The sequence below is a fragment of the Eschrichtius robustus genome, chromosome X (assembly GCF_028021215.1).
Source record: "Eschrichtius robustus isolate mEscRob2 chromosome X, mEscRob2.pri, whole genome shotgun sequence".
Lineage (NCBI taxonomy): Eukaryota > Metazoa > Chordata > Mammalia > Artiodactyla > Eschrichtiidae > Eschrichtius > Eschrichtius robustus.
The window spans coordinates 38,910,389-39,054,567 of NC_090845.1; the positions used below are offsets into that span (position 1 = coordinate 38,910,389).

The 144,179-nt window shown below is 36.9% G+C and overlaps 1 protein-coding gene and 1 pseudogene across 2 annotated transcripts; one reads left to right on the plus strand and one right to left on the minus strand.

Moving 5' to 3' along the window:
- The first annotated feature begins 722 nt into the window (after positions 1-722).
- On the plus strand, positions 723-118,964 carry USP9X (ubiquitin specific peptidase 9 X-linked). Of its 2 annotated transcripts, none has more exons than XM_068534067.1 (45): positions 723-769; positions 29,431-29,684; positions 33,704-33,849; positions 36,404-36,483; positions 38,542-38,654; positions 40,281-40,499; positions 43,106-43,221; positions 43,683-43,934; positions 44,011-44,149; positions 46,727-46,879; positions 47,791-47,895; positions 52,000-52,206; positions 53,594-53,730; positions 54,903-55,051; positions 60,927-61,014; positions 63,721-64,063; positions 65,980-66,075; positions 66,904-67,115; positions 69,068-69,308; positions 69,671-69,820; positions 70,616-70,736; positions 78,087-78,217; positions 78,417-78,695; positions 82,256-82,381; positions 83,344-83,469; positions 84,527-84,693; positions 89,919-90,027; positions 90,258-90,404; positions 90,994-91,140; positions 91,918-92,140; positions 94,432-94,652; positions 97,223-97,413; positions 101,019-101,192; positions 103,911-104,052; positions 105,303-106,056; positions 106,451-106,574; positions 107,439-107,664; positions 108,175-108,304; positions 111,000-111,185; positions 111,632-111,852; positions 112,084-112,172; positions 115,646-115,802; positions 116,069-116,281; positions 116,648-116,743; positions 118,592-118,964. In XM_068534067.1, the coding sequence occupies exons 2-45, from the start codon at positions 29,589-29,591 to the stop codon at positions 118,727-118,729; spliced, it is 7,680 nt and encodes a 2,559-aa protein (XP_068390168.1). In that variant the 5' UTR covers positions 723-769; positions 29,431-29,588; the 3' UTR covers positions 118,730-118,964. The 2 variants fall into 2 exon arrangements, with proteins under 2 accessions (XP_068390168.1, XP_068390169.1); XM_068534068.1 differs by having other exon boundaries at positions 54,918-55,051.
- Positions 92,976-94,196, minus strand: LOC137757375 (large ribosomal subunit protein eL33 pseudogene; annotated as a pseudogene).
- Positions 118,965-144,179: the final 25,215 nt, after the last annotated feature.

The window sequence follows — 144,179 nt, forward strand, 5'->3', positions numbered from 1 at the left end:
TCCTCCTCCCCCTTTCCGTCCTGTCTGGGGCCGAGTCGGAGGATGGAGTCTCCGGGCGCGGCGTGCAGCCCCCGCATCCGCAGCCCGGGGCCGGGTCGGCGCCGGGGGCTCGTCGCCCCCAGGTCCCGGGGTTTGCAGCTCGGCGGGCTCGCGGCCGGTTTCCTTCCCGGTCTCGTTCCACTTGACACCAAACGCCATTACTGAGGTGGAGTGATTTGGAGCCGTAGAGCTAGGCCTCGGCTACGCCTGGCTATCGGGCCCGACGACTTGTCCGCCTCCCCCCGCCCTCCTGCGATAACCCGCAGCTTCTCCTGGGCCCTGTGGTCTGGGAGCCGGAGCCGGGTTATCGGCCTCCTCCACTTCCTTCGCCCTCTTTTATTTACGGAGGGCCAAAGCCGCGAAAGATGTTTTGAGGCAGAAATCGCTTCCAAGCGAGCTTGGACCGACCACCTTTCTATTTTTAACTGTTTCTGCAAAGAATATTAGCATGTACGAGTTTGTTAATGATAAAACCTTAAGATTCTTGTGATGTGACGCTTCGGGTTTGAGAAACGGTTTATTTTTCATTCATTGTGAAATATTAAGTTAAAGAGTTATGGAGCAGGTGTATACGTGTTTTGCAATATTTGTATGGATTTCTGGGGCGACTGGAACTTACACGGGGATTTTTAAGATCTTCAACAGCAGCTGCTTAAATTAAGCTTGTTATTTTTTTTTGCAAGGTCCATCGTTATAACGTTAATTGGATTTTCCATCGTGCAGTTTACAGGTGTGTGTAATTTCTTCAGACAGTTTTTGAATTTAACTGACCGAGTTCTAGGTTAAATTTTCATGCTTTATTTTGAGGGGAGGGAAATATATTTGTAGCCATGAGTCCCCATGAAACCCACGAGTTTCATGGAAACCCATGAGTCTTCCTAAGTCTATATAACGTTCGTAAACCTTAACTTTTGAGGAAGAATTCGGGGGTCTTTAGATTAGGAAGCTTTTCAGCAGATAGTTAACCTCTCCTGGAGCTCATTATCTATTCTTAGTGATTATATGGTAAGGACTCGTTAACCGTGACTAGCTTGGCTTTTTTAATCCGTATACTTGAACTTAAAAATAGAGACTACAAACTCTTTTAGATCTCATTGGTCTACTGATTCAGTGGGCTGCCATTTTGGTTTCAGCAAATGCCTTCCTAGTTCTGAAAGATTTACGTGTTAAATATACAGAGATGTCAACATTTGTTTTCTCAATTGTATAACCCATGTGCTTTGTCATACTTGTAACAGTGTTTGGATTTGAGTGAAAACCAGAAATATTTGAGATTGGTGTATCAAGGGCGAACTCAAAATGTTTTTGATAGCGTGTTATGTTTTGTTTTCTCTCATTTAAAAATAAGACTTTTGAACTATATGTATTTTTTCTGCCTTTTTTTGTATATTTTTTGCATGAACACTTAATTTGCAATTCTTAACGTGTTATTTTAATGTTTTCATGCCTTTTCTTCCTTTTATTTGCTGACCTTGGTAATTTCTGAGAGGGAAAATTTCTAGAGGGATTAAATAACACCAAGAACCGTACATGTGAAAATCTAAATTCCTTAGAAAGTAGCTATGAAGGGCAGATTTTACCTTTCACCAAATTATTGGAATCTCTTGGTGTTCCATAGTTTTCTTGTTTTATCAGTGGAATGCTTCAGTAGGATTTACTTTGGATCTTTTTTCTTCCAGGCTCTTGAAATAAAATTTCTGACATCTCAAGAAGACGAGAGGTTTTATGAATGTCTCCTGAAAGATAATTTTTCTGACATGATATTAATAATGCTGCTTAGTTTTTGAAAATGGATGTTTCTCATGAATTTGCTAGTCATCAAGTTCTTGATTAGTTGGACACAAGCAAGCATTCTTTTAGCTTATTTTTTGTTTCATAAGGTCAATTTTAAAGCATTGTTTTTGTACTTAAGTTTCAGAATTTTAATATTGAACCAGACTGTGTTTAAATCAGGTTATATTTCCCCTATTGGTGGTATGTTTTCTGAATCTTGAAATTTTTTTCCCAAAAAATTGGATAACAGGGTTTTAGTTTCCATTTAGTTCTTTGAGGATCTGTACCTTTGAAAGGTATCGTATTTATTGCTAACTTTGTTTCTAATTTTAACATAGAGTCTAACATTAGTATTTGTGAAAGGGTTAACGTGTTGGACCTCAACCCTGACTGCACATTAGAATCACTGGGCGGGGGTGGGGGTTAAAAAAATATATACTGGTGCCCGGGTTCCATTCCCGGAGACTTATTAATTGGTCTGGTATGGGCCCTGGGCAGCAGTGTATTTTAAAAGGATTATGAGAGTTATGTACCACAGTGTTCATTGCAGCACTGTTTACAGTAGCCAGGACAGGGAAGCAACCTAAGTGTCCACTGACAGATGAATGGGTAAAGAAGATGTGGCACATACATACAGTGGAATATTACTCAGCCATAAAAAGAAACAAAATTGAGTTACTTGAAGTGAGGTGGATGGACCTAGACTCTGTCATACAGAGTGAAGTAAGTCAGAAAGAGAAAAACAAATACCGTATGCTGACACATATATATGAATCTTAAAAAAAAAAATGGTTCTGACGAACCTAAGGGCAGGACAGGAATAAAGATGCAGACATAGAGAATGGACTTGAGGACACGGGGAGGGGGAAGGGTAAGCTGGGACAAAGTGAGAGATTAGCATGGACATATATACACTACCAAATGTAAAATAGATAGCTAGTGGGAAGCAGCTGCATAGCACAGGGAGATCAGCTCGGTGCTTTGTGACCACCTAGAGGGGTGGGATAGGGAGGGTGGGAGGGAGACGCAAGAAGGAGGGGATATGGGGACATATGTATACATATAGCTGATTCACCTTGTTATACAGCAGAAACTAACACAACATTGTAAAGCAGTTATACTCCAATAAAGATGTTTTTTAAAAAATTTTAAAAATAAAAGGATTATGGGCGATTCTCATGCAGTCGGGTTGAAAACCATTGTTATTGCTGTTAGCATGTTCTTATTGAACTTTGCAGTGGGTAAATAAGAAGATGGTTTTTTCTTCAACTGTTTTCAGTTATCACTACAGTTGTCATTTGTTGACTTAATTATGTGCCAGCACTATGTTAAACACTCCATTTATCACTGTATGTGCATCATATTATTTCCATTAAACAGATAAAGGACTAAGGTCTGTCAGGTTCAACCAGTGGTGCTTCGACTGCTCTGCCATGTTAGTGAAATGACACTGATTACTATTTTTTTAAAAAATTGGAACTTTTGCTTTGTTTCCTGTACCAGAGAGGCTTTAGATTAAAATTTTAATAAAAATGTAATAGTCTGCAATTTGGGAAATATCTTGATTGACCAAGGGAGATGCTAAAACTTTGCAGCAAACGGTTCTTCCCCTTCCATATATCTTCCAACATGTTCAGGTTGATAGTTTAATTGGTGGGTCTGTTTATGACTAAAATAACGTAAGGCAACTTAACATTCCTAAAAGATGCAAAATCTAGGCATTTCTCTCCCAGTGATCTATTTAAATCATCCCATAAGTGAACACTTAGTATCATGTGAATTTTTATTAACTCAATTTGAGAATTCTGAGTTTTACTTAGCTTAGTTTAAAATCAGTGTAATTTTCACAAAAAGTTTTCAAAATGAAAGGTTTTGTTTTGCATTTTTGCAATATTGGTTGGTAATTTTATGGAATGAATGAAATAGTAATAACATCTTTATTTGGTGTTTGTTTCTCTTAATTTCTTTGGTCTGTTGTGCTAAATTCTATATGGGGGGGGCTGCTAATGTAGAATCTGTGAGCATTCTTAATGTGGCACAAGGTTTGTCAGAGATCTTTCTGTTAAATTAATGATCACTGTCCTATTTTCTATGTTATAAAGTCTATCGTAAGGAAAAAAGAAGTCATGAAACGCCTGATATTTGTGTATATTGGAGTTTGAATTTATCATTCAGTTATTACTGTTGAGTGTAAAGTAATGATCAATGTAATATGCTTTTAAGGAATAAGGTGTGAAAAGGCATACTATTAAGACGAGATATCTCACCTATATTTATTCTTCAGTGTGCCTGTGCTAACCTTTTGGGCTTCAGTACACTCTCACGCTCTACATGCATTTTATAGCCAGTGGGTTTCTAATTCTATTTTCAGTCACTGTCTAACAGTAATTTTCTAGTTCAACTGTGTATGAGAATCACCTGTGCAGCATTTTCAAAATGTATTTGCTTAGGTCTTACTCTGGGGAGATTATAATTGAGTAGGTTTGGGGTGGGAACTGGGCATTTACAAAACTCAAAATATGATTCTGATGAGCAGCTAGGTTATTTTTTGGCAATTTATTTTAGAAAAAGATCTGAGATTCTGAGTTTATACACACACACATTTATTTATTATCTCTTACTGAGCATCTTCTTAGAGTTAGGGTTCCAGCTCTAATACTAACATTATTAATATCTGTTAAGGCAGGCATTAGTTTCCTTTTTATCAAATATTTATTGGGTATCTACCCTGTGCCAGGTACTGTCCTAGAGATGACTATTGTCTAGAAGCTTATGTTATATGAAGTGAGGGCCATTGGACTAGCTGGTCTCTATAAAGTCCTTCCTAGCTCTAATTTTGTCAGTCCTTATTGTGTTTCATAGAAGGGGACTGAATTAAGTTGTTATAAGAAATGTACTAGTTTTGGTATAAGCTGATGGAACTTTCCTTTTACCTTTCATCTTTTTAAAATAAGTTAAATAGAATTTCCTTATGAACGCCAACCTTCTCTAGTGAGCCCAAATGTCAAGTACAGTAGAAATGGATTCTTTTAGTATTGGCTTTAGAAATAGCCATACTTAGGATGCTTTTAATTTTGGGCCAGTAACTACATACTCTGGTGTCACCTGTTCCTCCTGCCATTCCTTTTCTGTATTGGTTCTCTGTCAGTTATCTCTGCACTGCTTGTGTGTTTTTTGCCTGTTTTACTTATTTTGTTCAGATGCTTTGATTAAATTTGTTCTCCAGATTCTTCTAGGTTGGTGGCATCCGTCTGGGCAGACTCAAGATCCTAAGTCACTGACATATCCCTAGCACCTAGAAAGTGCCTGGCACATAGACATTCAATAATTATTTGTTGGATGTTCAGTTCATCATTTTCTTAGTATGATTCCTCTACGTCTTTGGTGGGTTTTTTTTGGTTTTTTTTTTTTCTAATTCTCTTTATTACTTGGAGTCACTTAACTTGACCTAATAATCCTTTTATGATGAGCAGTCCTGGAAGGAATCTTAGATCTAGTCAAACTCCTTGTTTTTCAGATGAGGAACAGTGGCTCAACGAGGTGAGGTAACTTCACTAAGATAGTGTACATAGATTAACCTTCTGTGTGAAGCTATTTCCATATCTAACAAGTCACGTTAATTATTAAATTCTTTGAATTCCATGACCTTTGTAGTCACTCATAAAATTCACACTTAAATCTCTTCCTAATAATGGATAAATAAGGTCAGGGATTCTGTCCTTTACCTTTACGTATTACGGAGCGCATAGAATAGCATTGTTTACTGGGACTTTCTTGGCGGTCCAGTGGTTAAGACTCCACGCTTACACTGCAGGGGGCATGGGTTCCATCCCTGGTCACGTAGCTAAGATCCCATATGCCGTGCGGTGCGGGCAAAACAACAACAAAAAAACCCCACGATAACATTGTAAACAGTAACTTTGCCTCAAAGGCAAAATGTGGGGGAATGTTCGACTTCTAATATCTATAACAGCTTGTACAAAATTGATGTATCATAATATTATAGCCCCTTTCTGTTTATCCTTTCTGTAACTGATCAATCATGTATGGTTTGAACACTTTAGACCCATATTGGCCAACCATTATTGAAGGAATTATTTTCCTTGGGACAGTTTTGAGCTGGTAAGTCTTGGATCCCATCTTCAGCTACCTACCTGTGAAGTGGGAAGAAGAAAATTTAGGAAGAGAAAAAGGAGTAGGAGAAACCTCTTCTTCCTGTCCTATTATGTTCATTTCCTTCCTACTGACTTTGGTGGTTACTGAGAGTTGTAAGTTTAGGTTGTTGGTTGCATCTCTCTTTTCTGGTCTTTTTTCTTAGCTGGTTACTTAGAACTTATACATAAGTCTACTCGATTAACTTGGGCAGGGAGATTATATGGTATTAGATCCATGTTCTGCCTAACAGTATTTTGTCCCTGATCAAGGTAGTGTAGAAAGATTTGGTTGCTCTCCTTGATAACACTGTCGGGGTTCAGAGCAGGGATCAGCAAACTTTTTCTTGTACAGGGCCAGATTGTAAATATTATAGGCTTTAGGCTTTGCGTTCTTAAGAGGCAAAATCGAGGCTATTAGGTAAATTTTTTGTTGATGGAATTCATAATATAATGATAGTTGAGTACAATTAATTGTAATTTAGGTCTAATGAGAAGAAGAGAATTGGGGGGAAGGCTAATAATGCAGTATTTTGCCTATTTGGGGTTTAAAGTTCATATTCCCTGTCATCAAGTTGATTGTAAATGACGCTGTGTGAAATCCATTCTCAGTTTTGTGGGCTGTACAAAAACAGGAGGCTAGATTTAATCTGTGACCATAGTTTGGCAGCCCTGGTTTAGAGCAGTGGTTCTCAAACCTGGAGGGCTTGTTAAAACAGATTGCTGGCTCTTGCCCCCAGAGTTTGATTCATTAAGTATGGAATGGGGCCCAAGAATGTGCATTTCTAACAAGTTCCCAAGCATGGATCTACCCTTGGAGAATTACCGGTTTAGAGATGAAATCCAGCATATCCTATTTTTTATCAGGCTGATCACTTTGTTTAATTTTTCTTGAATCTTTATTTTGTACTTTGTTTTAAATTCAACAATTACATGTTAAATGCCTGTTACGTGCTAGGTATTATACCAGGTAACAGGGATACACAAGGTGAGCAAAACACAATTGTCCCTGTCATACATACTGGTTAGAGGGAGCTTAAAAATTAATTTCCACAAACCCTTTAGAGCTAGAGTCTGGGGACAAAGAGCACCATTTGGAAAGCAGTGCAGTGGTGTTTGATACTCATGTTAAAGGAAAGCTAAATTGGAAAGAGGCATTATCAAACTATTTCATTAATTTGATGTCTTAGGGAATAAAGTTCTGTATAAATGAACTTTTCAGAACACCAAAGCTTGCTTTTAAATACTTAAACCAATTTATTATTTGATAGAAAGCTTTCTAAAGATGTTATATACTTTTCCTTTATAACTTCTGTCTGATTATGAGATTATTGTAATCTATTCGATTAAGAAAAAGTTTGGGTAGCATAAGGGAATAAAAGCAAAGAGCAAAACACACAAACCCCACCCCTAATAATTCCATCATGTAAAAGTAACCGTATTATTAGATGTTAGATGTGTGTTAGATCAAAGATTCTTATCAGTTAATCAATTTACTAAGTCATGTTTCCTCATGTCCTCTGCCTCCACTTCTGCTTCAGGACTTCAGAGTGTGCCGTTTGTTCATCCTGCCTAAAGACACTGTTTTGGGGTCCTTCCTCACTCCGCTGTTCCTTTTTTAGATACTGCTTTGGTAAATACTGTTCAAAAATCTCATCATGAAGTTGGTTTTAACATAACTTTCCGACTTTCCCACTGTTTAAAATTTTCTTTTCCCCTGTTCTCCATTCACTTGACTCGGGATTCTCCATACACTTCCTGTGCTTTCCCACTTCTGTTGCTTTGTTTCTTCAGTCTCCAAAGGGGCTTCCTGTTCTTTGCCAGTGGCAGTAACATCGAGAGTATAACTTAACTGTTCTTTGGCCTGTTTCGTTTTATGCATTTGTTGCTTTTCTTCTTTGGTGGCTATTGAGGTTTAAGGATGGTTCACATATATACTAAAAGGCCTCAGACTTTTTTTGTTTTAATTAATTAATTAATTTTCATTTATTTGGCTGCGTCGAGTCTTCATTGCGGCACTCGGGGTCTTTGTTACGGCACGCGGGATCTTTCATTGCGGCAAGCGGGCTTCTCTCTAGCTGTGGTGTGCGGGCTTAGTTGCCCCGCGGCATGTGGGATCGAACATGTTCCCCGACCAGGGATCAAACCCGCGTCCCCTGCATTGGAAGACGGATTCTTAACCACTGGACCACCAGGGAAGTCCCGGCCCCAGACTTTTTTGAATTAATGTTTTTGTGTTCTTGTTTTTTCTTAGCTATCTCATTTTCTCAATAATCTTTATTTTCACTGTTGTGAGTTGTGGTTCCAGTCTAATCCTCCCCACCACCCCCCACCCCCAAAAACGTTCTGTGGACTGGGAAAGGAGGTAAGAGTTGTATATTATAATTGTGTCTATATAAAGAGGGAGGATTTCTTACAAGAACTTTGAGCTCTGATTCTTATTTCTGTACCTTTTCCACTTGAAACATGTTAGTCCTCAGCTGTGATATATTTGATTTTTGTATAATCAATACTTTAATATGCTATAAATACACTTAATACACTATTAATACGCTTGACTTCTTTAAGTCAAGTTCAGACTTCTGTCCATTAGCTGATGAAGCAAGTGTCTTTTTATTGCAGGGTGGTATTGCCTGCCTGAGAACTGTTCTGTTTCAGCAGTTTTGCTGTATTTGTACAGCACTGTCTTGTGTGTTAATTTGTAAGTTCAGTTGTATTTTGCCCTTTTATAAAATGAGTGGGAAAACAAACGTGCATCAGCTGGGGAGCTCAAACCTAATATCTCTGAGACGGGACTGATTGGGGATATGAATCTTTAACCTTACTGGGTTAGGTTGTGCTCATTGGTTATGTTGGTTGACTTTGTTCAGCGGTGAGTGAAATAATTAGAACGAAACAGGAAATTAAGTATGGCGAGTATGTAATAAAGCTTGTATGTGAAAGGTGAGGTGTAATTAGGGATTTTATAATACTTTCCTTCACTCTGAGAGTTGGAAAAACCCCTAGAAACATGTGAATCTGTCGTTTGGCTTTGAAATATTTGTCTTCTATCACATTTTCAGGAATGCGTTATGTGTGAAAGGAAGGTACTGCCTATGTACAGTGTTTGCCTAGACTCTTGTGGAAATGACTACAGAAAGTCTCATTTACTTAATCTGTCTGTATATATCTGTTTACTGTGTTCATCGTACATAGATATCAGTTATCCAAAATTCTGTTTTTATTGACTATAGTTGATATACAGTATCAGTATCGAGTGTACAATATAGTTATCCGAAATTCTTGCGAGTTTTTGACTTGGAGCATGCTGAACTGGGGTGAGAGGGATTGTGGGTCTAGACTGAGGGTTGGAGAAGCCTAATGGAGTGCTTGTAGGTGTATTTCTTGTCTCATAACGGATGTCATTATCTGAGCCATATGTCAGCTATCTCGAATTACTCCTACTTGAGGATTATCTTAGTTATCCTCAGTGCATCATGGGAAGAAGAATCACGTCAGTGAAAGGAGACTAATGGAAGGATTCTTTGGCTTCTGCTCATCTACACAACCACAAAAATCAGATTCTTCGAGTACCTCTATTTCTCTTCCTGCTGTCTTCCCAAATACTGCTGAAAACTCTTACCATGTCAGCTCTACCCAAACTAGGTCATTTTGATGTAATTCTGGTCTACTTTTCTGAGGTTATTTTTTGTTCTCTCACGTAATCAAATTATCCATAGTTGATGTGGATGTTCCAGTCTTTCCTATTCCCGTGGCTTTACTCTTGGAACTCTGTCTCCCTTTTGTGGCTAGCCTACCAGTGCCACCTAGCTCACATGCCATCTTCATGAACTGTTTTCTGATTCTCTCCAGTTGGAAGTGGTCGTTAGTTTCTCCGAACTCTGGTAGCGTGTACCACCCCCCCCCCCATGCTTTTCTTTTGGCATTCCACTTTTTATTTTTTAATTAATTTATTTATTTGGCTGCGTTGGGTCTTCGTTGCTGCGTGCGGGCTTTTCTCTGGTTGCGGTGAGCAGGCGCTACTCTTCGTTGCGGTGCACGGGCTACTCATTGCGGTGGCTTCTCTTCTTGCAGAGCATGGGCTCTAGGCACGCGGGCTTCAGTAATTGCGGCACACGGGCTCGGTAGTTGCGGCTTGCGGGCTCTAGAGCGCAGGCTCGGTAGTTGTGGCACATGGGCTTAGTTGCTCTGTGGCATGTGGGATCTTCCTGGACCAGGGCTCGAAACTCATGTCCCCTGCACTGGCAGGCGGATTCTTAACCATTGCGCCACCAGGGAAGCCCCTTGGCATTCCACTTTTTTTGTTTCTTTATGTTTCTTCAAAAACAGCCTCTGGGAAGGTGGCTCTGAGAAGTTTCCTGAGGCTCAGTTGATAGTGTCTAAATCTGAACTGTCCTTTGTAGGTGGTCAGAACCTCTCTCAGCCTGATTGAGAAAGTGTAGTTGGTAGTAAAGAGCTCTAATCTCGGTCAAAGGGCTTGGGTTATGATTGTAACTACTGCCAGTTAGTGAGCAAATTATTTAACCTAGATGAAATTGTAAAATGAAGGATTTGGACTGGGTGACTGCTATCTTATAACGATTGAATTGAACTCATTTTATACTATTCTGGCACAAGGGGATATAAAGATAAATCCTTATCTCTTAGGCTCTAACGTCTGTTGGGCCAGACTATACAGTGTGATAAGTGCTGTACTAAATAGTGGTGTGGAAAATAGAATGGTAAAAGAGATGAAGAGGGACTTCCCTGGTGGCGCAGTGGTTAAGAATCCGTCTGCCAGTGCAGGGGACACGGGTTTGAGCCCTGGTCCGGGAAGATCCCGCATGCCGCGGAGCAACTAAGCCCATGTGCCACAGCTATTGAGCCCACGTGCTGCAAGTACTGAAGCCTGCGCGCCTAGAGCCCGTGCTCTGCAACAAGAGAAGCCACCGCAATGAGAAGCCCGCGCACCGCCACAAAGAGTAGCACCCGCTCGCCACAACTAGAGAAAGCCTGCGCGCAGCAACGAAGACCCAACGCAGGCCAAAATAAATAAATAAAAATAAATAAATAAGAGAAACAAAACTCATTCTAGTTTGGTGTTGAGTGAGGTTTGTTGGTTTTCAAAGGTGTACTATTTTGGTGGCCCTGTGAATTAGAGCAGAGACTTCTGGGCAGAGAAAGCAACTTGAGATCAGGGTTTTTAACCTCAACACTGTTGATAGCTTGGGCCATATAATTCTTTGTTGTGGGGGTGCTCTCCTGTTCCTCCCTGATCTCTACCCACGTAATGCCAGTAGTACATCACCCCCTCAGCTGTGACAACTAAAAGTATCTCCAGACGTTGCCAAATGTGCCCTGGGGGCAGTATTTGAGCACCACTACTTGAAATGGAGGAATGGAAGTGTGAAAGTGTAATGTTTTTAGAGAAAAACTAGTAGTAGAATGTAGAAGAAACACTGGAGATATTGGGAGGGGAGGGGGATTTGGGGATATGAGACTAGAAAGGTAATTTGAGCGAGGCTAGAGCACAAGGGGCGACCTTAGTGCCAAGTTAGGGCACTTTTGTTTTGGGGGTAATGAGATGGGCCTTCAAGTTTAAGTGAAAGGTAGAGATAATTAGATCTGTTGTTTATTTCTGAAAGATAATTCTGATGGCGGCATGGTGGACATGTTGGAAAGTTGGGTAGCAAGGGAATTGAGACAGTATTTGTAAGGGTTTCGCTGAAAGATAAGAGAATGGTTTAGGGAATGGAGTAAAGGAATGAGGTACCTGGGACTCCACTTGTATGAGGATGGTGCTGCTAATTTGACTTTGGCTTCTCTGTCACTGAATGTTGTACTTAACTAAAAAGCCGAACACCTTTATTATCTTCCCCTTCAACTCTTTCTCCCCACCAAGAGCTTCTGTCTGTTGAGATCTATTTATTGAAAGGTCATCAGGAGAAAGGAATCTGGGTTATAGAATGACTGTGTTTTCCCAATGTGGCTCCACTACTTAAACAGTGGATTATCAAAGCACATGCCTTTTTTTTTTTAACCACCCCCTCCCCCAACATGTAGGGAACTACAATCTGGCATCCAGTTGAATGTTAACTGTAGGCTCGCCATGGTTTGTATAGGTGATATTTTACAGCTTTTGAAATAGACTGATACACAAAAATAGATGAATAATGTTATTGTTTATTAAATAGTTGCAGTAATCCCATTGGCTTCTATTTTGGAGGGGTTTTTTGTTTGTTTTAAAAAACTGCTTATATTTGAAGTGAAAATAACATAGTCAGTGGAAGTGTACTGAACTTGGAGTCAAAAGGGCTGTGTTTTAGATTTAGAATCCTGCCCTCTGTTAAGTCACTTAACAGTGAGGACCCAAAAGGTTATTAGTTACCTGTAAAACCAAGGTGTTGGATGAGAGATGACTTAAGGTACTTTTTTTTTTTTCTTTTAAAGTTAGTAAATTTTCTATCTATCCCTAAAGATGTGGGAAAAACTGGAGTCTAGAGAAGAGACATTTTCAAGTAAAGGAACATAGGAAAGGTTTTTAAAAGGGTTCATAGGCTTAGGAGTTAGTGTTGGATTGACAAGTAAAGGGAGGGATAATGTAATTTGAATGTTTCCCTTGTTTTTCGTGTGTGTGTGTGTGTGTGTGTGTGTGTGTGTGTATAGGGCTTTATTTTATTTAGTATCCTGTGGGTTAATTGTGTTTGCCCAACAGCTTGCAGTGTGAATTTAGGGACTACAGACTTGGTAGCCAGGGGTAAAATTTCTTGGCTGGCAGAGCAGCTTAAAGTTTGGTTAAGTTTTCATCTGAAGTCTAGATTAAGCTTTAAGAACGTACTGCTGTTAAAAGGTGATGTAGCCTGCAGGGGAAATCATGTTTAGGGGAAATTGTTTTTTTCTGAATTGAGAATGAAAGTATGCAGATAAATAGAGTAGCAGTGATTTTTGTCTGGCACAGATGGTTTCAGAGAAAATGTTGATAACCTCGTTTTTCATCACTGTAAGAGAAGTAGCAAAAGAAGCCTATCATTTTTATTGTGTATCAGTAGGCCAGTCATTCTTAAACTTACTGGTCTCAGGACTTCTTTATAATTATTGAGGACCTCAAAGAGCTTTTGTTAACGTGGGGTTCTATCCATTGATATTTATTACTATATTAGAAACTAAAACAGACATTTAAAATTTTTATGTGTGTGTTTAAAAATAAAACTCATTGCAAGTTAATGTAAATAATACTTTTATGAAAAATAACTTCCAAAACGAAAGTTAGTGAGAAGAGTGACATTGTTTTACATTTTTGCAAATATCTTGTATCTGACTTAATGAAAAACAGGTGGATTCTCTGTCTCCTTCCTTCAGTCTGTTGTGATATAATAATACATCATGTAGCCTCTGGAAGAACTCCACTGTATACCTGAGAGAGAATGACAGTGAAAATGGCAAATAATGTCTTACTATTATGAAAACATAATCTCTTGGATCTGCTGCAAGGGTCTTAGTGGACCACACTTTGAGAACCAGTGCCTTAGACTCCCAAGGGAAGTTTGACATTATCTTTTGAGCGGCTTACCTAATACACAGTTTTACTTTTTTTTTTTTTTTTTTTTTGCTGGGCCGTGCTGAATGCGGGATCTTAGTTTCCCGACTTAGTTTGAACCTGTACCCCCTGCATTGGCAGCACAGAGTCTTTAACCACTGGATCACCAGGGAAGTCCCCAGTTTTGGTTTTTAATTGAAATATAACTTGCATACAGTTTAAGTCCACAAATCTTAAGTGTGTGGCTTGATAAAATTTTACAAATGTATACATCTGTATAACTATCATTCAGATCAACATATAGAACATTTCCAGAATCCTAGAAGACTCCCTTATGTGTCTACTCCTCCAACCCCCTGCCCCCCAATATTCTGACCCATATCTTTCAATGAATTAGTCATGCCTGTTTTTGAATTTCATATGAACAGAATAATACAATATGCACTCTGCTTCTGGCTTCTTTTGCCCAACACATGATTGATTACTTTCTTCTTTTTCATTAAGATGTCATTATTTGAAATATACCATTATTTGTCTATACATTCTACTGTTGGTGGACATTCAGATTGTTTACAGTGTTTTCACTAATTATAAAGTGTTGCCATGATTGTTTTAGTATGTGTCTTTTTTTTAATTGTTATTTTTTTGGCCGCACTGTGTGGCATGCGGGATCTTAGTTCCCTGACCAGGGTTCAAACCTGTGCCTCCTGCATTGGAAGCTCGGAGTCTTAACCACTGGACCTCCAGGGAAGTCCAGTATGTGTCTTTTGATGGTCTCTTTGGTATACACCCAGAAGTGAAATTGCTGGGTTATAGGGTATATGTGTGTTTAGCTTTAGTAGATGCTGCCAAACAGATTTCCCGGAATAGTTGGTTATATTAGTTTAGAATCCTATCAGCCCTGTAGTTGATGTCATTCTTCCTTAGCAGCATTTAGTATTGTCGGTCCTTTTAAGTTTAGCCATTTGGGTGGAGATTTAGGAATATCTAATTGTGGCTTAAATATCCATTTGCCTGTGTTTAATGCCGTTAGAACCTTTTCATATGTTTATTGGTCTTTTAAACTCTATTTATTGGTCCATTGAACTCTTATCTTACCTATAAAATCTGAAGTTTGGCCAGTAGATGACTTGAAAGTCCCTTGCAGCTCAAAATCACTAGTTGAGTGAATTCTCTGAAATAAGAGATTCTTTAAAATGAACTTAATTGATCTAGTAGTGACAAAGAGGATAAACATTCCTGTGATAATTTAAAAAATAATTATGCATCTTTGGCTTTAGAATACATCTGGAAAGATCTTTACGCTTGAGAGATTCAATACTTCAAATTAAAATATGGCCTTTAGAAATAAACCAAGAAGACAAGAAATAACAAGTGTTGGTGAGGGTATGGAGAAAAGGGAACCTTTGTGCAGTGTTGCTGGGATGTAAATGGGTGCAGCCACTGTGGAAAACAGTATGGAGGTTCCTCAAATTAAAAATAGAAGCTACGGGGCTTCCCTGATGGCGCAGTGGTTAAGAATCCGCCTGCCAATGCAGGGGACACGGGTTTGAGCCCAGGTCTGGGAAGATCCCACATGCCACGGAGCAACTAAGCCCGTGCGCCACAACTACTGAGCCTGCGCTCTAGAGTCTGCAAGCCACAACTTCTGGGTCCGTGTGCCACAACTACTGAAGCCCACGTGCCTAGAGCCCGTGCTCTGCAACAAGAAAAGCCACTGCACTGAGAAGCCTGCGCACTGCAAGGAAGAGTAGCCCCCGCTTGCGGCAACTAGAGAAAGCCCGCACGCAGCAACGAAGACCCAACGCAGCCAAAAATAAATAGGTTTAAAAAAAAAAAAAAAGAAAGAAAGAAACTGGTATGATCTATCAACTCCACTTCTGGTATTTGTCCTAAGAAAGGGAAAACACTAACTTGAAAAGACATATGCACGCCCATGTTCATTGCAGCATTATTTACAATAGCCAAAACAACCTAAGTGTCCATTGATAGATGAATGGATAAAGAGATTGTGGTATGTGTGTATATGTTACTCGGCCATGAAAAAGAATGAAATTTTGCCATTTGCGACAACATGGATGGACTTCATAGACATAAAGACAAATATGATCTCTCTTGTATGTGGAATCTTAAACAAACCAACCCAAGCTCATAGATACAGAGAACAGATTGGTGATTGACAGAGGTAGGGGTTGGAGTGGGAGAAGTGGGTGAAGTGGGTCAAGAGGTAAAAAAAAAAAAAAAAAGTAATACGTTCACTATCAAAAAAGATACAAACCAGGAAGCTTATTCCATTCTACATTCGTTCCACTCTCCAGGACTTTTTTTATGTATCCCAACAAATGTCTCTAAGCTTAGCTATCATTCTTTTTTGTGTGAAATTCATGGTTATGAAATACACTTTAAAGAATTTACTTGCTATTCTGTTCCTTTGGTGGTGAGGGGGCTAGACTGGTGAATTCCTTAAGGGCAGAAACTGAGTGTTGTTTACTGTTCTGTCTTTTCAGGGTCTGGTGCAGAGTCGGTATTCTATAATGTCACCAAGATAAACAGGTTTCCATAGATTTTTTTTTTTACCCTACCTTTAATTATTTAACCAGATTTCACCTATATAAACATGCTTTAAGGGGTGGGCAAGGGTAGAGATAACTCTTGAATACCCTTAAGAATATCTGATTTGTTTTAATAAGATTGCATATGTTTTACCACCAGTGAACTTTTTGTATAGGCCAAATTTTTTTTATATGTATATATAAATTTATTTATTTATTTATTTATTTTTGGCTGCATTGGGTCTTTGTTGCTACGCACGGTCTTTCTCTAGCTGCGGCCCACGGGGGCTACTCCTCGTTGCGGTGCGCAGGCCTCTCATTGCGGTGGCTTCTCTTGTTGTGGAGCACGGGCTCTAGGCGCACGGGCTTCAGTAGTTGTGGCTTGAAGGCTCTAGAGCGCAGGCTCAGTAGTTGTGGCACACGGGCCCAGTTGCTCCGCGACATGTGGGATCTTCCCGGACCAGGGCTCGAACCCGTGTCCCCTGCATTGGCAGGCGGATTCTCAACCATAGCGCCACCAGGGAAGCCCCTAGGCCAAATTTTCTTTGTTAAAATTTTACACCTAGGGACTTCCCTGGCGGTCCAGTGGTTAAGACTCCGTGCTTCCACTCCAGGGGGCACGGGTTCAATCCCTGGTCAGGGAACTAAGATCTAAGATCCCACATGCAGTGCGGCACCCCCCTCCCCACCAAAAAATAATTACGGTGCCAGAGATGGGAGAACCAAGGTTATGGATGCTACCCAGTTTTGCATACCATCAGCCTTACTTGGTAATTGGTGCTGGTCTTTTGTTATTTTGAACTACTGTCACATTGACTGCATTAGGCTATTCCATGCTGTTTCTTATGCCCTTTTTGCTCCATCCTTACACACATTAACTTGGCGTACTACTCATCTTTATTCTGTACGATGCAGCTCAGATATCGTTCTTCTAAGAAGCTTTTGTAGATATTCTCTACCCTCAACTAATTTATTTTCCAACCTTCCCAAACTTTTTATTAAGGAAAAATCAAACATACATAGATGTAGATAAACTCCCATCAACTAGCTTCAATTCATGGCTATTCTTTTTATGTACCCCCTCCATTTTGAAGCAAATCCCAGGCAGGATTTCATCTTAAATATTTTAGTATATTCCAGTTTAATTTAGATGTTTTTCCTTGGTGCTCACATTGCCCTTCTGTGTTGTAAATTATAGGTTTTTAATTTAGTTCTTAGATATTCTTGTGTTCTACTTTGTAAACCTCTCAGAGCAATAGCTAATACTTGGTGCCTATATATATTATATATGCATAAATTCTTTATATTCTTACAGCAATCTTGAAAAGGTAGGTACTATTTCCCTCATTTTATATATAAGGAAAACAAGATACGGATGTTAAGGAACTTGTCCAGCTTGGACACCTAGTAAGTGGCAGAACAGGAATTCAAACTGAGGCAGTTTATCTTCATTCTGTACTCTTATTAACCACTACCCTGTATAATGTCTGAGTAAATGAGTTCTGTTAGCATTTTCCCCTTATTAATTCGGCCTTCTTTTGCCTTGCATTTGCCAACAGCACGTAGACATTAATTGCTTTTTCATAAAACATAGCTAAAGCGACCTAGCATGCAGCTCTCCCATTTTAAAAACGAGGTTCCCTTGCCGTTAGCACTTCTGCTTCTCATTTCATTTGTGATCTGTCAAAAATACTGCTGATGTCTAGCCTCTTTTTTTTTTTAGTAGTGTCTCAATATACTAAGGAGGGGTGCCATAATTGAATTAGAATGTTTTAGTTTTATATTTTATATACCACATTTAAAAAAAAACAGTTTATTTATTTCCTTTCCCTCCCTCCCTGCCTCCCTGCCTCCCTGCCGCCCGCCCGCCCGCCCGCCCGCCTTCGTTGCTGCGCCGGCTTTCTCTAGTTGCGTTGGCCGGCTTTCTCTAGTTGCATTGGCGAGTGGGAGCTACTCTTCGTTGTGGTGCACGGGCTTCTCATTGCTGTGGCTTCTCTTGTTGCGGAGCACGGGCTCAGTAGTTTGGCTCACAGGCTGTAGAGTGCAGGCTCAGTAGTCGTGGTGCATGGGCTTTGTTGCTCCACGGCATGTGGGATCTTCCCGGACCAGGGCTCGAACCCGTGTCCCCTGCATTGGCAGGCAGATTCTTAACCACTGTGCCACCAGGAAGTCCCTATATACACCACATTTAAAGTTTTTAATGTTTTCATTTTCAGTAAGTTCATATCGCTTTCACTTTTGATTTGAGTATTAGCCTTCATGGTATACTGCAGAGTGTTATTTTGAACCTTTAGGATTAATTGTACACAGACATACAGAGTTGAAAGGATAGCTTTTTTTTCATACATCTTTCTTAATGGAGTCTACATATATAAAATCATATTGCAGAATAATGTAAATGTCCAAATAATGAATGCCTAAATAAAATGGGTACCATACAATGGAATATTTTTCAACTATAAAGAGAAATGAAGTGTACTGATACATGGTACAATTTGGATGAGCCTTGAAAACAATCATGCTAAGTGAAAGAAGCCAGTCACAAAAGACTCCATGTTGTATGATACCATTTATATGAAGTGTTCAGAATAGGCAAATCTATAAAGACAAAAAGTAGGTTAGCTTGGGGCTGGGGGTGAGGGAGGAGGGAAGGGGGAGTGATTGCTGCTAATAGGTATGGGGTTTCTTTTTGGGGTGACGAAAATATTCTAAAATTGATTGTGGTGATAGCTGTACAGCTCTGAATAAACTAAAAACAGTTGAATGGTACACTTAGAGTGTTTTATATAGTATGTGAATTATATTTCAAGACTTATTTAAAAACTATAATATGTAACTTCAAACATAGTGAAGGTAATCTCAACGACTAGAAGGAATTTCAAATTCTTGGTTTCCTTTTCAAATTCGTTACATTTGTGATTCAATCTCCTTGTGGAAGTTTCAGGCAAAAAGAGTACCTACTGGATGCACATTGAAAATGGTAATTATCAATAATGTGTCTGCCTTGCTTAAAATTTTGACTAAATGAAATGAAGTCTCTTCAATGTGTTGGATCAGCATTTCATGATTGGATTAGTTAACTTCCAAAAGTGTTAACTAATTTTGATAAAGATTGGTAAGAGCTATTAATAAATAACTGAGTTGTTTATCTTAATCTGTCCTTTAACAAAGAGTAGACTGATAAGTAGGCATACCTTCTGTGACATTTGGTATGTGACTGTGTCTAATATTTTAAGTCAACGTTGCTCACTTGCTTTTTATGAGTAGGTTGCTTTGTTTAGGGACTAGAATTTATTGAGACCTTGCACCCTTTGTAAGGATTTAGTAAATAAAGGAATATTTAAGTAAAAGTATATGTTTTCTTGAAAAGTGACCTGGGTGTGTGTACACTATAAATCTCAGTATTTTGAAGGATTATAATTTTAAAAGTGGTGAATATTAACTTTTGTTTCTGTGGGCAGAACTATAAACTATAGGTATCAGTGACAAGGGAAATAGACTTTAGACTCAGTAAAAGAGAGACCTTCTTGCTGATAGCAATGAGCTTCACAGTGTTGTAACCAAAAACCTTTAAAGGGAAGATTTAAATGTAGAATTTCCTACAATTGGAGCAGTTAATTTCCAAATCTTAATAGTCTTTGAACACCTCTCCCTGATTCCCTGCAAGGTTCTAGCCTTCAAAGTATCTCATTGGTGCCCTTTTTGTGCTCAAGTTAGAACAAGTATTTTCTTTTTAAAACAAGTCTTTTCATTTTTATGATACTCTTAAACGTTAGTACATGTGTTTTTGAGTACCTGGATGATTGTCTCATAATCAGGAACCGCCACACCATTTCAGCCACTGATGTTAGCTTTGTGTTTTTAACACGTTGATGCTCAGTTGTACAATTTAATTTGTCAGATGAGAGCAACAGAAGCAGACTTAACACATAAATGATGTGTTGGTGTGAAGGAAAAATGATGTCATGGCAAACCATGTGTACAGAGTGTTGTAGTAATTCAAGTAGGAAAGCTGTGTTTCCCACATGGTACATGATAGTAGTAGGATAGCCGTGCAAAACTCAAAGGAACCTATGCCTTAGCAGTCAGCAGTATGCTGCCATCTGTCACATATTATTAATATTAATAGTTTTGTTTGTATTTAGTTTGCAAATTTGTAGAAGAGCAATAAGCAAAAGGAGTTGAATTCTGATTTCATTTATGCACATATTTAAGCAGCATTAAAATAGAAAGTAATTTAATTTTTTAAAATGCTGTTAAGGTAGAACCAGATTTGGCAAACTTGAGCCAGCTCAGTATATTGTTGATAGAAACCTGGTGCTTGGAGTCAGATGACTGGAACCGGGACTCCAATTCCATATTTACCAGGTTATTTCCCTATTTCTTGAATGAAAAATATACTTGTATTTCTACCTAAAAGGGTGGTTCATTTGTCCATTCTTTTACTCAACAGATAATTAGTTTACTTACTGTGTAGCACTGCATAATTTTGATGTCTCTTTGTTACTGTTTTTTTTTTTTTTTTATTTATTTTTGGCTGCGTTGGGTCTTCGTTGCTGTGCGCGGGCTTTCTCTAGTTGCGGTGAGCGGGGGCTACTCTTTGTTGCGGTGCGTGGGCTTCTCGTTGCGGAGCATGGGCTCTAGGCGCGCGGGCTTCACTAGCTGTGGCTCGCGGGCTCTAGAGCGCAGGCTCAGTAGTTGTGGTGCACGGGCTTAGTTGCTCCACCGCATGTGGGATCTTCCCGGAGCAGGGCTCGAACCCGTGTGCCCTGCATTGGCAGGCGGATTCTTAACCACTGCGCCACCAGGGAAGTCCCTACTGGTTTCTTTAGTCTTTCTATTGTCACGTTTTCTTTAGAGCCAGCACAAATTCTGATATGAACGCTGTGCTGTGAATTGTCTTACAGATGGTAAGATTTGAGTTGAAACTTTTTTAAAAGTAGGGCAAACTTTTGAGATATGGTAGGATTCTGTGTTAATGTAACAGAATAATAAAAGCTATATTAATAAAACTATTGAGGCTGTTCATTTTAAAGTTCAACCTGTGCAAGTATAATATGTATGTCAGGAGCATAGAATCCTGGTAATTTATAATTGGGAGAATACTTTTCCTCTGGACTGATTTGGAGATCATATTCATAGGGTGACAGGGCACCTGGGAATAAGAATTGTCAAGCGTACATAGTAATCTAATTAGCATTTCAAGGGAGAAATAACCAGCAGTTGTTAGAACATCTACTATTTGTTGTGTGCCTTCTGTGTACGTGGCACTTCACATACATTCTTCCATTAAAGCTTCCCAGCAACCTCTGAAGGTATTAGCCACCTTGAAAGAGAGAAGAAGATACTTGGAGATTAAATATGATCTGTTATAGGTATATCTGTTATATTTCAATTGCTGAAAAGCCTCATGTTCTGCAAAAATCATGCACCAAAAAGTAACAGGGCTTATGGGGGAAATAGGATTGAGAGCAAACGGATCACTCAGAAGCTATGTAATTTTGTAATTAGAGCACTAACAAAAACAATAAGAATTTCAATAAAATAAACAGCACAGTTTAAAAGATCCTAAACTCCTGACAAACTATGGTAAATGTAGGACTTTTTTTTTTTTTTTTTTTTAAGGTAACCTAATAGAACCCTTCCATATAGGGAATGGTTGAGGTTACTGAGTTAGGGACACAAGGCTGAAATAAAATTAAAATGCACAAAGGTCAGGAGGAACAGTATACATACTTACAAGACAGAGCATGCGGCCAGACTGAGCCAAGAAAAATGTAGGGTGATGGCTATCTGGTCCAGACCTTTATCCCCAACCCTCATGCTGCATTCAGCTGCTGTTACTTGGTGCAAAACATTAATATGTTGAGGGGAAAATTGCTTATGAAGTAACATGATTTGCAGGTGTGTTTACTTGCATTTACCAGTGAGCTAAATACCATTACAAAACTACAGGTATACCTTACTTTATTGCGTTTCGCTTAATGCTCTCGGCAGATAATGTGTTTTTTTGCAAATTGAAGGTTTGTTTGAGGCCACCTTGCATCGAGCAAGTCTGTTGGTGCCATTTTTCCAACAGCATTTGCTCACTTTGTATCTGTCACTTTGGTAATTCTCACAATATTTGAAGCTTTTTCATTATTATATTTGTTATGCTTATCTGTGATCAGTGATCTTTGTTACTGCTGCAAGAAGATTTTGACTTGCTGAAGGCTAAAGTGATGGTTGGCATTTTTAGCAATAAAGTATTTTTGAATTAAGGTATGTACATTGTGTTTTTAGACATGATGCTGTTGCACACTTAATAGACTACAGTATACTATCAACATAATTTGTATGTGTACTGGGAAACCAAAAACTTCGTGTGACTCGCTTTGTGATATTTGCTTTATTGTGGTGGTCTGGAACTGAACCCACAGTATCTCCAAGGTATGCCTGTACATGTTTTGTAGCAGAACAGACTTCATATTTACCAAGTCTTTTTTCACTCCGAAACCCTCACACATGTTCCATCCTGAGTACTAAATTACAAATAGTTGTCTTTAAAGTGTCTCCCCTCCAGTGGAACGTTATTTGAGAGGAAAGAGAACTAATACTTAACTGGACAGCTCTGTCTGACATTTAAAGATAATCATTACCTCATTTAATCATCAACAACCATCGCCTTGTGTCCTCAGGTGAGGAGACTAAGTCCCAAAGAGGTTTGGGAACTTTGCCTAAGGTCACACAGTTAAGTACTAGAGTAGAAATTTAAGTTCGTATATTTCTGGTTAGAAAATTGCTTTTGTATGCCACACTGCTTCTGGCAAGATAAGTTTGAGATCTTTAACAAGAGTGGTTGGCTAACACACTTAATAGGATTGATGAAGTGCCTCTGTTTCTCCCCTCTATGGTCTCTCCTCCTATAGCACTGAAATAGAAAGAGCAATGTAGCATAGCAAGGGGATAAGCAGAACTGTTGGTACCAAGGTATCTAGATTTGAAATTTGATTTGCTAGCTTTGTTCCCTATTAGTTATTTCATTTTAGTCAGATTATCTTTATGTACCTCAGTTTTTTGTCTGTAAAATGGTAATAATGAGTACTTACCTCTTGAGATTGAGTGTTAAGTGAGTTAATAGATCAAAACTTTTAAATGGTACCTGGCACATGGTGACTGCTCAATAGATGTTAACTGTTTGTCACTCCTCATTGCTTCTCTCGTTTCCTTTTTGGTTCGTTCTTTTTCTACTGTAATTCTATACCGTTTTCCTCATTTCTCTCTTCCCCTTCCTGTCTCTTCATATCATTGATTTGAAATAGATTAAATATAGATTGTACTTATGACTATTGATGTTTCCATCACTTCCTAAGTTTTCATTGATGTTTTGGGTGAATATGTTTGGACGTCTGTTTGTAGGGCTGGACAGTTTTAAAAAATAGTGATTGTGAGGACTTGTTTTGTTTCTTAAGGTAAGTGCTGTGCAGCTATTTTAGTCTAACCTTTTTGTGTGCCGAAGTTTTTTAACATTAAGCAAGAAGAGAAATAGTGTTACGGTATATTTCAGTGACAACATCTTACCTTAGTTTTATCTTTAAGGAGAATTCAGAATTTTTATTATTTGTAGATGGCAGGGTTTTATACCAGGAAAATCAACTGAGGAGCTAGTAAGTGATTTAAATACGATTACCATGGCAAAATAAATCTATTTAATTTTCACATGCTTGTGAAATTTCCTTTGGATGAACTCTAATTTCATTCCACTGTGTTCAAAGAATATACTTAACTTTCAATCCCTTAAGTTTATTGAGACTTAATTTACAGCCTAGCATATGGTCAGTCCTGGAGGATGTTCATATGTACTCAAGAAGACTGTATATTGTTGTTGGGTAGAGTGTTCTATAGATGCCTGTATGATCTAGTTGGTATATAGTTGTTAAAGTTTTCTGTTTACTTGGTGATCTTCTGCTTAGTTCTATCCATTATTGAAAGTGGGGAGTTGAAGTCTTCTTTTTTTTTTGGCCCGCACTGTGCAGCATGTGGGATCTTAGTTCCCCAACCAGGGATCGAACCCGCACCCCCTGCAGTGGGAGTGCAGAGTCTTAACCACTGGACTGCCAGGGAAGGCCCTGAAATCTTTAACTATTATTGTTGGATTGTCTGTTTCTCTCTCCTCTGTCATTTTTTGCTTCATATGTTTTGAGGCTCTGTTAGGTTGTGCACATATATATATATATATATATATATATATATATGCATATATATAATTGTCATATTTTCTTGATGAATGGACCCTTTTATTATTGTAAAATGTTCCTCTTTATCTTTAGTAATATTTTTTTGTCTTACAGTCTTTTTTTTCTGATAAACACATAGCCACTCCAGCTTTCTTATGGTTGCTGTTTTGCATGATGCGTATTTTTCCATCCTTTTACTTTCAACCAGTTTATATCCTTGAATCCAAGATCTGTCTCCAATTGACAGCATGTGGTTGGATCTTTCTTTTTTTTAAAAAAAAATTTATTTATTTTGGCTACACTGGGTCTTAGTTGTGGCACGCGGGATCTTCGTTGTGACACATGTGTGATCTTTTAGTTGCAGCATGTGGGATCTTCTTTTAGTTGTGGCATGCGGACTCTTAGTTGTGGCATGCATGCGGGATTTAGTTCCCCCACCAGGGGTTGAACCCAGGCCCCCCCTGCATTGGGAATGCAGAGTCTTACCCACTAGACCACCATGGAAGTCCCTGGATCTTTCTTTTTAAATCCAGTCTATCTCTGTGTTTTGATTGGATTTTATGAGCCATTCACGTTTAATGTCATTATTGATATAGGTGGATTTACATTTGCCATTTTACTTTGTTTTCTATATCTCATGGCTTTTTTGTTCCTTTCTTCTTCCTTTACTGATTTCTTTTGCCTTAAGTGAATGTTTTCTAATGCATTTTAATTCCTTTTAATCATTTTTTCCACTATGTTTTTTGTTAATATTCTTTTAACAGATTTATTGAGACATTCACATACCATACAATTCATCCATTTAAAGTGTACAATTCAATGGTTTTTGTCCTATCAATAATTTTTAAAAATTGTGTTGAAATATATATATATATATATCACAAAACTTGCTACTTTAACCATTTTAAGTGTACAATTTAGTGGCATTATTTACATTCACAATGTTATACAACCATCACAACTATTTCCAAAACTTGTTCATCACCCCAAGCAGAAATTTTGTAACCGTTCTCCAATAATTCTTCATCTTCCTTTTCCCCCAGCCCCTGGTAACCTCTAATTTCTGTCTATGAATTTGCCTATTCTAGATATTCATATAAGTGGAACCATACAGTATTTGTCCTTTTGTATGTGGTTTAATTCACTTAGCATGGTGTTTTCAAGGCTTATCCATGTTGTAGCATGTATCAGAACTGTATTTCTTTTTATGACTGAAAAATATTCTTTTGTATGGATACACCACATTTTGTTCTTTCATTGGTTGATGGACATTTGGGTTGTTTCCACATTTTGGCTAGTATGATTAATGCTGCTGTAAACATTTGTGTACATGTTTTTGGTGTGGATGTATGTTATTTCTCTTGAATATGTACATAGGAGTGGAATGACTGGGTCATTTGTTAATTCTGTGTTTAACTTTTTGAGAAATTGCCAAACTGCTTTTCAAAGGGGCTGTACCATTTTGCGTTCTTGCTAACAGTGTATGAAGGTCCCACTTTCTCCACATCCTCGCCAACACTTGTTATCTGTTCTCCCCTTTTTTGGGTGGTAAAATGTACATAATATAAAATTTACCATTTTAACTTCTGGTGTTTTTTTTGGCTGCACTGTGCTGCACGTGGGATCTTAATTCCCCAGCCAGGGATCGAACCCATGCCCCCTGCATTGGGAGCTTGGAGGCTTAACCACTGGACTGCCAGGGAAGTCCCCTCATGGCATTTTTGTGGGTAGCATTGTTCCAGTTTTAAAGACCTGGAAAATGAGTGAGAGTAGTTGTTACTGGCCTTTAAGATAGGGCAGCTTGTAAGTGGCAGAGGTGGGATTTTGAATAAGAGTTATGTTTGAATCCAGAAGTTATTTTTACTTGCTCCATTCCTCTGTCTTGCTCTTAATCAACCTAGCACATTAAGGAAAAAGTATTCAATTCTTATGTGATGGTAGAGAGATGGCTGTTGAAAACAGCAGAATAGAGCAGAGTATGCTATGCTGAGACCTGCTGTACCTGGCCAGCAGCGTTGGAAATCTAGAAATATGGAGAACTTAGAGGTAGAAGAAACTGAGAAACCGAGAGACAGAAAGGTGAGAGTATATAAGGGATAGGGATGGCAAGCATCTTGAGGCTTTGCCAATGGAATACTGTGCAAGAAGCAGAAGGTGATTTAGTTCTGTGGTCTGAGAGAAAGGTATTTTGTTTGGGGAGAGGTTTCATTCAGACTGCCACCTTTTCCATTTACCTTAATGTTATTTTGTTGAAAGGGACAGTCCCTTAGTTATCCACAGAATGCTTTTGTCTAGAATAATTTGTCCTCTGATTTTTGCCAGATATTTTTGATTTGTCTGTGGATGGGGAGAGTTATTGGGATGCATGTAGATGGAACAGTGTTGAGCATAAACAAAACAACACGAGAATATAATTTTAAGATGTTTTAACTCAAATAATCTAATGTTAAAGGAGTGCAAAGCAAGAGAGCAGTTAGTGCCGTGTGTGTGTGTGTGTGTGTGTGTGCATGTTTTTTATTGTGGGAAAAATATATAACCAATTTACAATTTTAACCATTATTAAGTGTAGTTCAGTGGCATTAAGTGCATTAACGTTGTGCAACCATCACCACCATCCATCTCCAGAACTTTTCATCTTCCCGAACTGCAACTCTGTACCCATTAAACAATAATTCCCCATTTCCTGCTCTTCCCAACCTCTGGTAACCACCCTTCTACTTTCCTTCTCTGACTGTAGGTACCTCATATAAGTGGAGTCATGGAATATCTGCCCCTTTGTGACTGGTTTATTTCACTTAGCATTACATCCTCAAGGTTCATCCAAGTCAGAATTTCCTTCCTTTTTAGCACTGAATACTATTACATTGTATGTATATACCAAATGTTGTTTATCCATTCATCCTTGGGTTGCTTCCCGGAAATAATTTTTGAAGAGCGATAGCATTGGTTTAGTGGACAAAGTAATAGAATTAATTTTTTAGACTTACTTTCTATCTGTGCTTTGGTCAAGTCACTTAGAGCTGTGGTTTTCTAATTTATAGGAAAATGCCACATTCTATGTAAAGTGTAAGGATTTACTTTAAAAACACCACTTTAATTTTGGTGTGCCTCAGGGTTCGTCCCCCCTCCCCAACTTGCCCGACACTTGGGAATATATTATGCTATTTCTTCCCACCCCCCAAGATTGTGACCTCCTCACTTTCAGAAGGAAGTGTGTATTCGGGGGGCTCCCAGATGATGCTAATGAATCCGTCTCCCACTCTTGTGAACATTAGCGTTCCGTTCAAGACCCCCAAGTTCTCCTTCAATTCCTGACTTATAGAGTCAATTGTCTAGTGGATGTTTTCACCTCTGTTTCAGTGTCGAAAACTGTATTTGTCACTGCCATCAGTGCTACCTACTATTCTCTACCCTCCCCTTTGAAAAGAAGTAGAAAGGAAAGGAAATTTGAGTCCAGGATTGTATAAGCCAAGAAAGCTCAGCTTCAAGGGAGGTGGGGGTAGTGGCAGCCAGTTGTGGCTAACGTTGAGAAGAGGGCAAACAGGGTGAACGGCGAGGGGCAGTCATCTGATTATCAGTTAATTGTCAATTAGTAGAGCATTGATGATCTGTGAACCAGACCTCCCCCACCCCCAAATGTACATATTTACAAAGTTTTGCATGTAATTTTAGGGGCGTTAATCCTCAAACCCATCCATAGACCTCAGTTAAGACCCAGTGGCTTAAAACAGTTTTGATAGCTTAGATACAGCTAGATGATGAGAGAGAATGGAAGAAGTGAAAGGGAAGGGAGAAGCAGAGGCATTCTGTTTTAAGATTTGGGGGGAAAGGGAAGGACAGAGGTTGGTGATTTTTCATCTCAGTAACAAAGATTCAAGCATACTTATAGGCTAAGAACAAGGTTTCCAGGAAAAGATTGAGGGAGCATCATTCATTGGGGATCGTGAGCAGTGGGATCAAAAGGAAGAGATTGGAGCAGATTTGAAGTAGAGAGAATGAAGTTGAATTGGTTAGCTGATATTTTGAGTGGTAAGAAAAAAAAAAATTTAAACAATTTGCTAGCCAACCCAAAGTGGCTGAAGAAAATGATAGGTGGGTTTTTCTGGGTTTTAAAATTGTCTACTTCACATAAAATTCTTTGTTAGTGTATGTAGGTTGTATAAAAATGGAAAACAAAAGTGAAAGGGAGGCTGTTCAGCCATGTTATCTTTTAATTGTTTTTCCACTTTATGTATTAAAGATTTTTCTGTTTTTAGCCTCCCCAGTACCCAATGTTATCAGTTTTAAGCTTTTTATTATGCCAATTTGGTAAGTGAAACAAAATCTTGTTAGAATGCCATCTCTGGGTTAAGTGATTATATTTAAGCTTGAAGTAAATACCATGGACTAAATGGAAGTGTGGTTGCCTTATAACCAAATATCTATAAATCAGTCAGCTGAGGTTCTCAATCTCGTGGTACATTAGAATCAGTCATGGGGGAGATTTTTTGAAAAGTACTGATGCCTAGGCTTAACTCCTGAATATTGTAATTTATTCAATCTGGAGAGGGGTTTGGACGTCGGTGTTTTTAAAAGCACTTTGGATGATTTTACTACACAGCTAAGAATATAGAATTGAGGGTTTGGTGGTATTCCTCTATACACCTTTGCCAGATTTCTGCAAAGAGGAATTCCATTGTTAAACAGTTTGGGTCTGTAGCCCTGTCATGGCCCTGGGAGTGCCTGTGGCCAAAACCTTCCCAAAAGGGGAGAGTCAAGGTCATTTGACAAAATAGGCCGTATTGGAGGAGTAGTATACAGTTAACAATCAGATTTTATCACTTGGTTTATGTCTTAAATACGTTGTAGGAATGTGTATATTCAAGGCATTAGCAAATTGAAGACAGTTTTGCCACTCCATAATTGAATCGAAATGACAACTAAGTAAATACCTTGATAAAGTCTTTGGAATCCCAGGAAGAAACTGAAATATTATAAGGCTATACTTGCATGTTTTCTTGACATAACTGCTGATGTACTGTTATCAGTTTATTAAGTTAAATATAGTATTAATGAAACGAGCTTTTCAGCTTTGTCCTCTCTCTCATTTATATAACCTGACTAGATTCACTGGTAATATTAAATTCGAACAATTCCTTGTTTTTTATGTCTAAAACAATGTGCTTTTTTTCTTCTACTTGTAGGTTATGCAATGGTCTCTGCAAGATGGTTTATTCTTGAATTGGAGCTTTTTAAGACTGACAAATGCTGGTACTTCATCTTCTATAAGTGGACTATAATTTCTTTTTTCAAGACAACTACATAAGCAGACAAAATTGCAAAGATCTGCCCTGTGTCGAGTATGACAGCCACGACTCGTGGCTCTCCTGTAGGAGGGAATGACAACCAGGGCCAGGCTCCTGATGGACAGTCTCAGCCCCCCCTCCAACAGAATCAGGTAGGAGCATGTTCTGAATAATTTGTGAAGTAACCATAAAACTGTTATTTTAAGAAATATAAGCATAGGTCTTACACAGTAGCAAGAAACTCAAGTGCTGTAGATGGTGATGCTTGGGTATGCAGGTCCCCCCCCCCTTTTTATTTCCTGGTGTCTTATACTATCAATAATCATTAAAATCAAGTATTTAAGCCCTGTGTCAGTTCCAGAGCAAAGCATTAAATCATTTGATGTAGCCTGTGGTTAGAGTATGGACTCAAGTCATATTGCTTGTGTTCACATTTTACCTTTGCACCATGCTAGCTTTGTGACTTTGGGTAAATTATATGACCTTTACGCCTCAGTTTTTTAGCTATAAAATAAGGATAACAATAGTATAACTACTTCGTAGGATCATTAAGAGGATCAAATGAAATAATGTTTGCAAAGAGCTTAAAATAGATTTTGGTATCTAGATTTTTATGCTGGCCTCAAAACTCATAATATTCTTTCTTCTTCTATTCTCTGGATGAATTTGTGTAAGACTTCAGTTATTTCTTCATTAATTATCTGGATTTTACTGGTGAAACCATCTGGCCTGGGGCTTTATTTGTGGAAAGGTTGTAATTGCAGATCCAACTCTTTTTTTAAATAGGGGAATTTTCTGATTTTTTTTTTTTTTTTTTTTTTTGGTGGCTTTTGGTAATGTGTTTTTCAAGGAATTTGTCCACTTCATCTAGATTGTCAAATTATTGGAGTAAAACTTTATAATATCCTTTTTTATTCTTTTTAATGTCTTAGGGTCTGTGGTAACATCTCCTTTTTCATCTCTGATACTGCTAATTTGTATTCTCCTGATTACTCTTTCCTAAAGGATTTATCAATTTCATCAAACCTTCCCCAAAACCAGTTTTTGGCTTTAACTCTCTCCGCCCTTCCCACTTACATGCTTTTAACTCTTATTTCTTGTTCCCTTTACTTCTTTTGGGTTTGGATTGCTGCTCTTTTTCTCACTTCTTGAAATGTAAGTTTAGATAATTAATTTTCAGCCTTCTATTGTATGCAGTTTTATACTGGGACATATTAAACCGAATAAGACAAACATTAAAACTTGTGATATGCAGCTCAAACAGTACTTAGAGGTGAATTTGTAGCTGAGGTGCATGCATGTGAATCACAGACTTGCTGCTTACAGTTGGTACATGTTTGTGTAGAATTCTGTATGGATAAGTTTTTAGGCAAAAGTACTGTTATTGTAGAGTACTTACATTTGTCATTTGTGATTAAGTTCTTATTGTCCAGCTATTATAGATTACATATTCTCTCTATTACAGGTATGATAGGAAAGAGCTGCATGTGTGTGTGTGTGTGCGCGTGCGCTGGTGCACTTTCCCTCCCTCCCCCCCCTCCCCCCTTTCATCCTCTCCCTCTGCCATTTTAGAGAAGTGAGCAAGTCAGGTTTTAATGTTTTTTTTCCAAATAAATGTCAACTTTATTCCTTTTTCCTCTCCAGTTCCCACTTTTAGGACATGTAATACTTAAGTATATGGTCACAAGTCTTGGACAGAGTCGTTAAGTCTTTCCTGTGTCATAAATTTGTTAGCCAGTACTCATGTTTCTTTAAACATAGTCTAAAGTTTATGTTGGATGCCAGAGATTTACATTTTTAAGCCAGGAGCTTGTAGTTTGAGTTCCAGTATCTTTTGCTCTCTCTTTTCTGTTTCATACCTGCATCGTGCATGGACTTTTAACTTCTTCTGCAGTGTTTGTGGTTTGCATGGCTTTAGACAGAAATTAAATCTCTAACCTTACTTTTATTTTAAGGTGTACTTGATAATTCTAAGAGCTCTTGGGTTTGTGATACTCAGCTTAATATTATGTATCTGCATTATGTCCTCTTCCTTTAAATAGCTCTTTACATTTTTGAGGATGAATGATAATTAAAACAAAGGAACAAACAAATTGGTGTTTTTTGTTTTTTTTTTTTTTGGGCCGCACCACTCGGCTTGTGGGAACTTAGTTCCCCAACCAGGGATTGAACCCGGGCCCTCAGTGAGAGCACGGAGTCCTAACCACTGGACCGCCAGGGAATTCCCACAAATTGCATTCTTAACTATCTGTAGAATCCCTCTTTCACTTTCTTATTCTTTACTTTTTAATGTTAGGATTTTAGTTATTTCAGAAGAAGATTTGACACTTACTGGACCAAGAGGAAGCAACCATAGCATTCATTAATCACTACCCAGCTTACGGCTTACTTTGAAAATGCTTTTTTCATATTGGCATAAAGGGAATTTCTAAAACCAATCAGATTTTTCACTTAATCTATAATAGTTTTTAAAAGGGTGTTCCCATAGGAGAGAATTTTAGGCTCTAGTATATATAATAAAGCTCAGTGATAAATGAAACAGCCTTGGCAAAGGCCCTATGGGATGAACACTCTTGGGAGATGTTCATGGGAGGGTGCAGACTTTCTGGAATGGAATTTAGTAAAATATATGTCAGTAGCCCTAAAAGAAATAATTTATACTGTTGTTGTAGTAATTATATTTCCAGCGTTCTGTCCTAAGGAAAAATTGAAGTTCAACACAAAGATTTATATATAAAAGATTCAGTATAGTTTTGTTTTATGTTAGCAATAAAAATTGCAGAATGCTAAATGTCCCTTAATTTTGTTTAATTAATTTAATACTATGTGGCCATTAATCAGCTCTTTAAAAAAGATTGTTTATGATGTGGGAAAATACTCAAATGTTGAATGGAAAAGGACACAGACTTAAGCAAGTATAATCCCAATTTTATTGAAAATTTATACATATATATAGACAGGATTTGGGGGGGTCACATAGAAGAAAAATTGCAAGGAAATAATTGAAAATGTCATTGGTGCTTATCTGTTGGTGTGGTATTGCAGGTATCTTAATTGTTATTTTTGTCTAGGATTTCTGTGAGCATGTATATAATACATATATACTAGGGGAAATGGGCCTTTTTAAAAAGTAATGAAGCAGACTTCCTAAGTTACATACTTGAGATGCAAATATTTCTGTTGGGCTTCTAAAACTTGAATTCTGTTCTGTAGATTTTTGCCTTGAAACTAGCCCTATAGCACCTGCGTAATGTTCGCCATCTTAAGTAAAAGTTTGCTGTTTACTTGCAAATTGGCTCTATGAGTTCATACATAAACTTTGTAAGTAGAATATATTAATGGTGGTATACCCACCTGTCTTCAATACAAGTACTTATTTATGCATCTGTTCAATAAATGCTAAAATGATAGGGAAAGGGGCCTTCTTCTCTAAAAGGGCCGTCAACCTACAGTAGGTAGAAAATTCAAGAATATACGAGTAAAAGTCAGCTTAAAATTTAGATTAGTCTCAATTTGAAAGAGAAAAATACCATCTGCTTTCAAAATTATTAAGGGTCATAAAAGTTCATTCACTTAATTGTGGAAATATTGTACACAGCTAAAATATGGGGGGAAAGAAAAAGAAGCACTAAGAATGAAGAATGAAAGAATAAAATTAGCCTTATTAGTTGAAAATGATGTGACTTATTTAGAAACCACAATGAAGTTTTAATTGTTTGGATAATAGTTGGAGACTAGGGGAATTGTGGAATAAAATTTATTTTTTCTCTTCAAAATGAAAAATAAATGTTATGTCAGAAACTTTTTAATCTGCAAAATGTGTACGATAATTTCTATCATGAAGGGCTCATATAATGGGAAATGTAGGCGGAGAAGCAGCATACACTGTGGATAAGAACTCAAACTTTAGAATTAGACCTGGATTCAGATCCTGACCACAGAATTGGAGCTGTGTGACCTAGGGCTAATTACTTATTGTCTGAGTTTGTTTTTTTCATCTGTTAAGTGGCAGAAGAATACTTCCTTAGGCTGTTGAGGATTAAATGAAATTATTTTAAAGCATAGTAGCACAGAGACTGCCTGAAACATCATAAACTTACAATGATCATATCTTCTTTAAAAGTTTACATTATTTCCCCCTAATCTGTGTTGGTGTTTGAATTTAATTAAGACTTCATCGCCTGATTCTTCCAATGAAAATTCCCCGGCAACTCCCCCAGATGAACAAGGTCAAGTTGATGCCCCACCACAGCTTGAAGATGAGGAACCTGCATTTCCACATACTGACCTGGCAAAGTTGGATGACATGATCAATAGGTGAGTTGATTTTGTTTTGCTTTTTAATGTGTGTCATACAGAGGAAAAACAAAAGTATTTCAGCACAGTGATTAGTACTAAGAAAAGAGAAGGAGTGGATAGGAATATCCCAGTAACCATACTGCCTCCTTAAATAGCCTTAACATCTTAGTCATTGCCATGTACTTTGCAACCCATGGTTCTTAATGGATTTAAAAAATGAAAGGAAGTAACAGTGTCAATAAAGTGTTCAGATTACTGATGATCACCCTAGCTGGTGTGTTACTGAAGTACAACCGTATGTGTGATTTCCCGTTTTTTTTTTTTCTTATTGGCATGTGGGTTACTGGATGACTTTAATACTTCTTGCATGGCCCTGAGGTAAACCAGGTCATAAGAAGATTGAGATCCTCAGAGCCTGCCCCCTTGTGAACCCTTGATTAGTTTGAGACATTTAACCATCTCAGCTATTTGTTTCTCCTGATCTTCATCTCAGGGGAGTGGTTCAGAGTATACATTTTCATACTCATAGCACAAACATTCACCCACACCCACCTCCCCGCCCCACGCTTTGATTATTTGGAGTAAGACTCTTGAGAGAGTGAAAGCTTAAGCTTGTATGTATGGGAAGGAAAAGATTTAAAGAAGATATGGGAAGAACGTTTCAGGGAACCATCCTGCATGTCTGTGGTCTTCACCAGGCTGTGAGCTCAACAAGTGAGTCCTAGGGAGGTGTGACACATCCCTCCAACCCCCCAAAAGAAGAGTAAGGAAAATACACTTATAGGCACTTACTTGCCTTAGTAAGTTTCTTTTTTTTTTAAACTTTGGGTTTGTTTGTTTATTTATTTATTTATTTATGTATTTATGTATTTATTTATGGCTGTGTCGGGTCTTCGTTTCTGTGCGAGGGCTTTCTCTAGTTGCGGCAAGTGGGGGCCACTCTTCATCGCGGTGCGCGGGCCTCTCATTATCGCGGCCTCTCTTGTTGCGGAGCACAGGCTCCAGACGCGCAGGCTCAGTAATTGTGGCTCACGGGCCCAGCTGCTCCGCGGCATGTGGGATCTTCCCAGATCAGGGCTCGAACCCGTGTCCCCTGCACTGGCAGGCAGATTCTCAACCACTGCACCACCAGGGAAGCCCCAGTAAGTTTACTTTTTAAAAATCAGTTAACACCATTACATATATAATGTCAGGGGAAATAGAAACCCTTTGCGTTTTTAAAAAAACATTCTGATTACATAAGTAATATAATGTAAGTACATCTTGTTAAACATAGAAATATATTATGTCAATAATGTTCTTTGTAATTTCCTCCGTAGATACACACCTCCCAACCAAAAGTTACTACTAACAATAAGGTGTACATTCTTCCAGGTTGTCTTTGTGTTTACTATCATATGTGCTGCTTTCTGTACAAATATGGAATTCTTACTATAATATCATTTTATAATTTGTTTTCCTCACTTCATTTATTTTAAATATTTTTCCTATTAATAAATATACATTTAACTCATTGTTTTTAGAGGTATATTTGAAAGAACACATTAAATGTCATTCTGGCAGATGCCTATAGTAATGGTATATAATGAATTAGTCAAACAAACAAACAGTTGTATAAAGTTGTAATGTCCCTGCCCATTCTCTGTAGCAGAGTTATGATAGCAAAAAGTTGTACTGCTGCTTTTCAATTTTTGTCTGGTGGTTGCTGACGATAAAGTGTACTTCTTATGCTCACTCAAGGGCAAAGTTGCATGTTAGCAAATCTGCAGGGGGAGAGAAACACAAGTGATGTTTTTTTATGTAAATAAAAACAATGAGAAAGGGTGGTATACATTTGTTTCTAATAGATTATGTGGTCATGGAGCACTTTTTATCAAAATGGGGGTTTTTGGAGCACTGGGTAAGTTGGGTGGTAGTGAGGGATGAAGGGGTAGGAAGAGGATGGACTCCCATATGGTTGGGCCGCTGGCACTGGGAGCAGAGAAAGCACCACCTGGGTGTCTGCTGCATCGTTGTTTGAGGGAGGAGGGTGCCTGTGGAGGCATAAAGACTTGGAGACCTGCGTCTAACTTAACCTTCAGGAAAAAGTTGATGAGGCAGAAATTAGTCATTTGCCACCTAGATATTTTCTTCTTTGTGAGGAAGTGGATGACAACTAAGAGGTTCATCATGTCTCCTTTAACCTGAAGCCTGAAAGAGCACTTTCCTATGAACTCTAACAAATAGGTATCCATTTACGTGATACTTGATTATTATAGTAGTTTTATATTCTAGTGATACTTGATTATTATAGTAGTTTTATATTCTGTGTTATTAAAATAATTTTATTTTCCCCCTTCTCTCATTGCTATATCTTTTGTTTGACAGTTCCTTAAAAAATTTTTGTTTGTAGAGACAACAGATGATGCTTAGTCCCACAAAGCAGATGTTCTGCCAACCTTGTGGTTTTAATATTTTAGTTTCATTTTAATATTTTCATGGTGAGCTGAGTAGTTGTAATTAGTAACTCATTTATAGTGCCTCTTTCAGTGTTCAACCAATAAACATCTTTTTATATTATTAAAACCCTTAGGCCTCGATGGGTGGTTCCAGTTTTGCCGAAAGGGGAATTAGAAGTGCTTTTAGAAGCTGCTATTGATCTTAGTAAAAAAGGTAAGTTTAAATGGTCTTATGCTTTCCATAATGTATGCTACTAGCTAATAGTTTCACTTCATGCCTGAAGACTTTTTCTGTGTATTCCTAGACTAGAACATTTAACTAAGTTTTCTTGCTATGGCTTATGATTTGTCCCTAGAGCAAGGGTTCATATCATTTGGACAGCCTTCAAGGATGTTTGTGAACTCTCTGAAGTTATACATAAAATTTGTATATATTCATATTTAAACTGTCTAGCTTATGTGTTGATTATTCTTTAATACACAGAAAAGGTTTGGATTTTCTCTAAAAGAAAAAAAAGACCGAAAGATGAGGTCCTGTGTTTTTTAAAAAAAATAACCCAATAAAAAGGAGTCATGCTGTTATTCTTGTCTAGAAGTAAAAGCTTAATTTTGGAATTAATCATTATTTTTTTCAGTGACTAGTTTTCTTTAGGTGCAATTGAATTCTCTTAGTAAAGGGCTACTATTGTAATATCTACTCATCTTTAAGGCATTGGAGATTAAAATAAACAGCAGTAACATTTCAATTTCTGAAATAGGGTAGCCATGGATGTGTTCTAATTATCAATAGGAATTATCACAATTGAAATTAAATGTTGTAAAAATTATTGTCTTTAGTACCTTGCTTAAGTCTGTCTCATTACACGGCAAGGGTAAAATTTCCTTTGTCTTAGAGTAATTAACCCTCCTTCATTTAAGGAACATGTCTTTACACCTTATTAATCTTAGAAAACCAATCTAATGAGCTATGAAAATGCATTATCAGATTACCATTGTTTTCACCACTCAAATTTCTTTTGTTCATTTACACATTTACTCATCAGTTCAGCAAATTTTTGAAGACTTCTGTCCTAGACATGTTTTAGGTCCTGACTGTACAGTGATAGGTAAAAACACACAGTGGTATTTCATTTAATGTCATTGACATTCATTGGACATGCAATCCCCTCCTCCTCCCCATATTTCTTTGGGACCATGGTTTATTTTAATTTTAGACAAGGTTCAGATTTTTTAAACTACAGTACTGGGCTTAAATGTCATGTCTTTTGTACATCCAAAATCGTATAATACTCTTATGTTCAAATTGAATGGCTTTTCATTTTGTCATCAAGAGTTAAAGATTATTTTGTGTGTCTGGGGGCACGTAGCTCTGCTGCCTTTCTGAAATCCGGTGAAATTAAAAGAAAGATATAAAGAAGCGTAGATGTTGAGCCAGTGGAAGAGACTAATACGGAAGATGATAATTTATCTTTAATCGATTAAACTCTTCTGGAGAATAGTAGAATAGTATTTGATGTCAAATGGATAATGTACAACCAAAATGAGATTTTAAAAATAGTTGAGAAACGTCATTTTATTAATTTTATTTATTTTTGTCTGCGTTGGGTCTTCATTGCTGCGCACGGGCTTTCTCTAGTTGTGAGCGGGGGCTACTCTTCATTGCGGTGCGCAGGCTTCTTGTTGCGGTGGCTTCTCTTGTTGTAGAGCACGGGCTCTAGGCGTGCGAGCTTCAGTAGTTGTGGCACATGGGCTCAGTAGTTGTGGTGCACGGGATTAGTTGCTCCGTGGCATGTGGGAACTTCCCGGACCAGGGCTTGTACCCATGTCCCCTGCATTGGCAGGCAGATTCTTAACCACTGCGCCACCAGGGAAGTCCCCGAGAAACGTCATTTTAAAAATTTTAAGATTTGTTGTCAGAGAGTAAAATACTGTGAAGTATATTTAAATCCCCTATCACATGGTACTCATAACCATTTTGTATTTAAGGTCGGTCCAGTGTCATAATTTGAAATAGTTTCGATTCATCTTAATATTACTTGTATTAATGTACTTTTATACAGTTAAGTATTTTTGAAATTCATTGAAGATTATTTTTGTTTCTGAATCTGTTACCTTTTTGACCTCTTATACATAATGCTGTGAGTTTTTTTCCAAAGCTAGTCGGCATTTGTTAGCTGTATTTTACAGTTATTACTTTTTATCATATAATTGGACATTGTAAGACAACCAGAGAAATATTTTGTTTACATTAAGTTTTCTCTCCTTTTCTTAGGCCTTGATGTTAAAAGTGAAGCATGTCAGCGATTTTTTCGAGATGGGCTAACAATATCTTTCACTAAAATCCTTACAGACGAGGCAGTGAGTGGCTGGAAGTTTGAAATTCATGTGAGTCTTTCATTTGAATTTAAAAAATCAGATTTATATAGTGATGAGTGTGTTTTCTTATATAGTATATTTGGTTATATATTTGATCCACTAATTAAAGGATTTTAAAATGAGAAACTTTAAAAATACTTTTTATGAGTTATGATTTCTGTTGAAAGAAGCATGATCATTTAGAATGAATGTGAGATTTAGAGTTAGAAAACATTGGTTTAATCTGTCTCCTTGGTTCTCAAGTGCCTTGTGACTTTTGACAAGTGACCATATTTCACTGAAAATATGACAGTTGTGAAATGCACCACTCACTTACTTTATGTACCACTGAGGAAGGAAAACACCCAAGATGGGGAATCTATTATCTGAGACACAAAGGGTCAATGCAGAGAAATAAACTTAACATACAGAAAGAAACACCAAAGAAAGCTGCACATTTCAACTTTGGCACCTGGTAGAGGGGGAAAAAAATCTCTTAAAAACTTAAACCACAAGCCAGTATTCAAACCGTTTTGAAGGCTGAATTCAAATCAGAGTTGTGGTACAAAAAATATCAAATGGGGAACTTAAAGTGGTCTCAGGTTGGTGGTGTCCCCAGATGACTGGCAGAAACCAAGACAAATCTCTACAAATACCTTCAGTCTAGGTAAATGCACTATGCATTGATTATGTGATACAATCAGATTCCAGAGATCTTAAAAAGTGAAAAGAAATGTGCATTTTTAGATTGAAGTACCATAATTACTCCAAGTCTCTGTTCTTGTTTATATTATGGAAATATGGTTATAAATTGTGAAGCAGGGCATATTTTTATGCCCTGTGAACTATTTCTCAAATATAACCATAGCATAAAAATACCAACATCTTCTAATTCAACATGTAATTTTTTAAGTATAGAATGGAAACTTTGGGAGTGGTATCAGACTTTTTTTTTTTTTTTTAAAGAAATTCCTTTATTTTTATTATTTATTTATTTTTATCTGTGTTGGGTCTTCGTTTCTGTGCGAGGGCTTTCTCTAGTTGCGGCAAGCGGGGGCCACGCCTCGCCGCGGTGCGCGGGCCTATCACTGCCGCGGCCTCTCTTGTTGCGGAGCACAGGCTCCAGACGCGCAGGCTCAGTAGTTGTGGCTCACGGGCCCAGTTGCTCCGCGGCATGTGGGATCTTCCCAGACCAGGGCTCGAACCCGTGTCCCCTGCATTGGCAGGCAGATTCTCAACCGCTGCGCCACCAGGGAAGCCCCAGACTTTTGTATTGAGGCGTAGATAGCAAACCTACTCCGTCTGGGATATTTGATGATACATTGTTTAGATTTTAGAATTGTTGCCTCTAGTCGGAAAATTGCATAGAGAAAGCAGTGGTAATTTGCATCTTGTCTGGGGACATGGAGCAGTGCCTACTTCATTTTGTAAGTCATTGCAAATAGCCTTTGAAAGTAGGCACTATATAAATTATAAAGTAAATGCTAATTTCTTTTTTGATACATCAATTTGATCCCAATATTAGTAAAATTAAACATAACTCAAATGATCGGTATAGCACAGTTGAGAGGTCGTTATTAAGATATAATTAATCAAGATCGGAAGATATTTCTGTTCGGAATGGTTTGATCTCATTAATTATTCTTTATATAACAGAGGTGTATTATCAACAATACTCATCGCCTGGTGGAGCTATGTGTGGCCAAGTTGTCCCAAGACTGGTTTCCACTTCTAGAACTTCTCTCCATGGCCTTAAATCCTCATTGCAAATTCCATATCTACAATGGTACACGTCCATGTGAATCCGTTTCCTCAAATGTTCAGTTGCCTGAAGATGAACTCTTTGCTCGTTCTCCAGACCCTCGATCACCAAAAGTGTGTTGGTTTGTTATTTTCAAAGTTAAATATTACAGTTGTTTTGCTCTGCTATAGAACTTTAAATGATCTGAACCTACTGTTAACATGGAGGAGGGTAATTTCACATTGCTCTTAAAGGGATTTTGCATTATTTTGTAATTTTTTTTTTTTTTAATTTAAAAATATTTTTGGCTTTCTCCATGTAGTTAGTCCCCATTGTCTTCTGCCCAGCCTCTTGGGAAATAGTCATAATTTGGGCTGGTATGAAACAGAGCATATTTTTCCTTTTAAATAAGAGTAGAGTAGGAGATTACGTCTTTGACCAAGGCCTGGCTAATGTGTCATAAAACTATAGAAATTACAAATGAAAGCAAAATAGCAAAACTTACAAATATCAATGAAATATATATAGCATACATAAACGTAAAAGTTCTCCAATGTAAATTTTCTATGCCAGCATAAACAGAATGTACATTAAAAAATGTATCCCTAAGCTGTACTTCTTTTAATAAATATTAAATAATTAACCATATATAATTTTTAAATTTTAGAACTTAGGAAGACTTTTTAAATATTGATGACCTTATTTTTTTTAAAAAAACAGGAAAATTTGAATATATATATATATATATATATATATATTGTTTGGTTTATTCTGTTAAAAGTGGAAATCATCAAAAGTTATTGAACTTAGAGCTGAGAGTTTCTGGTATTTCCCAAGGTTCCTGTTCTTGCCACTTCAGACTTTTTTTGTTTGAGTAAATCAAATTAATATTTAAATAATGGCAATCTCTAAAATATACCTGTATTTTTTAAAAAATTTTACTTAATTTTTTGCTCTATAGGTCAATAGTAATCTGTAAGAGTCTCGATGGGAACAAGTTGATTTAGGATGGCTTCTGGTTGAAGACATTTTTATATATCTTTCTTTGAAGCCTAGCTTTTCTTGAGTATTACTAATTTTTGAGTATTCCTAATTGCGTAAGTGTACATTGCAGCTGAAAACATGAGATTAGCTTTAGACTTTCTTTGTGCACATATATATACTGTGTTATATATACATAACTGTTGAGTTTATCAGCCTAGTTGTCTCATTCCAGTTACTGGAGAAATAAAAATACATTACATAATAAGTATGTACTTTCTTAGAATTGCTGAATGCCAAAAGGGAGCTGGTGAATTAAATGCTCAGATTTTTTATTTCTTTTTAAATAGCTTAATGATTTATTGCAAAATGAGCATCCATGTAACCCACTCAGGTCAAGAAATGGTCAAGAAATAGTACATTGTCACTCCCCGGAGGCCCCCTTCCACACTCCCTCCCAGTCATTGCCCCCTCCGGCCTTCCTAACTTTAAGTAATGTCCTGACTAATAAAATCATTTCCTTGCTTTTCTTTATAGCTGGACTCAAGCACATGTCCATAATCCCGGTAGTTTAGTTTTGTCTATTTAAAATACCTTATGAAAATTAAATTGACATAATTTCTTTTGTATCTGACTTTATCTCAACAGATTTCTTTGTAAGAATCAGAGTTTTAATTGTTTTGATTTAGCCTTTTAAGACCAAATAAAAAGGAAAACATTATAATGAACTTACATAGAAATACGGTAGTTGATTTATTTGAGAATTTAATTGATTTAGAGTCTCATAAAAATCATATCAGAACTACCATAGTGTCTCTTTAAAGCAGTTACCTTTTACTTAGTGTTTTCCCGTTGTCCTGAACACTGCTTTTTGTTTTTTTTTTTGAATAGCTGTAGAAACTACTTTTGCTTAAGACTTAAGTAGAGAAAGTGCCCCTTTGTCCCCCTCTTGTTTTTCTTCCTTCAGTGACTTCCAAAATCTGGCCTTTTAGAAGAAGGCAAGGAATTAAAGGTTGTCTTAAGTACATGACTTTTTAGATACATTTGATTCTTTTATCTATGTAAGCTTTTGATTCCTTTTTAATTTGCCTATCCCAGCTGCACTGTACTTGTGAGTTACTTGCTATCCCTTAGAGAAGAGGTTGAAAGATAATTCTTACTATTGTATTGTGGTACCTCTAAGATGAGAACTGGGTGTATTCACATGAGTCAGCACAAAGCATCAACCAGCATGTTCTAGTTAGGAACAAAAAATAGAATACCAGGGATTAGTTTTTAATGGATAGGTCACTCTTTGGCTTTAAGATTATTGTATTTCTAGGGTGTTTGTAGTTATTCACAACTACAACAAAAAATAAATTCAAACAATATCTTAGGTTACCAAATACCTTTTTTTTTTTAGAGTCTTTTTACCCCCTTAAATTTTTTAAAATAGACCTTCAGATAATAAGGTATTCTCATATGGTGGGATCTCTGAGATAGAAGCATGGCTTCTAATTCCTGTTCACCAGCTATATCGTTACAAACAAACAGCTGTGCCCTAGTGATCTATACTACTACTTATGCTTTTCTCACAGACAGGATTACTGTGAACAATATGCAATATTTCGTGTCTTTTTTCAAAGATGGTTTTACATAATAATTTTCTTTTATTGAATTTCCTGTTTCTAGTATGTTTCAATCAAGAAATTACTTCAGATAGCATTTCCCTCCCCCCAAAAGCAGGAAGTTAACTTTTTTATTAACTGTATTGTTGCAGGGTTGGCTCGTGGATCTTCTCAACAAATTCGGCACTTTAAATGGGTTTCAGATTTTGCATGATCGTTTTATTAATGGATCAGCATTAAATGTTCAAATAATTGCAGCCCTTATTAAGTAAGTTATGTTTTAAAATTAATCTTCAGTGCATTATAGAAATTGCTACTTAATTGCTTGATAAAAATTGTTTCTTTTTTCAAATGTGGTTTCTTCTCTTTAGCTGGTAACTTGCATTTTTTATTTTTTTTTAACGGAAATTACTCTGGTTTATTTTATTTTTATTCTTTATTTTTTATTATTATTTTTTAAAAATATTTATTTGGCTGTGCCGGGTCTTTGTTGTGGCACACGGGATCTTTGGTTGCAGCATGCGGGCTCTTAGTTGCAGCATGCAGGATCTAGTTCCCCAATCCGGCATTGAACCCGCACTCCCTGCATTGGGAGTGCGGAGTCTTAACCACTGGACCACCAGGGAAGTCCCCGGATTGTTTTAAAGTAATAGGTACAGTCTGAGTTCAGTCCTAGTTGAATTGTAAGAAATTGAATATTAAAAGAGATTTTTGTCTTTCTTGTTTCAGACCATTTGGACAATGCTATGAGTTTCTCACTCTTCATACGGTGAAAAAGTACTTCCTTCCAGTAATAGAAATGGTTCCACAGTTTTTAGAAAACTTAACTGATGAAGAACTGAAAAAAGAAGCAAAGAATGAAGCCAAAAATGATGCTCTTTCAATGATTATTAAATCCTTGAAAAATTTAGCTTCAAGGGTTCCAGGACAAGAAGAAACTGTAAAAAATTTAGAAATATTTAGGTTAAAAATGATACTTAGGTAAGATATTTACCTCTTGAAATAATTACTTATGTGAATGTTTAGAATCGTATTTAGCACTGAATTTCTCTTACAGATTATTGCAAATTTCTTCTTTTAATGGAAAGATGAATGCACTTAATGAAGTTAATAAGGTGATATCTAGTGTATCGTACTACACTCATCGGCATGGTAATCCTGAGGAGGAAGAATGGCTCACAGCTGAACGAATGGCAGTAAGTCCTTTGATTCTACTTTCATGAATAATAATCTATCTAAGGCAAAAATCAGAATAGCTCTACTTAAAGTTAGTAATATTAACATTTTAAAGAAAACTTTGAAATTGGGAGGTGTTTGGATTGATTTACAACTCTGTTAATCCTGAGAACTTTTTGTGATAACATGGTTTATTATTTGGTATATTTGGTGATATATAATTGTTTGATGATAATGGATAGCTTAGCACATCTTTGATAAGCTTACTGCTGAATGTAGGTGTTCTGAAGTAATTATTAGCTTGTCAGGTGGGGGTTGAAATTGAGTAAATAAAGGTGATTTGGGGAATAGATTGGGTAGTATCTGGTAGCTATTGAATGAAGTGGCCTATTCATTTGACGAATTCCACTTAAAGATTTTAAAATAGGAAATATAATTATTAGAATAAGATACACATGAGTTAATGTTTTGTTATCATTGTAAGGACTTCGCTTAAGCACTTATATTTACATCATTTTGATGTTGAAAGTTTAGGAAACTTTATTTACCCTAGGTAATTTGCATATATTATAGTTTAAAAATGAATAAGAGGGCTTCCCTGGTGGTGCAGTGGTTGAGAATCTGCCTGCTAATGCAGGGGACATGGGTTCGAGCCCTGGTCTGGGAAGATCCCACATGCCGTGGAGCAACTAGGCCCGTGAGCCACAACTACTGAGCCTGCGCGTCTGGAGCCTATGCTCTGCAACAAGAGAGGCCACGATAGTGAGAGGCCCGCGCACTGCGATGAAGAGTGGCCCCCACTTGCCGCAGCTAGAGAAAGCCCTAGCACAGAAACGAAGACCCAACATAGCAGTCAGTCAATCAATCAATCAATAAATAAATCTTTTTAAAAAAAAACAAAAAACCCTTGACATAAGTGAATCCATTTTTTAAAAAAATCAATAAGAATGCTACTTAAATATTGGTTGAATAACTTTAGCGCATACTGTCTGACAGTACTGAGGAGACATCTGTAAAAGAACTGTCCTTGACCTCAAGGAGGCCTCAGTTTAATAGGGAAAACAGTGATTAGAATGTGATAAAAGGTATGTGGAGGATGCCTAGACACATTGGCCCTGTGTTAGGGGTCAGGTGGTAGTCATCTAGTTTTGTGTATCTGGTTTGTCTGTTCACCTTGTGGAAAGTCGAGCACAGAGCTACTCAGTGTGGTCTGAGGTCTGGTTCTGGTCCTTGAGCTGTTGCCAAGGCTAGATGAATATGGCAGATGGCATTGAGTGTTTAGAAACTTCTGTAGCAATTTGATATTGCCACATTTTAATTGTATTCTACAAAAATACCTGTCTGTAATAGATTAGAAGTAAAAAAGGACCTTTACCAGCTGAGAAGTGTACTTCTTTTCTCTAGCACATTTTGGGGCTAAATACTTTTTATTCTCATTAAATTGAATAGTGTAAAATCATACAGTGTGGTCTGTTACCTTTGTATTGTATCATGAGTTAGTTTTCTTTTGTTGATTTAAATATTAATTAAATACCTGTCAAGCAATATAGCATAGTGTTAGAGAAACACAGACTTGGGAAGCTTTCAGCCTTGATTCAGATTCTGGTTCCAACACTTCTGAGCCTGTTTACTTTTCTGTAATAGGGTAATACAGCCCTCATTAGGATTGTTTAGATTGTAATTGGTTAATAAATAAAAGTAAAAAAAAAAAAAAAGTACCTTTTCACCCAAATCAAAACTGGTATAAAAAACTCTAAAGATCCTAAAATGGGTCCTATAACCCACCATACCTAAACCATGGTGATCGCTACATTTATTTATTTATTTATTTTAAAATTTATTTTATTTATTTATTTTTGGCTGCGTTGGGTCTTCGTTGCTGTGTGCAGGCTTTCTCTAGTTGTGGCGAGCAGGGGCTACTCTTTGTTGCGGTGCGTGGGCTTCTCATTGCAGTGGCTTCTCTTGTTGCGGAGCACCGGCTCTAGGCGAGCAGGCTTCAGTAGTTGTGGCTCGTGGGCTCTAGAGCACAGGCTCAGTAGTTGTGGCGCACGGGCTTAGTTGCTCAGTGGTATGTGGGATCTTCCCAGACCAGGGCGCGAACCCGTGTCCCCTGCATTGGCAGGCGGATTCTTAACCACTGCGCCACCAGGGAAGCCCAATTGCTACATTTAAATAATAATTTTCTGAGTAAATGCTGGAGTAAAATCTTTTTAATGATTTCACTGTTTCTAATTATGGAAACATTTCTGTATGTGCAAAATTAAGTTCCATGAAATTATTGTGATTTTTCATAATTCTGTATCAAAAGAACACATAACCATGTTACATTAGTGCATTATATTTTGAGTTTTTAAATTCCTCCTAATGTTTAAAAGCGTGAACAAGGGACTTCCCTGGTGGTTCAGTGGGCAAGACTGTGCTCCCAATTCAGGGGGCCCTGGTTCGATCCCTGGTTGGGGAACTAAATCCCACATGCATGCTGCAACTAAAAAAAAAGAAAGAAAGAAAGAAAATAAACCCTGGAAGCTAAAAGTGTGAACAATACTTTATGTATATATTTTTGGAAGCCTTGAAACAAGTGTTTGAATTCTATTTAGGAGTGGATACAGCAGAACAATATTTTATCCATAGTGTTGCGAGATAGTCTTCATCAACCACAGTATGTAGAAAAGCTAGAGAAGATTCTTCGTTTTGTCATCAAAGAAAAGGCCCTGACCTTACAAGATCTTGATAATATCTGGGCAGCGCAGGTAAGGAATTTAAGATGGTGGCTCTTTGGTTTGTAAAAGAAATGTACTAAAAACTAAAGAAATGGTAGTAGTTGTAGTTAAATGGGATGAAGACTTACCCTGTTTGACTTTCAGTATAAGTAAATGCTTATTGTTTACAGAAGTCCTGTCAAGAATCCTTTTGAGATGGCCAGTAATATTTTTAAAATAAAAATATTCCAACGTCTACTGTATGCATTTGGTAAAGGTTGGCAATTTGTAGGTTTTAAATAAGAGGCAAACAGTAAAATAATAAGAAATGTCTATTGAAAGAGTATAAGACATCCATAATTGGTTTCTTCATATACTTAAAACAAAGAACAATGTCAGGAAAGTTAAATCACTAGATTATTTACAAAAACCTGTAATAATCCGAAGGATTAATAGCTTTTAGAAGGATAAGTAACCTTTGCTCTCAGAGATAGAAACTATGTGATTCCTTTGATTATCCTAATGACAAGTTTCTATTCATGGATCACTTGGGAAGTATTGATGAGTTCTAGATTACAAAGCTTTGTTTATTGAGTCTGTAGAAACCAAGAAAGCATTCAGTTTTGCCTTTGACTGCTTAAGGTTCCAGTTTTGAAACAACACCACTGGTGGGCCTTATTCTCCTATTTGCAATGTTAGAACTGGCATGTTAAATTCAATAAACTGTAATAAGAGTTCACATGAATTCCCAAAGTCTATATTAACCATGTATGTCAAGAAATTGAGTTGTCAGGTTTTAGATGGCAGTTCTAAAACATGTAAAACGTTAGGAATTTTCTTAGGTTACACAGTTAGTCAGAGATGGGAATACTTTATTAATTAATAGTTTTCCACAGACAGTGTATGCTACTTATTGCTGTTCAAATTTTAGTATGCTCTGATTTTCTTCGGTTTTTCAATAGGCGGGGAAGCATGAAGCCATTGTGAAGAATGTACATGATCTACTGGCAAAGTTGGCATGGGATTTTTCTCCTGAGCAACTTGATCATCTTTTTGATTGCTTTAAGGTAATAGTTAACATAGTAGTACAGTTTCATTTTTAATAGAATTAATTCATTAAATCTGTGAATGGTTCTTACCCAATAAGTACTTAAATGGAAATCATTAAACAGTTTCTAGTGTAAAGGAATTGACCATTGTTTTCTTTTTCAATGAGATCTTGATGTTCATTTTTATAATAATAGTCCTCATAAATAAGGAATTTTTTTTTTAAATTCAGTTGTCAATTTGAATTCCTTTCCCCTAGCAGTTTGTGTTTATATTATAGGTTCAAGTGAACTGTAGGACTGCAGGGAAGGATTAATTGGTTGCAATGAAAAATAAAGAATCAACAGCAAGGACTACCAATACCTTAATAGTCTGGGGTGTTATGCACAGGCAAATTGGAAATGTAATTCATGGACTTAATGGAAATGTAATTCAAAAGGTGGCCCAAGAGCTCCTACAGTCATATCTGCATTGGTGCCATCATGCACTTTTTAAAGCCATATTGTGTAGTGGTCTCTCTGCAGTTACTAGTGCTGGGTTTGTAAAAGCCAAGTGTTTGGTGAATTTGTGGATTAAGAACACAAGATGTTACGGCAGTGTTCACAGAGGGGCATTCTGTTAACAACTGGCATTAGATCACGAAGATATCTTGTTAAAAATAACAGTTATAACAGTTATACTGACTGCTGGTGGGAACATAAGTTCCTACAACCACTTAGGAGAATAGTTTGGTGTTTCTGGAAAAGTGTAAGATTTTCATGACTTAATCGGTTTGACTTCTGAATATATACTGTAGAGAAACTCATGCATATGTACACCAGTATACACAGTCAACATTTGTGGCAGAATTATTAATAATAGCTAAAAATTGCTATGTAAGATGGATAAATTGTGGAATGTTCATATAATGAAACATAACAATGAGAATGAGCAGATTTGAGCAGCTCAACCACAAGGGTGAGTCTAATAAACAGAAGGTTGAAGAAAGGAATGAAGGCACACAAGAATTCCATATACCTTGATTGCATTAACATAATAAACTTCAGAAATAGACCCAGCTAGCTTCTGGAGTGCTGCTTACCATATTATTTTTGACCTGGGTAATAGTTACATAGGTGTTTACATTATGTAGTATAATGTGTATGTTTGTACCTTTCTTGATGTGTATTTCACAATTGAAGAAAAAATAATACCAATTACTGGCTTCTACCCAAGACCAATTAACTCTGAGTTGCTAGGAATGGGGCCTGGGAGTCTGTATTTTAAGCAAGATTCTCAGATGAATCTTAAGTACATTAAAGTTGTAAATCACTGCCTTATGGAAAAATTAAGTTTGAAGTACAACAAAGGCAGCTAAGGAAATAACAGAATCAGTTACGGTGGGTACCCTAAAGTTAATTGCCATTCATTTTTAATTTTGAGATGACTTATGAAATGATGGTACATGACCAGAACATGACCAGATGGTGATGACCGTGATGGGAGGAGAAAGAAGAGGTTGATTGTTATTACATTCTCTGGACCCTCCACCCCTCTTCTAAGAGTGGTCTAAATACAATAATAGTCTAAATATAAAAATAATTCCATCATCTATGCTCCCCCCCCTTTGGATTAATAGATGTTTATTGAGCGCTTACTATTTGGTAGCAAGCACTGTTTTTTGAGGTGTTGGTAAAACTAACGTTCTTATGGAGTGTGTCTTGAAACTTTCTACTAAAGATGATTCAAAAGAAGCATGAAGTCCAGGTCACTTTGCAGTTCTTTATAGAGTGCAACCAAATGATTTCAAAGCTTATTGATTAGACTTATGTACTTGCCTGGTCTAGCTGGTCTAGTTTTTCAATGTTTGAGTTCTAATTAAGTCTTCGTTCTTCTAAGTGGTTATACCAGTTTACAGTCCCATCGAGATTTTCACATCCTTGCCAGCACTTGTTTTTGTCAGAATTTGGGATTTTTGACAGTCTGCTTGGTATGAAATGTGACTTCATTGTCGTATTGGTTTTATATCCTTGATCACTAATGAAGTTGAACATCTTTTCATATGTTTCTATTCTCCTTTTGTGTGTGTGTGAAAAGCCTATTCAAGTCTTTTGCCTAATTTTTCCCTTTTGAGTTGTTTGTACTTTTCTTACTGATTCTTAGGAATTCTTGAGATATTCTGAACACTAGTCATCTTTATCAGTTCAAGTGTTGCAAATTGTGGTTGTTTTTTTTTTTTTTACTCATGGTGGCTTTGGATGAACAAATGTTCTTTATTTTTTTAAGGAAGGAATTTTTATTTATTTATTTATTTGGCTGCGTTGCTGTGCGTGGGCTTTCTCTAGTTGTGGCAAGCGGGGGCTACTCTTCATTGCGGTGCGCGGGCTTCTCATTGTGGTGGCTTCTCTTGTTGTGGAGCATGGGCTCTAGGCGTGCAGGCTTCAGTAGTTGTGGCTCGCGGGCTCTATAGCGCAGGCTCAGGAGTTGTGGTGCACGGGCTTAGTTGCTCCACGGCATGTGGGATCTTCCCGGACGAGGGCTCGGACCCGTGTCCCCTGCATTAGCAGGTGGATTCTTAACCACTGTGCCACCAGGGAAGCCCTGAACAAATGTTCTTAATGGATTCTGCTTTCCATATTTAATGATTTTAGTATATGTCTGTTAGAGATAAGTACATGAAGAAAAACTTCACAATATCGTTACCATACCTAAAAACTAATAATTCCTTAATACTGTCAAATAGTGATGAAACTTCAGTTGCCTCAGATTATACCTTATTTTTGGAGTTTGTTTGAGCTAGGCTTCATAGTTTGTAATCAGTTGCATATGTCTTTTAAGTCTCTTTGAATCTACAGTTCCTCCCTTTTTCTTTACTTTTTCCTTGTAAATTATTTGTTGAGGAAACTGGATTGATTATTGCTTTGCTGTATATCAAAAGTATGATACAGAGCCTTTGTTGTTGTTGTTTTGCTAGAATATATCATAGGTGGTTATGTGCTCTTCTTTAGGAGGCACATAATGCTTGCTGGTCTCTCTCTTTAAAATGTTCTTAATTGTAATATAGTCTAATATTTCAGTCTTTTCTTATATTCCTAGCAGCTTTATCTTATTCCTTTCATAATTTTAAGGGGTCTAGGAGGAATTAGAAGTGTGCGCTCCAGTTGACTTATGACATATCCTGTATTTATCACATTGTAAATGTCTGAGTAATAATTCCATTGAAAGGATCCTCTGTAGTTTACTTAATCATCCTTCTGCTATTTGCCATTAGGTTGATTTCAGTTTATTTTCCAATAAACATTGATTATCAACTTTATACATACACCTTTCCTCATCTTGTTTAGCAACATCCCTGACCTCTACCCACCAGATGCCACCAGCCTGCACACATACCCCATTGTATAAACTGGGCATTTAAAAAGTACCACTTTAGAGAGGGGTTTTTGTTTGTTTGTTTGTTTGTTTTGTTTTCCATTTTAGAGTTTTTAAATGAGTATTCTGTCTTCTAAATTGAAATAGCATTGTATCATTTCTGTTCTGTGTAAGTCTTGGATAATAACAGACTTTGTTATAGACTTCTGTTTTTAAATGCGTGTAATGCACATTGCTCTATAAAAGGCTTTTTTCATTTATTATGAAAATCTTTGTATATCAAGTTGTCTTTAACATCTTTTAATATAATTTTAAAGGCGCAAATGACAGACTGAATCTAAGGCAGTAGTTTTCCACAGGCGGCTGTTCTGCTTCCCAGAGATGCTTGGCAGTACCTGGAGATATTTTTCGTTGTCACAGCTAGGAGGAGGAGTTGCTGCTGGCTTCTAGTGGGGTAGAGGCCAGGGGTGCTGTTAAACTTCCTACAATGCACGTGACAGCCCCCCACAAAACTGGAAAAAGAGTTTTCCAGTCCAGAATGTTTGTAGTACCAAGGTTGAGAAACTCTGATCTGCGGTATTTAACTGTAAATGGAGATTCTTTTGTTTTTCCTGGAGTTTAAATCTGTCCTATCTTATCGCTCAGATACCACTTGAATAATGCTGTGCTCAGCTGTGTTGTTTTTCTGATGAATATAGTTTATCCAGTGACAATTTTAAGCAGTGACCAATAAATATGTGTTGTTTCCATATCATTTTAAAAAAACTTTCTAGGCCAGTTGGACAAATGCAAGTAAAAAGCAGCGAGAAAAGCTACTTGAGCTGATACGTCGTCTTGCAGAAGATGATAAAGATGGTGTGATGGCACACAAAGTGTTGAACCTCCTGTGGAATCTGGCCCATAGTGATGATGTGCCTGTAGACATCATGGACCTGGCTCTCAGTGCCCACATAAAAATACTAGATTATAGTTGCTCCCAGGTGAGGTTGTGCTGCCTTGCTCACTTTTTGTGACCCTTCTCCTTCACCATGAGAATGGCTTAGATATAGAATAGTTCCAGGTTTTTCTGACATTGTTATTTTTGAAGTGATCTTCAAGAATTGACATACTTTGTTCATGTTAAGTCCACCTTCCTCTTAGGTCTCTATGTCTAAGTTTCGTGCATCATCTAAAAGCAGTTTAGTCTTCTTAGTAGAAAGACGGTATAAACAAAACAAGTAATATACTGGTGGTAGTGTCAGATGTATGGTGCTGAAATACCAGTTTCAAATATCAATAGATCATATAAGATTTTAAAGTTGATTATGGACTTTAGAGGTAAGAGAAGTTAGGTTTTCTTTGCTTCTTACGGAAGTTAAGAAAAATTAGTAGAACTTCCTAAACACTAAAACATTTAGTGCCTTCCCTATGAGCAGATCACACAACAACTTCCCTGCATTCTAACTTGTAGCATGTGTATCTTTTTAATTCATGGTAAAATGAATATTGCTGAATAACTAATTTCCTATACTAATGAACTGAAATTTATATAAGAACTAATAAGCTCACGTAAGTGTAGGTGTTTTGTTTTTTGTTTTTTATTTTTTTTACTACACTTGTACTAGTAGTTCATTAAGTATGTAGTATACCAAATAGTAATAAGAACCTTGAGTTTAAATTATTTCATTAAAGAGGGACACAAACACAAAATAAAAATAATCTGTACTTAAAATTGTTAGGTACACAAACCTACATTTCTGATTATTATTGACTCAGGGAAGGAGTAAAGTAAATAAAGTATGAGAAGTAAAATATATCTGAAGTAATTTTGATTTTATAACATTAATTTTTAATTGCTTATACCTGTTTCTGTCTCTTTCTCTCCTTGTGTGTGAATTTATTATTGGTGAATTTTTTTCACTCAGTTGCCATACTATTTTCTTGGTAAAATATAAATTTTCAATGTTCCTTACTATGCTAAAAACAAACCCATACAGAGTAACAATCGGAGTTACATGTTATTGCTGGATTTTATTATGGGGTAGAATCTCTTAATACATTGGGTAAAGCTAAATGTCTACCTCCTGGCAACTTTTAAAATCAAACTTTTCAGTGTGCTTAATACCTTTCTGTAGATATGTCTGAATCTGTGTCATGTTGAGTTTTTATAATAGTGTTTTACTTTTGGGAGTTTTGGTAGTATATGTGGAATAAAAATGTACTTAAAAGCAGCTTTTTATTATTATTAAATTCTTCACTGCAGTTACAGCATAATGTGTATGATGCTAATCTTATAAGAAAAGCTCTATTTTGTAATTCTCAAACGAATTTGAAGGTGGAATTCTCCTGAGTATTGACCTATATAAAACATTGAAATTGTTTTTTAAGGACCGTGACACACAGAAGATACAGTGGATAGATCGCTTTATAGAAGAACTTCGTACAAATGACAAATGGGTAATTCCTGCACTGAAACAAATTAGAGAAATTTGTAGTTTGTTTGGCGAAGCACCTCAAAATTTGAGGTAAGGCTTTTAACAGAAAATTTCAATATTTTTATTTTATGTATTTTATTGAAAAGAAACGGCATTGTCAGTTGGTGAAAGCAAGTTTTAAAAAAGAAAATTACAGTGGGGTGACAGGACGCTTACACATGGATTAAATTTGAACAAAAGAGGATTCCTTTATCATATCCTCCTCTTTTATTGATGAGGAAGTCAGACACAGTTTAGTGATAAGTATCAGAATAAAGATGATAATATTGCTTTCATGTTATCTGTTCCAACTCTTACAACCAGAAAGTACAAGAACAAATTATTCCAGTAACTGAAGTTTGGCATGTAAGATATTTGAAGTCGGCTATTTAACAGAAATTTAGCTAAAATAAATCAGAAAAAAGTATTTTTAAACTATACCTGTCATCTTCCATCGTTTGAACATACCTGAAATCTAATGTTTGAAATTAACTTTAAAAACTATTTAAAAAGCCAATAGGTTTATTTTACTGTGAAAACTTCTGTAGTATGACATTTCAAAGTTAATAAAACGTTAAAACATTGCAAAGTAAACCAATTACGGAAATATAATGTCTGTAAGAAATATATAATGCGGATTAGGGTAGGTACAGGCAAAAAGGGAAACAAAGCAGGAAGGATAAAATGCAGTGAGGAATGAGATTAATAGATACAACACATGCCACTGAAATTATCTGGCATACTTGATGGAAATAAGAGATAATTCTGTACTTTGAATGCCTAATAAATAAAATTTTAACGAAAGCACTTTCTTTGATTAAATTCTCCACTACATTTACAACATAATCTTTGTGGTGCTAATGTTACAAGAAATGTTTCTATTTTATAATTCTGGAAATAATCATGTAAACTTGTAAGTGCTTTGGTACTACTGTAGTATGGCAGAAGAAATCAGTCATTGATTTTCCCATAGTGTGAAATTGGAGAATATTAATGCATAGTTTTTGTATGAAGTAAGAATAGTGGAATTAATGTCTTGTTTTTGAGGTATTGATTATTTTCTTTTAAATAGCTTAATATTGTCATTAAAGAAAATAAATGGCCCAAAGTTAATTCTGTTGTGAAGGAAACCATTTTAAGTGTTTAAATTAGTATCTCAGAATTTAGATTGTATAAGCTCTTTCGATTACAACAGAGTTTAATTGCCTAATTATATTGTTAAGTTCTTCTCGTTTCAGTCAAACTCAGCGAAGTCCCCATGTATTCTATCGCCATGACTTAATCAATCAACTTCAGCACAATCATGCCCTAGTTACTTTGGTAGCAGAAAACCTTGCAACTTATATGGAAAGCATGAGACTATATGCTAGAGGTATGTATTGTAAGCTAACATGAACTATGAAAAATAACAGCAGTTTCCCTTACCAGCATTTTTTTTTTTTATCAGTCACCTTAGAAGTGACAACAAATGTATTTTTAAAGATGCGAGGTAGTTGATTTTATAAACTGTGTTCCTTTATGAACCTGTGATCCACTTTTACTCCCAAATCTTACACATTCTAAACTCCAGGCCAGCATTTCAAGGCTCTTTACTAAGTGCTTGCCTTACCCACTCTCCTTGTTAAATTGATTTCTTTTTCTTCCCTGCCTGGGAGCCCTGCCTGCCTATACTACAATTGGTTGTTACCTTCCTAGGTATGTACCTGACTCATTTTCATCCTTTGTTTCCTTACTACCACCACCCTTATCTTTTCAAGAAACCTTTTGTCTAAGTCTGTTCTTGCAAATACTATAGTTCATTTGTAATCCTAAGTCCATGTTTCATAAGTTCTTCAGACTTTATGAATTAAAAGTTTATAAGAAAGAGATCCGAGGCTACTAGAATCCACATGTTTACATTGGTTTCAAAGTGTGAATTTGTTTTAACATGTTAAGGTAAAGATTTCTGTGGTGTTAACAGTCCGTTTTTAAGCGCCTGCCATATGTGGAGCTCTGTTTCAATGTGCTTTTGCCCTCTGACAGTTGTGTCTGAGTCTGTGTGCTAGGGTACATATGGGTTCTTAGTACATATTCCTCTGTCTTATGCCAAACTCATAGGCCCCAAAATAAACCCCAGAACTATCTTGTAGGTTTAAGTTTCTTCACATTGCCATAGAAAGAAAACTTTATATTACCACAGAGATAGAATTGAACATAATGGTTACTTGAACATACCACTCCTTTAACATGTTATAGTAGAGTCTGCAGAAGCCAATATATATATTAAAAATGAGGATATTTCTAATACTCATTATTTGAAGAGTTAGAGTAGATTCTTGGCATTGTTGAATAAAATTCCAACCAAGGTGCTTATAAATCACAAGGTTTTTGCTTAACACTTAAGGTACATACATACATTCCCATATAAAACTCAGATAAACATAATTGAAAAACTAAGCAGCTCTCAAGATACCTGAACTGATTTTGTTGACTCTGTTCTTCCATTTACCACTCCGGGCCAGCTGAGTCCTAGTTAATAGATTGCATAGCCAGTTTAAGCATCAGGCAACTGATAGGCACCAGGCAATAATCTTTTATCATTTCAGTCCTAAGTTCATCTAAGTAGCATGATAGAATAATCAGGACAACATAGGCATGCAACCATATGATTTATGTTATATACCAAATGCAAACAAAATCTGAGAGAGGCAAAAGAGGTTTGCATGTAGTACTCCCAAGCATTCAGACATCTCGGCTCAGTTTAATGTAACTCACATTCTGTTATGATGTCACCTCTTCTTGATGGTACAAAGCCCTCACAGATGCCAATGCAGGCCTTCCCCCCAAATGAAGCCTTAATATAAACCACATGTGTTGCATTGCTAATCTTTACTTAATTTATTTGCATGTGGTATTTCATTTAATTTCATTGTCAGAGGTTGAGAATCCTGCTCTCGAGGCTATCAGGAGATGATACACGTACAGTTCAGCCTCACTAGGGTTTTCTTTTCCTTTGTAGTCAAATTCTACATGAGTCATTGCTTCATCTCAATTTCATGGACTGAATGCCTTCAGGCTTCAGTTTCCCCTTCTTATATTGTCTGTATCTTCACAAAGTAAGCGATGTGAATCTGCATAGTAAGATTGCCTAGATTTTGAAACATGACCTAACATATTAGGTGTATGACCTTGAACAAGTTATTTATGCTAGAATAATGCCTGGTACATAGTAAGCCCTTGAATTCTTACTGCTACTGATATGGTCCCCTGACTTTATTGACACCATACCTTCTGTTCGTCCTAACTAACTTTGATACCTTTTCTTCCTCTATTGTAGTAATCTTCTGATTAATACTGATCAGTCTCCAGATACTTAAATATGGGGAGAAAGTAATTTTTAAAGCTAGTAAAATTCTCCTGTTAAAACAAACTTTTCACACCATTTGGAAATCGATCAACCACCAGTTTCCAAATTTGCAATTCAAAAATAAATTATGTTTTAGCCTCTATATAATAAAATGTTGCATGGATCCCATTAGGTATGAGACATTATGCAGCAGGATAACATCAGGTTTCTAGTTTACTGATATTCTCAATTTCTGATAAGTATTTCACCAGTATTATTTGTCCTGCCCATGTTTCATCTGTACTAGTATCTTAAGCTTTGGCAGGAGGGGTGACGACATTTCCTCAGTAGCATGGTCAGCTGATTCTGCCTCCTGTTTTAACATTATTTAGATAAAGTAATGAACTTACTAAAATTATCTTCAGTATTTACTCATGTGTTCTTATTGCCTTCAAGCATTGGTGCTTACCAAGTCATTTTTTAAAAGTTTTTTATATGCATACAACACAGTATAAAACCATCTCTCAGTTTTCAATTAAGGTTTACCTTATTGGTAGGATAGACTTTGTACTGACTTGAACACTTATAAAAGTTTTATTTACCATTTTTCCTGGTTTCTGGATAGAGTTGGAGGACTTGTCTTTATTGTAGATCACATTTTTGCATTCTGTCTTCTGAGGACTGCCACTTTCAATTACCTCCTCATATACAAGGAAACCCCAATAAAATTAACAACTGATTTATCAGAACATTGGAGGCCAGAAGGCAGTAGGACAACCTATTCAAAGTGCCAGGGGCAGGGGAGGGACCTGACAACTAAGAACCTTACATTCATCAAAACTGTCTTTCAGAAATGAAGGCAAAGTAAAGACATTCTCAAACGTTGGCGATAATTTGTTGCTAGCCAACTTGCCTTTGGAGAAATACTAAAGGAAGTAATTAGGCTGAAAGCAACTGACAGCAGACAGTAATTCAAAGCCACGGGGTGCGGGGGGGGGGGAGCGGAATAGAAGACCTGAACACTATAAACCCATAAACTATACCTAAAAGATATCTGTAGAATACTCCACCCGAAAACAGCAGAATGTACGTTCTTCTCACGTATACACAGAATATCCTCCAGGACAGACCATACTCTAGGCTATAAGCAAGCGTTATTAACTTTAAAAGCATTGAAATTATACAAGTAGGTTTTTTGTACGCAGTGGAATTAAATTATAAATTAAAGAGTAAATTTGGGAATTTCACAGGTGTATGGAAAGTATACATTCTTTACTAACCAGTGGGTCAAAGATGAAATGCCAAGTGAAATGAGAATATGCTGAGATGAATGAAAAAGAACATAAAATGTCAAAACTTATGGAGTGTTCCTAAATCAGTGCTTAGAGGAAATTTATACTGCAGAATTCCTGTATTAAAGAAGAAAGATAGCAAATCAGTAACATTTCACCTTCAAAAAGTAGAATAGAGAAAACTAACCTGAAAACAAAAAGGAAGTAATAAAGATTAGAGCAGAAATAAGTGAAATAGAGAAGAGAAAAATCAATGAAACTGAAAGTTGGTTCTTTGAAAAGATCAGCAAAATTTACAAACCTTTAGTTAGGCTCAGTTGTGAAAGTCAAAAAGGAGAGGCCATCACCACTAACCTTAACAAAAATTTAAAAAATAAGAGAATGCCAGATTACTGAAACTGACTCAAGAATCAGTTGAAAATTTGAATAGATGTATAACAAGTAAAAAGATTGAATTAGTAATCAAAAAACTTCCCACAAAGAAAAGCCCAGAACCAGGTCATTAGTGAATTTCACTAGTGAATTAGTGAATTTACTGAATATTTAAAGAAGAATTAACACCAGTCCTTCACATATTCTTTCAAAAAGAGGAATACTTCCAGGCTCATAGTATGAAGCCATTATTATCCTGCTACCAAAATAATACAAAGACATCAAAAGAAAATTGCAGATCAGTATACCTTGTGATATAGTCAAAAGTTATCAAAAAAACAAGCAAACAGAATCCAGCAACATATAAAAAGGATTATGCACCAGGGCCAAATGGAATGTATCCCTGTAACACAATGTTGATTTGACACCCCAAGTCAATTGTAATATACCATATTAATAGAATAAAGGGCCAAAACTATGAGATCATCTCAGTAGATGCAGAAAAAGCATTTGACAAAATCCAACACCTTTCATTATAAAAACATTCAACAAACCAGGAATAGAAGGAAGTTTCCTCAACCTGATAAAGGGCATCTCAAAAAACCTACAGCTAACATCATACTTAATGGTGAAAGACTGGCTGCTTTTCCCTTAGGATTAGGAATGAGACAAGGATGTCCACTCTAGTCCCTTCTATTTAACGTTCTACTGGAGATGCTAGCAAGATCAACTAGACATGAAAAAGAAATAAAAAGCATCCAGATTGGAAAAGAAATTGTAAATTATGTCTAATAGATAACACCATCTCATATACAGAAAATTCTAAAGACTCTGTTAAAATCTATTAAAACTAATAAATGAGTTCCCCTAGATTGCAGGAATTAAGATCAATATACAGGAACTTCCCTGGTGGTCCAGTGGTTAAGACTCTGCGCTCCTGGACTTCCCTGGTGGCACAGTGCTTAAGAATCCGCCTGCCAATGCAGGGGACACGGGTTTGAGCCCTGGTCTGGGAAGATCCCACATGCCACGGAGCAGCTAAGCCCGTGCGCCACAACTGCTGAAGCCTGTGTGCCTAGAGTCCATGATCTGCAACAAAGAGAAGCCACCGCAATGAGAAGCCCGTGCACCGCAATGAAGAGTAGCCCCCGCTCGCCGCAACTAGAGAAAGCCCGCGTGCAGCAACGAAGACCCAATGCAGCCAAAAATAAATAAATTTAAAAAAAAAAAATGAAGACATTGATTACCATTACTATGTCTAAAGGGTCTCTCACAATCAGAATTCTTTGGCACTAGCATACACATACCATAAGATCCAGGGTATGAAAATACCAATAATTAATGCTAATTAAATTATACAATTTCTAAAAAAAAAAAAAAAATTACATAATTTCTTATTCCTGCATAACTTGCCTCAGCTTTCTGGAAGAAATGTCACTGATTCCCAAGCAGTTGAAAGCACTTGTTCAGAACATTTACTTCAGCTTTCTTCTGCTCTAAGCCACAAATTAACTTGACCATTTCCAGAGCATATATGGCTTTTTCCAATAAAATAAAAACAAAAAAACACTGTCCAATGTGTTTTTAGGACCAGAGGTGCTTTTAAAGGTTTTTTTTGCTCTGGTCTTTCACTGCCAACACTGAGACTTTTTTCTTCCATTGTAGGGTATACTCTAATGAAAGTAAAACCAAAGGGTTTACTAGCTTTATTTTATTAAAACTTTTTTAAGGAATTTCCAAATTAAGCTAGGCCTAGTGACCAATATATACCCATCGTCGTGCCGTGATAGAGGGTAGGTTTTCTTAAATTTATCTGAGAATGTTCAAGGCTTTCATAACATGCTGGTGGTGATTATGGTATGATAACTTCATTATGTAGAGTAGCATCTTGCGTTAACTATAACTTCCTAGATAGAGGTTAGCAATATAATTTTTTATAACATAGACCACTCAGGTCAGTCTTAGGCTGTAATCAGAAATTACTTCATTATGTATGAAAATTGGGCAAAGGGGTTGTATGAAGAATTATTTTTGACAGCACATTTAACAGACTATTTTCTTTTGGTTATGTGAAAGGAAAGGTTATTTTGGTTGGGAAAAAAGGAGATGGGTAGAAACTACCAGTAATTAGTAAATTTCATATTGCCTTTTAGTGGTAAAGGATTAACGACTTTTTAACTGACTTATCTTCCTTTGATTAAAGTCAGCAATGATATGGATAACCATGTGTATAATGCAAGATTTTTCTTAATTTGCAGACCATGAAGACTATGACCCACAAACTGTGAGGCTGGGAAGTAGATATAGTCATGTTCAAGAAGTTCAAGAACGGCTTAACTTCCTTAGGTTTGTTTTAAACAATTAGTGTTGCTCTTTTTAAGACAGATAAAGAATACCAAGTTGATATGCTATATGACTAGGTCTTTGTTAGGTGGCTCTTGCCACATTTTATTTCCCCATGTGGAAATCATTACATGAAAGTCACAGGACATTTCCCTATGTGTTCATTATTAAATATTTTTAAATTATTGGCTGAGTTTTAACTTTTCTTCTTTGCAGTATTTGAAGAGAACACATTTAAACCTTTTGTATAGAATTCTGGTCTTCATATTTGTTTATATTTATTTTTAAAGAAGAGATTTCCATATTTTGACAGAAGCAGCTAGAGAACCATATTGACCTTAATGATATCATAGACACTAAGGAAATGGGGAGAAAAGGCTGTTGGACCAGCACTCCAAAAGAGTGATTTGAGTTCTTTGGTGCCTCGTTTATCCTAACAGTGGCTGACAAAGGCAGTCTGGGGTCATGGGTTAATAACATTATTCTGATAGGGATGAGGAAAAGAGGTTTATTCCCTTAAGCCAAAGTTAAATGTAGTCCAAGGCTTGATTTACTCATTGATGTTTAGCTTTTAATGATTATACACTTGTAGATTTGAAATTGTTCAAATTTTTCATGATGAGAGGTTTCTTGTGAATTCAGAAACCACATCATATAGCAGAAGAGCTTATTCAGATCATAAGCATGCTGAGGGAAATGCCCAGATTATGAGTGCCTCATAACATCTATTGCATTTATTATTTTGATACACTGGGGAATTTTCTCCTGGGCTACATTAATTATAGGCTTACGTTTATTGAATTATGTGCTTACTTGGAAACACTGACATAAGTAGTTACATTAAGATTTTAACTTGAGGGAAAACTCTAGACACCAGGTTTTAAGAAATTTGGCATTTGTTTAAAGTGAAGTGGTTTTGTGTGTGTTTTGTTTTTCAACCATCTGGATGGAAGGACCTTCCTCCCCAGATTGAGAATCATTGCCGTAGTGAGCCATTGTTATTGATTGGTGTGTGTTGTATCTTTTAGATTGCCTAGAACAGAAGAGTGGTTATCAGCTCTTTTGCTAAATTAAAGTTTGGGATCAGAGGACTTGTTTTTAGTCCTTGCTCTATTAGTACCTATCTATATGACCTACAGCAATTCTCTCAAGGGACGGGAACCGAACTTTACTCACTCTGTATTTGACCTGTGTTAAATGCTTTACATTTAATCCTCATAGCAGTGCAGGGAGGCAGGTATTATCCCAGTTTGATTAATAAGAAAACTGAGATTCGCATGGCTTAAACTAGCTTGTTTGAAATCACACGGCCAGTATATCATAGTGCTGCACTACTCAACTTAGGTGTATCTGACTTAAGTCTGTGCTTTTTCTATTAGACCAGTGATTTTTCAAACCTACCTTGGAGCCTTAGGGCTTCTGAGGAGCTTCCTCCAAGATTTCTGGACGAGCAGTAGAGGTTTTATCCCCATTTCTCACTTCTTTCCTCCTCTTCCCAACAATTGAAACAGCTCTGCTTTTAGTTTTATACATTGGCCTTCCAAATGGAATTTTTGCTTGAAGAAAGTTTTCTGCTGCTGTTTTTAAAAACCAAACCAAACCAAAACACAACTCAAAACTGAAAACAACTGTATTTTATCATATTGGACCTCAGTTTCCTATCTGTAAATTAGAGGTGACAGGGTTAGGTAGGACAGGTGCTAGAAGCCCTCTTTAAGCTCAGCAATACTATGAAAATATCAAAGACACTAGAATTGATAACTCAAAATGCTTTGAAATGAAGAGGGAACCTTAAATACATTCACCTTACTATGTAATTGGGAATGGAGCCACCATTACATTAGCTAAAGATTGTGTTAAGTTCTTCAGAATAAAACGAGATGTTCATTCTCTTGTCATTCAGAGATATGGCCGACAGGGTGGGTGGATGAATGCTAAAAGAAAAAGGAAGCTAACAGAAGAAACTAGTTGAAACAGAATTCACTTGAACTAAACCTATAGTCCCAAAACTAAAAAGACCCTCGAGAATGCCACTGAATAATTAATAAGCATCCTGTTGAGTTTTGACATTAAAAAGTTTAAAATATGTCGGTTATTCTGTTCAGTGTGGCCAAGTACTGAGTGATGAATATTAGATCATCATCAAATATTAAAATTTAAGCAATTTTAACTCTTCAGCGTTGATGAGTTGGTTATCTATAAAGTCACATAATAGAATACCTCTTTCTCCAATGATACCATATAAGCACAATGCTAAAACTCAGGTAACCTAGTAAACATACTTTCAAAATGGCTGGTTTCAAAGATGAAACTGTTTAAGTTCAGGGAACAAATCTTTTTTTCTCCCAATGTGTATCCTTTTATTTTATTTTATTTTATTTTTATTGAAGTATAGTTGATTTACAGTGTTTCACGTGTACAGGGAACAAATCTTTTTTTCAGTTTAGGTCCAGTGATGTACCAGAGTTCCTGGCACATTGTAGGTGCTTAATATGTGCTTGTAGAATGAATTAATATCTAGTATTTTTTAGTAATAGATAAAAATTAAGAAATAAGTTATTTTAAGATGTTGATAAAAAACTGACGTCTTTTTACCTGTAGTTAAAATATAATTGTGATAAATGGATTATTTCCCATATATAGAGACAGATTGCCTTTCAGGATAAAAAATTATATAGATCTAATTGCTAATTTTTTATGTCTTTCAAGATTTTTATTGAAGGATGGCCAACTGTGGCTCTGCGCTCCTCAGGCAAAGCAAATATGGAAATGCTTAGCAGAGAACGCAGTTTACCTTTGTGATCGTGAAGCCTGTTTTAAGTGGTATTCCAAGTTGATGGGCGATGAACCAGACTTGGATCCTGATATTAATAAGGACTTCTTTGAAAGCAATGTACTTCAGCTTGATCCTTCTCTGCTGACTGAAAATGGAATGAAATGTTTTGAGCGATTCTTCAAAGCTGTGAATTGTCGAGAAGGAAAACTAGTAGCAAAAAGGAGAGCATATATGATGGATGATTTGGAGTTAATAGGATTAGACTACCTTTGGAGGGTAAGTGAAAAGTAGGAACTTTGTAAGCAGTGTATCTGATGTTTTTCAAATAGGTAAGAAATCACATTTGTACAAATGAATTATATGTATGTATGCTGCTCTGATGCTTGTCGCAGGAGGTAGTGATAGTTCATCTTTATCTTACTTTTCTCCCTCCCTCCACCTCCCCCTCCTCCTGCCACTGATGTTCCTTTTGTCTTGGCTTAGAATCTGTCTGTCCCAGATGTGTTTAGAAGTAAATGCACTAACCATACAGATCTTTCATGCCCCTCCATGAAAGTTATTTTCTTCCCTTTTTTAGTTTAATGTAGACCTCTGTTTCTTCTTCAACATTAATTTTAGCTTATCCATTTAATGCTAAAATAGAGGGCAGAAAAAAAGACTTTATTTAGAAAGGATTATGAATGTATACTTTATCAGCACTGTTTAACTTGTGATATTTTTAGATACCTGAGTAAAATATTATCTACTTAAAGCTAATTTTTCCACCTTTGCACCTTTATAGTATATATATATATATATTTTTTTTTTTTTTTTTTTTTTTAGTTGAGATATAATTGACATACAACACTACATTAGTTTCAGGTATACAGCATAATGATTTGATGTGTACGTACTGCAAAATGATCACAATAAGTCTAGTTAACATCTATCACTACACAGTTACATTTTTTTTTCTTGTAATGAGAACTTTTAAGATTTACTCGAGAATTCCCTGGTGGTCCAGTGGTTAGGACTCGGTGCTTTCACTGCTGTGGCCTGGGTTCAGTCCCTGGTTGGGGAACTAAGGTCCCGAAAGCTGTGTGGCTCGGCAAAAAAAAAAATTTACTCTCTTACCATTCACTCTTTCAAATATGCAGTACAGTATTATTACCTGTAGTCACTGTGCTCTGCATTACATCCCCAGGACTTAATTTATTTTATAACTGGAAGTTTGTACCTTTTGAACCTGTTCACCATTTGGCAACCATTAATCTGTTCTCTGTATCTATGAGTTCAATTTTTTGTTTGTGTTTTTTATTTTTTTAGATTCCACATATAAGTGAGATCACACAGTATTTGTCTCTCTCTCTCTGACTTATTAGCACTTATCATAATGCCCTCAAGTTCCATCCATGTTTTTGTAATATAGTATTAATATATCATTCCTGTCTTTAAAAATCTGATCTGTTCACAGCAGTTTATATTGTTTTCTGGATCTGAAATGTTTTTCTGCAGACAGACCAAGTTGTTTACTTTGGTATTTGATTATTCAGACTTTAGGTGCGTGGTTTTCAAGATTTTTAAACAGCAGAGACCCTTTTTAAAAGTCAAAATTTAGATAATACTCCAAAATGTACAACTAGTTGAAGTGAGAAAGGAAAGCGTGATTTTTTTCTTGCGAATCAGTCTCGCTATGCTTCACTCCCTTCCCCCTCCCAAGCCTATTATAGGGTTCATCCCTAAAACTCGTCATCACTCCTAGAGTTCTATACATAGTTTGAAAACCACTGATATGATTAGATGAGTGATGAAGATCTATACAAATGGGGTAGGGGTGGGTAACCTTTTATGGTAAGCTGTATTTCATATAATCTTTGTTTCCTTTAACTAATTTGAATTCCTTCCTTAATATCTCACTGCTTGGTTACCAGGGTGTTGAATTGCAGGGTTAAATAATACTAATGACAGCATATTTTATTCTTAGTAAAATGTGTCTTTCTTTCTTAACTTGATTTATTCAAAGACTTGAGTTTTGCATTTGTTATATTTTTGGTCTGTTTTCTCACTTTAATTTTACTTGATTATCAAAGTCGATATTCCCTTTTAAATTATTGAATGCTGTATTAAAAATAACTGAAGGTATGGTTTGAATGGAAATGCCCAACTAAAATATTTCTTGAAAGGTATTTACACTTGAATCTTTTTGAACCTAGGTGGTGATTCAGAGTAATGATGATATTGCCAGCAGAGCTATAGATCTCCTTAAAGAGATATACACGAACCTTGGTCCAAGGCTACAGGTCAATCAGGTGAGGATTGACATGTATTAAAATTTCCACAAATTTGAATTCTGATTGAAGAACTCTTGCTAATAAGAATTTTTTCCTTTACTTCAAGATTAACTAGAAATTGTTTTTGTTTCAATTCGTATTATAAAAACATACCTAAAATATTTAGTCCACATTTCTCTCCTACAAAATGCTGTCTAAATGAGTCTCATCTTGATATAATTATCTTGAAGTGATTATTTTGAGTATAGTTATGGTAGGAGATTTCGGCCGAATTTCTTTCCATTCTGGCACCTAATCCTGAAGTTCATTTTTTATGTATCTAGTTTATACTTGTTAACTTAAATAACGTTAGCTTCCTTTGACAAAACATAGTGTGTGTTTATTATTATTGTTTCTATTTTATTGATGTATAGTAGATTTTACAATGTTGTGTTAATTTCTGCTGCACAGCTAAGTGATTCAGTTATACATACATATACATTCTTTGTTTATATTCTTTTCCATTATGGTTTATCAAAGGACATTGAATATAGTTACCTGTGCTATACAGTAGGACCTTGTTTTTTATCCATTCTGTATATAATAGTTTGCATGTGCTAATCCCAAACTCCCAATCCATCCGTCCCCCACCCTCTCTCCCCCTTGGCAGCCACAAGTCTGTTCTCAAACATATTTTATTATCAATTATCAATATAGATTCTCTCGTTAAATAGGATCATGGTTAAATGAGATCTACCTTTAAATTGTTGCCATCTTTAATTAGATTAATGTTTTATTAATATATATATGAAACACTTTATATACGTATAAAACTTGAACTGTCTTTATTTGGCCCATTATTTGTAGGTGGTAATCCATGAAGACTTCATTCAGTCTTGCTTTGATCGTTTGAAAGCCTCCTATGACACACTGTGTGTTTTGGATGGTGACAAAGACAGTATTAATTGTGCAAGACAGGAAGCTGTTCGAATGGTTCGAGTACTAACTGTGTTACGGGAGTATATAAATGAATGTGACAGTGATTATCATGAGGAAAGAACAATTCTACCTATGTCAAGGTTTGTGAATAACTGATCTACTAGTGCTACTTCTTAATTATTTGACATTTTCCTAGCCATTTAATTTTAAGAAGTGATGATGTACAGGAAGAAAGGAAATTTTTCATTTTTTGAAAACATTAGTGTCTTGCTTAAAAACAGTATTTGTATCTTATAGAATTTTTTTTTTTAATAGTAGACCTTTTTTGTTTTGTTTTCAGGATCTGTTTTTTGCTTGTTTTTGTTTAGGGCATTCTCAATTAAATCTAGTTTCTTCTTTTTTTTTTTTTTTTTTTAACTTAATGGCTTTTTTTTTTTTTTATTTGGCTGCATTGGGTGTTCGTTGCTGTGCGTGGGCTTTCTCTAGTTGCGGCGAGCGGGGGCTGCTCTTCGTTGCGGTGCGTGGGCTTCTCATTGCAGTGGCTTCTCTTGTTGCGGAGCACGGGCTCTAGGCACGCGGGCTCTAGAGCACAGGCTCAGTAGTTGTGGCGCACGGGCTTAGTTGCTCCGTGGCATGTGGGATCTTCCCAGACCAGGGCTCGAACCCGTGTTCCCTGCAATGGCAAGCAGATTCTTAACCACTGCGCCACCAGGGAAGCCCTCTAGTTTCTTCTTTTTATTCTGGTTGGTCTTTTTTTGTTTGTTTGTTTGTTTGTTTTGCCATTGACTTTGTTGCCCATTAAGTGTTGCCAGGGGTATTTTGCCGTTGAAGTGCTTTGATGCCATTTATTTCCACTGTTAAAAATAATAGCATAGTCTGGTTGCAGAGCAATTGGAGAGAACTCTTAAAAGCTGCTTTGACAGATAGCCAGTATAGCAAGAAATATTTTTAAATGGTCTACTAACATTTCTCTCTTTTTTTTTCTTCCAGTTTTATTGAGATATAATTGACATACAGCCTTTATAAGTTTATAATAATTTGACTTGGTACATCATGAAATGATTACCACAATAAGTTTAGTGAACATCCATCATCTCATATAAATACAAAAGAAAGAAAAAGGAAAAAATACTGTTCCCTTGTGACAAGAACTCAGGATTTATTCTCTTAACAGCTTTCATATATAACATAGAGCAGTGTTAATTATATTAATCATGTTGAGCATTACATCTCTAGTACTCAGTTATCTTATAACTGGAAGTTTGTACCTTTTAACCGCCTTCATCCAATTCTTCCTCCCCTGTCCTGCCCCCGAGCCCGGTAATCACAAATCTGATCTCTTTTTCTGTGAGTTTGTTTGATTTTGAAATATAATTGACCTACAACACTATGTTAGTTCCTGGTACACAACATAGTGCCTGAATATTTCTTTCCATTACAAAATGATCACCATGATTAGTTACCACCTGTCATCCCATGACTCATTTATTTTGTAACTGGAAGTTTGTACCTCTTAAAACTTCCGTTACCTAATTCCCTCATCTTCGGGTCTATTAACATTTCTCTTAAGATTTCACCATTTAGTATACTCAAATAATATGTATAATTTAGAGATATTTATAGAATGTGAGCCATTAGTATTTGAGTTCTCTTTTTAACCATGAAATTATTAAAATTGCTCCTTGAATATGTTTTTTATTTTTTTGTATCTTACCTGCAGGAAGATAATATGCCAACATAAATATCATTTTGGGGATGACTTTTGATATTAGTTGGGCTTTTATAGCATTAAAAATAAATGAAATGTTATTCATGTCTCTGTTTTAATGTCTTGTAACTAGATACCTGTAAACTATAGGTCCAAGAGTAACAACAGTGAAATATGATTGTTGTGTTTTGAAGATTACGTATAATATTTGTAGTTAAAAGGAGCAGTAAATATTTTCAAGATCCTAAAAATAATGTGTCTTTAACTCACTTTCTCTTGTTTAGTAAGAAAATATTCAATTTTAAATTGCTAGCTTTATTTTCTTTGCAAGAAGATTTGAAAATCTGCTGAATATGATGATGTTTTCCCTTTTTTTTCCCCCAGAGCTTTCCGTGGTAAACACCTTTCTTTTATAGTTCGATTTCCAAACCAGGGCAGACAGGTTGATGACTTGGACGTATGGTCTCATACAAATGATACAATCGGTTCAGTACGACGATGTATTCTCAATCGTATCAAAGCCAATGTAGCTCATACAAAAATTGAGCTCTTTGTAGGCGGTGAACTGATAGATCCTGCAGATGATAGAAAGTTGATTGGACAGTTAAACTTAAAGGATAAATCAGTAAGTATCTATAATTACCAAACTTTTCCAGAAAATCAAACCGGGGACTCTTTCATTTTTGTAGTCAACATTTCACTCAATAAATGTTAATGGAGCATCTGTTATGTGTGAGGCTCTGTATTTTCTGTATTAGGTGTTTGAATTGTAACACTAAATAAGACAGGCATTATGGTACCTATAATATAGTAGAGGAAAAGATTTCTAAAAACAAAACTGTTTTAAGTGGTTATGTTAGACAACAGTTATAAATTATATTTCTAAAAATATAGTGTGTAGTTTTTTGTTTTTTGTTGATATGTCACTAACTTCTGTTTTGTGTATTTTTCCTTGTCTTTGGTACTAACATAGTATATCATTTTCAGCTAATTACAGCCAAACTTACACAAATAAGTTCCAATATGCCTTCAAGCCCTGATAGTTCTTCTGATTCCTCAACTGGATCTCCTGGAAACCATGGTAATCATTACAGTGATGGTCCCAATCCAGAAGTGGAAAGCTGTTTGCCTGGGGTGGTGAGTAGATAGTTTTGAGCTATTGTATGCAAGGCATTTTGCTAGGTTATTTAAGAATAAAGTATACAGAATAGTTCTTTTTTCTTGAACTTACAATTACATTAGGCAAAATATCAAATGACTGTACATTTAACCATCAACTTCAGAATGGATCCCTTTGAAAGGTGATTGTAACTTGGTTGAAATTTAAAACCACATTTTGTATAGATATAGTGTTGTTATATTTACATAAAACTAGCCCATTATACAACTTAATTATAACTGTTGAGCTTATTGAGCAAAATAACCACTGTATTTTGTATTTGTACCACAAAAATGAATTCTTCAGAACTGTTTCTGTAGGAAAATATCTGCAGTCTTTCTTAGATTGTCAGTAACATATCTTGTTTCTAAAGAAAGTGATTCCTTCCTTACCTCCCCACAAAAATTTTAATGGCTACAATAATACCAGCCACTCCAGTGTCAGAAGGATTGGCTCTCTACAACAGTTGGATTAGGAATTTAACTGTTAGTGGGCATGGCAGCCGTTTGTTTATACAGAGTCTGACTTGTATGTACAAGAGGAATAGTTTAACAAAACAGTAAAAAAGCTGTCACACACAAAGTACTGGAGGTGGCTTGGATAATGTATCCAGTCTACATTATGAAGGATTTCTAAAAGTGAGATGATGGGGTAGGCAGACCATTTCACGATAGAAATGACATAAGCAAAACTGTGGAGATTAATCAACACATTTATTTGGGGACTCTTCTTTTGGGGAGGTGTAATTTACAGGTAAATATTTTGTATTCTAGATAATGTCACTGCATCCCAGATACATCTCTTTCCTTTGGCAAGTTGCAGACTTGGGTAGCAGCCTAAATATGCCCCCTCTTAGAGATGGAGCAAGAATACTTATGAAACTTATGCCACCAGGTAAGAAATTTCTTTTTAAATGATAATAATGTTGATAAAGTACATGTTGGACAGTAAAGGGGTATGTTAGCAAATTCTCTTCCTAGATGGAAAATAACAGGAGTTGGCAAACTATAGCTCACTGGCCACATCCAACCCACTGTCTGTTTTTGGTACAGCCCAAGAGCTAAGGATGGTTTTTACATTTTCTAATTGCTGAAGAAAAAATCAAAAGAATAATATTTTGTGACTTAATGAAAATTATATGAAATTTAAATTTTGGTGTCCATAAACAAAGTTTTATTGGTGTACAAGCCATGCTCATTCATGTACACGCTGTCTTAGCTGCTTTTGTCTTAGCACAGCAGCAGTTGTGGCAGAGACCATATCGCCTGCAAAGCCTTAAATATTTACTATCTGACCCTTTACAGAAAAAATTTTCTGGCCCCTGGACTGGGTTTTGGGTCATGTGTCATCTATAGCATTGTTCCTTTTTTATTCCTGGGAAACAACCACTTTCAATTGGTAGCTCTTATTCTTATCTATGTCTATACTATCTGTAAATAAAACTGTTTGTCAGTTTTACATGCCTACTGATTTTCTGTTGTGTAAATGAAAACTTAACTCTTACTTCCACATTCTTCCAATTTTTTCTTTTTACTTTTCTTTTTTTTGCCACACCATGTGGCATGTGGGATCTTAGTTCCCCGACCAGGGATCAAACCTGTGCCCCCTGCAGTGGAAGCGTGGAGTCTTAACCACTGGGCTGCCAGGGAAGTCCCTCTTCCAGTTTTTTCTTAAATTCATATTCAGCATTTGTTTTTTCAAGAGTGTGTGAAAAGTAGTTTGCTGGATTAATGGCAACTTTTTTTTTCAGGGTTTAATAATTTCCCCTTTTTATTTTCTTGATTTTCTATACACCTATTACTAATTCTTTCCACATATTCTCTAGTAACCTCTCAAAATAATTTTCCATTATTATGTGTATTATATAATCTGTCGGCTCCACTGTTGTCCTGGAACTTTTCTTCTGCCTCCTCTCATCTGGTTGTTGTTCACTACACAGCTACCATTTGGGGACTTCTTTCTTCAGCTTTCCTATGGTGGATCCCTGTTCACTGGCTCCTATGTCTTGAGCCTTTCTTGAGGGGCTCTGTCATTTTGCTGAAGCACACCCTCCTGCACTTATTTCAGAAAGGGTACGTGGGAGGTGGTTTTGTTTTCTGTTTCTGAAACATTGCTAATCTGAATGCTTAACCTTCACATTTGATTAGTAGTTTGGGTATTGAATTCTAGCTTGAAAATTTACTCAGCTGTCTAGCTGGTAATGTTGCTTGTGTGAAGACCAAAGCTCTTCTGAGTTCTATTCCTTTGCTTTTTTTTTTTTTTTTTTTTTTTAATAGTTACATATGCTTTTTTCTTTTTTTAACATCTTTATTGGAGTATAATTGCTTTACAATGGTGTGTTAGTTTCTGCTTTATAACAAAGTGAATCAGCTATACATATACATATATCCGCATATCTCCTCTGTCTTGCGTCTCCCTCCCATCCTCCCTATTCCACCCCTCTAGGTGGTCACAAAGCACTGAGCTGATCTCCCTGTGCTATGCGGCTGCTTCCCACTAGCTATCTGTTTTACATTTGGTAGTGTATATATGTCCATGCTACTCTCTCACTTTGTCCCAGCTTACCCTTCCCCCTCCCCATGTCCTCAAGTCCATTCTCTACATCTGCGTCTTTATTGCTGTCCTGCCCCTAGGTTCTTCAGAACCATTTTTTTGATTCCATATATATGTGTTAGCATACGGTATTTGTTTTTCTCTTTCTGACTGACTTCACTGTGTATGACAGTCTCTAGATCCATCCACCTTGCTACAAATAACTCAATTTCGTTTCTTTTTATGGCTGAGTAAGATTCCATTGTATATTTGTGCCACATCTTTATCCATTCATCTGTCGATGGACACTTAGGTTACTTCCATGTCCTGGCTATTGTAAATAGAGCTGCAATGAACATTGTGGTACATGACTCTTTTTGAATTATGGTTTTCTCAGGGTATATGCCCAGTAGTGGGATTGCTGGATGGTATGGTAGTTCTATTTTTAGTTTTTTAAGGAACCTCCATACTGCTCTCCATAGTGGCTATATCAATTTACATTCCCACCAACAGTGCAAGATACTCCTTTGCTTTTGATCTTTGTTTCTGGAAGTTTTGGTTTTATCATTGAGTTTAGAACTTTCCTGATGAAATGCCTTGCTTGGTATAGGTCTGCTTTGTGATGGGTTTTCAGTGGGCCTGGAGATTCCTAATTTGTGAGAGATTTCTGTTCTTTCTTTGCTAATTTACTTCTCCGTGTTTTGCTTTTTGTGGATCTTTGAAATGTCTTTGACTGTGGTGTTGAATCTACTAAATCTGATTTTCTTACCTTTCCTTTCTCCTCTCATTAATTTTATTCCAGCTTTGGGTGGTATCCTTACTTTTTCCAGCTCTTCTGTTGACTTTTTGCCCCCAGATATTCTAGTGTTAAATTTTCAAGACCTTCCTCCAAGTGATCCTTTTCCATAGGATTTTTCATGAGCACATTTCAGTGTTTCTGCTCTAATATATGTGTTTTCCTCTAAAACCTAACGTTCTACAAAGTTATGCACTAAAAATAACAGAGCTTGTGGAAAGAGAGAATTCGATCAGATCATTCAATCCTATACAACTTAAAAAAATTTTTTTTAATGTTTTTTGGAAACATTTACAACCTTACAGAAAAGTTTGAAGTATAATTCAAGGACTTCAAGAACCATTTGAGAGTAATTTGCTGCTGGTCTGATGTCCCATCATCCTTAAATACTTTATTGTGTATTTCCAACAAGCAAGGATATTGGCATTCTACTATGAAGTAGAGCTTTGCCTTCTCCCCTATTAATTATATGTTATCACTGTTTACTCATGGATTCTTATTTTATCCATTGGGTTATAGCCATTATAGTCATTATTTATTTTGATGCTCAGTTGTCCCAGGTATGGTCAGTGGATGTGTACCCAACTGTCTTTTTTACATGAACCCAGTGCTTTTTTTTTAACATAGCTTCATCATCTTTTGAGTACTTTTTACTTTCTGGCATAAGATATTTAAAGTTCGTCTAGTACTTTCTCTATTCCAGCCCTAGAATCAGACATTTCTCCTTTTAGTGAGGGAAGATATTTAGAAACCAGAATGTGAGGGCTAAATTGTGCTCATTACTACTGCGGTGTTCTTGTGGTCTAGGCATTTTCATTGGACTTAGGAAGTAATACACACTTAAACACACACACACATATATGTAAACACATTTATATCAAAAAACAAACATGGGTTCATACTGGTACTAATCCAGCTTTTTAGTCTTTTGCATTCCATATTTGTATCTGTTCTCTACATTAGTGAGATATCTGCTTCCCAGCTTCATCAGTCTATTGGGGAGGGAGGTAGAGTAGAAATTTGCCTCTTAGGCAGATTTCAGGCACTCTGTTTTTAAGTCTTTGATTCATCTGTACCTTCTCAATTATGTTTTGTTTTCATATCCTTAACTTTTCTAGGACTTGGTGGAGTGCTGATTTATAGGTACCCTCTCCCTCTTCCTCTTACCCCCCCAAGAAGCACTTCTTGGGTTCAGCTAAGCCAGCTATCTTCCATCCCCTCTACACCTTCAGTAATTTGCTGACATCTCTAATGTTCCTTCAGCTTTTAACTTCATCCTTCTGAGTTTATGTATTTTATATTAATTTGTTCTCATTTTAGTGGGGTTTATGGATGCATTGCTGACAAATGCAGTTCAATAATTGGCCCAGATAATTTTTAAAACTGTTGTGTTTACATTATCTCCTTTTTCTAAAGTAGGCACCCTGCTGACCTTTCCCATCCGATCTCACTTTCTGAGTCATATGGTACAGAATCGATTCAGATGTTAATTAGATTCTTAAATAAGGCTTTTCTTTTTTTTTCTTTCTAATTGAGTTTTTATTTGCTCTGTTAAGGCTTTTCTTAATGATTTAATTTAATTTGATCCTTATCTGTTGTGTAGTTTAGAATTTGTATTGTTTTACTTACTAGTATCTGAGTAACAGCTGTTGTTGCTTTATGTACACAGATTCAACATTTGAAAAGGAAAACCCATCTCATAATCCCTGACCTTGTGATTTGAGCATAGTGCCACTAGGTGGCGGGAGGGAGCTCTTGCCGAGCAGCTCAAGCAGGAAACTTACGAGGGTGCTTTTATCTTATTTTATATAATCGAAGTATAGTACCTAAATTTGAAATAGCCAGCTTCGAAAATGCCAGTAATGATTGTATGACAGTAGACAAATCATAGGCTTTGGACTCAAATGGACTTGAGTTCAAGTCCTGCTTCTTCAAGTTGCTACTCCATGGCCTTAGACATGAGTTTTCTTCAGAGCTTCCTTATCTGTAAAACTGAGCTAATAATAACTATTTCATAGAATTGCATGGATTAAATGGGGTCATGTATGGAAAACCCCTAGCCTAGTGGTGGGTATTTAATCACTCTTCAACAAATGTTAACCTACTCTTTGTCACTGTGGTTGTTACACACATGGGCGTGTGCGCACACACGTTCTTCTTTAAGATAGGAAGCGGGAGCTCTAAGAAAAGGAAGTAGTTATAAATTCTGTTTCTAACATTTGGGTAATCATTTAGTGTTTGTGCACACATGCACGTAGTTTAAAAGGAGGAAAAAAACAAGATGGAATTAGAAGCTTTTTTATTAGTCATTGACTTTACTTTTGTTTATTCTGAATCTTTGCCTAACGTCCAGTGCCTCCATTACGATTTGCTGTTAAACTTAGAATTTCTACAGCAGTCTCTGTAGGTAATTTAAACTCTTGTAATTTAAACTCCTCAGGAGTTCCTGTGACCTTTATACGCATCAGGAAAACAGGTTCTTGCTTGATACAGAGAAATTAAAATGTATATTGCTTTACTAAGCAGAATGAGTTGCTTTTCCTCTTCAGAGCTTCCTTTTTCCCAGGAGTTTGGTCTAACTAATATCTTAAAATATGGCAAAATCTGTTATGAGCACTTCACACTTGTTAACTCATTTAAACCTCACAACATTCCTAGGGAGGGAATTACTATTTTTATTTCTATTTTAAAGATGGGGAAACTGAGGCACCGAGAGATTGTTCCTTTTGACCAGAGACACGGAGCTTAAAGGCAGTTCTAAGATAATGCATGCAGTTGGGCTCCAAAGTTTGTACTGTTAACCTGTGTGTTACTGCTCAACGTCTTCTAGACTTTTTTATACTATGTTGCTATAATCATATAATTGATTAGGCTTATTAGGTATCTCTTCAACAGACTAGAAAGAAAGAAACTAAAATCCAGGATCATGGGCAGTTTAAATTTGTTGTCTCTATTTTCCATATTTTGTTAAATGAGCATGTGCATAATCGGGGACCTAAGATTATTTAGGTTCATGAATGCTAAAGCTGGAATGGCCACTAGTGATCATTTGGTTCAGATCCCTCAAATGAATAAACTATAATCCAACAACATTAAATGATTTGCTTAAAATTCAGTGCTTCCTTTTCTTAGAGCTCTTGTTTCTTTTCTCCTATTCCCTTTGCCCTCCCTCCTTCACTCAGAATATTTTTAAACTAAGCAAGATATTTTCAGGTACAGCATATGAATTGGTTTCTTTTTAGAGAGTAACTTGGATCTTTATTGTTTAAAAAAAAATTGAGAAAACCTAAATACCCAGTGTTAGAGATTAAACTAGTGTACTGGCAAAAGGACATGTCATTTTAATCATTAATATAAAATGATATAGGGGATGAATATTTAATGACAGGAGAAGATACTCACAAATGTTTTATTATTAAAACTGAATATTTCATTTAGTTATAATGTCACTCTCCTTTCAGAATAGGGAAAGCCAACAGTTTTAACACAAATTGAAGTTTTTTTGATAAGATATTTCCAGGCCTGTAAAAATTAGCTTACCCTAAGGAAATTATAGTAATTTTCAGTTATCTTTATTCTTCAAGAAAATCTTATTTATCGAGTGGTATTTTAATCATAGGGCATTTACCTTGGAAATAATTTGATTATTGAAGTACTTTCTGAAGTAAATTTGAGTGTTTGGTAGCTAATAATGGGATTGTTTCTTTCTTTTTTACCGTATCTTTTTAGTGTGATTTAAGTGAAACTCATCTTTTAATATTATCAAAAAAATCTTCTTACTTGATGTGCACATTAGGCACTGTTCCCTTTTTTTTTTTTTTTTTTTTTAAATGTTTGCTTTTTAAGGTTCAGTTTCCAAGGATACCAGTAAGCTTCTTTCATTGTAACAAACCAGTTCGTACAGGGGTCCCCAACCCCCGAGCCACCGACTGCTACTGGTCTGTGGCCTGTTAGGAACCTGGCCGCACAGCAAGGAGTGAGCAGCAGGCCGGACCAGTGAGCGAACGAAGCTTCATCTGTATTCACAGCCGCTCCCCATCACTCTCATTACTGCCTGAGCTCCGCCTCCTGTCAGATTAGCGGCAGCATTAGATTCTCATAGGAGCTCGAACCCTACTTTGAACTGTGCATGCAAGGGATCTAGGTTGAGGGCTCCTTATGAGAATTAATGCCTGATCTGAGGTGGAGCTGAGGCAGTGATGCTAGTGCTGGGGAGCGGCTGCAGATACAGATTATCATTAGCAGAGAGGTTTGACTGCACAGAGACCATAATAAATCAATTGCTTGCAGACTCATATCAAAACCCTATCAGTGAGTGTCCCGCTGATTCTGCATTATGGTGAGTTGTATAATTATTTCATTATATATTACAATGTAATAATAATAGAAATAAAGTGCACAATAAATATAATGCACTTGAATCATCCCGAAACCATCCCCCCCACCCCGGTCTGTGGAACAATTGTCTTCCACGAAACTGGTGCCTGGTGCCAAAAAGGTTGGAGACTGCTGAGTTAATACACAGTGTCATGGAGGCTAACATAAGTTGGAAGGAAGAGCTTGTCATATTTCCGTTTTTTTTATTTTCAATAAGAACTACTTCCTTTTGAAGTGTGTTGCAGTTTTTTGGTCTCTAGTGCCTGAGGAAGACATGTTGATTTGAGGTCTCTGAGTAGGAGGAGACTGCTTCCTTCGTGTTTGGGTTGAGTGATTAAACAGCCCTGGTTGATTGTGACTTTTTTTTTTTTTTTTTTAAACCAATCCAGATCTGGTTATGTCTTGTGAAGTTTGAGCCTGTAACTCAGCTGAATTGATTCTTATTCCATACTAAAGTAGTCTTCAGAATATCAAAAGTAAAATACTATGAATGCATGAATTATGTTTTGTTTTAGACTATGTATCTTTTTTTCTTACAGATAGCACAACAATAGAAAAATTAAGAGCTATTTGTTTAGACCACGCCAAACTTGGAGAAAGCAGCCTTAGTCCATCTCTTGACTCGCTTTTCTTTGGTCCTTCAGCCTCACAAGTGCTATACCTAACAGAGGTTGGTTTTTACTTTTTGAATTTATTCCATGTTCTTGAAATTTGACCTTTTATATGATAATGTGAAGAACATGGATGAAATTGTAATGAAATATTTTTGAAAGAATTTCAAAATATGGGAAAATTTTAAACTAATGATGATGAGGAAAATAAGAAATTATCTTAAAACCTTTTAATACAGTTCTTCTACTTTTTTCCAGGTAGTCTATGCCTTGTTAATGCCTGCTGGTGCACCTCTGGCTGATGATTCCTCTGATTTTCAATTTCACTTCTTGAAAAGTGGTGGCCTACCCCTTGTCCTGAGTATGCTAACCAGAAATAACTTCCTACCAAATGCAGATATGGAAACTCGAAGGGGTGCCTACCTCAATGCTCTTAAAATAGCCAAGCTGTTGCTAACTGCCATTGGCTATGGCCACGTTCGAGCTGTGGCGGAAGCTTGTCAGCCAGGTGTGGAAGGCGTGAATCCCATGGCGTCGGTAATACAGACTTTTTAAAAATATTTTTGTAATAATAGATGGCAACTTTTAAAGTTAAACTTCTTAGAAACTCTTAAGAGTTGCTTATAGAGTTCAGAGTTGATTCAAAATGTTTTCAGTTCCTTTCCAGTGGTTCCTCATTTTAATGGTTTCCTTCTATTAAATTATATTTGTATTAAAATTACAAATGCTTTTCACTGACTCTACTCTGAGAGGGCAGTTCTTCCCTGTTCCCTTAAATCCTGTTTGACTTTCGAGTAATACTTTTTTTTTTTTTTTTTTTTTGATGTGTAGTTGACTTACAATATTAGTTTCAGGTGTGCAACAAAGTGATTTGATATTTTTATAGATTATACTCCATATAGTTATTATAAAATATTGGCTATATTCCCTGTGTTGTACCTTACATCCTTTTTTTAATTTGTTTATTTATTTATTTTTGGCTGCGTTGGGTCTTTGTAGGTACGCGCGGGCTTTTTCTAGTTGCGGCGAGTGGGATCTACTCTTCGTTGCGGTGCGCGGGCTTCTCATTGCGGTGTCTTCTCTTGTTGCGGAGCACGGGCTCTAGGCGCATGGGCTTCGGTAGTTGTGGCTCACGGGCTCTAGAGCACAGGCTTAGTAGTTGTGGTGCACGGGCTTAGTTGTTCCACGGCATGTGGGATCTTCCCGGACCAGGACTCGAACCCGTGTCCCCTGCATTGGCAGGTGGATTCTTAACCACTGCACCACCAGGGAAGTCCCCGCCTTACATCCTTATAGCTCACTTATTTTATACCTAGTAGTTTGTACCTCTTAATCCCCTTCACCTATTTTGCCTCTCTCCCCTCTGGTAACCACTAGTTTGTTTTCTGTATCTGTGGTTCTGTTCCTGTTTAGTTATATTTGTTTGTTTTACTTTTTAGATTCCACGTATACGTGAAAATATACAGTATTTGTCTTTTTCTTTGTCGGACTTATTTCATTCTTTTTATGGTTGAATAATATAATATTCCATTGTATACACACACCCCACATCTTTTTTATCCATTCATCTGTTGATGAACACTTAACGTTGCTTCCATATCTTGGCTATTGTGAATAATGCTGCTGTGAACACTGAGGTGCATATATCTTTTCAAATTAGTGTTTTCATGTTCTTCAGATATATACCCAGGACTGGAATTGCTGGATCACTGTTTGCAGATGATCATGGTACTATTCTATACGTATAGAACCCTAAAGACTCCACCAAAAAACCATTAGAACTAATAAGTGAATTCAGTAAAGCTGCAGGACACAAGATTGATATACAGAACTCTGTTGCATTTCTATACACTAATAATGAACTATCAGAGAAATCAAGGAAACAATCACATCCAAAAAAAAACACCTGGCAATAAATTTAACCAAGGAAGTGAAAGACCTATACTCTGAAAACTATAAAACGTTGATAAAAGGAAATTGTAATACAATACGAAGAAATGGAAAGTTATCCTGTGTTCATGGATTGGAAGAATTAATGTTAAAATGTTCATACCCAATGCAATGTATAGATTTAATTCAATCGCTATCAAAACTTGTGACATTTTTCACAGAACTAGAACAGATAATCCTGACATTTGTATGGAACTGCTAAAAACCCCAAATAGTCTTTTAATTATTTTATTTTATTTTTCGGCCTCACTGCACCACTTGAGGGATCCTAGTTCCCCGACCAGGGATTGAACCCAGGCCCTTGGCAGTGAAAGCACGGAGTCCTAACCACTGGACCGCCAGGAAAGTCCTTCTTTCAATTATTTTAAACCTACTAAAAACTCCATATGAATCTCTTCCTAGCTCGTATCTGGCATATAATATACACACACACAGATGGCAATAAAAAAGATGTACAGTTGACCCTTGTACAACACAGGTTTGAACTGCTCGAGTCTGCTTGTACATGGATTTTTCAGTAAGTACTACAGTACTACACAATCCTAAATTGATTGGAACCACAGATACCCAGGGCCGACTGTAAAGTTTTGTGCAGATTTTCGACTCCTAGAATGTCTATCCTCCTAACCCCCATGCTGTTCAAGGATCAGCTGTAATTGATTTAGCCTGTTGCCAGCCTCTCTTTCCGCCTTGACAGGCTTAACCTCCAATTCTGAACTTATTTTGACTCTGTTTTTACCTTGATCCATTTTACCAAAGGTTCTCAAGACATGCCAGAATTCGATGCCTATTTATGAGAAGTGAAACTACGCATTTGACTTGTTTTATATGCATCATAAGTGATGGTTTACTAAGTTACCAATAGAAGATAAAAGCTTCAGGAATATAGATGTTCTATTTTAAGAATGGCTTAGGCCTTGAGATTAGAATATTGATTAGATATGTGATACTATAATAATCACATATAATTGAGATAATAGCATTTATAATTGTTTTAGGTGTGATGATGATACTGTGGTTATGTTTAAAAGGAAGAGCCCCCTCTTTTAAGAAAAAATTGTTGAAGTATTTACAGATGAAATTAAATGATATTTAGGATTTGCTTCAAAATAATCCTGGGGTGGGGCAGGGATGGAAAGTGAGGGGAGTGGTTAGACAAAGTAATTTTGGTCCTTTGTTCATAATTGTTGAAGCTGGGCGGTGGGTACATGTGAGTTCATAATCCTTTTCTCTCCACTTTCATATATGTTAGAAATTTTCATTAAAAAGGGTAATGAAAAAAAGTGGTCCAAGTCTTAAATTGTTTTGCCTTAAAGGTACCACGCTTACTAGGATTTTTTAAAAGTGGTGTTCTTCTTAAGATAAAAACAGATTCTTACCGTAATCCCTGACACAGGAGCTTAATGAAGCACACAGAAAATATAAATGCTCCCCTCTTTCACATCTCTCTTTTATTCAGAAAATGTGCCACTGTGTATACAGAGGTACATAATAGCCTCTAATCTCAAGGAGCTCACAGTCAATAGGGCGGTAAAGGCAAAATTAGTAAAAACAGACTTGTCTTAAATACTGTTGTAGAAATACTTACAATACGGAGAAGAGTTAGAACTTGAAAGGCAGTCAGAATTGCCTGGCTAATAACTACTTAAAAGTAATCTTTTTTCTTTATGGGCTTAAAAATTTGGTCTGGTACCTTTTATACATTAGTATTTTTCTTCTGTTATTGATATTCCTTACTTTTTCTTTTCTAAAAAGAGTTTGATGACCAGGGTGAATGGGGAGCAGGGTCTGCCCAGGAGCATGCATGTGAAGTACTTCACTGAGTTTCTAGTTGGGACTGCGACCAGTCAGTTCAGTTTATCACTCACCTCTGCAAGTTGTGCTGAATGCAGATGTAGAGACACAAGTTGGATTGATCTAGAATGGGGGTTTGCAGAGGGATATGTGGCACTCCACTACACAAGAAAAAGAGGAAGCCCACATTGTTGGCAATGCAAAGAACTTTTTGTGTAAGTCACACGGGTTCTACAGTGTATTGAATATATACAGAAGGGAGGTCATCCTGAGGGAGTGGTGCTGAGTGAGGAGTAAAAGATTGGATTTGGTTGTGTACGCAGTATTAAAGTAAAATATTTATCTTTTTTCAGGTCAACCAAGTTACTCATGATCAAGCAGTGGTGCTACAAAGTGCCCTTCAGAGCATTCCTAATCCATCATCTGAATGCATGCTTAGAAATGTGTCAATTCGTCTTGCTCAGCAAATATCTGATGAGGTTAGTATTAAATTTGTAAAGCTCTGAAATTCTGGAAGGTTCATTTCTTTCACTTTTGACCCTCTCTTTATGTAGAAATAACCCTTATCACATTTTGGGGCTTAATTTTCCTAGGCCCACTCATTTTAATCACTGACTCAGTCTAGATAAAGTTCCCTTAACATGAATTTTACCTAATGATAATATTAGTACTTTCTGGTTTTAATCACCTTTATGTACAATGAACAGCATCCTTTTAAAGCATATAATTAGGTGAAATTTGACAAATACATATGTGTGTCACACGTCCACCATAGTCAAGACACAGAATGTCTCCATCACTCTTTCCATATGCCCCTTTGAAGTCTCTTCTTCTTCCCTGTCTACCCTGGCCTCAGATAACCACTGATCTTTTGTTACTATATAGTAGTTTTCATTTTCTAGAATTTTACACAAGTGGAATCATACAGTGTGTGTTCTTTTATGTCTGGCTTCTGTCACTCAGAATAATGACTTTGAGAATTATCTGTGTGGTGTGGACCATTAGTCCATTCCTTTTTATTGCTGAGTAATATCCCATTATGAATATTCCACATTGTGTTTATCCATATACTTGGTAAAGGACATTCTCTTTCTTAACTGTGAATAAAGCTGCTGTAAACATTCTGTACAAGTGTTTGTGTGGACCTAAGTTTTTATTTCTTTCGGGTAAAAAACTAGGAGTGGAATGGTTTGATCACCTCTGTAGTCTTTTTAAGGTTCTTCTGAAAGTAGAATAGAGCCAGATAATAACTTGGAGAGCATACTTTGTGGTATTGCTGTTAAACGAAATAATGGGACAAAGGCAACTTGGGAACCTAAAGACAGTGGTACTACTTCACAGCCATTCCTGTTTCCTTTACAGGGAGAAACATTTTTGCTTTTCTAGTGATTATTCCACTCTAATACTGTGTCAACTGTTTTAATTACTCATTATCTTGCAGGCTTCAAGATATATGCCTGATATTTGTGTAATTAGAGCTATACAAAAAATTATCTGGGCATCAGGATGTGGGGCATTACAGCTAGTATTTAGCCCAAATGAAGAAATCACTAAAATTTATGAGAAGGTAAGAATTATCGCAGAAATATATTACCTTTAAGACAATGTTTAATTGTGCATGAGGCTGAATTATTATGTCTGCCATCTTAATATGAAACTGTCTTTTTCTACTTCTCACTAAAGTCAGGTATAATTATTTCATACTGAATTTGCTTTCTCCTATTCTCTTTATTCTTCTTTCATCATCTTTCTGTCCTATGTATTTTGGTTTAGGTAACTGTCAGTTGTGATATCATGGCATTTACGTATTTTTGATTCTCTTAAAGCATTCAAGAGTGTCAGCCAATTAGGTATCATCCTTGATCTTCCATTAGATTAATCAAGTTATTTGCAGAAGAGAGACTGTGTTTGACTCTTTGATTTTCTGTTATATATATCTGCCCCTGATAGCCACTGCTGCTTATTTAGAAGGGGAAATTAAGTTATAGGAGCTTCCCTTTTATGGCCAACATAACCGTGATTTGCCTGGGATATATGTTGATGTCCTGTACTGTTGGTTATTCACTCAGCTAATATTTGAATGCCTGTTCTTCTTCAGGCATGTACTATAAATATTACTTATTGGTAACTTCAGGTTAGAATTTATTAGCTACCTACCCAAGCATATTTTAGGTCGTAAAACCTTCAAACCTTTCCTGAACGGTTGTCTGAGACAATTGCTTTTGAATACAATGGCACTGTAGGTAAGCTACATAATGGGACTAGTCAGAAGTTGGGTACTCTGACTGCAGTGCCAGAGTGGTTCTTGAGGAAGGAATGATTGTTGGTGCAGAAGTACACAACTCAGAAGGTCTCTAGGAGCCTGGGGGACAAGGAAGCAGGTAATATGCTCAGTGTGCTCCTTCAGCCATCCTTGGGACATAGCAAAAGAATAGAATTAGACTTTATCATCTGTTTATACTCATTTCCGTGCTATTTCAAAGGGGCCTCAAGAGTTGTAGGTAAAGAAGCTGAGGCCAAGTGGTTTAAGTGACTAGGTAAGTTTTAAGCACTAACTTGAAGTTTGTATGAGATTTTTCTTAAATACATCTCTAGGTAATTTGTCCCTGACTATAATTTTACAGACCAATGCAGGCAATGAGCCAGATTTGGAAGATGAACAGGTTTGCTGTGAAGCATTGGAGGTGATGACGTTATGTTTTGCCTTGATTCCGACAGCCTTAGATGCTCTTAGTAAAGAAAAGGCTTGGCAGACGTTCATTATTGATTTACTGTTGCACTGTCACAGCAAGTAAGTGTCTTTTTTAATTGTAAGAAATTTGATCTTATTTTTTTAAGCAGAAATGAATTAATTTGTGTTGGCAGAATTTATCCCAGGAATCAAATATTTATTGTCTCTATAGCACACTAATGTTTAGGAAATTTTTATTTAACTGTGTTTTGCCTAGACCTGAATTTGTTTGGTTTTACTGTCTACAAAATGTGAACATTAATTCTCAAAGTAAAATTAATTTTTCTGTAATTCCAGAATTTAGTTTCACCTAAGAGGTATGTATTTTAGCCCATTTAAAAAATCTGGTTTACAAGATTTAAATTAAATAGGACATTTAGCTTCCTTTCTTAGATACCTAGAGCCAAGTGTTTTTTTTAGTGAAGTTGTTAAGTCAGTGTGGAATTCACAAGGCATGGTTATGGTAAGAACTTCTGCATTTTACACTGAGAATAAAGACCAATTATAAAGTCCTAGTTTTTCATTTTAAGAGCATTTATTCAGTGGCATTAATTTTGTTTTGGGCTTCTTTTTGTGCAGGTCAATCAAATTTGTAGAAAATGTAGGTTTTCCATCCTCTTATGTCAATCTAATCTTGACCTTCATAAGGTAACTTTTTAAACTTGAGCTCTAATCAATATCACTGTTATATGTAATTAATCTATCTCACATACATTTTGCAAAAAGACCCAGGAAATGTTCACTTTGTTTATTCTTTCACATTCCATTCAACGATGACAAAAATCACTGATGAAAAGTTAGTGTAAAGTCAAAATAAGCACTTTGCTGACATGAAGCCTAGTGGTAAAGTTTTTTTGTTTTTTGTTTGTTTGTTTTTTTAAGTGTACATGGTGTGATGGAGTAGTAGGTTCAGCTCACTCCAGGGGATGCTGTAAAGTAATTTAGTGGTCTCAAGTGGGAATCTCTATTATTTTAGAAGTTCCTTGGTAATTTCCTTGAAGACATCTAGTTCAGCCTATTCAGAAAGTTCTTTGATGGGATCCCCACCCCCCAAATAAGCTTGAGCTTGCTATCTCTTTGAGAAAACTTTATCATCGTTGGACAACTGTGTATGTTAAGAAAGATAAATAGGTTGAATAAGTCTGGAGGAGAGGAAAGATGATTAGCCATGAGTTTTGATGAAGTCAGACCTGGAGGTACAAATTTCTTAATCTATATTGATTTTTTAAAATCTTAAACTAAATTAGGAACTTATGTCACTTTCTTTGCTACTAAGTATCAAGGAACTTCGTTTAATAAGTTTTCTGCCCTCTACTTTTTACGAAAATCCCCATTATAGGAAGTTAGAACCATTTGACTCCTCTTCTCCCTGAAACTTGTGCACAATGAAGTAAAAAGTACCGTACACAGCACTTCTTCTCATGTCTCTTGTTATTTTGTCTTTGACAACAAGGGAGGTCTTCTAAGTTTAAGATCTTTTTTGAGCTTTAGGTATCTGATTTTCTTCCCTAGTACTGACTCTCACCCTGCCCTGCAGTTTTAGTTATGTATGTATGTATGTATGTATGTATTTATTTATTTTTATTTTTGGCTGCTTTGGTTCTTCGTTGCGTGAGCAGGCTTCTCATTGCAGTGGCTTCTCTTATTGCAGAGCACGGGCTCTAGGCACGCGGGCTTCAGTAGTTGTGGCTCGTGGGTTCTAGAGCTCAGGCTCAGTAGTTGGGGCGCACGGGCTTAGTTGTTCCGCGGCCTGTGGGATCTTCCCAGACCAGGGCTCGAACCCGGGATCTTCCCGGACCAGAGCTCGAACCCGTGTCCCCTGCATTGGCAGGCGGATTCTTAACCACTGCACCACCAGGGAAGCCCTGCCCTGCAGTTTTAAATCATCATATTATAAATATCAGAGTACCGGGCTTCGATACTTGCAGAGTATATCTTGCAAAATATGATCGTGTTGTTTTCCTGCTTAAAATCTTTCCATGTCTTCCCATTGTCTTTGAATTAAGTGTAAACATTTAAATTTGGTTTATAAGCACTCCACAATTTGGCTCTTGCTTCTACGCACTCGAAAATTTCAACTTCAGGGCCACATTTTCCAATAAGTTTTCCTTATCCCTAGAGGCCTCCTATAGACCTCTGTTCCTATTAGAAGAGGTCTGCTTCCACATAACAGCACTGATATTTTGTTGTAATTGCTCGTAATTGGATTTGAATTCCTTTAAGTGGATTTGTTGTGTTTTTTTTTAAGCCTCCTCCAGCACCTGTTGCTTTTATACTCTGCCTGTTTAACTCCTTTATGTTACCTTGATGATCCATGGAGGCATTTGAGTTTGCCACTCCTGGCATAGTGCTTTCAAGGCACAGCTGAGTATTCTGGTAGAAGAAGAGAAAGGGATAATGCAGAAAAGGAGATTAGTAGGCATCAGTTTACAGAAGGCCTTTGATGCTGAGATCCAAGTAGTGTTAGATTTTAATATTGTAGGCAGTCTCACCGATGAATAATTTATCAAGTACCCATTATGCACCAGGCAGTGTTCTAGCTACTGGGAATATAGCAGTAAACAAAACAGACAAAATGTCAGCCTTTTTGGAGTCTGTACTAAAGGGGATGGGGAGTGGGAAAGGAAGACACATGGGAAAATGTATGTTATATTAATAAATGCTATCGAGAGAAATAAATCAGGAATGGGGATGAGTGGGGAGGCAGGGTCATTGGAGTTCAGTTTTATGTAGGATAGTCAGAGAAGACTTCCCAGAGAAGGGTGACCTTTTAAACAGAGCTCTGAAACAGTGAGGTAGTGATCCATGCAGTTAATGGGGGAAGTGTGTTGGGTTTTTGGGTGGGGGTTTTTTGTGTTTTGTTCTTCATTTTAAATTGTATTTTTTTTGTTCAGCTTTATTGAGATATAATCAGCATATAACTGTGTAACCTTAAGGTGTACAAAGTGTTGATTTGATACAGTCATATCTTGCAGTATGATTACCACCATAGCCTAAGGTTAGCTAACACCTCCATCATATTTCATTTTAAATTTTATTTTATTTTTTATATGAGAAATACATTTTGGTCATCTGAATGACCACATATATATATTTTTTAATTGAGGTATATATAGCTGCTTTACAGTGTTTCAGGTGTACAGCACAGTGATTCAGTTATACATATATATTTTTTTTCAGATTCTTTTCAATCATAGATTATTACGAAATACTGTATTTCCTGTATTGTATAGTAGGTCCTTGTTGTTTATCTATTTTATATGTAGTAGTCTGTTAATCCCAAATTCCAACTTTATCCCCCCCACCCCCCCACCCCCCCGGGGAAGTGTGTTTTAAGCAGAAGAAACAACAGATGCAAATGTCCCAAGGCAGGAACATGCCTGACATGTAAAGAAAAACATGGAGCCCGGTGTGTCTGGAACAGCAGAGGTGGGGGAGTTGTAGGACGTGAGGCCAGAGAGGCAATAAGCAGCCTGTAAGGATTTTATAGATCATTGTAAAGACATTAACTTTTACCCTAAGTGAGATGGGAATCCATTGGGGTTTTTGTTTTTTTTTTTTGGTTTTTTTGCTGCGGCATGCGGGATCTTAGTTCCTTGACCAGGGATCAAACCTGTGTCCCCTGCATTGGGAGCACAGAGTCTTAACTACTGGACCACCAGGGAAGTCCCCCATTGGAGGGTTTTGAGCAGAAGAATGATATGCTCTGAGTTAACATTTTAAGTTTATTCTGGTTGCTTTGCAGGAAAGGCACTTAGACTATTTCATTAATTCAAATAAAAGATGAGAGAGTCTGGAAGTATGGCAATAGTAGAAGTGGTGAGAAATGATCAGATTTTGAGTATGTTGTGAAGATACAGGCAACAGGATTTTTTAGTAGATGTGTTTCTTTTGAAGCATTACCAAAGTCCGCATGTGTGAGGGAGGGTTCATCAGGAACTGACGAGCATCAAGTCTTTATAGACCCTCACTCTATTTGGGCCGCATACCTAACTTTTTAAAAAATAAACTAGGGCAGTATGAATGACATATACCTCTGAAAATCTGGTAAAAGTTATGGACCTTCACCCCAACAAAACCAAGTACTCCTGATGTCAGTTTATTTGAATTCCACTAAACCTAACCCACAAAGCTTCTAAAGGTCCCTATGGTTTATAGGACCATGTACAGGTTTCAGAAACCTAAAAAATATCCAGGAGGGAGGTTAGTACACAGAATGTATACTGTCAAGTTCTTACATTGAACTAAAAATTTGTTTGTAAGCTGTTTATCAGCTAGCACATTGGCAGAAACATAGTTATTCACCAAATGTAGTTTGTAATGTCTGTACGATAGACAAATGCTTCGTTAGCAGATACTTTTTGAGCATCTTCCATATGTCAGATGTTGTTCTAGGTGCCAGGAACTCATGCTTCAACAAAGCAAAGCCCTGTCCTGAAAGAGCTTACTTTCTAATGGAGACAGACCTCCATCTTGTAAACAAACAGTATTTATACATCTGGTAACTGGTTCTTAGCACCTGTTATATGCCAGGCATCATTCTTCATTCTGGAGGCACAGTAGTAAACTAAATAGATGATGTCTTTGCCCTCTTGGAGCATTTATTCTAGTGAGATCTGTATAGTATACATATTTTTTAAGAGACCCATGATGCTCAGGTAAAAGTCCCAGTACTGTGACCAGAGACAAGTTTTTCCCATGGGTAATCATAGAATATTGTATTATACGGTGGTTCTCAATCTTTAGCACACGTTAGAATCACCTGAAGGCTTTATTAAAACGCAGGTTGCTGGGGCCTGAGAAATTGCATTTTTAACAAGTTCTCAGATGCTGCTGATGCTGCTGATCTGGGTAACATGCTTTGGGAATCGCTAGTATAATATCAGGGACATCTGCAGCAACATCCTTATTGTGTACTTGCAACAGAATTTCTACAGAGTTGTTCGCTCCAGAGCACAATGGAATAATTCTATGGAATGCCCAAAAGATGCTTAAGGCTTACCATACAACTCTTGTACCTAGAGGAACATTTCCAGCCTGTTCCAAGAAAGGGGTGTTAGAAGGTATCCCTTGAACTCTTCAGTGACAATTTGAGGTTTTAGTTCTTGACACACAGCCTAAGTTCATCTGTTAAACGTTGCTGCTTAAAGGGGTGTTACGTATTCTTGTACTTTTAATTTACCTACCCCTTAACACCCCACCCCCACCCCGAGAGACAGTGTTGGAATCTTTTTTCTTTTTCTTCATGAAGATAATATATGAAATGTGAAACATTTTTATTTCAGAACTGTTCGCCAGGTGGCACAGGAGCAGTTCTTTTTAATGTGCACCAGATGTTGCATGGGACACAGGCCCTTACTTTTCTTCATTACTCTGCTCTTCACCGTTTTGGGGGTGAGACATTTTTTAATATACTTATCATTGTGATTCATTCTTGTACATGGAACAGTCAAGAATTCATGGTTTTAGCTTGTATTAAAGTTAGAGCAGTCTATATTTATTTTAAAAACATTAGTAATTTCCCATCCTATGTTAGTCATTTACTCTAGTTAATTCTGGGTTTTTAAAAAGTGGATTCTGAGCATGGACATGTAAATTCATATTATTCTACTTTATTGTTTCAGAGCACAGCCAGAGAGAGAGCTAAACATTCAGGCGACTACTTTACTCTTTTAAGGCACCTTCTTAATTATGCTTACAATAGTAATATTAATATACCCAATGCTGAAGTTCTTCTCAATAATGAAATTGATTGGCTTAAAAGAATTAGGGTAAGTTGCATTTAATACTGTGTTTATCATCAATAAATAAGATATTTTATTAGTAGTTTATAGTTTTGAGCATTTTGGTTAAATGAAAAACAACAAAGAGTAATAAAAAGGACCAAAGAATATACTCTGTGTCGGTGGATATTACTAACTCATGATTCACAGAATGAATGCGTAAGTAGTTTTGTCAAATGCCTTGCTTTACTTAAAACTTGAAACACTGATATTCAGCTTCTTCCATTTTAAAATGGGCCCATTTTGCAAATTTTCATCTTTTAAAAAGTATTCTTGAATTGTTTTCATCAAAAAATGAGTCTGATAGACTAGCACTTAATTTAACTTTTGATCTTAACACCTGATACTTCTTACTTAGAGTTGTATGAGAATTTATTTCTGAAGAGATTGGTAGCTTTTAGCCTTCAGATTAGCATTTCTTCTGCTAGTTTGTAAAGCCTACTTCTAGAAAGTTCTGAAGAGAAAAAAATCGCTTAGAATGGAAAGGTTTGAAGGAATTGCCTCTGTCTAGCTCACTCTTGTTCTGACATCTCACCACCCTTTCGTAAGTTAGGCATTTGATATTTTTCTTTGGCAGGATGATGTTAAAAGAACAGGTGAAACGGGTGTTGAAGAGACAATCTTGGAAGGCCACCTTGGGGTAACAAAAGAGTTACTGGCCTTTCAAACCCCTGAGAAAAAATATCATATTGGTTGTGAAAAAGGAGGTGCTAATCTTATTAAGGTAAGTTTTGTCGGCTTGGTCCTAAGCTATGTATCATTAACGTTCTACATGTTTGTTACCAAATCTATCTGGTTAATTTATGGTATCATGTCTTTGGTGTATTTTCTTGATCATTTCTCTTTTCTACTTTTAAAGAATATAGAGGTGACAGTAACTTTTAAAATATCGTTTCTAAATTTTGTACATGAATAAAATTTCAGTACTGTGTAAAGTAAGCACTATTTAATTTTTCTATTTAGAAAATCTGAACTTTTTACTTCATCAGACTTTTTACTTCATCAACTTTGTACTTTATTTAGAATGAGACAAACCTCTATTATGTAAGACTGTGCATATTTACCGTGTTTCTTTGATGAGTTTTTTCACATACGTGGTAACTCAAGGAAACAAAAAGTATCATTTTAGGACATTTAATTTTTATTCAAAATGAGCTTTGGTATACACGTGATTAAAAGAGTAAATTTACTTAATGTGAATTTTTGTTAAGTGCTACAGTCAACTCATTCTTGATGAGTTTTTAACCTGAGAAATCGGGTTGGTTTGTTAATTGTAGTAAATAGTGTTTTGAAGTGGGATCTTTTTATTAGAAAATCCAAGTAAGTTTTCTGACATGCAATGAAATCTTGAATTCTGACAATTAATTTAACATTATTTCCTTCCAAGAGACATTTCTTTCTTTAAAAAAACATACATACACATACGCATATATGACTTTACATGTATTTTTATATAAATATGTATCATTGCTAATACATAATCCGTTTTTCAACTTTGTAGGAATTAATTGATGATTTCATCTTCCCTGCATCCAATGTTTACCTACAGTATATGAGAAATGGAGAACTGCCAGCTGAACAGGCTATTCCAGTCTGTAGTTCACCAGCTACCATTAATGCAGGCTTTGAGTTACTTGTAGCATTAGCTGTTGGCTGTGTGAGGAACCTCAAACAGATAGTAGATTCTTTGACTGAAATGTACTACATTGGCACAGCAATAACTAGTAAGTATTTTAAAATACAAAGTTCTGATGGCAGTTCTCTCATGTGTTCAAATTCTGTTTTCCTTTTAGTAAACATCTTCAACTCATGTTTTCCTTTCTTTCAGCAACTAGTTTAACATTTAAGCCCATTACAAGCAATGAGTCTTAATGTAGCAAAGTTTTCAAATGTTTGTTAAATGTCTTCCTGTAAGTGGTGCAAGTATTGAGCAACAAAATAAATTTCATTTCAGTCAAATCTGGACTAAAATCCAAACTCCAGAATAATAGTCAAATTTCAGAGTTCAAACTTAAAAATTCAAATTACATGCATTGGAAAACCTTTCAGGCCCTCACTTTAGAAGCTCTTTAATGTTATTTTCATGTGAGTTCTAAGAAAATCTGGTTTTAAAGATTAGAATGTGAGAAGATAACATTTTAGTGCCCTTGGTCCTCAGTTACTGCTCACATGAAGCCCATGAAACAGACTGTAGACTGTAGATCTTACTGATATAGAACTGAAGCTCAAAAGGGATGAGGGCAATATAAAATGACTGAGACAGCAGAAATAAGAAAGCAAACCACAATGGAGGCTGTTCTGCTTTAGGAGAAAACCATTTATCTACAAAGCTTAAGAATATAATTGATGATAGTAAATCTTTAGGAACATGTCAGATTATTTTTTGATATGTTGTATTTTAGAATATAAGGACTTTTTAATAACATTTTAGGAGATTCTGATTAAAGTTCTTAAAGGTTAGACAGTTAGTTATTCTATCAAATTTGTATATAGTAGGGTGGGGGGTTTTGTTTGTTTTTAAACAAATCCACACTTTTATTTATTTAGTTTTCAATAAGTTTAAACCCTCAAGGGGTACAGCAGCACACAGATTCTGTGGCCAATGGCCTTAGCAGGAAGGTTGCTTTGGAATTTGACACGAACCAAGCCAGTGTTTCCATGAGCACAAGTTACCTTTCCCCAGATTCTTCTGGTTTTGTTCAGTTTGCCACCAGGAGTCACTGTTGTTCTTTGCTTTGTACACATGAGCACGTCTCTTGCCCAGGTAGAATTCAGTTTCATCTTGGGCATAAACACCTTCAATTTTAAGAAGAGGAACCCTCTGGTTTCACAGGACCCTGCTTATAGCCAGCAAAAATAGAGCCTTGGACCACAGCCTTCCAGACCTATTTGCTGTTTTAGAAGTCCTGTTCCCAGCACTCCTCCACAGGCTCCAGGATGGCAGAAAGAGAAAGGCCGCCTGTTCTTAAGTAGTACATTTGTGTGGCAAAAATGTCAAGTACCAGAGAAGGATGTATTCTAAAACATTTTTCCTGCCCATTCCATTCCCCTGGTCCCCTTTGATAGCTGTAACCGTTATCTTCAGTTCATGTCTATCCTCCCAGAATCTCTGAGTATGCAAAATCCACATACAAAATCTTTTTTTGTTTGTTTGTTTAGTTTTTTAACCACAGATTGGTCTGGAGTGCACAGTGTTCTTCACTTTGTTTTCCCCTTAATATATCTGTGATCATTTCCTATCAACACATAAATATTTATCTAAATCCATTTATTAGCTATATACCTTTCTACCTTTCAGTTCAATATACTATATAATTTATATAACTGGTCTTATAGATGATGATATGTACATTGTTTCCAGGTTTATACTAGGTAGAGGGAGGCAGGCAGTGATTTACAGTTCTCACAGAACTCAAATCCACTATCTTGTTTGCTCCTCAAAATAACATTGTGATTATAGGCAAAGCACGTGTTACTCTTATTACTACATTTATTAAGAAGGAAACAGAGGCTTGCCTGAAGATGAAAGAGTTGGTAAGCATCAGAACCTGGATGTGAACCCAGGTGATATCTTAGGATTATTTAAAACTTAGTAAGCTATCATATGTTGATATATTTGTATAACATTTCATGCCACAATGAGTTTGAAGGCACTTGAAAAAACATATAAAAGTAAAAAAAGTTAAAGTTCATAATGACTAAATTATAATAAAGTTAAAAGTAAAGTTAACATGTAGAAATTAGCCTTGTACCATCTTGTGAGACTGCTGAGACTGCCATAGAAGCAACATCAGATAAAGCATGGGTTCATAGATGGTGGGGTAAGAATCTATATAGTGGTACGTGTTGCTGTGTATCTTCGATTTGTTGAGGGTGAAATGCATACCTAGAGCACTATTTCAGGTGGCTATAGGAGTAGTGGAATTGTTGGTAATGTTAATTTATCAGCTTAATAAAGTCTAAAGTGGACAAAATGTTTTTATTCGTGCTACAAGAATCTTTTGTCTTCTCTCAGCTTGTGAAGCACTTACTGAGTGGGAATATCTGCCACCTGTTGGACCCCGCCCACCAAAAGGATTTGTGGGGCTGAAAAACGCTGGTGCTACTTGTTATATGAATTCTGTGATTCAGCAACTCTACATGATTCCGTCCATTAGGAATGGTATTCTTGCAATTGAAGGCACAGGTAGCGATGTAGATGATGATATGTCTGGGGATGAGAAGCAGGACAACGAGGTAAATTTTATTTAGCATTTTTGTTTTCTGTGTTTGAAGTTCTGATACGAGATACTGTTGTTCTCGCTTAGAAAGCGTTAGGCTTTCACTGGACCTGTTGGCAAATATTTGAAAATAAAGCTAGAATCTCCCAGCACAGACTGCTACCTCGACATAGTGCTCACTACCTACCAGACTTGCAACTACAGTTAATTTTTATGATAGTTTATATGTTTTAAAGCAACAGTTAATGTACTCACTTTTGGGGATTTGGTATAATTTAGAGTTTGTATAATGATAAGAATCTTCATTTTTAATAATAGTCTAAATTATATTTTTACTTTTCTGTTTGATATTTTAATTATGTATCTCCATTTATTTATGCCAAGATAATGTGCTATGCCAGTTTCATTGTCTGTGCTTACTTTTAGATTACTTTTGCATTTCTCCCAGATCATAACTATTTTTGCTTAGGAAACAAACTTCTACTTGTGACAAAATTTAGGCTCCTACCAAGTATCCAATGCAGAATAAAGCTGTGAAAAAATTAGGTTGTAGTGGCGGATCAGAGTTGACATAACTATGGCATGGTTCTTTAAAGAAGAGACTATGGCCAGACTTAATAAGCTGTGGTCATGTTTGCGTCCACCCTGTATTTCTTTGTTTTTATTTGACCTTTTCCCACTCATGGTGTTGTGTTGGTGAGAGCTGAAGAGAGAAGCCAGAGCATGCTCTGATTGCAGTAAATATCTTAAATGGTTCTTTTCTCATTCCCTCTCTTCAGTCACCGAACTATTTGCTCTGAGGTAGTTTATTACTTACAGGGAGGGTTTCTGAAACATACACTAGACCCCAACTGTTCCCTACGTCTGCTGAACCGCATCATCCAGGGATTGGGGTCTGAGCGTTTTTACTTTTTTAAGAAGCTTCATAGGCATTGCTCACACCATATACCTGGTTAAGAACCACTGCTCTGGGTGAAAATTGGAGTTCAGATTCTAGTTCTGTGATTCATCACATCTCTAGGTTGTTGAGTTAAGCACAGTAGAGATAGCTAATTGTACCAGCAAACAAAGTATGATACAGTTCAAATAAGGTGTCTCAACTTTGCTCTCATGGTACCCTCTGCTCTGTGTTGTCTCGGCACCCCATTGCACTGTGGGGTGTTTTGGTTTTGGTTTTTTGCCTGTGTGCTTTTTTCCTTCCCTAGACTAAGTTTCTCGTGGGCAGGGAGTGGACATTGTCTATTTCTACATCCAGGTCCCACACAGAGTTCTGCAGCCACCATTCTCTTTCCATCTCTATGAATTTGACTATTCTAGGTACCTCATATAAGTGGAATCATACCATATTTGTTTTTTTGTGACAGGCTTGTTTGACTTAATGTAACGACCATTTCATAGCATGTGTCAGAATTTCCTTTCTTTTAAAGGCTGAATAACATTCCTTTGAATGTATATACCACATTTTGTTTATCCATTTATTCATCAGTGGACATTTGGGTTGCTTCCACCTTTTTGTGGGGGGTGGTGCACACGGCGCGGCCTGCGGGATCTTAGTTCCCGACCAGGGATCGAACCCGCTTCCCCTGCATTGGGAGCACAGAGTCTTAACCACTGGACCGCCAGGGAAGTCCCTGATTCCACCTTTTGGTGGAATTCAAAATTGTGAATAATGCTCCTCTGAACATGGGTATACAAATATCTCTTCAGGACCTTTCTTGCAGTTCTTTTGGGTGTTTTACCCAGAAGTGGAATTGCTGGGTCATTTGATAGTTTTATTTTTAATTTTTTTAGGAACTGTTTTCTACAGTGGCTGCACCATTTTACATTTCCCACCAACAGTGTGCAAGGGTTCCAATTTCTTTGCACAGAACTTTTTCATTTTCATGAGGTCCAGTATGTCTCTATTCTTTCGTTGCCTGTGCATTTGGTGTCATATCCAATAAATCATTGTCAAATCCAGTGTCGTGAAGTTTTTGCTCTGTGTTTTAGGAGTTTCATAGTTTTAGCTCTTACATTCAAACCTTTGATCTCTATTGAGTATATTTTTGTGTATAGTGTTAGGGAAAAGTCCAACCTTATTCCTTTGCCTATGGATATCTAGTTTTTCCAGCACCATTTGTTGAAGAGTACTACTAATCTTAATATGTATATTGTATTGAATGTTTACAAGTCTGAGCACTCTATATACATTATCTCATATAACCCTCACAACAGCTACATGAAGAATGTGTTAACCCATTTACACGTGAGGCACTTAATTGCTCAAAGTTACTTAGCTTATAAGTAGCAAAGCCTGCATTTGTGTCCAGTTCAGTCTAAGTTAATCACTTTTACTGTATTTTGCTATATTACCTACCTCTACGATACTTAGTGAGGGTTATTCCTTTATGACAACTCTTATGTGAAAGGGGTGGGGATATAAACACTGATATTGTAAACTAAAATTTATAAATTGAAAGTTAAGTGCTTTGGAAATAAATAGAAGTACAGGTGATTTGTTCACTAATCGTTTAGCATTTGTCTCAACATATTTTTACTATACTTTGAAGTTAGATTAGCTCATTAATGATAACTTTTGGTTTCTAGAGCAATGTTGATCCCAGAGATGATGTATTTGGATACCCTCAACAATTTGAAGAGAAACCAGCATTAAGTAAAACAGAAGATAGGAAAGAGTACAATATTGGTGTTCTAAGACACCTTCAGGTCATCTTTGGTCATTTAGCTGCTTCTCGACTACAGTACTATGTGCCCAGAGGATTTTGGAAACAGTTCAGGTAAACTATGGATGAATAGTAATTGGGATACTGCTTAAACCTTTATGACTATCTCATGACACTAACATTAAACTTCTAAAACCTATACTGGAAGGCACTTTTATGTTTAATATTTAAGCAGTAGTAATAATCAAACTTTACTTCATAGTTAGGTTAGTTTTCTCATTGTCCCCAAAGGAGGTAGAAAGTGTAATAGTAAGAGGCAGCATTCTTTAGTCTCAAGATGTTAATAATTTTTTATTTTGAAAGCTTCTCATATTTACATAAGTAGGGAGAAGAGTATGATCCCTTATGTATTCATCACTCAGCTTCAACAGTTGTCAACTCATGGCCAATCTTATTTCATCTACACTGCCATCTACTTCTTTTTAGATTGTTTTGAAGCAAATACATAATTTCATCCATAAATATGTCAGTGTGTATCTCTAACGTCTTTTTTTTTTTTTTAACATGACCATGATACTATTATCATGTCTTATAAAAATTCCTTAATATCCTTGTCAATGTCTGCTTTTACCCAATTACCTCATAATTGTTTTTTACTATAAATTTTTTGAAATCATGATCCAAGTGAAGTCCATATGCTGCAGATGTTGACATGACTCTTCAGTCTCTTCTAATCTTTTTTCACCCTTGTAGTTATTTGTTGGGGAGAAAAAAAAACAAACAAACAGGTAGTTAGCTCTGTAAATTTTCCCATCTGGATTTTATTGATGGGATCCCTGTGGTGTTTTCTGTTTTCCTCAGTCCCCTGTATGTCATATAAATAGGTAGTGAGATCTAGAGGCTTGATCAAATTCAGGTGTGATTTTTCTTTTTCTGGAGTGGATAGATAAGGCTTGCTTCGTAGGTGATAACGATGACCTCAATGAGGAGAAGTACATAATGTCTGTCTGTCTGTCTCTGTCTTATAACAGCCATTGATCATCATTGCCTAAATGCAGCATTTCATCAGGATTACAAAATGGCAACATTCTAATTTTATCATTCTTTCATTTATTAGCTAGAGGAGATCTATAAAGGAAAACTTCCCCATAGCAACTCTTTGGCTATTCTAATGTACAATTTTATAGGAAAGGTGCGATAAATACGTTGGGTTTTGTTGTTGTTGTTAATTTTTTTAAAATCTTCGATTATGTCTTGATCTTATTTCTCTGGCTTCATTTATTTCATTTGTTTTTTTTTATCATCGCCTATCATGTCGTGCACTGTGCTAAAATACTGTAGTACAACCACATATCTGTACTGTGTATGAGAATGCTATAATCCTTCATAGCATTGGATTTTTTAAATAATACTACTTTTTTTTTTTTTTTTTTTTTTTTTTTTTCTGTTTTTTGGCCGCACTGCACGGCTTGTGGGATCTTAGTTCCCCAACCAGGGATTGAACCTGAGCCCTTTGCAGTGAAAGCATGGAGTCCTAACCACTGGACCGCCAGGGAATTCCCTTAAATAATACTCCTTAGAATCCCTTCAAGGTATCTCCCAGACAGCTGAGAGCAAGAGAAGCAAAGGGTCACCTGACACTGCCGCTCTCGTCCACCTTCCCTGCTTCAATCAGAGCAGCTCCCCTTTTACCTACAAGGATACTACTTAGATTTCTTTTGAAACCACTGCTTTATAATACAATGACCTCCCTATGACTCACCGCATAAATTCTTCCGATTCCTCTAACTAGGCCCCCTACTTAATCCATACTTATTGGCTTGCATGCACCACCCTCCTTCCCAGCTCTGCTTTTGCTCTTTTGGTCCCATCACCTCTCAACACCTCTCTCGTCTTCCTCTCTGACTATTCTGGTTCTCATTCTTTCTCTAGCTTGTCTCGTCTCTGCCATAAGGCTTTTAGCATTTCTGTTCCTCCTCTTCCAAATTACTCTCAAGCTTTTTGAGCTTTTGTCTTAAAATTTGTCATTCAGTTACAGTTATTGCTTATCTTATAATGCACTTGCATTTTTGACTTCTTGAATTAATTACTCCCTATGCTAGTGGAGCTCGCAGTTTGTCTAGACTAGCACTTTTGGACTATCTACACTTTAGACACATAATATACTGTAGATACATGTGGGTTAGTTAACCACATTCCCCACCCCCGATTTTTTATATTGAAGAATTTCAAACCAACAGAAAAGGTAAAGTAGTATAATAATCACCTTTATGATATATACTCTTTACCCAGATTCACCAATTGTTAACATTTTGCCATATTTGCTTGTATGTATACTTGGGTTTTGGTTTTTGTTTGTTTTTTCTAAACGAGTTGATAGTTGCAAATATGACACTTTAACCCCCCTACATGCTTCAACATGTATCCTCTAAGAATAAGGACATTTTTCTATGTAATGTTTAATACAGTTATCACATGCATGAAATTTAATATTTAGTAATGCCTGATATTCATCAATATGTATTTCAATTTCCCCAAAATATTCTTTCTGACTTTTTTTTTTTTCCAATTCCAGACTGGTATCCTAGAAGGAATCACAAGTATTTGGTTGTTACCTCTTTAGTCTTCTCTAAAATAATCTCCCTAACTTGTCATGACCTTTATGGTACTTTCTTGATTTGTGTGATTATTTCCCCATGATTAGATTCAAGTTAAGCTTTTTGGCAAGATAACTACATAGGTGATGTTATTATATGGTTCTCATTGCATTGCATTCAGAGGCACATGATATCAGTTTATCTGATTATTGGTGATGTTAGCTTTGATCCCTTGGTGTCTTAACAAATCTCTCCATTGTAAAATATCTTTTAACAAGTGATATATTTGATTTCTAACTCACTATATGCAAATTTAACAGCTGAAATATAATTAGGGTGAGATTATTTGCTACATAGTAGAAGTGTTACAAAGGAGTTTATTAAAAGACAGTTAGTTCCTCTTGCATACTTAAAATACATTTGTCATATCTGTTGCTTAGAATGAATTCACTTATATTCTCTATGTATATTACTCTATAAATACAAAATTAGATGTCATAGTTTCCAGCAGTGCCTAGGTTTTATTAGTATCCCTTCTTATTTTGTCATTCACATAATTGATATTTTCTTTTCTCAGGATTGATTTACCTAATTTAAATCCTCAGATTATTCAAAAGAGATGAACTGTAAAACAAGTCAAACCTTTCTCTTTTCGATCGGAAAAGTCAATTTAATTAGGAGTAAATATTATCTTTGCACTGTATCTGTAACCCAAAATTTAAGCAAAATGAAAGAAATGAAGTAGTAATTATCTACGTAAGAGTAAGATCAGCCACCCAATTTTAACAGTGTCTTCAGTTGGATTCAAAATGCATGCTTATACTACATTACCTACAGAAACCATCCTTCCTGGAGCTCTGCTGTCCATCCAGCCACACCAGTAGTTTCATGGTATTTCTTCCCCAGTGAAGTGCCACTTTTACTATGAATCTCACTTTCTTCCCCACAGCAATCGATAACATAAACGGCATTTGTTTTTTTGCTACTTCCTGTAGTTGAGGAATAAAATCTCAGTTTTTGTGGTGTCATTTATGGTTGTATTGCTTTTGTCCTGAAAAATATATTGTATATATTGTTCTGGGAGTGTCGCACATTACATACTTTACTCCATTCATTTCTTAGGCTTTGGGGTGAGCCTGTTAATCTTCGTGAACAACATGATGCTTTAGAATTTTTTAATTCATTGGTGGATAGTTTAGATGAAGCTTTGAAAGCCTTAGGACACCCAGCTATGCTAAGTAAAGTTTTAGGAGGTTCCTTTGCTGATCAGAAGATTTGCCAAGGCTGCCCACATAGGTAAGTGCTAATTTCATACTTGAAGTGTATGTTGTACTGTTTATTTTTACTATTAGTTATGTACAAAAGTGAAGTATGCTACCGATTACGAAATACCTGAGGCTGGATGAATTACATATTGCGCATACCTTACTACTGTGGGGGGGTTTTGTTTGTTTTCTCATTTTATTACAATGAAGTTTAACAGTACAGAAAAGTCTCATGACCTTTATGGGTCTGTTTGTTTTCGTCAAATAATACGTGGTTCCTTTAACTCCACCTAAGCTCTTACTATTTCATACTCTCACATGTTCTTATGTGTGATCATGCCTCAGAAAATAAAATGGTATTTTGCATAGCTACGAGGTATTACTTAAGAATTTGCCCTTTATCTTAGAATTAAAATAGTTATAATATTGTAAATATGTTAAGTTTAGAAGATGACAGGCATGGAGCGCTGTTTCCTATACAAATGAAATACTGACTTTTTGAAAATAACATTGATTACTGTCATTGTCTTTAAGGTATGTTTCCCACACAAAATCTTTATAGCAAAAGCTGACTAAACAAATTGGGTTTTGGTGTTGTTTGGTTTTTGGTTTTTGGTTTTCTTAAAGGGGAAGTTGATTAAGGGCTCTTGTTGAAAATAGTTAACTATTAAAGTTCCTTACTGATAGATACACGTTTATGCCTATTGTATGGAAGTTTTACTTTGGAACTTCTCGTGTATGTTGTCAATTAATGTTGGTTTGAAATCCCTTCTCACCAGACTATCACAGTAGGATAGTATTTTCTGCAAGTCTAAACAGCATTATATACAGTCATAGGTTGTGTGTGTATGTGCTTTATTTTTGAACACGGGGAAATGATTGAGGAAGTGCTAATACTATATGTAAATGTTAAACTACTCATTCTGAATGAGGCCATAAAATTGTTTGCATAGACTGGGCAACTTTTTTTTTTTTTTTGACGTCTTTATTGGAGTATAATTGCTTTACAATGGTATGTTAGTTTCTGCTGTATAACAAAGTAAATCAGCTATACGTATACATATATCCCCATATCCCCTCCCTCTTGCGTCTCCCTCCCTCCCACCCTCCCTATCCCACCCCTCTAGGTGGTCACAAAGCACCGAGCTGATCTCCCTGTGCTAGGCGGCTGCTTCCCACTAGCTGTCTATTTTACATGTGGTAGTGTATATATGTCCACGCCACTCTCTCACTTCGTCCCAGCTTACCCTTCCCCCTCCCCGTATCCTCAAGTCCATTCTCTAGTAGGTCTGTGTCTTTATTCCCATCTTGAGACTGGGCAACTTTTGTTCCTTTTGAAAGATCTTGTGCATTAGGTGGACAATAAAATTGTCATTTTAACCTCCTGTTTTTAATTACTGATAAAAATAAAATTTTCTGGTCATCTGTTTTGGTCAGTTTTTCTTGGTTTGTTTTAGACAGTTTTCAAAATTATTTGGAAATTATTGATTTTCTTTGCCAAGTGAAAACGTCCAGAGAGCATGACCTTAAGTAAAATCCCTAAAGTTCAAATACCTATTCCACAACTAAATTAGTCTTGTTATATGCTGGAAGGTTACATAAAGGGTCCTGAGACAATCTGTTTTAGGGTATTTATTTATCAAGAGCAGGGCTTAACAAACTGTGGACCATAGGTCAAATCCAGCCCTGCATCTGTTTTTGTAAAGTTTTATTGGAACATACCCACTCCTTTACTTACTGTCTGACCGCTTTCACTATAACAGCAGAGTTGAGTAGTTGCCATAGGGACCTCATGGCCCCAGAAAGCCTGTAATATTTACTATCTGGCCTTTTACAGAAAAACTTTGCTGACTTCTCAGCTTCAAATGTCCTAATTTTTAACTGGAATCATAAAATCTAATTTCTCTTTTCTCTTCTATGGGCTGTTCCCCAGTTATAGTAACAGTTTGCTTAATACTTCATATTCCATTCATGTCACTTATAAATGCCTTTATTTGTGTACCTTTTTCCCCTAACTAAATTGAAAAGCCCTAAATATGAGGGACTGTCTTAAACATTGACTGTCCCACAGGGCTTTAAACATGGTAGGCACTCAGTGTATTTGTTGAGTGAATGAATTTAATGGTTGAGAATGAATTCCTCACATCCCATGTTCTAGATGTATGAAAATGTCTCATCAGAAATCTGAAAATTCCTTTGGTAGAAAATTGCCACAAGGTGGGATTGTGGCTCCTATTCAGATTGCTTATCCCATATTCATTTGTGTGTTCAAACTTGTGCTTTAGTAAGGTTTCCATTACAGAAGAGGAGAAACATTTAAAAATTCAGCTCATTAATAGATCTAAACAGATGATGGCAGAAGCAGCATGGTAGACTATAAAGAGATTGAGCTGTGAAGCCAGACAGACCTAGCTTGAAAACACCATTTCACCTAGTAATCTTGACCAAATTCGCATTCTGAACCCCACTTCCCTCATCTCTGACGTGGAGATGGTGATAGAGAAATATTTGTCATGAAGACAAAGCACCTGTTATGTGTAGTGTGTAAACAACCTAATGTATGCCCAGCAGAGGATAAGTGACTCATAAATGGTAACTGTCATTTGTTGGTAACATTTTATGACTTACGGGTTTTGTGTTATGTTATAAAAATTGCAAAAGTAATTTTCATTGAGTCCATAACTAAATAAGATGTTTAGAAAACTAAGGAATAAATTCTCTTTGATCATTTCCTAAATAATATCTTTAGATACGAGTGTGAAGAATCTTTTACGACTTTGAATGTAGACATTAGAAATCACCAAAATCTTCTTGATTCTTTGGAACAATATGTCAAAGGAGATTTATTAGAAGGTGCAAATGCTTATCATTGTGAAAAATGCAATAAAAAGGTATGAATTGCCCAGTTTTGTTTAAAATAATTATGATTACATTTAATGGGTTTGGAAGAATGGTTGTTTTTGTTGGTTCTCAAAATTCACCCTCTTTATTCCCTACCCTGCTTTGTTATAGTGGTAACAGAGAGGTAGTTAAGATAACTGACTTAAGGGTCTGTCAGGTAAAGATGATTGAGAGAAAGGTTTGTCAGGTAAAGACAATTGAGAGAAAATAGTGCCAGAAGGGCTAGGGAAAACAGGTAAAGATAAGAGTGAATCACTTCAGAGGTCATAGTAGCTTAATATCAGCCTCTTGTCTGAGTTACACAGGCACTTTTCATCCATATTCAACCAACCTGCTCTTGAACTCCTCGAAGCTACAGAGCTCATAGAGGAAAACATTTCTCCTCTCATGTCCAGAGTTGCTACCCAAGACCAAGAAGCTTGCTGAAGCCAAACTGTTAATTACTTTATTTAGCCACAAAAGATTTCTTCTACCACCTGTGTTTTTTAAACCACTTGGATCAGATTTTTAGACTCACTTGATTGGTTTTTGTCTGTGGGCATTTAACAGTTCTTTAGGAGAGACAATTTACGCATACATATGGTAAATAATGTGTATCTTTCTGGGCTCCCAAGCCCTCTCACCTCTAAGTCACCTGTATTGTTTTGACTTTACATACCACTTAGAGAGGTATTAAAATCTAGAGGTTGAGATCATGAGCTGTAAAGCCATACTCCATGCCTCTCACAGCTCTAAGACTTGAGGCAAGTTATCTCTCTAGTACTCCTAAGTCTCATCCCTAAGTTTCAGGGTTGGGAGGGTTGGGAGGATTAAACGCGTTACTACTTGGACAGCACTTACCGTCGTATAACTTGGCACCTAATTGCCCAATAAATATTAGCTGCTATTATTATATTTCTGTAGTTTGTTCACAGCAGACTTCATTAAAATAACAGTAAATATCAAACAAGTAATAATGGTTAGATAGCACTTCCAATGTAGAAATCAGACAGCGAATAATGTCTATATCACTAATTTTTGCAAGTTGTAGCAAAAGGCATCAGCTACTTCGTATTAGTTTTAGTGAACATTTTTAAAATATCAACTGACAGAAATGCTCTGATTGTGTTCATTATCATATATTTGTTTATACTTAAAATTTCAGATTAATCCTGAGAATTTAATAGTAGAGTTTTAAGTTTGGGGGTTTTTTGCAGTGGATTATAAGAGAACATCTAGTAATTTGCTCTGTTCATTTTAGGTTGATACTGTAAAGCGCTTGCTTATTAAAAAATTACCTCCTGTTCTCGCTATCCAACTAAAACGATTCGACTATGACTGGGAAAGAGAATGTGCAATCAAGTTTAATGATTACTTTGAATTTCCTCGCGAACTGGACATGGAACCTTACACAGTTGCCGGTGTTGCAAAGCTGGAAGGAGATAACGTAAACCCAGAGAGTCAGTTGATACAACAGAATGAGCAGTCTGACAGTGAGCCAGCAGGAAGCACGAAATACAGACTTGTGGGGGTGCTTGTACACAGCGGTCAGGCGAGCGGGGGACATTACTACTCTTACATCATTCAGAGGAACGGAGGAGATGGCGAGAGAAATCGCTGGTATAAATTTGATGATGGAGATGTAACTGAATGTAAAATGGATGACGATGAAGAAATGAAAAACCAGTGTTTTGGTGGAGAGTACATGGGAGAAGTATTCGATCACATGATGAAGCGCATGTCATACAGGCGCCAGAAAAGGTGGTGGAATGCTTATATACTTTTTTATGAACGATTGGACACAATAGACCAAGATGATGAGTTGATAAGGTATATATCAGAGCTTGCTATCACCACAAGACCCCATCAGATCATTATGCCATCAGCCATTGAGAGAAGTGTACGGAAACAGAATGTGCAATTCATGCATAACCGAATGCAGTACAGTACGGAATATTTTCAGTTTATGAAAAAACTGCTTACATGTAATGGTGTTTACTTAAATCCTCCTCCAGGTAAGTATCAAGAATTTAGCTTCTTAGTAATAAAGCATACCTCTTCTTTTACTTGCAGGGTTTCTTAGCAGGCATCAGCGTGTTTGTTTTCTCTCTTTTTGGTTGTTTTAAAGTCATGTTTCAGATGACTGTTACCTTTGAGCTTTATATGTTGTCTTGCCATTTAGAGACAGAGGAGCTTTTGTTTGTTACAACAGTTTGGTTTTTTTACTCAAGCATTAGTTGAAGGGTGCTTTACTGAACTACTAAGAATTATTTCATAAGTAGCCCAGGGGTTTTAACATAGTTAGGACTTGGAAAATTGTTGATAATGCAGATTTGTTTTTGAAAATGAAAATGGGGCTTGAGCACAGAAATTTGTTTGACTATTTTTTAATCTACATTTTATTTTTAGGGCAAGATCACCTGTTGCCTGAAGCAGAAGAAATCACTATGATTAGTATTCAGCTTGCCGCTAGGTTCCTCTTTACCACAGGATTTCACACCAAGAAAGTAGTCCGTGGCTCTGCCAGTGATTGGTACGTTGCTTTGAATTTTCATTCCTATTATTACTGGCATTTAGTTTGGTTCTTTAATATACTGCTTTATTTTTTCCAAGCCATGATAATCTCATTTCAGATTTGGAATGCAGAATTTAAAAAATCTTGGTAGCGATAGTGAGAGAAATCATATTTAAATAATTACTGAGTGGTGGGATGAATTGGGAGATTGGGAGATTGACATATATACATTAATATGTATAAAATAGATAACTAATAAGAACCTGTATAGAAAATAAATTTAAAAAATAATTACTGAGATTAAATACCGCCTTTTATTATTCAGAAGTTGGCTTCTGCTTCTGTTACCTTGTATCATATCTTTGACATCTCTGTACAAAACATTACAGGATGATACTTAAAAGTCTAAGCTATCTAATCACAAAAGTATTAACATTTTAGCTTCCCTAGATTAAATTCAGCCATAGATTAAAAAGGTAGAAACTTAAAATGAGTTTAAGTTTTTAACTGTATAAAATTTAGAGGCCATTATAATACCTCGATTCAACAATATTTACTTACTATTCTAGTAGTAAGATGTTAAGGGAATGGGGATTATTGTTTTGTCATTGAACCTAGGAAGAGTTTGGTCATGGATTTGTAGAGGACTGTGTAAGTTTTCGTCTATTTATTTTGTCACTCTGTGAAAATAGACCAAGTCATAGTATTTATCTTTTTAATATTAGTGCTAGAAGCTACCATTGCTGGTTCTCTCCCTCCGGTAGTAAAAGAAGTTCTTTAATTTTTTTGTTTGTTTGTTTGGTTCATAGAGACCCATCCCTGTACTATAGGAAACATGTTACTGAATCGATATTCATAGATTTTTGTTTGGTTTTGTCTTAGGTATGATGCATTATGTATTCTCCTTCGTCACAGCAAGAATGTACGTTTTTGGTTTGCTCACAATGTCCTTTTTAATGTTTCAAATCGCTTCTCTGAATACCTTCTGGAGTGCCCTAGTGCAGAAGTGAGAGGTGCATTTGCAAAGCTTATAGTTTTTATTGCACATTTTTCCTTGCAAGATGGGCCATGTCCTTCACCTTTTGCATCTCCAGGACCTTCTAGTCAGGTAATTGCCCAGCTAACAGAAATAAATTCTGTTTCCTGGAAGTTGAAGTCACAGATATATGTGCATCTGTTTGATAACGTTTACCTAACAAACGTGCATGAGCACGTAATAACCATAGAGTCCGATGCCTCAATGTTTATATGAGTTGCATTTAAAGTACTTCCCAGCAGTGAATAGTGACTATTGGCTCTTTAAAACATAACGGAATTTTCTGTTAATTCAGTTACATTCAGTGGCTTAGTTATACACTTACTGTTATATAAATTTAAATGGACTTCCATTTGTTAAAACTTAGAACAGTATAAAGCCTCTATAATGAAATCTACATTGGATCTTCATCCCCTTTCCTAAAAAGCAACCCTTTTTAATAATTTCTTGTGTGATCAGTCCTTCCAGAAATTTCTGCCTATATTTAACATGTATATGTGCATGTCCCTTTTTCATGCAAAGAGAATTATATCATACGTGCACCTTGTTGCTGAAAAACAACCAATGTTTTATCCTTTACAGGCTTATGACAACTTAAGCCTGAGTGATCACTTACTAAGAGCAGTACTAAATCTACTGAGAAGAGAAGTTTCAGAGCATGGGCGTCATTTACAGCAGTATTTCAACCTGTTTGTAATGTATGCCAATTTAGGTAAGAATTTAAGTTTTCATAATTCTCTTTTAATGTATTAAGTAATGAAGTCATGTAAGTCACATGATGAAATATAACCTGGTCTAAAATAGAAACAGTGTTCCATAAAACCTATTGTGAATTTTATCTGAAGCTTTTTTTTTTTTTTACACTGCACTTTTCTCCTTGTATTTTATCATTATTTATGCATGTGTCTTATCTCTGCACCAGACAAAGGTCAAAATCTGTATCTTAATCATATTTTTATCTCCTAAAGTAGTGGTGCTAGACCTATTTTTTTTTTAAATACTGATGCCTAGGCCCCATCCCAAACCAACTGAATAAGAATTCTCAGAGCTAACACAAGGAATCCACATTTTCAAAAGGTCCCAGATGGATGTGTAATACTCACCAAGTTTGGGTAAAGGACTTAAGTCTGTACGTAAGTTTTTGTTGACGTAAACTAAACTAAAATCGGGGATAATATAAATATTCACTTAGATTACCTGTTATTTATGTTAAGTTCTAAACCCAAACATCCCTGTCATTCCAGGTTTTTTGTGCATGAACTTACCAATCGCCAGTTGATCCATGGCCCTTTTAACATAAGCAACATTCTACTTTGCGTTTGTCGTCTTTTCCCTTACCTTCCCATACTGGAGATGCTTGCATATTTGTAGTTGAAAAGAATATTTATGCAAACAAGCATAAGGGGAATCTGTATTTCACACTTAGAAATGCCAAATCTTAGGTATTTATAAAAATCTCACTCTGGTCAACTCCCTTTTTAGGTATTCCCTGTTCAGAAAACATGCATCGTTGGTCCATAATCTAATCTAATTAAAATTTCCCTGCTAAAAGCAAATATGGGTCTATAAACTTTAATACGAAATCCTTAGGACCAGATATGCTTTGTGGTTCAGAACTGTTTGGTTTTAAGAAAGGTAAAATAGCCCATATGCCCTGAATTATGTAACATCCCTAGAGCAGGGTCCGAAACAGCACTTTGTAATCATACACGTGAATATTCACACTGGGAGGGGATGACTGAAGATGTAAATAGCCTCTTGTCAGTTCAGGCCAGATTTTCACAGCAACTTTATGAATGAACTTTGTTTATATTGATGTTAAGAGCTGTTTGAATCTCAGGATTTCAGATAAGGGATTTGTGGACCTGTATTTATTATACTTCTTGGAACATGGCAATAAATAAGACACCTATTTTCTAATGGGGTATAGAAGCAAACTAAAAGGTACTTGCCATAAAATATGTTTATGGCTATAATGGGGAAAATACAAAGTGCTATGGAAGTACATCATAGGGGGAGTGTGAGGGACTTAGTGGAGAAGATGTAGGAATTGGTCGGTTGAGTTTTTCCATCCAGAGTGAACAGCAGGTGCAGAGACTTGGAATAAATTCAGCATGGCTCATTGGAGGAAATGAAAGTTATTCAGTCTGACTAGAATTGATGTAATATGAGGATGGCAGGAGTGGTGAGTAGAATTCTCTAATTGTGCTATTCTGTCAAGCCTTGTGAGAGATTCTGGACTTTATCCTGAGGGCATTGATGAGCCATTGTAGAGTTTTGAATAGACATGGCTTCTAGAAAGATCCAGGCTGCAGTGTGGAATGGATTATTGGGGAGTAAGACTAGAGATTGTTAAAGTCATCTATAGATAGAAAATCGTTGTGGCTTATACTGAGGAACTGGCAGTGAGCGGGATACAAGTAGTCAGATTCTGGTGCTTTTTATTGGAGATAAGGACAGTAGGATTTGGTGATTGGGTATTCAGGGAAGGGGAACACAGAAGAGATGTTAAGAATGATGCCCAGAATTCCAACTTGACAAACTGAGCAGGTAGTAGTGCCATGTACTGAGAGGGGAAACCCAGGAGGAAGAACGTGGACAGGGAATTTGAGTCTTTGTGACACCCAAATAGAGGTGTCCAGTAGAGCGGTGGTCTATTTGTCTGGAAATATTTTGGAATCAGCTGAATGAAAATAGCTGGAACTTGAAGCCATTAGAGTGGGTTTGATCGTCCAGGGAAGGCATACGGTATACGGTGTGAGAAGATAGCCTGACGTGGGAACTTTGAGGACCATCACTTTTGAAGAGAGGAAGGAGGACTCACAAATAAGAATAAGAAAAAACAAACAAAAAAAAAGAATAAGAAGAGGTAGAAAGAAAATAAGAGAGGAACCCAAGAAAGGAGGAAATGGTTATGGTTTGAGAACTATTCCTTAGCTGTAAACCAGAAAAGGGGGCAGAAGCCAGATAGGCATGGGTTGAGGACTGGGAAGACGAGGAAGTAGAGGGAACGAGTTTAGGCGTCTTTCAAGAAGCTTGGCTGAGGAAGAAAGGCAATTCATAAAAGAATTCTTATTTCTCAGTTTTCGTCATTCACCTAATGATGAGGATTGCAGACTAGGCTAGTCCTCGAGACTCCCCAGGCCATAGAAAGTGTTTCTCTTCCTTATGCCCAGTAGGATTGGAATGTCATAGTCACTGTTTAACCATTTTAATACTTAAATCCAGTTATACTAACTCAGTAGATTTTTGGTTCTGATTGCTGAAGTAAGTAAATGCTAAGCAAAAGTGATCTTCTGATCATAAAAGTTGTAGAAAAATATTTTATTATGAAGCCCTTCCGTCCCAGTTCTTTCCTCTCATATAATTCTTCCCCTCTCTTCCTGCTTCTCCCTTCTTTATTGTAGGTGTGGCGGAGAAGACACAGCTTCTGAAATTGAGTGTACCTGCTACCTTTATGCTTGTGTCTTTAGATGAAGGTCCAGGGCCTCCAATCAAGTATCAGTATGCTGAATTAGGCAAATTATACTCAGTAGTGTCACAGCTAATCCGATGCTGCAATGTCTCGTCAAGAATGCAGTCTTCAATCAACGGTAAAGTCAAATACTCCATTCTTTACATTGGTTTTAAAGTACTGCTGGCCATATATAGTACCTGATTCAAAGTAATTCCAAAGATATTTAAAAATAAAACGAGAGTCTGAAAGTCCATGCTTGGAATATTTTATAATATTTTGAGTCCTGCACCTTTTTCTCATATTTAAAGGGAATCTTTCTGGCTACTTGTTACTGAGGTTGGTACCTTGTTTATAAAGTAGTTTAAGAATTAACTTTTATATAAAGAAAACGCCAGTGTTGCCATTTCAGTTTTACATTTTATCATCTTGATATATGTGATCATTATAATGCTTAATATTACTTTCTTTGTTGTACTCAGGAAACTTGATTTAAAATATTATTTTCATAAAATAAAAAATTCATAAGCTATTTTCTGTGGAGAAGCCAATTCATTTTTCATTGATGACAAATCTGTATTCTAGGTAATCCTCCTCTTCCCAATCCTTTTGGTGATCCAAATTTATCACAACCTATAATGCCAATTCAGCAGAATGTGGCAGACATTTTATTTGTGAGGACAAGTTATGTGAAGAAAATCATTGAGGACTGCAGTAATTCAGAGGAAACCGTCAAATTGCTTCGTTTTTGCTGCTGGGAGAATCCTCAGTTCTCATCTACTGTCCTCAGTGAACTTCTCTGGCAGGTTAAAGGAAAATATACATTCATATGTCTCTATAATTTGATTTGTTATTCCTTTATTTTATATTTTTATTTTTTTAAATAGTTTTTTTTTAAAGTATAATTGACTTTACAATTATATTAGTTTTAGGTGTGCAACATAGTGATTTGATATTTTTATACATTACACATTACGAAAGGATCACCACTGTTGCCGCTTTAAATAAGTTCTTCACCATGTCTTACCTGTTTTTAGGTTGCATATTCCTATACTTATGAACTCCGGCCCTATTTGGATCTGCTTTTGCAGATCTTACTGATTGAGGACTCCTGGCAGACTCACAGGTAGATACCCTTTTTTGTTCCTTGCCCAGCTTTTAGAGTAACTGAAATTACCAGTCGGCACATATTTTTGTTTACCTCTTGAAGATCTAATAAATGTTTTATCTTAAACAAAACATAAGAATGAATAAAAAGGTCCCCCCTTCCTCACAGTTTTATTTCATTTTTTATTTTTTGCTCTCATTGCCCAAGTTGCATACTTAATATACTAACCTTTTTCTTTCAATTGTTGTGTTTTTTGTTTGGGGGGATTTTTTTGTAAATGTTTCAATTTCATTAATGATGCTCTAGGGTTATTTTAGGATTAGATTACGTTAGTTTTAGAATTACATGAGATAACACTTGGTTATCTAAAAATAGTGCCTTCAGTTAAGTACAGTCAGTTCCCATTATTCATGGTAGTTAACGGTCTGAAAGTCACTGTGAACACTGAATGAGCAAATACTAAATCATTGCTCCTGGGGAAAAAACAGGGTTTAGGTTCTTGCCAGTCTCTGGTTACTTTTTTTTTCAACCAATCAGTACATAACCTGTTTTTAATGTGTGTTTCTGTTTAAAGACACGTTATTTAATATATGTTGCTGACTTATTAACGTTGAACTCACAATAAATCGGGTCTGAACAAAGCTTATCTGACACATATTTTCTCTGCAAAGCACATCACAGCCTTTTTGGGCTTAGGAACATTAGACAGCACTTTAGCACTACACAGTTGAGGCCCTTTCTAAACAGTGAGATAACACAAAGCACAAAAATGTGAAAAGCTGTCACTGAAATAGATGGGAAAAAGGATACTTGTTTACAGTATGAGCTAAAACAAGGCCGAATATCACTTTGTTCCACTTCAGATGGGAACGTGTGTTGGGCAACTCAGTTGTTTTTGCTACTCTGCACGTGACTGCAATTGCAAAGAGTTGATTTTTGCCATTACAGATAAAGTTTAGCAAGTAGGCAAAACTGCAGATATGGAATCCGTGAATAAATGAGCATGAATCGTAACTAGTTTTTCAATATACGTACGAGAGGTTTAGGAGTTAGCAATTTTTTATTTATTTGTATTTTATTATTTAATTTTTAAATTTTATTTTTAATATTTATTAATTTAGGACTAAGGTTATCCAGCTTAGCTGTCCCTCAAGGTTCCTCCAGAATTCCTCTTTTTACGTAAAAGCTTAATACATTATCCTTAATCCCAAGAGCAATACAGATGATGATGAACTGTGGAATTGGTTGGCAACTTTGCCAGATTGTGTAACTTCCCTCCCTACATGGACAGTAGTGTAAGAGTTTATGTTGGGAAACAATTGAGAATCCATATAACAGACTGCCTCCTGTCTGTCAGCGTAATAATTAAAACAGAAACCTGGGACTTCCCTGGCAGTCCAGTTGTTAAGACTCTTCGCTTCCATTACAGGGGGCAAGGGTTCAATCCTTGGTCGGGGAACTAAGATCCCACATGCTGCACGGCACGGCCACATAATCAATCAATCAATCAATCAATCAATAACAGAAACATGAAAACAAGTTTTATAACAACAAAATGCTTAAAGAGAAATTAAAATCTTGAGTCTTAGTGGGGATTGCAAATGCCAGAATTCATGAAATAACATTTTCAAATTATTCACCAGAATTACCATCATAGAGTTCCAACAGTTGAATTAATATTGTAAAAATAGCATTAAGCCAGAGATCAATTTTCATTAAACACAAAATTTAGTAGTTCTAAAACTATAGCCGCTTATTTTGAATACTACCACTACTCTTCTCAATATGATCAAAGGATCTGAAACTTAAGAGTTGGTTGAAATGGAATCTAACTTTTCATTATTTTCTTTTGAAAATATTGTGTGCATTTATAGCTTTAAGCCAATTAGCCACATCTTAGTTCTCTTGTTTCATTAGAGCAAGTAAAAATGCTAAAGGCATGTGTGCAGGATTAAACATGGGAATTTGACTTTTGTGTAATGATAAGATTGTTGTTACGAGTCCCTGGCACCAAGCTTGAAAATAGTTTTCTCGTGGTGGCTTTTAGGTCATTTAGTGTGTATTTATGGAGCACCTCCCGTGGGCCTGGCACCGTTAAGCATTGGGGAACAAGGGAGGGAAAGATAATATTGATAAAAATGGCATTTGAAAGCAGTTGATTCATTATCACTTGACAAAACTGAAGGTAAAAACAGAATGTACACTGCAGTGTTTCAGATTAAATAGCAGGAAGCCTGTACATGGTTGATTGTGTGGTCTGAAATGATGAAACTTCGCAAAATTGCAAAGTCATGATTTCCAAACAAAACAGATTTTATAAATGCATGTAATCCAAAAAACAAAGCAAACTTGAATTTTGATTCGGAACGTTCTATTAAGTAAAATATAAGGTATACAAAAGGTGTTTTAGGTAACGTTTCTTCATTGAGGTAAAATTCACTTAACATAAGATTCACTATTTTAACCATTTTAAAGCATACAATTCAGTGGCTTTTGGTACATTCACAGTGTTGTGCAACCATTACCACTGTCTAATTCCAGAACATTTTCATCACTCCAAAAGGAAAATCCAAACCCAGTTAAGCAGTCACTCCCTAGTCCTCCCATCCCCCAGCCCCTGACAACCACTAATCTGCTTTCTACCTCTATGAATTGGTCTGTCCATAGGCAAAATATCCAGGACTTGCCTGGACATCTCATATGAATGGAATCATACAATGTGTTCTTTTGTATCTGGCTTTTTTCACTTGGCATAATGTTTTCAAATTCATCCATGTTAGAGTACATATCTGTACTTCATTGCTTTTTATGGCTGAATAATATTCCATTGTATGGGTACATTACATTTTGTATATTCGTTCATCTGTTGGTAGATATTTGGGTTGTTTCCACCTTTTGGCTGCTGTGAATAATACTGTTGTGAACATTCATGTACAAGTTTTGTACTTCTTTTTAAACACCTGTGTTCAATTCTCTTGGATATATAGCTTAGAGTAGAATTGCAGGCAGGTAAATTTTGAAATATTTTTTGAAAAATTGTAAAATATTCATAACAAAATTTACCATTTTAACCATTTTTAAGTGTACAATTTGGTGGAATTAAGTACGTTCACAATATTGTGTTAACCATCACCACTATCCATCTCCAGAACTTTTTCATCATCCCAAACTGAAACTCTGTACCCATTATTCTTGCTTTCTCTGATTTTTGCCTATTCTCTAAATACCTCATATAACTGGAATCATATGATATTTGTCATTTTGGATTGGTAATAAGTTGGTACCAGGCGGCCATATGACCTTGGGTTGCAAGCCTTTTAACCTCTCTATTTTCCTTATCTGTGTTCAAGGGTTTAAGAAGAGGACTTACCGTCTAGCATTAGATTACATGAGTACATCAAAGACATTTATTGAATGGCACATAGTAGGCACTCAGTAATGTTAGCTGCTATTTGATTTTAGAAGTTTTTATTTATCTGGTTCTCTTTCAGAATTCATAATGCACTTAAAGGAATCCCAGATGACCGAGATGGGCTCTTTGACACAATCCAGCGCTCTAAGAATCACTATCAAAAAAGAGCATACCAGTGTATAAAATGTATGGTAGCTCTTTTTAGCAATTGTCCTGTTGCTTACCAGATTCTGCAGGTGAGGGTCTCTCTCCCTCTCTCTCTCTCGCTCTCTCTCTCTCTCTCGCGCGCTCTCTCTCTCTCTCTCTCTCTCTCTCTATATATATATATATATATATGTGTATATATATACACACACACATATAATTTTGTAGAAATCTGAATCAGAATTAAGGATTCTGTTTTAAAAGAAGAGAATTATGAGAATTTGGAGTTGTCGTTTAAAGTTACCTTTGAAAAGCATTCCAAAACCTTTTACATATATAGTTTTATTTTCTTTTGAAGGGCAATGGAGATCTTAAAAGAAAGTGGACCTGGGCAGTGGAATGGCTTGGAGATGAACTTGAAAGACGACCATACACTGGCAATCCTCAGTACACTTACAACAATTGGTCTCCTCCGGTGCAAAGCAATGAAACATCAAATGGTTATTTCTTGGAGAGATCCCATAGTGCTAGGATGACACTTGCAAAAGCTTGTGAACTCTGTCCAGAGGAGGTAAAAAAAGCCACCAGTGTGCAGCAGATAGAAATGGAAGAAAGCAAAGTAATTCTTTACTTTATAGGCCAGTGTTTATGTATTAATGATAATGGGGAAAAAATTAGGTTGAAGTTTTATTTATATGTGGTCTTAATGAGGGAGCCTTCTTTTAGAGAAGTATTTGTGAAATTGCCTGAATCTAGTATTTCTAAGAGAACCCAAATCAGGTTCCTTTCAGTTTACTTTGTTTATCTGTAGTAAAAGAAAAGTTGTTAGTGGGTCAGTTTTTTAGATTTTTAAAGAGTTTATTTCAAATAGAAAAAAAATTAAAAATAAACTTGAATTTGGCTACATAATTCTTTATCTTTAAATACTTAAAATCAGGAGCCAGATGACCAAGATGCCCCCGATGAGCATGAGTCGCCTCCACCTGAAGACGCCCCGTTATACCCCCATTCACCTGGATCTCAGTATCAGCAGGTATATTGGGCTTGGCTCGTGTTTTTATTCCCTGGAACCAATCTTTATGCTTTATTTAAAGGATGGCTAAGTTTTTTGTTGTGACTGTAAAGTAATCGACGGATTATCTAGACTAGCTTTGGGGGCATGATCAAAAGAGGAATGGTTGGCATGGGGGTCACAATGTGGCAATGTTTGAGCTTGCCCCTGTGGTGTTTTCCTGGTCAGATATGTGCCCCTCTTGTACTAGTAGATGAAGTTCGTAAAACTATGATTATTCACGTCAGTATAAAATGATAATCAATATTTAGTATAATGGATTAAGACGACATTTCCTGTTAGGCTAAGTGTGCGAGTGGATTTTGAAGGCACTAAGATATGGCAGTGAAGGAAGAAGTGTTTGCTTATTACTTAGCGTAACCAAGACAATGACAGTAAAAATTGTTGGAAAAAAATCAGGGATTTGACAGATTTCCATGAATTTTTCTGTGAAATCAATAACTAAATAAATTTAGATGAAGAAACGTTCTAAATGAGATGTGACTTTCTAAACCCCAGATGTGACTAATTAATTCAGATCTTTTGAGGCAGTGGTCCTTAAACTTGCACAAGCATGGGAATCCCCTGGTGGGCTGTTGCAGCAGAGTGCTAGGCCCCACCCCAGCGTTTCTCATTCAGTACCTTTCTTTTTTTTAATTTATTTATTTTTATTTATGTATGTATGTATGTATGTATGTATGTATATGTATGTATGTATGTATGTCTGGCTGTGTTGGGTCTTCGTTTCTATGCGAGGGCTTTCTCTAGTTGCGGCCAGTGGGGGCCACTCTTCATCGCGGTGCGCGGGCCTCTCACTATCGCGGCCTCTCTTGTTGCGGAGCACGGGCTCCAGACGCGCAGGCGCAGTAATTGTGGCTCACGGGCCCAGTTGCTCCGCGGCATGTGGGATCTTCCCAGACCAGGGCTCGAACCCGTGTCCCCTGCCTTGGCAGGCAGATTCTCAACCACTGCGCCACCAGGGAATCCCCCTCAGTACATTTCTAACGAGTTCCCAGCTGCTGCTGCTACTGGTCTAGGAACCATGCTTTCAGAACCATTATTTAAGCATTCTGTCTTATATTTCAGGGTGAAAATAGAAGCATGCTGACTAGAAATGTTGAATATGACTGGAAAATGCATATTCATAATTTTCGTAATAGAAATTATAGAAAGTTAAAGCCTATAATCTTCTTGGCTTGACTGGTGGGGAACGTACAGAAAAATGAGAGTTCAGGGGTTTAAAACATTAAGGACCCAAATCCACAAGGAGAAGAGTTACTTTCCTCAGCCCTGAGAAAACTCATATATTAATCATGCCCGGTTAATCCACTATCTTCAGTGTTGTTTTGTTTTCATTAACATCGTCCTGTGTTCCGGATTGTTGCTCATGCAGACCTCATATGATCATTCAATCAGATTTCTCATATGGGAGTTTCAAGGTGCTCAGAAGAGTGAGGATAGATGTGTTCCAGCTCACAGATACTTTTCATGAATATTTTTTACCACGAGCAATAATGGGCTGTGTTATCCCTTATTTGTCAGACTTGAATCTAAATAATTTTTGGCACTTAAAATCACTTTGGCCAAAGAATTAAACAGACCTACACTGCTCTTATTTGGGGCTTTGGGGTTTGAATTTAGGCTACCTTTTCTCTTTCAAACCACTTTTTTTTTTTTTCTTTTCCATCATTAGCCCAAGTGTATTTACTCTTTGTCAGTCCTAGGAATAAAAGAAATGTTTACATTTCCACAAACTTCAGCCTGTGATCTTTAAAGATGAAGTTTAATATATGAAAAGTTTTAACATGCAGATCTCTTCTCCCCTCCCAGAATAACCATGTGCATGGACAGCCGTATACAGGCCCAGCAGCACATCACATGAACAACCCTCAGAGAACTGGCCAACGAGCACAAGAAAATTATGAAGGCAGTGAAGAAGTATCCCCACCTCAGACGAAGGATCAGTGAAATGCACATGATTAACTGGTTCCATCAAGACTGTGCACCCAGGCCTTACAGTCCAACCTTTTTCTGTGTCTGGCTAATATTTAAAACTAGAAAAACTATTCCTAATCAACATGGAGTGGAAAGTTTATTCACTGTCTTACCTGCAGAAATTTGCTGTCAATATATAACCCGCCTGCAGTGGAAAGTGTATAGTGTTTTGTAATAAATGGCCTGATGCTAACGTGTAAATGGCAAAGGTGTATATAGTATATTAATGTTTGACTGTTAATTCTTAAGCAAGAAACTTTTTTCTTGATGAGACTCACAGATCTACAAAACCTACAGAAGTTAATTTCCTTGTTATACCCATTGCACTCTGCAACCAGTGTTGCCTGCCTTAACGGCAGTTGGATCAACTCCTTTACAAAAACAAAAAATAAACCAACAGCAACAAACCAGAGCCCATCCATTTCAACCACACCAATAGTTTCATGTTAATTCTTTGCCACTGGAGTCAGTTTTATTATGAGCAGTGAAAGGCTGGTAACCTTTAAATTATTTGGTTGATGTGGAAAATTTGGTGATGTAACATTGTTTCTAGATCTTTTTCATTGCCTTTTTATTCTGAGGTTAGGTTAATCACTTTGAAGCTATAGTTACGCTGTAACATGTAGCATGGCTTCACACCAGGTTAGTGTAGCCAATGAGGAAAAAATTACCATAATGACAGCAGTTGTCCCAGTGCGACAGCTGTATTGCTCAGAGCTTTTCCGTCTTACACCTAGAATATAAAATACAAAACAAGGGGAGAAATGTGATGAACAGGTGGTTTTCAGTTACACATATGTTGCTTACATCTAATGTTTGACAGTTCAACCTCTGGGTGGGATAAGGAAACTTAAGTATCAGTAATGGGAATTTTAAAAGATTTAAAACAAATATGCAAAAATTTGCTATGCCAGGATGCTTGGAGCATAGTAGAAGACTGTATTTGGTGTGCTTGTTCTGTTTCTTTGGTAGAGCTTATTAGGAGAACCTTTTAAAACTTTCCTTCTGCTGGATCCCAGTGAAGTGGAAGTCATCAGAATCCCACAGTGCTTGGAGTACCACTGCACCAAGATGTCTGGCTGAGCTTCTGCTCAGTCACAGTTTTACTTGAAAGCAAGAATTGTCCTAGCTCCTTTTCCATTATTCCGAAAATTTTAACATTTGAAGCAGGGTCTAATTAAAAAGGAAACTGGTTAGTTAATATAATTGAGGTATAATTTCAGAATAAGCATTTAATTAAAGGTAAGGAACTCATGAATTAATACTGTATTTAAAAGAATTGGTAACTTGAATGTGTGTAATTTTTTGGAACCTGTCTAAAAACCAAATACCCCTGCAAACAGATACAGTCCACCCTATTCTATTTAAATATTTTGCTGTTTTATTTTATAGAAATTATTTTGCTGAATTCACAAATAGAATTTGATTTAAGAAGAACTTTTTGTCCTGTGGTGTGTTTTGGTTTTTTGGTTAATTTTTTGTCTTTTTTTGTTTGTTTGTTTTTTAAGGACTGCACATTAAAAATAATTCTGTGCATAGCATGCCTAGGCATGACACTGAATTCAGGAGTTCAGTCACATTGAGTTTTTGTGCACAGAAAGATTTGACCTTTGGCCCTTTACTAACAGATTTAGAGAAAAACAGGATTGTTGACACTGTAAAAGTTTCCTAACATAATCAACCTTGTACTTTTTGTATGTTTTTTATATACATGTATATTTAATGAGCACAAGCTTGGTTGTATTTTTTACAGTTCAGTTAATAGGCAGATGTTTTGTCAAAAAGGCTATAGTTGGAATTGAACAAAGCAGAAACAAAATTGAGAATTGTGTTATTTTGTGATTAAAAGGGGCAGGTACTTAAGATAAAGCTTTGGGTATCTTATTTGCAGTATTCTGTAGTCAATCTGTGCTTCTAGGTTTTCTGTAATATTAGGAAATTTTGACACCAGATAGATCCTGTTTTTGCCTTAAGTATATTACATCTGAGTTTGTTAAGTGTGAGCCAGAGTCATACACACTGTCTGCAATTCCAGTTGGTGATTTTAATTTAGAAGTTCCTCAATTCCAAGCCTCCTTAACAATGAGCAGAATAGGCTGAATTTATTTGGACAAGCTGCTATCATTAAATACACCACCTAACCATCTGAGATGATTTTTGTGTTTCCTGGTCCTTAACAAAAGTATGTAATATACTTAATTTTAAAACGAATGACTTCCTAGACACGAAAAACCTGACATTTTAAAAGGCTGTGAATTTTTCTCCTTGGAGGGGGATCCCACCTTCGTTGCTTTGAATTTACAAGTCCCCTAGTGCCAGGTGAGGGCTTGTGAATCCTTTCCCCCTCCATCTGAGGAAGAATGGTCTGTGTTGTGACCAGGATCTAGGAGAGGTGAATGGAGAGAGTTATTTTTGTTTGTTTGTGCAAATTATTTCCTATATTTAACTCTTAAGCAAGCATTAATGTATTAACTGAAAATTTTAAGATGCATGTTATTGTAAGAGCAACGTAGTGGTGGATTTTGAGGTCTTTTTCTGAACATAAATGGCACATTTTAAACTTCCAAGTCTTCAAAGTGCCTAAAGATTCTTTAATTCTCCCTCAACTGATTTCTTGAGCCATATATATATTTCCTACTTTACATGTTTGTTGCGGAACCACTAGTCTTCCTTTCAAAGAAGTACCCCTGGAATTCTAAATGGCATGATTACTTTATAGAAGACAGTAGAATCTGTTAACAAAAAGACTGAAGATATTTTCATTGTTAATCTGTGTGAACAAGGGCTTTCAAAGCCCTATTGGAGCTAAGTATTTCAGTGCACAACTTGGTTAAAACCATATTGCTGCTGTTTCTAAGCCCTCCACCAACCAAATTTTCATGTTCAGCATTGTAGAGGCAGAAATAAGAACATAATCATATTTGGGGTTTTTGTCTTGGTTCATTTTTCTCTCAGTGATAATTTCCCAACCTTGTCTCTTTTAGCTGTTACATGTACAAATTTAGAATTAAAATGTTTTATATTTTTTTCATGATTAACTTTTATTAGTGAATGATAACAACTTAAGTATTTAATCCTAGTAGTGGGTTAAAAAGATGAGGAGCCTTTTTTATTTGAATTACGTTTGTAAATGAAAGCAAGTCTGTGAATACTCAGATGACTACTCCCAAATAGTTCCTTTCCGTTTTTTCTTAGTATTTTTCCAGCATATGTTCTCCCGTGAACTCTTACTTTGCTGAATTTTGTGGTTACTTTGGTGGATATGTCCTGCCTTATTTAGAATTATAACTGGATTTTTTTAAAAATTGCCTTTTCATAAGTGCCCAATTTTGGTCTCTAGTTTGAAGGTACTACATACTGCCGAGAAAGTAAAACACCCCTCCCCTCCCCCCAGTTCTTGTGTTACTGAGAAAAACCATTCAGTACTGGTTTCCTAGCAGGGCTCAACCAAAATTGGTCCTGCACCTATGTGAGTGTTTAGTGTTTGAAAATAAGGTTTTGGGTGTGGTAAATCACTACAGAAGTGCTAAATGTATTAAGAACTTGCTGCCGATTGTATTTACGACGATTATTTTAGATTATTTTACGTTTGCAGAAATGTAGCACTTTTCCTCCGAATTTATTAGGTGTAAGAAAAAAAGGGGGAAAGGTGCACCATGTTTTAAACTTGCAAATGAGTGAAAATTTTTTTTCATTTTGATAATCCAGATTCCCAAGAGGAAATTTCACCACCCAGATCACATACTTCTCAGCCTTTTACAAGCCAACAGACTGACTGAAGATTGTCCACAGTTCCTAAGATTTAGCACATATACAAAAATAAAACTTTATAAATTAAATTTCGGTTTCCCCTTTTATTTATTAAAATAAGATTTCTAAACGGAAAGTAAATTAGAGGTGTAATCGATTTAAAGGGAACGTTAAAGGGGAAATGTTTACAAGTAGAGGGATTCAGCCCTTATTTTCTATATTCATATCTAAGCCTTTCAAAAATGGGATTGTGATCTAATTGCTGGCTTAACCGTTCATTCTAAGACCAAGATTTGTGAAACACTTTGGTGTTTCAAAGTTCATTTAAATCAGAAATAAAGCAGGTCACGTATTTGACGGGAGTGATAGAAGTGAAAATTCATTTAATTCTCTAGCAGATTCCATCTGCTCTGCTTTTGGGTATCTGAGAAGTAATTATTTGTTGCCATGTTCCAAAGAAATATGACTTCCATAGAAACCTGTCGGTGCTTCCCTACAGTTGGGTTACTGCAAGGATTACTGCTAAAGAAAGAGACATACTCTTTTTCCTCAAACTCTTTATTTTTTTAAGAGAACCAGAAGATTAATAAACTAGTGTTCTGCAGTTTGGAAAACTCCAGTTGGATTAAACCGTTTGAATTTTAAGTATTTTTAGCCACGTGAACACAACAATGAAAATATGGCCACTAATATTTTGAACTGCTTCATGGTAATCTGATAATTTACAGGTAGGTAGAAAATTGACAGTTTCTATACCTCAAAGTTTAAAGTTGGGGTTATATCAAAGGTTTTAATAACTCATTTTCTTAGGTTGTAAAGTCTCAAGGGAAATGTTCTTAAACCACACTAAAACTTTCCTCCACAAAACAAATTACAGACCCATACAAAAATCAGTTAATTGTTTTAAAGACATTCCACTGAGATGTACACAGCTCAAGAGTAAAATGGAAATGCTTTTAGTTGTCATCTGAAAACAAGGTCGTCTCCTTGGGCTCCATCAACATTTATCTAGAAGTAGAAGTTTTTCATTGCGGTGGGCTCTTCTCGAGTTGCTTATTTTTCCATTAACCTGGCGAAATATAAAAGCCCTATTTTTATGTGTAATTAGTGATAAACTTGTAAATTGGGCACTTGTATGAAGAAAAGGCTTGATGGAACTGAACCTTTGAGGAGTTGTCGGTACTGTCCAGTAGGGGCAGACCTTTGAGACGTTTCTGTGTCATGGCTTGCAGGTCCCTTTTCACGTACATGACTTTCCAGACACCGGGCCGACTTTCTGGCGGCCCCCACCCCCAGGTGCGTATTCTCCAGCTGCCCCGGCCTCGCTGCCTTCCCTTCGCCACCCTCCTGCCCAAGAGGGAGCCCAGCGGGGGGCCACCCTGCAAGATAGAAGTTATTCATTATTTTCTATTTCTCTTCAATTGTATAGATGTAAGAATATTCAAAACGGTTGCTTTGGACACTGGAAAGTTTTTCCATGAGTGAGTGAGTCCTGCGGAGGGATTCACCTGCGTGAGGAGTCGAAATGTATTCTTAAGAGTTCCCCTTTAATTTTTCCCCACCCATTAAAACACTGGGTGCACCTTCTTTGGAATTCAGAAGTAAAGATAACTTTGGAGTCTTAAATCTGGTGCTTTAGGTGGGACCAGGGAGAAGTAAGTATTCGTATCGTGAAGGTTCGGAATGTCCTTCCCTTCTGACTTACTTAAGAACCGCAACTGTCAGCAAGGAAGAGTGTCTGCGGGATGCCAAGGAAATAGGTCAATGCCTAGGGCTCAGTGTGTGTTGTTGAGGAAGAGCCCTTCGTAATCCTTTTTCCAAAGGTCTCTACGTTTAGGATGTGTCCCTCAAGGGGATGTAAATTACTGTGTTCTGTTGGGTGAATAGGGAAACAGCTCTTTCAAGCTGTGTGTTTAAAATCAGAAATCTAGATGGTGACTGCTTACAGTTGGTGAGTACCTTCCCTTACTGGAAATATTAATCAGTAGTACTAGTAGTTGGTTCTTTCAGCCATCTACTTTCAGAATGTCTTATTTAAGCATTTAGTATAAATCCTTTCTCAGCAAAATGGGCCTTATGCAGATTCTGTGTTAACCATATCTTCCTTAGGAAGTCTGACTAGGTCAAAGGCTAAGACCGTGAACGTACTGAAGAGACTCAAAAGCTTAAGTTACTAAGTCAGTTTTAAATACCAAGCTCTTACTTACGTTGTAGGTAGCCTTCTGTATTGCCCCAAGGTTGGGATTTTTTAATTACAAACCAAAAATTCAGATTTGCAGTAAAATATGAAAAGATTTGCCTTTCTAATTAATTTACCGAAGCTTGGTTTACTTAACTGTCACTAGTAATGTAAGTGCTTAGATAAACTGGATGTTGAGTTTTTGTTTAGCACTTATCCACACAGCATTAGACACTTGAGATAGGCTTCTTACACTGAGGTTAGCAGATACTCCATTCTTACAGGGAAAAGAATCCAACATACTGTTTTGGAAGGAGTGCAGGCTAGAGTAAAATGTAGTGAGTGCTGGAAAAACCTTACACTCATGATAAACGAGAAATGGCTACAGGATTGTCCCTCTCACTGTGTTTTTGTCTTTAGAAAAGCATGATGCCAAGTAACCAAGAGCAGCAGTTACATTTTCAGGTGCTTTCAGCAGTGATAACTTACCAATATGCAATTCACATTTAAGTCTTTTTTTTTTTTTTTTTTTTGGTTTTGTTTGAAAGGAAATGTTTTTATTTTATTAAAATTATTTAATTATAAAGGCTTAGTGTTTCTTAAGTATTGTTTACAGAATCAGCCTTAATTTACAACAACTTAAAAAATTAGACTGTATGCTTTTTAACATTTTTATTGGAGTATAATTGCTTTACAATGGTGTGTTAGTTTGTGCTTTATAACAAAGCGAGTCAGTTATACATATACACATATCCCCCGTAGCTCTTCCCTCTTGCGTCTCCCTCCCTCTCACCCTCCCTAGCCCACCCCTCTAGGTGGGTCACAAAGCACGGAGCTGATCTCCCTGTGCTATGTGACTGCTTCCCACTAGCTATCTATTTGACATTTGGTAGTGTATATATGTCCATGCCAGTCTCTCACTTCGTCCCAGCTTACCCTTCCCCCCTCCCTGTGTCCTCAAGTCCATGCTCCAGTAGGTCTGCGTCTTTATTCCCGTCTTGCCCCTAGGTTCTTCATGACCATTTTTTTTTTTCACACTTAAGTTTTTAATAGCTGTTCCCCTGTGCCGAAGTGTGACGGGCAACAGTCATTATAAAATCAGTTTGAGGCCGAAAAGAAGAGTAAGAAGAGAAGCTGATTTAACTCCAGAATGTTTACATTTAAATGCTTTCTTTAAAGTCAAGAATGAACTGAAAATACAAAGCTAGAACCAAAGGAAGACACAAATGTCACACCTGAATCTCCTAAATACTGAGGTTCAATGTTAGGTTGGTTTAAAAGCAGTTGTTAAAACGTGACCTTCTAAATTTGGCTGGTGAATAAGGAAAAAAAAGTAAGGCTTTTTTGTGTGTTCTGAATTTGTTTACAGATGTATTAAATCTGAAACATAGTGTTACATTTTGAGTCTAGGTTAAAAGAGGAAATACAGCTGCCTAAAATAATATCCTGTATTTTAAATTATGCTCTACATTAACTGTAGGTAGACCTTTGCCATGCATTTAGTGTGAGCTCCCATCGAGGAACAGCTTTAGTTAAGAATTTGACGTGGGGTTACAACTTTGAGAACTGAAATATGCCTTTTACTCTTTCTTAGCTCTGATTTGAAAACAAGTACATTTTGAAAAGCTATACTCACACATTTCTGGTAGCTCAGATGAGGGGTTTCTTGTAGCCAATTCTTGGAATGAGAAGAAAAGATGCTAACGTTCTCTTCAACAAAACGTCGGTCCCTGGGGAAAAGAAAATGGCAACTCATATTTCCAAGGGACGGCAGGATGTACCCTGACCCAGCACCGCTCCCTGCCATGTCCTCGGCAGCTCTAAAGTATGGATGCCATGGGCCCCAGTGGGTGACTTCAGTCCAACACCAAACAGAAGAGGTGGCCTGTGAGCTGTGCTCTTGCCCAGTCAAATGGCAATGCCTAGAGCTAATAGAACAGTCTTCGTATATGGTTTTTAAGTTGGATCTCAACTATGAATGTTTTCCTCCATTAAAAAATAAAAAGCTTGTTTATTCATATTAAACCCAACCATGGTAATTTTGATTAAAGACGCACCTCCTTATAACCCTTTCTGGAATGGTCTGAATTCAAACTGCACATGGGTAGCCTCAGACCAGGGATTTTTCTCATTTGCATTTCACTCTGGTCTTTGTTAAAATTGAGTTTCCATCAGAAGTTAATTTTGCTGTAACAGTCATTCCGAAATAGTACTTAGCAAACATGTTATGGGCCCTGAAGAAATAAATGAATGTAGCCAATTAAGGAGGTGAGGGCGGTTATCAGAACAAACAGAGCACAAGTTCTGCGTGTCAAGCACACTTCTCACTCAAACGCAAACTCTTTCGATAACGCCTTAAATTGCATTGTCTCAGTTGCTCTCTTGATATGGGGGATTCGGTCCCAACTGCATCTCTGGAAAGCTCTGGTCTCTGTCACTAAGTGCATAGTCTTTAATCCTGTGTAAAGTCATTTGTGTTCGGTCCAGAAAAATGCTAGGGTCAGCATGTCCTTGCTGGGGGTTTTCAGATGTATTTGTGTCTTTTATAAGAAAAGCCAGTTTTCTTTACAGACAATGCAACCTCCATGTTTTAAGAAAGGCAACCAGTCAAATCTTTCAGCTTCGAATTAAAATCGAAAAAGTGTTAAGTTTAGGATTTCTGTAAATAAAATCTTACGTTGAGCGTGGTTACCTGGATAGGTTGATACAGCCCAAAATGGTTTGTTTGTATTGTTGGCTTTTTAGTTGCTTGTTCGTATTTACTTTTTAATATCTTATTCAGATTTTGAACATAAACACATTCAAGGAATATTATTTTGTCCAACTTTGTCTACTTTTCTTTGTATTTGTTTGTATTAATTTTCAGTGAAAATGACTGAGGAATTTCCCTGGTGGTCCAGTGGTTAAAACTCCACTCTTCCACTGCAGGGGGTACAAGGTTTGATCCCTGGTTGGGGAACTAAGATTCCCACATGCCACGTGGTGCAGCACAAAAAAGAAAGAAAGAAAGAAAGAAAAGATTGAACTCTTTGCTATTCCAGTGCTCCCGTAGACTTGAACTTGCTTTCCTTTTTCTAATGTTTTATAAAATCAAGGAACCAGCAAGGGCTGCAGTGGCCCTTAAGAAAGGCCTGGAGCCGGCCAAAAAGAGCAGAGACACCTCACATGAGTACAGCTGGTCACTAGGTCTCCGGCTCTGCTCTTATAATAAGCCTTTCCATATCAGTAAATCTGTAAACAAGTCAGAGGATAAGAGAATTTTACATTGAGAAGAGGGGAATCTTCTCAATTTTTGCTATTTACTGAAATGTACGTATGACATTGTTGGACATGTGACAGGTATCCCAGGAATAAGGATGTAGGACACTGGAACGTGACAGGGGTCCCAGGAGCACCTGATGATTCCTACTGAGTTGGGCGAAGAATCTGCCCAGCCTGAAGCGGGCCAGCCTCACCGGCACACTCATCCCGAGCACAGTCCTGATAGCTGGGGCCGAAGGGCCCTTCCAACCCGGAAGTTCTTCTCACCTGTTAGCGAATCAATCTTAAATTTTAAAAGAAGGAGAAAAATACAGCCTAGTCTTAGCTGTCATGATGGAAGCAAACCATAACATATGCTTGCTAAAGGGAGAAGATAGGGGGGTATATGTATACGTCTAGCTGATTCACTTTGTTATAAAGCAGAAACTAACACACCATTGTAAAGCAATTATACTCCAATAAAGATGTTAAAAAAAAAAAAAATGCTTGCTAGAAAGCCATAGGTGGTCATAGAATTGTCCTGGTTTTGATTTATTAGGTTTAGGTACCTGCTACCAAGCTGCTGCTGTCAAACAGCAAAGAGAACTATTTAATTTCACTTCCTTGTTTTGTTTGCTTACCATCTCATGGAGGATGGGGGTAATGGCAAAATAATAATAATAATTGTAGTAATAATAATAACAAGCAAGAAGTAAGTGAGGGACTTCACGTGTGCCACTGGGGCATCAGTGCCAAGGAGTGACTGTGCACATGTAAATGTAAGTATGCATATGTGGACTTAAACTCATTACCTTCAAAACAATCATTTTGAGTGAACATGGAGGAATTCCCTTGTGGTCCAGGGGTTAGGACTCTGCACTTCTACTGCGGGCCTGGGTTTGATCCCTGGTCAGGGAACTAAGATCCCACAAGCTGCGCAGCCAAAAAATAAATAAGTAAAATTAATAAAAGAAATAAAAATTAAAAATTGAGTGAACATTGGAAAAGAAACTTACGGCTAAAAACGAGGACAATCAAAAGAAATCTTGTGTACAATTCGATAATATCCAATCCTACCATGAAAAAGATGCTATTGTCAAGTTGAATTGGCCTAAACCTGGCAGAATTAAAGCTACAGATTGAAAAGGAAATTCCATTTATATTGAAAGGCCATTTACAGATTGTGCTGTAATCTAAGCTATTAACGTTTAAAACTTTAGCTCTAAAACTGCACAAGGATCCTAGTCTATATGTTGTCAAATGAGCTTTGACCCAGTTTTCACAAAAAAGACTAAAAAAACCCCAACAGCCCAGCAGTGTACGTTAACACAGTTTGGGGTTATCCATAGGATTGTATTATAATACTTATAAGTATACACAGAATGACTTTTGCAAGGTAGCGGTGCTTCAAAGCTGAGGGCTGACACCAGACTGGCTGAATGAGGAACATCTGGGGAGCTTTTTTTTTTTTTTTTTTTTTTTTTTTTTTAATTATTTATTTATTTTTATTTATTTATTTTTGGCTGTGTTGGGTCTTCGTTTCTGTGCGAGGGCTTTCTCTAGTTGTGGCAAGTGGGGGCCACTCTTCATCGCGGTGCGCGGGCCTCTCACTATCGCGGCCTCTCTTGTAGTGGAGCACAGGCTCCAGATGCGCAGGCTCAGTAATTGTGGCTCACGGGCCTAGTTGCTCCGTGGCATGTGGGATCTTCCCAGACCAGGGCTCGAACCCGTGTCCCCTGCATTGGCAGGCAGATTCTCAACCACTGCGCCACCAGGGAAGCCCCTGGGGAGCTTTTTAAGAAAGCCAGTTTCTGGGTCCCACTCTTGGAAACTGAGTACAGGTGTGGCAGGCCCAGGAATCTGAAACATTTTTTAAAGTTCCACATGTAACTGCAGTCAGGTTTGAAAACCATTTCCATAGTGCACTGCTGTTCTTAAAAAAAGGAGGGGTGGTGGTTTGCCAAACCTTATAGAGAAGTAGACAAACACCCAGGTACCTATTACCCAGAACTGGCATATTTGCTTCAAGTATTATTTTCGTTAAAAGAAATCAGATACTGGACTTCCCCGGTGGCGCAGTGGTTAAGAATCCGCCTGCCAGTGCAGGAGACATGGGTTCGAGCCCTGGTCCGGGAAGATCCCACATGCCGCAGAGCAACTAAGCCCGTGCACCACAACTACTGAGCCTGCGCTCTAGAGCCCGCGAGCCACAGCTACTGAAGCCCGCGCGCCTAGAGCCCGTGCTCCACAACAAGAGAAGCCACCGCAATGAGAAGCCCGTGCACCGCAACGAAGAGTAGCCCCCGCTCGCCGCAACTAGAGAAAACCCGCGCGCAGCAACGAAGACCCAACGCAACCAAAAATAAATATAAAATAATAAATACATTAAAAAAAAGAAATCAGGTACTACAATAAAGCCCCCGTTTCCCCCCGATCCTCAGCCCCATTCCCGTCCCCCGCTTCAGAAGCCACCACGGTCGTGACTCAGCGCACGTCCTTCAGGCTCCGTTTGTGATGGTGCCCAGCCCTGCTGCCAGGTGGCCAGTGCAGGAGCCGCAGCAACCTGACACTGGGCATTTCACAGGGAAAAGCGGAAGTCGGGTTTCTCCAGAGAAGGAGCAGGAGGATCTTACTTAAAGAACCCCACGAAAAAAGAAAAAGATTTGGTAAATTCAGGAACATCGACAACGCATTGTGTGAGCAAAACGACCATAGTGTAGTATTTTCTAGGCAAAGGTGTCAGAGGTCCAAAGGGATTGACAGTGTTTCTCCAGTGGTCACAGGGTTCTGGGTTAGAAATGGTTTTCTTCTCCATGGATGTGGGATATGACATGACTGCTGATGGAAGAAGGTTTCACACATTGAGGTATGGGGAAGTCATTCTGGCTTATACACGATTTAACAGCCTGTTTGTGTCTTATGAAACATACATTGTACATCTGCTTTAATTATTACAGAGAAGGGCACATTGACCAGAAGTAAAGAAAGTCCATGTTAAAAATAAAGATTAAAGGCCACCCTTCCTGGGACGCTCATGCTGGTACTCCTTCGTTGATAAGACTCCCTTCCCAGGTGCTGACGCCATACTGACTTGCTGTGTATGTGCTGATCTGTTTTTTTTTTTTTTAAACCTTGAAGGAATGTATCCCTGACTCGTTTAATGTTCTTTGTTCTGACAAGATATAAAACTATGCTGAAAACCATGCTCCTCTGGAGTTATCTGAGAGGCTGTCTCCTAGGCTATAGTCCTCAGTTTGGCTCAAATAAAACTCTTTTCTATTCCTATTATAGATTGTTTATTGATTATTTTTGTCAACACTGCCTTCCCCCATTTGTAGAAACAAGATTTCTAGTCATCTGATTTTTCTCACCTGTGGGAAGAGTCCCATGGGCAAGAAGAGGATGGTTTCTTTGTTGAATGTTCCTTTTTACTAGGAAAGTACTGAGCCCCAGCTTTGCAACTAGGGGCTTTGTTTCTGCCCAAGACAATTCCTCTAGCTGTAAGGCTGCAATCCCAGCAGCCCGACTTTGCAATATTCCCCGAACAAATAATGACGAACGAAATAGCACTTTAGCCATCTGTTCGAGTTGGTGCATTTTGCCTCTGGTGTTTATAAACCTGCTTCAATAAAAAGCAAAAACAAAGCCCAGAGTTTAGCAAAAAGCATGGTTGGGTAAGCAGCCAAAAGCAATTTCCATCTCAGAAAGAAACACAACTTAATTTATATTTAGCCAAGGTGTTTTGGGAACATGTCGTTTGCTTTCGAGCAACAAATGCAGTGTGCTCTGGTGTTGCTTAGGCACTCCTCCTTTTTGAAGAAAAGCAAAGAAAACATGGGGGTGTCACAACTTTGAGGGTGTGCTTTTATGTTTAAATTTGGCTTTGTTGCTGAAATTAGCAGAAAGGATCTTCTGGAACATCGGCCTAAGTAGTTCACCAAGCGATTCTTGGTAACGCTTGACGGACGATTTTCATGGAGGACCAATGGCAGTTAGCTTTGCTCTACATTTGCATAACAAACATAAAAATCCAGTTTTATGTTTGCATAAAATCCTGTGGGGATTTTTCCCTGTTGATTTGCTAAGTGATATCACAAGATAGTATTATATTTATTTGCTCTCTTCTACAGAATAGGAAGACATGAAAAGATTGGATATTTCAACCTCAGCAAGCAGGACAGCCCTAATCCTCATAATCATATGAGGTAGACAGAATATCCTCATCATACACATGAAGAAATTTCAGCTCAAAGAGCTTAAATGACTTTTCTGGGGTTGCTCAGCAGGGAGAGAGAAAAATGAGAAATTGCCTTCTTTGTATTAAACTATTGGTCAAATAAATAAACAGGAGGTAGCATTTCAAACGTACTCCATGGTTTATGAACGGTACTGATGGCTTTGGCTCCTGTGTTATGACTGTCGACTGTGTAATCTGTCAGCGTTTAACAATGAAATGTTTCATCTGCAGAACTGGGGACAAAAATACATGGTTTTATTTCTTTGAAGAGATCACTGGCGTTACATGGCTGTGCCGAATACTATTTGTTAACCAATTCTATCCCCACGAGATTAATGCTACATACCCAGAGGAGAGAATATTGAAGATGTTTTTGTCCAGAAACAGGTTACACTATCTTCAAAGGAAACAAAGGAAAAATTGAGCTTTAAATTTGCACAACGTTATGTGTTAGATATATTGCAGTTAGAAAAACTGCGCTGCAGGGATTAAAGTTATTAATTATTGGCGAGTAAATTGTAATAAGGGTTGTATTTTTAAATATGTGATTTTTTTCCTTCTCCCTTCTAAATTCACTACCAAAGCAGAAAAGTCTAATGAAATTGCATAAAACTAGAAATGCAGAAAATAAGATAAGGAGAACTTCTGTAGCTTTCATGGCCTCTAATAAATGGGCTCTGCAATGCTGCAGATTCCACAGAAAGCACCACTCAGACTTTCTTAAGTCATTTTTTAACAACGAAAACCCATTTAAGAATTAAGGCCTGGCAGACAATTGTACTTAGTCTTGCTATGGTAAGGAATATTCTCGCCTGAAACAACAAACATAAGGAAATGAATTCTGAAGCATCTCCTAGATCATGTGGTTTCTCCAAGTTTTCTGTACCCTGTGTCTGTTCCTCCTCTGCCGAATCATTAATAAGTTCCCATATTTGACATCTTGCTAACCCCCTTACCCTCCTCTGGTCCTTTTTGTAAGTCCCTCTGTACTAGTAGCCAGAACAGAGTGGTAACTAACAGCTACCACTGTTAGTTAACAGTGCTTTCTCAGGGGTTCCAACCTGGGCAGTTTGACTCCAGATGCAAACCCAGGCACCTAAGAATCAAAGGAATCAAATTCCTTGTATCATAGCTTTAGTCATCTAGGACACAAGTGATTTAGTTAATAGAAGTGTCAACCACACAGTAATTTAAGTTATGATCTGGATGTAAAAATCTGCCTGATAACACATAAGCACTTATTTTTGTAATATATTTTTTTAAAGCCTCCAAAAAGAATGATTCCAGTAGATTCACTCTGGGGTCCCTTAAGGACCTCTTACGAAGCCCTCACTCCCTGGGGACAGCAGCTGTTTTGATCACTGGCCTTTATGGCTACACCTTAGAAACTATCTGAGTTCTGACTGAAATGTACAGTTTGCAATGTATTAACAACAAGCAGAATTCTTAATAAGCTGGTTTCCTGTAGTGCATCAAAACAAATCTAACTGATTGATCAAAGGGGGAGAGATGAAGCCTACTGCTTGTAATTAATGGTTTTATGCTCTTCTATTTATCTATACCTTCAGCCTATCAAATAATTTTAGGATTAAAAAAATTAGAAAGCTGCCTCTATGTGACTAGTTTTCAATTCTGCTGATATTAACATTTTAGTAACTGGCAAGTAGCACCGGTTGCTCATTAGCATAAATCTACCTGATTGCACAGGCATGCTCCCCTGGAAGAAAACACATATTCCCCCCACAGGACTCAAAGTTATTCTCATTTGGAATGCAAATACAGGCAGCCCCTAAGCATTATTTTTCCCCCTAAATTGGCTCTTGCAGGGGAAAATAAAGGTGGTTCACACTAATATACTAATGTAGAGATTTCTAGAAGCTATAAGGCGTTCTAATTTGAGCAGTATGATTTCTAATTAGCCAAAGACCCTATGAATGCCTGACAAAGAAAACTGGGCGGAAGGAGGGTAGGGGGTGCTGTAGGTCAAAGGGTACATATTTGCAGCTACAAGAAGAATAAGTTTGGAGGCTGTAATGTACAGCATGCTGACTGTAGCTAATAATACAGTACTGGATACTTGAAAGTCAGCGAGAGTAGATTGTAAGCATTCTCACCACACACATACCCAAAAAGAGTTAACTATGTTAACTATGTGAGGTGATGGATGTGTTAATTATCTTGATCTTGGTAATCATTCTATAATGTGTATGTATATCAAATAATCATGTTGTACACTTTAAATACAATTATATTTGTCAATTATTCCTCAATAAAGTTTTTTTTAAGCAAACTGGAAATCATCTATACTTCAATTTGAAAAAAAGCAAACTGGGAATACCAAGGCAATGTACAGATCCAATGCAATCCCTATCGAATTACCAATGGCATTTTTCACAGAACTAGAACAAAAATTTTTTTAATTTGTATGGAAACACAAAAGACCCTGGAATAGCCAAAGCAATCCTAAGAAAAAAAAAACGGAGCTGGAGGAATCAGGCTCCCTGACTTCAGACTATACTACAAAGCCACAGTAATCAAAACAGTATGGTACTGGAACAAGAACAGAAATATAGATCAATGGAACAGGAGAGAAAGCCCAGAAATAAACCCATGCACCTATGGTCAATTAATCTATGACAAAGGAGGCAAGAATATACACTGGAGGAAAGACAGTCTCTTCAATAAGTGGTGCTAGGAAAACTAGACAGCTACATGTAAAAGAATGAAATTAGAACATTCTCTAATACCATACACAAAAATAAACTCAAAATGGATTTAAGACCTAAATGTAAGGCCAGGATACTATAAAACTCTTAGAAGCAAACATAGGCAGAACACTCTTTGACATAAATCGCAGCAATATCTCTTTGGCTCCACCTCCTAGAGTAAAAACAAAAATAAAAAAATGGGACCTAATGAAACTTAAAAGCTTTTGCACAGCAAAGAAAACCATAAACAAAATGAAAAGACAACCCACAGAATGGGAGAAAACATTTGCAAATGAAGCAACTGACAAGAGATTAATCTCCAAAATAGACAAACAGCTCATGCAGCTCAATATCAAAAAAACAAACAACCCAATCAAAAAATGGGCAGAAGATCTATATAGACATTTCTCCAAAGAAGACATACAGATGGCCAAAAGACACATGAAAAGATGCTCAACATCACTAATTATTAGAGAAATGCAAATCAAAACTACAATGAGATATCACTTCACACCAGTCAGAATGGCCATCATCACAAAATCTACAAACAATAAATTCTGGAGAGAGTGTGGAGAAAAGGGAACCCTCCTACACTGTTGGTGGAAATGTAAATTAGTACAACCACTATGGAGAACAGTATGGAGGTTCCTTAGAAAACTAAAATAGAACTACCATATGGGGACTTACCTGGTGGTCCAGTGGTAAAGAATCTGCCTTACAATGCAGGGGACGTGGGTTTGATCCCTGGTCAGGGAACTAAGATCCCACATGCTGCAGGACAACTAAGCCCACGTGCCACAACTACTGAGCTCACACGCTGTAAACTACAGAGCCCACGTGCTCTGGAACCCATGCGCCACAACTACAGAGCCCATGCGCCCTGGAGCCTGTGTGCCACAACAAGAGAAAATCTGCATGCCACAACTAGAGAGAAGCCCACGCACCACAATGAAGAGCCCATGCGCCGCAACGAAAGATCCCGCATGCCTCAACAAAGATCCTGTGTGCTGCAGCGAAGACCCAACGAAGACAAAACTAAATAAAATTTTTTAAATAAATAAATAAATAAAAATTTAAAAACTGCTAAAAAAAATTCTTTGGAAAAAACAAAAACAAAACTACCATATGATCCAGCAATCCTACTCCTGGGCATATATCTGGAGAAAACTCTAATTTGAAAAGATATATGCACCCCAACATTCATAGCAGCACTATTTACAATAGCCAAGATATGAAAGCAACCTGAATGTCCATCGACAGAGGAGTGGATACAAAAGATGTGGTACAGGGAATTCCCTGGTGGTCCAGTGGTTAGGACTCTGTGCTCTCACTGCTGAGGGCACAGCCAAAAAAGAAAAAAAAAAAATGATGTGGTACACATATACAATGGAATATCACTCAGCCACAAAAAAGAATGAAATAATACCATTTGCAGCAACATGGATGGACCTAGAGATTATCATACTAAGTGAAGTCACACAGAGAAAGACAAATATCATATGGTATCACTTATATGTGGAATCTAAGAAAAAAAAGGTACAAATGAACTTATTTACAAAACAGAAATAGACTCACAGACTTTGAAAACAAATTTATGGTTACCAAAAGGGAAATGTGGGGGGAAGGATAAATTAGGAGATTGGGATTGACATATACACACTACTATATATAAAATAGATAATCAACAAGGACCTACTGTATAGCACAGGGAACTCTACTCAGTATTCTGTAATAACCTATATGGGAAAAGAATCTGAAAAAGAATGAATATATGTATACGCATAACTGAATCACTTTGCTGTGTACCTGAAACTAACACAACATTGGAAATCAACTATACTCCAATATAAAACAAAAATTAAAAAGATAAATTAAAAAATTTAAAAGCAAACTGGGAATAATACTTGAAGACGGAAACAAGATAACCAGATGAGAAGATTCCAGGGGTCCTGGTGGGGAGGTCAGGGAGGAGGTTTCTAAACCCTGGGCTGGTCCCCAAACCTCATACTCTGAGCACTTCTCTGGTCAAACTGAGGAAGAATGAGAGAAATCGGGACAACATAGTAAGATTTTTCATAAGACTGAATTTGCTCCATTTGAAAGACTGCCCTATGAGATTATAGGATCTTTGGATCTTTTTTTGGTAATTATTTTTTTTATTTATTTTAAATTTTTATTGAAATGTGTATGTGTGTGTGTATATATCTATATCTCTATATATTCCTTTTTTACATTCTCTTCCATTATCGGTTATTACAAGATGTTGAATGTATTTCTCTGTGCTACAGAGTAGGTCCGTGTTTGTTATCAATTTTACATAGATGGATCTTTTGAAATTTAAATCTCCATCCTTATATGGTGAAGATAGTAGTGGGTGGTTGTGTTTTTTTGTTTTTTTTGTTTTTTAATTCTCTAATTGGTTCAACACAAAGTTGGCAAACACCTTCGAGATGACAGTAAATAACTGTTTCTCCTAAATTCATAGTCAGACAAATATAAGTAAAATGAAGCAGAGGACCACTCCCAATTAAAAGAACAAGAGAAATCCCCTGAAAGAAAAAACAGTGAAACAGACCTCTCCAGTCTACTAGATCCTGAGTTCAAAAAGGAGGTTATAAAAATACTGAAGGAGCTATTTGGTTCAAGATGGCAGAGTAGGAGGACACGCTCTCACTCCCTCTTGCGAGAGCACCGGAATCACAACTAACTGCTGAACAATCATCGACAGGAAGACACTGGAACTCACCAAAAAAGATCCCCCACATCCAAAGACAAAGGAGAAGCCATAATGAGACGGTAGGAGGGGCGCAATCAAAATAAAATAAAATCCCATAACTGCTGGGTGGGTGACTCACAAACTGGAGAACACTTATACCACAGAAGTCCACCCACTGGAATGAAGGTTCTGAGCCCCACATCAGGCGTTCCAAACTGGGGGTCTGGCAACAGGAGGAGAAATTCCTAGAGAATCAGACTTTGAAGGCTAGTGGGATTTGATTGCAGGACTTCAACAGGACTCGGGGAGGCATAGACTCCACTCTTGGAGGGCACACACAAAGTAGTGTGCACATCGGGACCCAGGGGAAGGAGCAGTGACCCCATAGGAGACTGAACCATACCTACGTGCTAGTGTTGGAAGGTCTCCTGCAGAGGTGGGGGGTGGCTGTGTCTCACCATGAGGACAAGGATACTGGCAGCAGAAGTTCTGGGAAGTACTCCTTGGCATGAGCCCTCCCAGAGTCTGCCATGAGCCCCACCAAAGAGCCCGGGTAGGCTCCAGTGTTGGGTCACCTCAGGCCAAACAACCAACAGGGAGGGAACCCAGCCCCACCCATCAGCAGAGAAGTGGATTAAAGTTTTACTGAGCTCTGCCCACCAGAGCAACACCCAGCTCTACCTGTCACCAGTCCCTCCCATCAGGAACCTTGCACAAGCCTCTTAGATAGCCTCATTCACCAGAGGGCAGACAGCAGAAGCAAGAAGAACTACAATCCTGCAGCCTGTGGAACAAAAACCACATTCACAGAAAGATAGACAAAATGAAAAGGCAGAGGGCTATGTACCAGATGAAGGAACAAGAAAAAACCCCAGAAAAACAACTAAATGAAGTGGAGATAGGCAACCTTCCAGAAAAAGAATTCAGAATAATGATAGTGAAGATGATCCAGGACCTCAGAAAAAGAATGGAGGCAAAGATCGAGAAGATGCAAGAAATGTTTAACAAAGACCTAGAAGAATTAAAGAACAAACACCTAGAAGAATTAAAGAACAAACAAACAGAGATGAACAATATAATAACTGAAATGAAAAATACACTAGAAGGAATCAATAGCAGAATAACTGAGGCAGAAGAACGGATAAGTGACTTGGAAGACAGAATGGTGGAATTCACTGCCGCAGAACAGAATAAAGAAAAAAGAATGAAAAGAAATGAAGACAGCCTAAGAGACCTCTGGGACAGCATTAAACACAACAACATTCACACTACAGGGGTCCCAGAAGGAGAAGAGAGAGGGAAAGGACCCGAGAAAATATTTGAAGAGATTATAGTCGAAAATTTCCCTAACATGGGAAAGGAAATAGCCACCCAAGTCCAGGAAGCACAGAGAGTCCCATACAGGATAAACCCAAGGAGGAACATGCCGAGACACATGGTAATCAAATTGACAAAAATTAAAGACAAAGAAAAATTATTGAAAGCAGCAAGGGAAAAATGACAAATAACATACAAGGGAACTCCCATAAGGTTAACAGCTGCTTTCTCAGCAGAAACTCTACAAGCCAGAAGGGAGTGGCATGATATACTTAAAGTGATGAAAGGGAAGAACCTACAACCAATGTTACTTTACCCGGCAAGGATCTCATTCAGATTCGATGGAGAAATCAAAAGCTTTACAGACAAGCAAAAGCTAAGAGAATTCAGCACCACCAAACCAGCTCTACAACAAATGCTAAGGGAACTTCTCTAAGTGGGAAACACAAGAGAAGAAAACGACCTACAAAATCAAACCCAAAACAATTAAGAAAATGGTCATAGGAACATATATATCGATAATTACCTTAAACCTGAATGGATTAAATGCTCCAACCAAAAGACACAGGCTCGCTGAATGGAGACAAAAACAAGACCCATATATATGCTGTCTATAAGAGACCCACTTCAGACCTAGGGACACATACAGACTGAAAGAGAAGGGATGGAAAAAGATATTCCATGCAAATGGAAATCAAAAGAAAGCTGGAGTAGCAATACTCATATCAGATAAAATAGACTTTAAAATAAAGAATGTTACAAGAGACAAGGAAGGACACTACATAATGATCAAGGGATCAATCCAAAAAGAAGATACAACAATTATAAATATATATGTACCCAACATAGGAGCACCTCAATACATAAGGCAACTGCTAACAGCTATACAAGAGGAAATCTACATAACATAGTAATAGTGGGGGACTTTAACACCTCACTTACACCAATGGACAGATCATCCAGACAGAAAATTAATAAGGAAACACAAGCTTTAAATGATACAATAGACCAGACAGATTTAATTGATATTTATAGGCCATTCCATCCAAAAACAGCAGATTACACTTTCTTCTCAAGTGCACACGGAACATTCTCCAGGATAGATCACATCTTGGGTCACAAATCAAGCCTCAGTAAATTTAAGAAAATTGAAATCATACCAAGCATCTTTTCTAACCACAACGCTATGAGATTAGAAATGAATTACAGGGAAAAAAACGTAAAAAACACAAACACATCGTGGCTAAACAATACATTACTAAATAACCAAGAGATCACTGAAGAAATCAAAGAGGAAATCAAAAAATACCTAGAGACAAATGACAATGAAAACACGACGATCCAAAACCTATGGGATGCAGCAAAAGCAGTTCTAAGAGGGAAGTTTATAGCAATACAATCCTACCTCAAGAAACAACAAACATCTCAAATAAACAATTTAACCTTACACCTAAAGGAACTAGAGAAAGAAGAACAAACAAAACCCAATGTTAGTAGAAGGAAAGAAATCATAAAGATCAGAGCAGAAAAATGAAACAGAAACAAAAAAAACAAGAGCAAAGATCAATGAAACTAAAAGCTGGTTCTTTGATAAACAAAATGGATAAACCATTAGCCAGACTCTTCAAGAAAAAGAGGGAGGGGACTCAAATCAACAAAATTAGAAATGAAAAAGGAGAAGTTACAACAGACATAGCAGAAATACAAAGCATCCTAAGAGACTACTACAAGCAACTCTATGCCAATAAAATGGACAACCTGGAAGAAATGGACAAATTCTTAGAAAGGTACAACTTTCCAAGACTGAACCAGGAAAAATTAGAAAATATAAACAGACCTATGAGGACTTCCCTGGTGGCACAGTGGTTAAGAATCTGCCTGCCACTGCAGGGGACATGGGTTCAATCCCTGGTCTGGGAAGATCCCACATGATGTGGAGCAACTAAGCCCACGCGCCACAACTACTGAAGCCACATGCCTAGAGCCCGTGCTCCACAACAGGAGAAGCCACCACAATGAGAAGCCCACACACCACAACGAAGAATAGTCCCCACTCGCAGCAACTAGAGAAAGCCCATGCACAACAATGAAGACCCAACGCAGCCAAAAATAAAATAAATTTTAAAAAATAAACAGACCTATCACAAGTAATGAAATTGAAACTGTAATAAAAGATCTTCCCACTAATAAAAGTCCAGGACCAGATGACTTCACCAGCGAATTCTATCAAACATTTAGAGAAGAGCTAACACCTATCCTTCTCAAACTCTTCCAAAAAATTGCAGAGGGAGGAACACTCCCAAACTCGTTCTACGAGGCCACCATCACCCTGATACCAAAACAAGACAAAGATATCACAAAAAAGAAAATTACCAACCAATATCACTGATTTACATAGACGCAAAAATCCTCAACAAAATACTAGCAAACAGAATCCAACAACACATTAAAAGGATCACACACCATGATCAAGTGGGATTTATCCCAGGGATGCAAGGATTCTTCAATATATGCAAACCAATGAATGGATACACCATATTAACAAATTAAGGAATAAAAACCATATGATCATCTCAATAGATACAGAAATAGCTTTTGACAAAATTCAATACCCATTTATGATAAAAACTCTCCAGAAAATGGGCATAGAGAGACCCTACCTCAACATAATAAAAGTCAAACATGACAAACCCACAGCAAACATCATTCTCAATGCTGAAAAACTGAAAGCATTTCCACTAAGATCAGGAACAAGACAAGGATGTCCATTTTCACCACTCTTATTCAACATAGTTTTGGAAGTCCTAGCCACGGCAATCAGAGAAGAAAAAGAAATAAAAGGAATACAAATTGGAAAAGAAGAAGTAAAACTGTCACTGTTTGCAGATGACATGATACTATACATAGGAAATCCTAAAGATGCCATTAGAAAACTACTAGAACCAATCAATGAATTTGGTAAGGTTGCAGGATACAAAATTAATGCACAGAAATCTCTTGCATTCCTATACACTAACAATGAAAAATCAGAAAGTAAAATTAAGGAAACAATCCCATTCACCATCACAATAAAAAGAATAAAATACCTAGGAATAAACCTACCTAAGGAGGCAAAAGACTTGTACTCAGAAAACTATAAAACACTGATGAAAGAAATCAAAGATGACATAAACAGATGGAGAAATACACCATGTTTTTGGATTGGAAGAATCAATATTGCGAAAATGACCATACTGCCCAAAGCAATCTACAGATTCAATGCAATCCCTATCAAATTACCAATGGCATTCTTCACAGAATTAGAAAAAAGATTTTTACAATTTGTATGGAAACACAAAAAACCCCGAATAGACAAAGCAATCTTGAGAAAGAAAAACGGAGCTGGAGGGATCAGGCTCCCTGACTTTATACTATACTACAAAGCTACAGCGATCAAGACGGTATGGTACTGGCACAAAAACAGAAATATAGATCAATGGTACAGGATAGAAAGCTCAGAGATAAACCCACGCACATATGGTCACCTAATTTATGACAAAGGAGGCAAGAACATACAGTGGAGAAAAGACAGCCTCTTCAATAAGTGGTGCTCGGAAAACTGAACAGCTATATTAACAGAACGAAACTAAAACATTCTCTAACACCATACACAAAAATAAACTCAAAATGGATTAAAGACTTAAATGTAAGACCGGATACTATAAAACTCTTAGAGGAAAACATAGGAAAAACACTCTTTGACATAAACCACAGCAAGATCTTTTTTGACCCACATCCTAGAGTAATGAAAAGAAAAACAAAAATAAACAAATGGGACCTAATTAAACTTAAAAGCTTTTGCACAGCAAAGGAATCCATAAACAAGATGAAAAGACAACCCTCAGAATGGGAGAAAATATTTGCAAACGAAGCAACGGACAAAGGATTAATCTCCAAAATATGCAAACAGCTCATGGAGCTCAATATCAAAAAAACAAACAACCCAATTAAAAAATGGGTGGAAAACCTAAATAGACATTTCACCAAAGAAGACATACAAATGGCCAAGAAGCACATGAAAAGATGCTCAACATCACCATTAGAGAAATGCAAATCAAAACTACAATGAGGTATCACCTCACACCAGTCAGAATGGCCATCATCAAAAAATCTACAAACAATAAATGCTAGAGAGGGTGTGGAGAAAAGGGGACCCTCCTACACTGTTAGTGGGAATGTAAATTGGTACAGCCACTCCGGAGAACAGTATGGAGGTTCCTTAAAAAACTAAAAATAGAACTACCCTATGACCCAGCAATCCCACTACTGGGCATATACCCCAAGAAAACCATAATTCAAAAGGACACATGTACCCCAGTGTTCATTGCAGCACTATTTACAATAGCCAGGACATGGAAACAACCTAAATGTTCAACAACAGATGAATGGATAAAGAAGATGTGGTACATATATACAATGGAATATTACTCAGCCATTAAAAAGGAACAAAATTGGGTCATTTGTTGAGTCTGTCATACAGAGTGAAGTAAGCCAGAAAGAGAAAAAAAAATATCGTATATTAACGCATATATGTGGAACCTAGAATAATGGTACAGATGAACCTATTTGCAGGGCAGGAATAGAGACGTAGATGTAGAGAATGGACATGTGGACACAGTGGGGGAAGGGGAGTGTGGGACGAATTGGGAGATTAGGTTTGACATAAATACACTACCATGTGTAAAATAGATAGCTAGTGGGAACCTGCTGTATAGCACAGGGAGCTCAGCTCAGTGCTCTGTGACGACCTAGATGGATGGGATGGGGGGTGGGTGGGAGGGCTTTCCAAGAGGGAGGGGATATAGGTATACATATAGCTGATTCACTTCATTGTACAGCAGAAACTAATACAACATTGTAAAGCAATTATACTCCAATTTAAAAAAAGATAAAAAACAGTTCATCATTTTAATTAGATCAAAAAAAAAAAAAAAAAAAAGTCTACAGGGACTTCCCTGGTGGTGCAGTGGATAAGACTCTGCGCTCCCAATGCAGGGGGCCCGGGTTCGATCCCTGGTCAGGGAACTAGATCCCACATGCATGCTGCAACTAAGAGTTCACATGCCACAACTAAGGAGCCTGCCTACTGCAACTAAGGAGCCCACGTGCCATAACTAAGACCCAGGGCAACCAAATAAATACATAAATATTAAAAAAAAGTCTACAAAAAATAAATGCTGGAGAGGGCATGGAGAAAAGGGAACCCTCCTACACTGTTGGTGGGAATGTAAATTGGT

Coding starts and splice junctions, on each gene's coding strand:
- USP9X (XM_068534067.1), top strand. CDS start 29,589: ATGACAGCCACGACTCGTGGCTCTCCTGTAGGAGGGAATGACAACCAG. Junction 36,484..38,541: donor TATTGATCTTAGTAAAAAAG/GTAAGTTTAAAT, acceptor TCCTTTTCTTAG/GCCTTGATGTTAAAAGTGAA. Junction 92,141..94,431: donor CATTGGCACAGCAATAACTA/GTAAGTATTTTA, acceptor GTCTTCTCTCAG/CTTGTGAAGCACTTACTGAG.